This window comes from Narcine bancroftii, chromosome 1 (genome assembly GCF_036971445.1).
Source record: "Narcine bancroftii isolate sNarBan1 chromosome 1, sNarBan1.hap1, whole genome shotgun sequence".
Lineage (NCBI taxonomy): Eukaryota > Metazoa > Chordata > Chondrichthyes > Torpediniformes > Narcinidae > Narcine > Narcine bancroftii.
In genome coordinates this window covers 82,168,953-82,313,131 of record NC_091469.1, presented here as the reverse complement: position 1 = coordinate 82,313,131, position 144,179 = coordinate 82,168,953, and the positions used below count along the sequence as shown (strand labels likewise).

At 41.2% G+C, this 144,179-nt stretch overlaps 3 long non-coding RNA genes and 1 other non-coding gene across 4 annotated transcripts in view; 2 read left to right on the top strand and 2 right to left on the bottom strand.

Moving 5' to 3' along the window:
• The window catches only part of LOC138760501 (uncharacterized), a 53,400-nt gene extending 13,711 nt beyond the window's left edge, over window positions 1-39,689 (top strand). Inside the window, exons 2-3 of the long non-coding RNA XR_011355669.1 lie at window positions 38,527-38,679; window positions 39,384-39,689. This is a non-coding gene — a long non-coding RNA (uncharacterized lncRNA). The remainder of the gene's footprint in view (window positions 1-38,526; window positions 38,680-39,383) is intronic.
• LOC138752037 (U1 spliceosomal RNA) lies at window positions 38,524-38,687 on the bottom strand. The gene has a single exon (XR_011350329.1). It is a non-coding gene; the product is annotated as a U1 spliceosomal RNA (small nuclear RNA).
• A 32,641-nt stretch (window positions 39,690-72,330) lies between the features above and the next one.
• LOC138739300 (uncharacterized) lies at window positions 72,331-139,881 on the top strand. The gene is made up of 4 exons (XR_011342166.1): window positions 72,331-72,396; window positions 85,366-85,437; window positions 134,556-134,669; window positions 138,082-139,881. It is a non-coding gene; the product is annotated as an uncharacterized lncRNA (long non-coding RNA).
• On the bottom strand, window positions 74,410-110,394 carry LOC138739334 (uncharacterized). The gene is made up of 3 exons (XR_011342191.1): window positions 110,282-110,394; window positions 75,373-75,584; window positions 74,410-74,522 (listed from the first exon to the last, which is right to left on the bottom strand). It is a non-coding gene; the product is annotated as an uncharacterized lncRNA (long non-coding RNA).
• Window positions 139,882-144,179: the final 4,298 nt, after the last annotated feature.

Below are 144,179 nucleotides of genomic sequence, written 5' to 3'. Positions count from 1 at the left end.
CAGAGTCTTTCCTTCATCAACTTTCCTGGTAACCTCCTCAAAAAACTTTATAAGATTGATTAAATACAACCTACCATGCACAAAGCCATATTGACTATCCCTAATTAGTCTCTGGCTATCCAAATACTTGTTCATCCAATCTCTTAGAACAGTTTCCAATAATTTACCTACTATTGACATTAGGCTCACCGGCCTATCATTTCGAGGGTTGATTTGGTGCAGTTTTTAAACAACTGAACAACATGAGCTACTGTCCAATCCTATGACTCACACCTGTAGCTAAGGACATTTTAAATATTTCTGCCAGAGCCCCTGTGATTTCTACACTAGCCTCCCTCAAGCTCCAAGGGAATATTTTGTCAGGCCCTGGGGATTTATCCACCCTTATTTGCTTTAAGACAGCAAGTACTTCCTCCACTTTAATCTGCATAGGTTCAATGACCTCACTGTTTGTTTTACTTATTTCCCACAACTCTGTCCCAGTTTCCTGAGTGAATACTGATGAAAATCTCTTTTGGCACCTTAAAAAGCCAACCACTTTGACCTTCAAGGACGAAATTTGTCCATTTCTATCCTTTTGTTCACATTATCTACCAAAGCAACCTCTTGTCTTCTTTTAGCCTTCCTAATTTCTTCCTTGTGGTTTTTCATGCACTTTTTAATGCTCCTCAAGTACCTTATTTGCCCATGTTGCCTATACCTGCTATACACCTCTCGCTTCTTCTGAACCAGATCCCAATATCCCTCAAAAACCAAGATTCACTGTGCTTGCTAACTTTGCCTTTAATCCTGACAGGACGTACAAACTCTATACTCTCAAATTTCACCTTTGAGGTCTTCCACTTACCTTGCACATCCTTGCCAGAAAACAACTTATCCCAATCCACACATTCAAGATCAGATTTTAGATTTCAGAGTTATTGTTAGAGTGTGTGTGTATATAATATATATTATATAATATATACACACACATATATTATATATATATATTCTTTCTTTGGCTTGGCTTCGCGGACGAAGATTTATGGAGGGGGTAAATGTCCACGTCAGCTGCAGGCTCGTTTGTGGCTGACAAGTCCGATGCGGGACAGGCAGACACGGTTGCAGCGGTTGCAGGGGAAAATTGGTTGGTTGGGGTTGGGTGTTGGGTTTTTCCTCCTTTACCTTTTGTCAGTGAGGTGGGCTCTGCGGTCTTCTTGAAAGGAGGTTGATGCCCGCCAAACTGTGAGGCGCCAAGATGCACGGTTTGAGGAGATATCAGCCCACTGGCGGTGGTCAATGTGGCAGGCACCAAGAGATTTCTTTAGGCAGTCCTTGTACCTTTTCTTTGGTGCACCTCTGTCACGGTGGCCAGTGGAGAGCTCGCCATATAACACGATCTTGGGAAGGCGATGGTCCTCCATTCTGGAGACGTGACCCACCCAGCGCAGCTGGATCTTCAGCAGCGTGGACTCGATGCTGTCGACCTCTGCCATCTCGAGTACTTCGACGTTAGGGATGAAAGCGCTCCAATGAATGTTGAGGATGGAGCGAAGACAACGCTGGTGGAAGCGTTCTAGGAGCCGTAGGTGATGCCAGTAGAGGACCCATGATTCGGAGCCGAACAGGAGTGTGGGTATGACAATGGCTCTGTATACGCTTATCTTTGTGAGGTTTTTCAGTTGGTTGTTTTTCCAGACTCTTTTGTGTAGTCTTCCAAAGGCGCTATTTGCCTTGGCGAGTCTGTTGTCTATCTCGTTGTCGATCCTTGCATCTGATGAAATGGTGCAGCCGAGATAGGTAAACTGGTTGACCGTTTTGAGTTTTGTGTGCCCGATGGAGATGTGGGGGGGCTGGTAGTCATGGTGGGGAGCTGGCTGATGGAGGACCTCAGTTTTCTTCAGGCTGACTTCCAGGCCAAACATTTTGGCAGTTTCCGCAAAACAGGACGTCAAGCGCTGAAGAGCTGGCTCTGAATGGGCAACTAAAGCAGCATCATCTGCAAAGAGTAGTTCACAGACAAGTTTCTCTTGTGTCTTGGTGTGAGCTTGCAGGCGCCTCAGATTGAAGAGACTGCCATCCGTGCGGTACCGGATGTAAACAGCGTCTTCATTGTCCGGGAGATCCAAAATGAGTGGTGGACTAGCCTCGCCAAACGAACCCAGCTCAGCGCGGACATTGGCGACTTCAGGGGTTTCTACGAGGCTCTAAAGGCTGTGTTCGGCCCCTCACCCCAAGTCCAAAGCCCACTGCGCAGCTCAGACGGCAAAGTCCTCCTCAGCGACAAGATCTCCATCCTCAACCGATGGTCAGAACATTTCCAATCTCTTTTCAGTGCCAACCGCTCAGTCCAAGATTCCGCCCTGCTCCAGCTCCCTCAACAGCCCCTAAGGCTAGAGCTGGATGAGGTCCTCACCCAGGATGAGACATATAAGGCAATCGAACAACTGAAAAGTGGCAAAGCAGCAGGTATGGATGGAATCCCCCCAGAGGTCTGGAAGGCTGGTGGCAAAACTCTGCATGCCAAACTGCATGAGTTTTTCAAGCTTTGTTGGGACCAAGGAAAACTGCCTCAGGACCTTCATGATGCCACCATCATCACCCTGTACAAAAACAAAGGCGAGAAATCAGACTGCTCAAACTACAGGGGAATCACGCTGCTCTCCATTGCAGGCAAAATCTTCGCTAGGATTCTCCTAAATAGAATAATACCTAGTGTCACCGAGAATATTCTCCGAGAATCACAGTGCGGCTTTCGCGCAAACAGAGGAACTACTGACGTGGTCTTTGCCCTCAGACAGCTCCAAGAAAAGTGCAGAGTACAAAACAAAGGACTCTACATCACCTTTGTTGACCTCACCAAAGCCTTCGACACCATGAGCAGGAAAGGGCTTTGGCAAATACTAGAGCGCATCGGATGTCCCCCAAAGTTCCTCAACATGATTATCCAACTGCACGAAAACCAACAAGGTCGGGTCAGATACAGCAATGAGCTCTCTGAACCCTTCTCCATTAACAATGGCGTGAAGCAAGGCTGTGTTCTCGCACCAACCCTCTTTTCAATCTTCTTCAGCATGATGCTGAACCAAGCCATGAAAAAAAAATATATATATATATATATATCATTTATATATATATCTCTTTTATATATATATATCTTTTTTATATATATATATATAGATATCTCATATATATATATCTATCTCATATATATATATATATCTATCTCATATATATATAGATATCTATATATATATATATAGATATCTATATATATATATATAGATATCTATATATATCTATATATAGATATATATATAGATATATATATCTATCTATCTATATATCTATATATAGATATATATAGATATATAGATATATATATAGATGACATCACATAAAACTCTGAGATTCCTTTTTCCTGAAGGCGTGGCAGAATTACCACAAATTGGTAGTGCATATATTAACTGCGTACAGAGTGAACATGTAAACAATCAAAAGAACTGTAAATAGGTAACAAATGCAAACAAACCATCTGTGCAATGCAGGGAGAGCAAAGAAAAATCAATAAAGTGCACAGGTAAGAGTCCTTAAATTAGTCCCTGATTGAGTTTGTTGTTGATTCTGATGGTGGAGGGGTAGCAGCTGTTCCTGAACCTGGTGGTGTGAGTCTTGTAGTACGTATAACCTCGTTCCTGATGGCAGAAATGAGAACAGAGCATATGATGCATCTTTGGTGATTGCTGCTGCCCTCTGATGGCAGCGTTTCCTGTAGATGTACTCTACAGTGGGGAGGGTTTTGCCTGTAATGTCCTGGGCTGTGCCTACTGCCTTTCACTCAGGGGTATTGGTGTTTCCATACACCAATCATGAGGCAGCTGGTCACCACAGTTTCCACCATACATCTTTAGAAATTTGCCAGGCTTTCTGAAGTCATACTAAATCTCCGCAAACTCCTGAGGAAGTAGAGGCACTGACATGTTTTCTTCATGATGTGTTGGGTCCAGGAAAGATCTTCTGAGATAGTGACTCCCAAGAACCTAAATGTGTTCACCCTCTCCATCTCTGATTCCCCCAGTGATCACTGTATTGTATACCTCTGGCTTTCCTTTCCAGAAGTCAACAATCAGCTCCTTAGTTTTGTTAACATTGAGTGCATTGGTGCACCATTCAGCCAAGTTTTCAATCTCTATCCTGTGTGCTGACTCATCCCCTTCCATTAGACAACACACTACCATGGTATCCTTTCTTGTTTCCTTAAAATTGGCCTATCTCCAATTTAGAATCTCAACACAAGGTCCAAACCTATTCTTCTCCATAATTAACTTGAAACTAGTGGCATTATGATCACTGGACCCAAAATGTTCCTCTACACATACTTCATTCACTTGTCCTGTTTCATTCCCTAATAGGAGATTCAATATTGAACTCTCTAGTTGGTACCTTTATATATTGATTTATAACAGTTTACACCATGGAAACAGGCCATATCAGCCCTACAAGACTGCTCTGGTTCTTTTGACAACTCCAATATCTCCCCCCCCCCCCCACCACCACGCTCTGCCCATAACCCTCCAACCCCCTCATATCCATGTACACATCCAACCTTCTCTTAAATGACAGAAAGGACCCTGCCGCAACTATCTCCTCTGGAAGATCATTCCATTCTGCCACCACTCTCTGAGTGAAGAGGCATCCTCTAACATTTTTTATTCAATTTTGCCCCCTTACCCTTAACTTATGCCCTCTTGTTCCAACCTCCCCTTCCCTCGGGGAAAGAGTCTACTCACCTCCAGTCTATCTATTCTCTTCATAATTTTAAATACCTCTATCAAATCCCCTTTCAACCGTCTACGTTCCAGTGAATAAAGGCCCAATCTTTCTCTGTACTCTAGATGTTGTAAGCCAGGCAACATCCTTGTAAATCTTCTCTGCACCCTCTCCAGCTTATCTATATCCTTCCTATAATTTGGAGACCAGAACTGAACATAATAATCCAAACCTGGCCTCACCAATGTCTTAAATAGTTGCAGCATCACTTCTCATCTCCTATACACTACACTAGGATTCATGAAGGCCAGCATACCAAATGCCTTCTTAACCACCCTGTCGATATGGGAATCCACCTTGAAGGAACTCTGTACCATAACCCCAAGATCCCTCTGTTCCTCTGCATTTCACAATGCCCTCCCCTTAACTGCATGTCCTTTTCTAGTTATTTTCTTAAGTCCTATTCTGGTTATTTTAGAAAACTTTTCTGAAAATATTTGACAAACTTCAAGCCATCCAGCCCTTTTATGGTATGGGAGTCCCAGTCAATATGTGGAAAGTTAAAATCCCCTACCATCATGACCTTATGTTACCTGCAGCTGTCTGCTATCTCTCTACAGATTTGCTTCTTCAATCTCGTTGACTATGGGGTGATCTATAATACAACCTCAGTAGATGAGCCCTCTGGTCTCTCCTGCCTGAGTACAGCTGTGATATTTTCCCTAATAAGCAATGCGACTCCTCCCCTTTCATTCCTCCCCCCCCCCCCCCCCCATATCTATCTCATCTGAAACGATGGAAGCCTGAAACTAATGGCCACAATGTTATAATTCTACATGCAAATCCACACTCTTAAGTTCATCTGCCTTTCCTACAATACTCCATGCATTGAAATAGATGCACTTGAGAACATTTCCACAATGTACAACCTGTTGAGATCTAACAGTGCACCCAATTTTAACATCATCTTTTCCCTCCTCCATTCCTCTATCTGCTCTAGGACTCTGGTTCCCATCCCCCTGTAAATCTAGTTTAAATCAACCAGAGCAGCATTAGCAAATCATCTTGCAAGGATATTAGTTCCCCTCCAGTTCAGGTGCAAACTGTCTCATTGGAACAGGTCCCAACTTTCCTGGAAGAGAGCCGAATGATCCAGAAACATGAAGCCCTCTCTCCTGCACTATGGCTTTAGCCACATGTTAAGGTGAATTATCCCTCTATTTCTAACCTCACTAGCACGTGGCACAGGTAGCAATCCTGCGATTACAACTTTAGTGGTCCTGTCCTTCAACCTAGAACCTAACTCCCTGAACGCTTCTTACAGGACCTCTTCACCCTTGCAATCCACATCATTGGTCTCTAAACAGAACACAACATCTGCCTGCTCTTCTCGTTCCTGAGAATGCCATGAACTTGATCTGAGATTTCTCAGACTCTGGCACCAGGGAGGCAACTTACCATCTGGAATACTCAATCTCTTCCACAGAACCTCTCATCTGTCCCCCTAACTATTGAATTCCCTATCACAACAGATTACTTCTTCTCCTCCCATCCCTTCTTAGCCACAGGACCAGATTTTGTTCCAGAGACTTGATCACCATGGATTGCCCCTGGTAGCTCATTCCCCCCCCCCCCCCCAACAGTATCCAAAGTGTGATAGTGTCCTTGTAACTCCTGTCTATTACCCCTGCTTCCTGAATGATCTGGAGATCATCCAACTCAGCTCCATTTACTGAACTCGGTTTGTCAGGAGGTGCAGCTGGAAGCATTTCTCACAGATGAAGTCATCAGGGACACTGCTAGTTTCCAGATGACCCACATTCCCTTGCCTTGACTGCCATTCCCACTCTCTATGTCTAGAGAAAAAAAATCATATATAAACCTGGCCCTTACCTGTACATACCTGTTGAATCCTCTTTGTTCCTTAAATCGGCCCTTTCTTACATCACATCGGCCTCTTCTTGCTGAAGCCCTTGAGCTAAAGCCTTACCACTCTGGCTCAGCCTACTCCAATAATTCACCTTGGAAATACTTTGGAAAGGTCTGACAACACGACTGTTCCTATGAATTTCTGGCTCATGGCTGCTGAAAGGAACACTGCGGAGCTTGGAGTCCATGCCCAGGGAGCACACAGAAATCCAATGACAGCAATAGAAGGAGCACACCAGCTCCCCAACTATCTACCCATCTGCCACACCAAGTACATGTGGCAAAATCTGCTGGCCCTTATTGGCCTCATCAGGACCGAGAACCCATAATAATGAAGTGGAATTATCTAACCCTTAATTGGTAGATGTTGCCAAGAAAGATGAAGAAGCAATTGCCAACAATTAAAAAATACAAGATGCAAATATAAATAAGCCCATCAAATCTACCCCACCATTTAATCAAGAGCTGATCCATTTTCCCACTCAGCCCCACTCTCAAGCTTTCTCCCCATAACCCTGACTAATCAAGAACCTGTCAAACTTTGTTTTAAATACACCCAATGAACTGACCTCCACAACAGTTTGTGACAACAGATTCACCACCTTCTGGCTAAAGAAATTCCTCTGTATCTCCATTCTATGTGGATGCCCTTCAGACCTGAAATTGTACCTAAAATGCTGGAAAAACTCATCAAGTCAGAGAGCGTCTATGGAAAGAGGACAGACGGTATCACAAGCAGGGTACTGGTCTCAAGAATAGGATGAGCTGTAACAGTGTTGCTGCACTAACTGTGCCACCCACTACTGCACAGCTTATTTAGTTCCTCAATGCTTCAACCATCCCTGGCTGAACAGTTACCCATTCATCAAGTAATTGAACGCACAATCAACCTATTTATGTCACAATACCTGAGAACATTGAATGGCATCAAAGTATTTTTTATTCTTGAGTCATCAATGAATTAGTTAATGTCTCACGTGAACTGAATTTTACATGATCAAGAAAGATGATTGCTCTTTGTTAAGGATGTAATAATTAAATAACTTGCATGGTAATTGGATGGTTATTTTCAAAGAGATTTTGCATAGACAAATGAAAACTCAGAAACAAGTTGCCCAGAGTAGCTGCAGGGAAAGAAATATATAAATACAACATTTCAGAAACTGTGGATTTTGTAGTAAAGTCTAGCATTGGAATAAAGTCCAGGACTTTACTGCTTCATGTATTCTGGAGATAATAACTGAAAGAAGGCACCTGTTGCTGCAATTAGAGGGAAAGTGAAGATTGGATCAATTAGATTCAATGAGCAAATAATCATCCTGCACGATTGGCTGAGGGAGATTTAATATAACCCAGGACATAGTTGTTCCCATGTGTTGAGTAGAATTATTACAATTTTTGACATAGTTATAGTTAGCTTTGTTAAAATAGTGGGTAAATTATTGCACGTTTTCATTTACATATGTGATTTTTCAATTTACTATTGTTATTTTGGTATGTAAAGGTTTATTTACTGATAAGTAGATTGAAGTGTTAGATTTAATTCTCTCCTTGTCTGAATGAATCATCTTAATAATTGTTAGACTTGAATGAAACAAGATGAGGAAAGGCCTCAGAATTCCTTGCTGTTTTCTTACTATTTTTCTCATTTGCAGCATTGCCCAGAGGAGATATGGCATTGTACTTAACTTTCAACAATGAGAAATGATCTGCGTGTCCCAGGGTAATGCCAGTGACTGCAGTTCTTCATTACCTTGTTTAACCCCTCCCCTCGATACATGCATCCCCATCTAAATCTCAATTCACAAATTTGCACATACATTCAGCATGGTAACAGGCCATTTTGGCCCATGAGCCCATGCCACCCAATTATGCCCAATTACACCCAATTGACCTAAAACCTTGGTATATTTTGAACAGTGAGAGGAACCAGAGCATCTGAAGGAAACCGTGCAGAGATGGGGAGAGAATACAAACTCCTTACAGACAGTACAGGATTTATATCCAGTTCCCCATTGCTGGAGCTGTAACAGTTTTGCTGCACTAACTCTGCCACCCACTACTGCACAGCTTATTTAGTTCTTTGATGCTTCAACCATCCCTGGGCTCTGCCAAAGCAGGGTCATGTACCTGAGTCACACAAAAATCTGGGAAAGTAATTCATGATGTTCTTTGACCTGGAGTACAACTTCCATTCAGAACTGAAATGCAGATGAATGGTTAGAAAAGATCTCTTGGCATCAAGCATTTTGGAAACAGTGACTTTTAGCATAGCCATAGACAAGGATAGAGCAGACAAAATTGTCTAATTGGGAAAGGGCTAATTACAATGATATTAGGCAGGAACTTGGGATTGTAATTTGGGAACAGATGTTCTTGGGGAAATACACAGTAGAAATATGGAGGATGTTTCGGGACCACATGCATGAGGTTCTTGATAGGTTTGTCCAACTGAGAGAGAAGTATAGGGTAAAGGTGCCATGGCTGACAAGAAAAGTGGGAGCGTAACTCAAGAGGAAAAAGGAAGCACTCATCTGACTATACATATTTCACTAGACGAAATAATGTTTCTCTGGACCACAGTGCACACACATACACGCCTAATCAATTTCTCAGACAGCACATAATAATCACATACGTAGAAATATAATATAAAATAATTAGGTATAAATATGAAGGAATCTCAGACAGCACACAGTAATCACATACGTAGAAATATAATATAAAATAATTAGGTATAAATATGAAGGAATAACAATAAATTTCATTAATAAAAGATCTAAGGTTACAGGATACCTTAGAGGACAAAATTCATAGATCTCTCAAGGTTGCTATGCAGGTTAATAGGATAGTTAAGAGACCTATGGCATACTGGGCTTCATTAGTCAGGGGATTGAGTTCAGGAGTTGGGAGGATCTATAAAACTCTGGTAAGAACACACTTAGAATGGGAGCAACAGAGTCCATGGTGATAGAGGTTAGACTTACCATCGACTTTTCTAGTTTCTGTTAACCTGCTCTCCTTTCTCCCTCCCTTCCCTTCTCCCTACCTTCTTTCTCTCAGCTCTCCACCGCCCTTCCTGCTCTATTCACCAGCCATCCCTCTAACCCTCCCTTCTCCACCTATTACCTCCTGCCTTTATGACCATGCCTCCCTCACATTTTTTAATTTGGATACCTGCCAACATTCATCCTTATCTTGAAGAAAGGCTCAGTCCCGAAATGTCGATTATGTATTTTTATCTTTCTATAGAAAATACATCATTTGACCTGTTGAGACTGCATTGTGTTTTTACTGCACTTAGAATATTATGTTCAATTTTGGTCACCTCATTATGGGAAGGTTGTGAAAGGTAGAGAGAGAGTAGAGAGGAGGTTTACTAGGATATTTGCCTGGACTGCAAAATATGTCTTATGTGGCAAGGTTAGCAGAGCTAGGGCTTTATCTTTGGAGCAAAAAAAGGGATGAGATGTGACTCTTCACTCTGCTACCATCAGTAAGGAGATACAGGAGTCTAAAGATGAGCACTCAGTGGTCTAAAGAGGAGCACTCAGTGGCACAGGGACAGCTCCTTCCCCACTGATATCAGATTTCTGAGTGATCAATAAACCAGACACTGCCTAACTTTTCATGCACTACTAACTTTATTTTATTTTTTTAATATATCACTGTTGCAAGATGGTTCATAATATGAACGTTTGCACTGTGACGCTGCCACAAACACCAAATTTTGTGACTTGTTCATGACAATAAATTCTCATTCTGATCCAATAGAGACCTTCAGGATAATGAGAGGCTCGAATCAAGTAGACAGTCAGTACCTTTTATTTCAGGGCAGGAGTAGCAAACACCAGAGGATATCTGTACAAAATAAAGGGCTGAATGTTCAGGGGAAACATCAGGGATAAGTTGTTTTTTTACACAGAGTATTATAGGTGCCTGGAATGCATTGCCAGTGGAGGCTGGAACAATAGGGGGATTTAAAAGATTCTTAAGCCCCTTTCACTCTCGTTCCCAGGAATCAAATACCAATCGGCCTTTAAAGTGGCAAGTGTGAAAGCAAAATCTGTTCGATGCCGGCATCAGATGATGTCATCTCACACCGGGGATTGCCGGCCTCGACCGCTAGTACAATCCCCGATGTCTGCAGACTGCCATCATTGAGATCAGGCAAGTGTGAAATGGGCAATTGCATTGCAGGCACTTCCTACTAAAGGTAGAACAGACCAAATGCCGGGGATAAACCCCTGTAAGTGTGAAAGCATTCAGTGTCCCAGTTAGGAGTGGTGTGAAAGGCCAAACCTCCATTCTTATCATGAGTCACTGAACAGCCACTTTACTGGGATGCAAGTGTGAAAGGGGCTTTAGACAGGCACATGGACGAAAGAAAAATAGAGAGTCATGAAGTAGGGAGGGTTTAATTTTTTGGCAGTTATGTATAGGTCAGCACAACATCATGGGCCGAACACTATGTGTACACAGCGTGTACACTATGCTGAAAGGTTCTGTGTTCTCATTTCACAGCTTGTGGGAAGAAGTTATTACCCAGCCTGGCAACTTAATTTTGATGCTCCTGTGCATCCTACCTAATGGCAGTAGGTCAAAGATTCTGTGTGACAGATGTAACAGATCCTTAAAATCCTTTGAGCCATATTTATCAATGTTTCCGGTAAATTCAATTAATTGAGGAAAATAGATTCCAGCGATATTCTCGGCCATTTTAATGATCCTCTGTATTTGCTTCTGTTTTGTTGCTCTGCAGCTACTCTACCACACAATGATGCAGCTAGACAGGATGCTCACTTGTACTCCTGCAAAATGGCCAGTAGCCTCCTCAACCTCCTTGGGTAGTATAGGCTCTGCTGGACTTTTGTGACTAAGGAGGAGATGCTGAGGGTCATCCTTTATATGCACACCAAGGAATTTTATGCTCACTGTTCTCTCTGTGATGGAACCATTGATGTGTAGAGGAGTGTGGTCAACCTTCATCCTCCTGAAGTCTATGATTATCTCGTTGTCTTGTCCATATTGTAACTCACACCATTTCACGAGCCTTCTGTAGGCCAACTCATCATATTACTGCCGAGACCAACTACTGTCGCATCATCTGCAAATTTGATATTTCTATTTGAATTGAATCTGGCACTGCAGTCATGAGTCAGCAGCGTGTACAGCAGCAGGCTGAGGCTGGTAGTCATTTAGTCCAGTCACTGTTGCTCTCTTAGGCACTGGGATGTTGTTGACTGCCTTGTATCCAGGGTCAGCACCAGAACAAGTCTTACGGGGGGTAACTGAAGGTGTAGGGGGAGGTGGGCACAGTCCAGTACTCGTAAACTTGCTCAATGATGGGGGTGGGGTGGTAGGTACTGGTACCTACCTGCCAAATGAAAATTAACGTCCACTGTTCCTCCTATGTAGCAGTCGAAAATGCTGGAGCGGGACTGACAGTGAGTGATGGCCGCGAGCGTATGAGGGGAAAGGCACCTCAGTTGGGGGAGGCAATGGACGTGAATGCCCCCCCACCTTTGGTGCTGACCTTTTTGTATCCAGTGGAGACAGTGGACTGCTGCAGTGAGATGTTCAAGATATCCACTTGGGCCTCCATCCGCTGGCTGGGACAGTCCTTCAGCACCCAGGGGATGTGAAGAGAACAGTCCTTTGAGAATGCTAAAAGGAGAGTAGAATGGAAAATTTATGGGTGTCTGAGGCTCTACATTAAATGTGACTGAAAGTACAGGAGTTGATCTATTGGTAAAGTAGGCTAATAGACTGGTAGGTGAGGACAGGGGAACCTCATCTGGATAGGAGAAGAGCAGAAGAGCAGGAACTAGATCAGATTAGATAAGATCCTTGTCAATTCTGGCATGGGAAATGAAAAACTAAGCCATCTCGGAAATAATGGGACAGAATTTGAAATCCTCACAACAAATAAAATGTAAGTGAAGCAACTGGGACTGCTTCAAGGAAGTAGGGAGGGAGGAATTGTGGTTGAGAAAAATATGGGAGTCAGTGGGCTTGTAATAGATAAAGGTTGCAAGACAATATTCTGAGATAGAAATGAAGGGAAAAGTCAGAGATGGACCATATGACAGGAGTACTTGGTGTAAATTAGCAGCATGGGTAATGAAGGAATTTAGGAAGCAGTAGGGAGGTGAAGGAGAGGGCCAGAAGAGGAACACCCCACATATCCTACAGAGACAAACAAGGACCTTTCACATCTAGAGATGTAGTGCTAATTTTTTTAGGTGCCGGAGCCCACCAAAAATGGCGACCACGAGGTGCTAGAGCCGCCCCTGGAAGTGCTTTATGCAGTCCCATGAGGTGCCAGAGAAGCGCTCCAGTGAGATCCGGCAACACTTCACCCCTGTTCCCATCTATATTATTTGCTTTCAGTAATTGACATCTTCATATTCAGGGAAGATTAAAGAATACAGAGAGCATCTTGAAATGCATTTGGGAATCTTTTAAATCAAAATATATATCATGACCACATTTGAAAGCTTTCTCAGAATGATGAACAATTAATAAATGTACTAATTCAGAGTTTTAATGTTCTTTTATAAACACTACAGGAATGGAATTAAAATCTCGTGCAATTTTTTTTCTATTCTGGGCAGCAATTGCCACCAAAGTGGACTGAAATCAGATATTGATGGGAAAGTGGATTTGGTGCATGTCCATCGCACATGTGCAAAAGCCCCAAGAATATAAATGCTGTGACAGAGTAGGTGAGGGCGTACACCGAAGAGTGGGTGTCATATTAAGCTTTAAGCAATGAACACTGCCAAGCTTGCAGTACTCTGATATGCTTTTTCAGAACACAGTTATATCACTTTCCCCAAGGAAAAGCAAGAATTGTCAGACTTCATGTTTGAAACCAGTGATTCTGGGAGTAGAAGACTTACGAGTAGAAAAAAATTATAATTTTGAAAAATGTATCTATATCATACATTGTGGTTTTTATCAAAATTACTCACCAAACTATGAAATAGTGTTCTCTTTGTTTTGTAACATGACCTACTCAGAGTATCTTACCATACTTCAAGGCTACATGTGTTAAATATAATAATTCAAGACTTGCTTTCAGACCTTATATTGGTAGTAAATGTCAGTATTGTTTTGTTGGATTAAAGTTTAGCGATAATTGGTCAGTGCAGTTTATACTGATCCTCGAAGTCATGTAAATAAATAACCCAATAAAGTTATAGATAAATTTAAATTAATATTATTCAAAGTCAGCCTTTTAAATTTTCTATTCAAAAATGAAGTATAAAATCATGTAGACATTTAATTAGCTAAATCATGGGTGAAGGAGGTGAGAGGGGCATTAATTTCCTGAAGCAGGTGTAAGCCCAAAATGTCAACTGTCCACTTCCCTCCACAGATGCTGCCTCCAGCTGTTTGCATTTTGCTCAAGGTTCCAGCATCTGTGGGTTCTTCTGTCTCCAATGACCTCAACTTTATTTGGATGATTAAAAACAGAGGCATCTATTCTTTCGAGACACCACAGAAATTACAGTCCAGCAAAATGGCACAGAAGCCTTGCATTACACACTCCTGCCCTTTGCTTTCCCACCTTGTGGTCTGGGGATGGAGTATTGCAGAAAGGCTATGTTGCAATTAGTTGGAGTCTACATTGTTTTATAGTGGTTCATTAGAAATTGAAAGTGAGAATTAAATAAAACCTTCCAAGTAAATTGGACACTGTTTGGCAATATTAGGAACAGCGTCTATTAGATGTGAATGCATTCCTGGATTATTTAAAATAGTTTAAATGAGTTGAAATGTCATTAAACTGACACTGCACCAGATTGACAAAAGTTAATAGCTGAATTTGCAGGGAATGTGAATTATTCATCATTTTATATGTAAGGGATGAAACTTCAATTTCCATTTTGCTTTTAGAACCAAAATGTTTCAGGCATCCTTGAATGTACAATCAAAGCAAATCTAAAACACCAGCACATGGGATTGTAAGTATCAGCAGGAATTATGGACTCATGCTGTAACAACTTTGACTAGAAGCAAACTGAAAATGCTCGGATTTCTCCCAGATCAATCAATCTGACAGAGAAAATCGATTCAACTCTCCCACAAGACCACTCTAGAAATAAATACACTACTCTCTTACGAGAAGCAAAGGACCAAATTCAGCTATTTTTATGTGAGCCTGCCAGATGTTTGACCTCGCTTTTCTCCTCTAATTGCAAAGTGGAAAATTAAGATGAATACAAGTTCCAAAAATGAACAATGATCTGGTCGAAATAAACAGAAAAGTGTTTTTTCTGATTTCAAAATACTGCAAATAATATAGCTAAATTATCAGGAAACTAAAGATTTGGAAGAACTGAAATTAGAGGTTAAATGAAATTACATTGGACAATTAACTCCTACCTACTTCAAGCTTGGCCTATCTTCCTGTCAGCTTGAAAACAATGGGACATTCTTGTAATTGGGCTACAGCAGGACATCTTTGTTTGACACAAAACTGTACACAAAAAGTCCTGGTGAATGTCAGCAGGCCATGGAGCATCCATCAGAAGTAAAAGGCAATCAGCATTTCAGGCCTGAGCCTTTTCTGAGGAATGTCCACTGCCTTTTACTTCTGATGGATACTGTGGGACCTGCTGAGTTTCTCCAGCACCTTTGTATCCTGCACTAGACCCAAGTATCTGCAGAGTTTCTTGTTGACCATATTTTCTTTTAATACATGTTGACCTTGATGACTTTGTTTTCCTGAATGCATTTAAATGGCTGGCCTCTGAGTGGTCAATGGTGGAGGCAGTCAAAAATAAGCATTATCCTCCTTTATGGTATAAAACAGGCCTGATGTCATTTCAAGTGGAGGATGTGAATTAATTTCAACCAACTAGCATGGAGGTATTGCATTTCTAGTTGGTAATGAGCAAATGCTTTCTGCCTCAAGTTTCTAACCAATTAGAGAGGGCTGGCAACACTGATCTCAGCCAAATGATCTGAAAAGGCAATCGCATACAAGGAATGGTGACTACCTGCTGCCTCCCAGATGTGAGGGGGTTCAAACAGTCAGATGGAGAAAGAATGTAATGAACACAAACTGGGAACATACAGTACATTAACAGATCACCATATGGGTCTTCCATTGTCTGGTGACCTGTCTGAGTACATTGGATACCTGCCCTCAAATTCAACTCTTCCCTGCAGTAATGTTTTGAGAGCCAGTAAAGCCCCAGCTCTAAGCTCTCTGGCTGTTGAAACTGCACAAGCCTAATACCCTGAAGAAGGGTTCAAGCCTGAAACATTGGTTAAGTACCTTTACCTCCTTTGGATGCCGCGTGACCTGCTGAATTCCTCCAACATTTTTGTATTTTTACTACATTCACAGCATCTGCAGACTTTCATATTTCATTCCAATCAATTGAACGTTTGTGAATGTCCGGCATTCACTGATGTTCACATACTCAAAAATATGAAAAATGAGATACAACTATCAAATTATAAAAAATGGCTTAAAAATGAAACAATGTCTTAAAAGCACTAGGAAACATAAAACTAAATTAGTTAGATCAAAGTAATTGAATTGACAATGATTTAGTTTGTTCTCACACTGCAGCAATATCTCTGAATTGAAGTCAATGGGTTGGTTGGACTGGTGTCAGGTTCAGCCTTAATGCTAATGAAGAAATCTGCTGATGTGGCTACATGCCACATAGACTCAAATGGCAGCATGTAGAAGTCACCCAATCTGCAGTCAGATGACTGCCAATTTGGTATTTCACTCATGGGATTGTAATGTTCACTCAGTTGTATTGTGACAGCTGGATGTTAACTAAGTAGTAGGCCATTGGCCCATTACTTCTTGTAGGACCACAGTTGGCACAGTGGTGGCATGGTTGGCATAGGGGTGGCACAGTTGGCTTAGGAGTGGCTTGGTTGTCATGGGGTGGCATAGTTGGCATGGGTGGCACAGTTGGCTTAGGGTGGCATCGTTGACATGGGGTGGCACAGTTGGCTTAGGGGTGACACATTTGGCTTAGGAGTGTCGTGGTTGGCATAGCAGTTAGTGTATGCCTTTACAGCGCTAGTGATTGGGATTGGGGTTCAAATCTCACTCTAAGGAGTTTATACATTGTCCTCATTTGTGCATGGATTTTCCTCGGGGACTCCAGTTTCCTCTCACCATTCAAAAAATGCAGAGGTTGTAGGTTGATTGGGTAGCACGGACTCATGGCCAAAATAGCCTGTTACTGTGCTGTAAGTCTAAATTCTTTTCAAAATATTTTTAATAATTTTATAGATAGAAACATGACATGTATATATTGTTTGGATACTAATTAATTATACAGCTTTTATGTAATGCAATACCAAAAATTATTCACATATAAATTATACATTGTCTTATATAATTCTTGAAGGAAGTGAAAAATCCTCGAGAATTTCACCTCATATTCTAATACTGTGATTATCTAAATAGACCAATCTCTTCTAGATGTGAAAAAAAAACCAAAAATAATAACAAAATAAAAAAGGAAAAAAAAGGAAGAAAAAAAACCCATACAAAACCCTTCCCACTAAACGCGGTCACCAGCAAATAAATTGTAAAGAATCGAGTATCAGCTCTTGGACATTGGATAGAAAACCCCCAGAGCACCCCTGCCTAAGTAATGAAATTATGATAATAGTCCATGAATGGGCATATCTTGTCAAATTCAACCTTGATCTCTTTAACGATATATCTAATTTTCTCCAAATTCAAGCAAGACATAACATTCTGTAACCATTGTATATGAGTTAGTGCTATGCTGTCTTCTGTATAAATTAATTAAAATGTAAAATCTAGGAGCTGAAGAATCTCTCAATTATTCGTTGAGACTAAGAGTAAGAAGGGAAGGAGAATCAATGCACAGCTTGAGGCATGGTGCAGGATGGAGAGCATTGGGACCACTTCTGGGGCACAAGGCGCCTTTTCAAAAGGGATGAGTTGCACATCATCCAGACCAGGATGATATTTTCATGGCAAATTAGGCGAGTCTATATGTGTAAGGTTTAAACTAAATTGGCGCCACTGTGTAAATCAGAAAGAGAGGAATGAGGTGTATAAAGTATTGATTAGCATGGACAAAAGATTATAAAGGAGCCATATAAGGTCCACAGGGAATATAAAATCAGATTTAGAATACATGTAAATAATCACCAATAGAAAGAGGAGGAAGAAGATTTGAATGCTACGAGGACAAATAGCGATTCTAGAATATTAGGGCAGAGGCAATGATGAACATTTGATTCAAAATTTGGGGCAATTCAATATTTAATATTCATGAATCCAAAATATGCATATAAGATAGGAAAGGACATAAGAAACATGCTAATTAGGGATGATATTATGGTCATGAAAAGAGAGAATATCCCTGAGGAACTGAACATGGAATCCATTTGATTATGGTCAAAGGCATTTACCATATATACCCATGTAATATTTGAGTTTTCAGCACCAATTTTTTAGGTCAAATTTGGGGGGTTGATTTTTACAAGGTAAGTACCTGTTTCGTTCAAGGCATTGGGAGCATGGATTGCTGGGACCGGGGTGGTAGGTCTGCGTTTGGGGAATTGGGAGCATGAATGGGTGGGTGGCCAAGGCCTAGGAGAGAGTTTGTGGTTGGAGCATCAGGACCTCAGATGGGTGAGCGGTTGAGGTGAAGGTCTGTGGTTGGGGCATTGAGAGCTTGGATGGGCAGGTGGCTGGGATGAGTATCCACGGTCAGGTCTTTGGGAGCTCTGATGGCCAGGCAGCTGGGGTGAGGGTCCACAGTCAGGGAATCGGAAGCTCCAGTGTGTGGGTACCATGGCAAGGATCCATGGTTGGGGTGTTGGGAGCTCAGATGGATGGGTGGTTTAGGCATCAGGAGCTCCGATGGGTAGGCAGTCGGGGGCAAAATTGGGGGGTGGGTAAAACACGCAATTTTTGGGCCAAAAAGGGTTTACTATTACATGGTATCAACTATTACGTGAGTATATACAATATTAAGCTGCAAGATACTGCATACTTTATATTCCACTTGTAAGAGATGATTAAGTTTATTCTATTCCACTTCTCAGATACAATATAATCAAGCTGAGAAGATACTTTTGGCATCTTGTCAATTAAAGGCATATGTCAAGTTCCCTCTTTATCCAAGATAACAACCACATAAAATGGATTATTACATTGGGCATAAGGAATAGCAAGATGATCTTGGCTGATCCTATAACTCAGCATCATTTCCCGCATGATGCCTATTTCACCTGATCCATTTAAATGTTGTGAAAACTATCAATTTCTGCCATGCTTTGAGACAATAATCCCATTTGTTATATTTTCTATAAATACTTTAGAGTTAATCTAAATCAGACAAAGTTATGGTAATTAATTGAAAAAAGCTATTATAACTACAGGGAACAATCATATAATGTGCACAGTATCTATGATCTGGTGAGCCAGTGTTAGATTCTTCTCAGGTGGGAGTCTGTCTTTGCTACTACAGGGTTTCTGGGATTTTGGACTTTTATCATATGAGGTACGTTCCTTCATGAAGATACAGAACTTATGAGACTGGTTGAGATACACAAAGTAACTGGTTATAGTTAAAGTATATCCTGAACTTTATAGTTGATAATATTTAAACCCTCTATTAATTTCCAGTAAAAAAAATATGCTGATATATCTTGTTTACTATCTGGAGTTTTTGTATAATATCCAATGTTATTCCACATTTTTGCTGGCATACCAACAAAAATGAAAAGCCAGTGGGCTTGATTAACTGTTCAGGGTCCATTCACAAAGGCAAGTCAAGGGAAGAGCTGTGTTCAGTCCAACCTGCACTTAACTGATTCAAGCAATATACAGGAAATGAGTCATTGCCTCCTGGGGATTCAAATGGTTTCATATAATTTGGGATCCAATTAAACCTAAAATCAGGATCAAGATTTATACCTTTATAAGTGCTCAATAGAACTAAATGAGGGAAAATTTACAATAAAGCAGATTAAAGTTGAGCAGGGAAATAAAGGCAAGAAGGCAAAATTGAAGGCCCTTTATCTGAATTCACACACCATTTGTAATAAAGTAGGTGAAATAAATTGGTCTGATATAGTTCCTGTTAAAAATGAAATATTCCAAGAGTAGTTTCCTTCAGAAAAGGAAGAGCCTTGATAGTAAAGAATGGGATGAAAGATGCAGAAAGAATGAAAAATCAAGAGATAGGACCAGCTTGGGTGAAGCTAAGAAACAGCACGGGGCAGAATCCATTGATGAGAGTTGTATAGTGATACATAAGTGAGAATGGTGATGTCGGGAAGAATGCAAGTCAGGCAATTAGAGATATAAGGAACAATGGTAATACAATAAAAAGTTTTAAACTACATTTAGATTGAGCAGATCAAATTAGCAGTAATTGCATGGAGAATGATTTTTTTTAGTTTTAGAGATACTGCACAGTAACAGGCCCTACAAACTTTGGAGGGTGGAGGAAACCAGAGCACCCAGAGGAAACCCCTGCAGGTCATGTGGAGGCTGCACAAACTCCTTACAGACAGCACAAGGTTTTAACCCAGATCGCTGACACTGTAATAGCATGAATTCAAGCACAATAAAGGATAGTTTTCTAGAAAGTATGTGACTGAACCATAGGTTACTTTCAACTTAGTGCTTCCAAATGAGAAAAGATTAATTGCAGGCATTTTAGTTAAAGGGCCTTTGGGAAACAATAATCATAAAATGATGGAAGTTTGTATAAAATTGGAAGTGAGTTGGTTCATTCTGAAAATACCTTAAATCTGAGTAAAGCAAGTAACGAAGCCTTGAAGTGCACAAACACAGATTGGGTGACTATTTCACCATATACCTGTATTCTGTTTGTGGGTCTAAGCTTGAACTCCTGAGTGCCAACCATTTCAATTCCTCACCCCATTCCCAACAGATGTATCTATCCTTAGCCTCATCCATTGCCAGGGTAAGGCCAAGGTTCAAAGTAAACCCGAGAAAGAACACATCATATTGCTCCAAACCTAATGAAATGGGCATCATCTTTTCCAATATTAGGCAAGTCCTATGTCTATCTGGTTCCACTGTTTTCATCTCTTGCTTACCTGCTCTTGTTATTACTTTTCCTTCTGAACCATCCCCAATGGTGTCTCCCTCTACCAGGCTCCACCTCTCCTACCTTCTGTCCAATACTCCATCACCTCTTGCCCCTCCTCCGCTTTTTTCCCACTTCATGTACATAATATCAGCCCTTCATAATTTTGTCTCGATAAAAGGTCCTGACCTGAGTGTTGAAAAGCTATTCCTGCCCATGGAACCTGCTGAGTTCATCTGACTTCTCGTTGTTTGTTTAATGAAGTATGAGTTATCAATTAGTTTGGGTAAAGACATTGAATGGTGTGACTGTTAAGAAGCAATGGCTAACATTTAAAGAATCAATGCATAGCTTTCAGGAAATATAAAATAAAAAGGTGAGGCAGGAAAATACCCAGCAGGTCAGGAAGGAGATGTGGAAACAACATTAATATTTCACGTCAAAGGCCCTTTGTTAATTACAAATAATATGTCCTTTTAAGGCAAAGAAACCAGTGGGAAATATGATCCAGCCTTGGCTATTGAGACAAGTTACTCAAGACAGAATTAGATCAGAGAAGGTTTAAAGGCTTGTCAACAAAAAAAAGCAGTATGCCTGAGGATTGGGAAAATTTCAAAATTCAGGAAAAGATAATCAAAGGAACTGATAAATAAACTGAATGTAGAATTGAAGAGAAATTATAAGAGCTGCTGAAGATATGAACAAAATGAACAAAAGAAAAGGTTAGTTAATATTGGTGAGAATTGAAAGGAATAAGGAAATGTCTGTGAAATTGTGAACAAACATTTTGCCTGTCTTCAAGGAAAAAGACAGGCAAAATGACTTGGAGAATAACAGGTCTCAAGTAAATGAGGATCTCAAAGAAATTTGCAAAAAAGTGGCATTGGAAAATAAATCTCCAGGATGACCTGCCTGTTAGAATTTTATGGAGGGCATATGGAGAGGTGTAGATGCACTGGAACAGTCTCTATAGATCAGATGACAGAAAATGTAATCCTACTATTTAAGAAACGGTGAGAGTAAACAGGGAGCTTTGGACTAGGTAGCCTGGCTCAGTGATAGGAAAATGCAGAGATGTATTATTAAGGAAGTGGTAACAGAACACTGAGAAATAAGAGGATGTTACTGAACCAAGATGGTCTTACAAAAAGAAAATCATATGGAACAAAGCTGCTGAGTTTTTTGACTTCTGAATGAGATAGTTGCGTCAGGGTTCCTTCTGTCATTTAAGAGAAGGTTGGATGTGTACATGGAGGTGAGGGGGTTGGAGGGTTATTGGCGGTGAGCGAGTGGTTTGAGCTAGTGGAGTTGTACTAGTGAACTGGTGCGGACTCGAAAGGCCGACATGGCCTGTTTCCGCTCCGTAAATGGTTATATGGTTATTTTGTAGTTAGAGGAAGCAATTAATTTGAAATTTCAGTAAACCTTTGGTAAATTGGCACAATATGAGATTATGGGTCACAATGTACACAAATTATCTTGAGGGTAATACACTGCAAAAGATGAAGTACTGGTTAATGGAAAGCAAAGAGAAAGGAGGAATTGGTGGAGTATGTCTGAGTTAGAGATTGTGGCACTGAAATTCAGCAGGGATTTGTACTGGGGCCTTTGTGGTTTGCACTTTAGATCAATGATTTGAAAGAGGGGAACGTCTACTTTTAAAAAAGAGGATACAAAGATGTTTTGGGGATATAAGACAAGCTAAGTTAAATGTGAAGAACATTGTAGATAGAGTGTAATAACAGAGAATCAGAATCGTAGACTCACAAAGCAAGGATCAGGCCAATTAAGTTGGCATTCTGGCTAGTCACTTTTGTTACATTTGGCCTATCTCTTCTTGACCTATCCTCTTCATATATATGTTCAAATGTATCCTGAATATCAAAATTATACCAGCTTCTTCTGGCAGCTCATTCCAGATAGAGATTCTGAATTCTCTTTTAATTTTCTCTCTGTCGACCTGATCCCGTGCCATCCAGCTCTAGAATTGTTTATCCTGGGAAAAAGACCAAGTATTCATTCACATCGCATGATTCTCAAAACATCTATCAGCTCACCCCTCACCATCTGAAGCTGTAGTCGCCTAATCCATCTCTCCCTAGAACTTGAGTGCTAAATCCCTGCAACATCCTGGATAAACTCTTCTGCTCATTTTTCAAATCAATCACATCTTTCCTTTATTTGTGTGATCAGAACTGCACACTGTACAACAAGTGACGTATTCCACCTCACCTTACAATACAGCTTTTCAATCCATGCTTGCACCAAGCTATAATGAAGACTAGAGCTGAGTGATCCTGACAAAAATTGATCAGCGCATTGTTGATGAGTAAATTCTAAAGTTCAAATTTATTGTGAGAGTACATATATGACATCACATTCAACCTTGAGATTCTTTTTCCTGAAGGCCAGGCAGAATTTCTATTTAACAGTGATTTAATCTGTATTCAAGAAAAAGATACATATGTAAAAGAGGAAATGTAAACAAAGAAAGAAATGTGAGCAAATTGACTGCAAATACAAAAAAAATTTCAAGAATAAAAAGGTAAAGGGTAAAGGTTCCATTATTGCCACCTAATAGTACATTTTTAAAATATAACATACATGAAATTCTTTTTGAATTTTGTCTACCTTAAGGCAGACAGAGTTGCCACTTTGTCCAGCACCACAGAAACCTACAGCACCTGATGCTCCTTTGCAGTCTCTCCTCCAGGTACTGATCAGGCCTGAGCCTGTTTAGCTTCCGAGATCAGACAATCCCAGACATATTCGGACTATTAGGCTTCTGATACAATAAATAATATGTAAAGTAAGACTCCTAAAATGAGTCTCTGATTAAGTCTGTTGTTTAGGATTCTGATGGTGGAGGGGTAGCAACTGTTACTGAACCTGGTGGTATGAGTCTAATGGCATTTATACTTCTTACCTGATAGTAGCAGCGAGAACAGAGCATGTTCTGGGTGGTGTGGTTACTTGTTGATTACTGCTGCTCTCTGATGGCAGCATTCCATGTAGATTTTCTAAATGGTGGCGAGAATTTTGCTTGTTAAGTCCTGGGCTTTGTCCACTACCTTTTTCAGGCCTTTCCATCAGTGGTATTGGTGTCCCCATAACCAGACCGTGATGCAGCCAGTCAGCACATTTTCCACTACACATCTGTAGAAATTTGCTAGTGTTTCTGATGTCCTACCAAACCTCCGCAAACTCCTGAGGAAGTAAATGCGATGATGTGCTTTCTTCACGATGACATTCACATGTTTGGTCCAGAAATGGTCCTCCAAGACACTGACTCCCACCTCCGATTCCCCAATGATCATTGGATTGGACATGTCTGGTTTTGTTCCTAAAGTATACAGTCTGGCTCTTTTTTAACAGCCAACTACTGTGGTATCATCAGAAAATTTGCAAATGGTTTTATTATCGTACCAAGCTACTCAGTCGTAGGTATAAAGTGAGTAGAGCAGGGGGCTAAGAACTCAGCTACAGAACTGATGAAGATTGTGGGGGAGATGTTCTTACCAATCTTCACTGATTCTGATCTGGAGATGAGAAGACCCATGATCCAATTACACAGTGAGGTGTTGAGGCCCAGATGCTGGAGTTTGCTGATCAGTTTTGAGTGGATGATGGTGTTAAATGCTGAACTATAGTCAACAAAGAGCATCCTGATCTTTGCTGTCCATGTGTTCCAAGGCTTTGTATAGGGCCAGTGAGATGGTATCTATCTGTTGCTGCAATTGGCATATTGGAACAGATCCATGTCACGACTTAACACCAGCCTCTCAGAATACTTCACCACAGTGGATATGAGTGTCACTGGTCAGTAGTCATTTATAGAGGTTACCACACTCTTCTTGGGCACAGGTGTGATTGAGGCCTGTTGAAACAGGAGGGTACCATGCCCTGCTGGAGTGAGAAGTTGAAAATATCTGTGAATACATTGGTCAGTTGTTCAACACAAGTTTTCAATACTTATCTGGTTGTTCTATCCCGACCAAATGGTTTCTTTTGATTCATTCTCCTGAAGGCAGCTGGCACCATCTTTGGATACCAACAGTAGAAGATCATCAGGGGATATGGTTGTATGTAATGGTTCTTCCTTCTACATCATGTGTAGATGGCATAGAGTTAATCTGAGAGTGAAGCTTTGTACTGGATTTTGTTTTGTCATTTGAGCCCTGCCACAGCTGTCGTGAATCCTTTGTTGTTTGCGTTCTTGTCTGAGATCTCCACGTTGCCGAGGAGCTGGTTTTCTGTGGGTCGTACCTACCCCTTGTGTAGGGTTCTGAATCTTCAGACAAATGTCTATGATCTGGCTTGCAGCAGGTTCCAGATTTCATTGTTCATTCAGGGCTTTTGGGTAGAGAAAACCCTGAATGATTTGGTGGGGACACACTCGTCCACAGCTGCTTTGTTAAGTCTGTAATCATTCAGATCCTCAGCTGAGTTCTTGAACACTGCTCAATCCGCTGACTTGAGGCATCCCTGTAACCATTCTTGAACCGCCTGCGGTCACCTTCTAGCTGTCCTGATCTCTGGAGCCTCCCTTTTAAGGCTCTGTTTCTATACAGGCAGAAGGAACACTGCCAGATGATATGACTTGCCAAAATGCGGTCTAGGGGAAAAAAATGATAGACCTTCCTTATCTTAGAGTAGCACTAATTAATTGCTCTGTTGCACCAAATTGTGTATTGGTCATAATTGGACAGGGTTTTCTTAAGACAGGCCCAGTTGGTCACCAACAATGATTAGTAGTGCATTGGGGTAGACCGACTCTTCTTTACTGGCCACCTCATGTAGATCCACAAGTGCCTATTTGTAATCAACATCAGGAGGGATATAAACTCCAGTGAGAATCTCTGATGAGAACTCTCGGGGTAGATAGGTTGTCCACATTTGACTGATATTTTCTGCAAAGCAGTGGAGTAGGAAGTTGACATAACCCCAACATCCATGCACTAGCTAGTATTAACTAAAAAGCATCCCCCTCCCTCGTTGCCAGAATCTGAGTTACAATCCAGTCTGTGAACTTTGAACTTCGAAGTTAAAGGGAACTAAAAGAAGATGAATGTGACATTCGATTTCAAAAAGATTTGGAAGAAAAGGCACATCTCCAGATCCATTGTATTATTTTTAAAAAGTGTAAAATAGCAGAACTAATGAAGAAGCGTAAGGGCCATCATTCATGTGATAAGAATTTAATAAACATCAGTCAACTTGGTCTTACATTATGAAGTTCTAGTAAATCAGCCTCGTTAATTGGGCAGCATGGCTGACGTAGTGATATAGCACAACACTTTTACAGCGCCAGCAATCAGGACTGGGGTTTGAATCCTGCACTTGTAAGGAGTTTGTACATTCTCCGTGTGTCTGCAAGGGTCTTCTCTGGAAGCTCCAATTTCCTCTCACTGTTCAAAATGTACCAGAGGTGTAGGCTAATTGGATGTAAATTGGGCAGCACAGATTTGTGGGCTGAAGTGGCCTGTTACAGTGCTGTATGTCTAAATTTAAAACTGAATTTAAAAAATTTAATTCAAGATATGACAATCATGTCAACCCTGAAAAACCCTATGACTTCAAAAGACAAACTATCACTTGAAAACTTACTAATTGAACTTCAGACTATGCCAATTCTAGGAAAAGCATGGAGATCGTTAAGACATTCATTGAACTGTTGAAACTCAAGGCTCAGTTTACAGAAGTACTCAAGGTATTGAGTGTAATCTCTCAAGGCACAGATGCAGAATCACCATGACATTGAAGTTTTATCAAATACTTCAATTTGAATAACTAGTGTTATGAGCCCAGAGGACCCCAAAACCCAGCAGCAATAGATATTCACCAAGACAAATGATCACTTAAACAAAAGTTGCTTTTAATTATCTTTAAACACGAAAACAGGATCAAACTCTAACTTATTACTATTAACTTACTTAACCTAACTTAACCCCCTTCTAATTCTAAAAGCATGTGTATGTAATGTGTGTGCAAGTTCAGAAAAGTTCTTTAAGTCACAGTCCAATCTCACTTCTCCACTCTTCCAAGTTCACTGGTTGCAAGCAATTCTTATACTGTTTACAGAATTTAACATTTATGAAGTTCACCAGGCTTTGGTGCTTGAAAGGTAAATGGTTACCGCTCAGGTAGGTTCTTGTCGGTTTTCAGAGAGAGATTTGTTGTTCGTTGAACTCAAAATGATCCCTTCTAATCAGCCACATCAGTGTCTTGATGAAGAAACTTGCCCCATCAGGGTTTTCCAGATGATAACATCTTTCTTTTAGATCATCACAGATTTCCTTTTTGTTTCCTTTATTTCCAGTGATACATTAAGCAGCCAGTCCTCTTCTCTTGTATGGACCACAAGGGCTTTGACCAGGCTGAACTAAGCACTCACAACCCACCTTCCAAGTTTGCCAGCTTGTCCTGTTCCAGTCCTAGCTGCTGCTGCTGAACTGTAGAACTGCAGAACTCAATTCTTTCTCTCTCACACTCAAAGAAAAGCCTGTTTGACTCTCTTTCTCTCTGCTTGCAAAAACCACATGACCCTCTTAGAACAGCAAGCTGCACTCAGAAAGCCTGCGGCTCCGAAAAGCTCTTTCATCTGTTGCTTTTCAAAACAACAATCATTAGTGAAGTCCTTTGGGCACCCTCCAAAGTTTTTGCAAAGGCTCTCAGAGCTGGACGGTCTAGCTTGAGCAGAGCTCCAGTAGTGACCTACATTAAAAAAAAACCTGCCACACTTTATCTCACAAAATTATATCTATCTACAATACAAACCCAACATATTCTGTCACACTAGTATCATCTAGATATCACCTGACTAATGGAATTTTGGAAAGGCTCTTGAATAGTGAACCTCGAATTATTAAATAGAAAATCCTGACAACACTGATCTGAGTGGTTAATGCCATTTCTCTTTCTATTGTCTCTGTGTGAATTGCAGAATGTTTCCATTATTTTCTGTTTTTATGTCAGATTTCCTGCAACTGTAGACTGTGTTTTGATTCTAATTGTTCTGTCCTTTTTTCGAATTTGAGGATCAACAAAATGGACTGCCTAAACAAGTTAAAAGATTTTGCTGGATATTAGGTCATTCCATTTAATTGCAAATAGACTGTGATCTTCACTCCTCCTGTCCCAGTCATGTGGCTCAGTTGGTGCTAGTTGGAACTGATTCCATCACTTTGCATAGTTTCAAAAGGATGCCGTTCTAAACCAATTTTCTCTCTGCCACATGACTACTTTACAAAGGCCTGTGTACGAGCTTCAAAATATCCTGACCCTTTTTCAATAATTTCTTGCTGACAATTAGTAATCTCGCCTTACAAAATCTGTCATCGATTGGACCAAAGCGTCAAGCATTCATGAATGATGTCACGGTCAAAAACTGTTCCAAGTAATTGCAAATAGCCCAGATACAGACTTGGCAGACACTGGATGATTTACCATTGAAGCAATCATGTTTGAGGCCTCATGACACAACAATAAAATAACATGAAGCTCTCAGAGCTGTGAACAGAACAGGCACTAGAAGAACACTACAAATCATAAGTGGTGTGTTGGGTAGATTTGAAGAAGACCACACAGATGGATAATAATGATTAATTAATTATGTTTGAATATGATAATTATTGCCAATGGTTCTCGCTCGCTACCATCCTTCACAAAGTCACTTTAACAAAATTGAACACCTTATATTTTATGAGGAAATGTAGTGCAAAAAATAAGCGGAGTTGTATAATAGGGTGGTGACTGAATCCCACTTGATATTCAAACTGCTTAAGCAGTGTGTAATTCAGAGGTACTATTGGTCACAGAATGGCTTTGGTGACAAAGGTTCTTGCTGGCAATAGTGCCCAGTCATGCCTTGATAATCTCTTTCAAAGAACATTCAACAAGACACATTACAACTAAATGTTTCAGCAAAAGCATTGTTAGTTGTGGCGACTGATCTGATGTTCTCTTTACGTTCATGAGCGTCTGATTGCCCTCGAGTTAATCTGAATGAACAGATAGATAAAGCTAACAGCATGAAACCGATTGATTTTCACACCTCATTAAATATCAATATTTTTTGTGAATGGTCAAACGTGGACATTCAGCTATACAAATTTATTTTGATTTGGACTTATTTTATCACAGATCCTGTATAAAATAATGTATGGGTGATTTAAGTTATGCAGTGAAAAATCTCAAAGCCACTACAATTTGCAACATTAAATGGGTGGATATTGCCCCTGTCAGTTGCAACTCACTTAATTCATTAGATTGCATGGGATCCAAGGTGAGATAGCAGATTGCATAGAAAAGTGGCTTTATTTAAATTAATATTTTTAAAAATTAGACCATTTTGGTCCACAAGTCCGTACCGCCCAATTTACAGCCAATTAACCTATATCCCGGGTATATTTTGAACAGTTGGAGGAAACCAGAGCCCCCGGAGAAAATGCACACAGACACGAGAGGACATACAAACTCCTACAGACAGCACAGGATACAAACCCCGGTCCCGGCCACTGGTGCTGTAAAGGCATTGCACTAACCGTGCTATGTGTTGAAGAGAGCAGAGAGTAATGGCAGTTTAAGGTTGTTTTTTCAGACGGAACACCTATGACTAGTGGTTTGCTGCAGGGTTTTGTGCTGGGCCCATTACTGTTTGTCATCTATATCAATGATTCAGATGAAAAAGTACATGGAATGATAGACAAGTTTGCAGATGACACTAAAGTGTAGGTAAGGATGACAGTGCCAAAGGGATCTGGGGAGTGTTATAGTGCAAAGGAATCCAAGAGTACAGGTACATAGTACCTGAAAAGTGGTGTGACAGGTAGATAGGGTGGCCAAAATGATTTTTGGCCTTCATCAGAGTATTGACTACTGAACTTTGGAGGTCATGTTGCAGTTATATAAGATGTTGGTGAGGCTCCATTTGGAGTATTATGTTCAGTTTTGGACCCTGCCCCACAGAAAAAATGTTGTCAGGCTGGCAGGGTGGAGAGAAAATTTACAAGAATGTTGCCAGGACTCAGGGCTTGAGCTACCGGGAGAGGTTAAGCAGGCTAGGGGTTTAATCTTTGGAGCACAGGAGAATGAGGGGTGATCTCATAGAGATGTAAAAAAATCATGAGAGGGATAAATCGGGTAAACACACAGAGTCTTTTTGCCCAGAGAAGAGAAATTGGTAACCAGAGGGTAAAGGTTTAAGGTGAGGGGGGAGAGATTTAACATGAACCTGAGGGGTAACTTTTTTTACACAGAGGGTGGTGAGTGTAAGGAACGGGCTGCTGGAGGAGGTGGCTGAGGCAGGTACTAATGCAATGTTTAATAAAACATTGGATAGGGTAGTTTTTGAGGAATATTTGCTAAATGCAGGCAAGCAGGACTAGTGTGGGTGGGAAAATTTGGTTGGCATTGGCAAGTTGTTGGCGAAGAACCTGTTTCCATGACATATGACTCTGTGACTATAAAGGATTGGGGGTTTTGATGGGATGAGCTTGCCTTTTTAACTCCAGCCACCTGTGGGGTAAGGCTATATGTTGGATACAAGAATGAACTCTCTGGACATGCTCCCTTTGTATTTCAGTTACAGAAGGTAACAATCTTGCCATCCATTCAGAGTTACAGAGGTAGATTGGTTAGAAAAGGCCAACAGAAACAGTATTTACTAGTGTGAGGTTCGTACAGGAGTCTGATGTGGGGGAGGGGGGGTGGTGCAGGTTAGGGGGAAGAAAGCTGTTTTGAATCCAGTGGTGCCTGATCTCACACTCATGAAACTTCTAATGAGTTTTCTGAGTCTTTATCAGTGATTCTTAAGATCAAATTAGAACCATGCCCCTTAATTGCTTTGTTCGGTTTCTCTCGAGAAGAGGCTATACCCTTGACTTCAACTCAAAAAAGGATTCTAGCTTTTACCTTGTTGATAACCAGATGAGCAATTCTGATGAAATTGAAAGATCATTCTTCACCAACTCAAATGCAATGGATGCATGATAGTATGTCTTACTTAAGTTTGGAGAAAATTAGACATAGCATTAAAGATGTCAAGGTTGAATTCGCAAGATGTGGGGCACATCCATGGGTTACTATCACAATTTGAAGATTTAGTTGTGTGAATATTCTGAGAATTCCCTGTCTGGTGTCCAAGAGTCACAATTCCATTCATATCTACTTACTATATGCAGGTTAACCTTGTTTAGTGGGAGGGGTGGGCTTGTTTAGTGGGAGGGGTCTTTTTCTATTTTTCTTTTTTATTTCTAGAGAAAACTAGGTTATAGTAGACAATTAATAATGATCACATCATAGAATAGGATGAAGGTTTATAGTCCCTATATGGGATTCTCAATTCTATCTTATTGTTTTCTGTTTAACATCGGATTCTGAGATATATTGCCTGATAATTATTGTTTATATTCTGTATTACAATTTATATGTAATGTATATACTATGAATTGAATTGAATTATGTAATCAGTTAGACATATATAAAGTGTTTATTTTCTATTAAAATTAATAAAAATATTTTAAAAAGAAGAGACTTCTGCGATGAAAATCAGTCAATTATAGACCGAGTCTCAAATATGAGATTATTCTAGGCATTGCAAAGTTAGCCCCATCTTAGATGGGATAATCATTTCATCTTTTAAATGGTTTGAGGCCTTTATTGAATATAAATTGATCATAATTTCCCTGCTTACTTCAGTACTGTAGCATAGCAACTTGGCCTGGTTTGGCATTCTCCATTTGACTGTAAAGTGTTCCATCCCTCTGTGTGAGGTTACTCTAAATTAAAATGTATGAGGAAAAACCTGGTTTAAATGCCTCTATTGTATCAGCCTCCACCACCATCCCCGGCAATGCATTTCAGGCACTCAGTACTCTTTGTGTAAACAACATGACCTTGAAATCTCATCTAAACATTCCTCCCATCACCTTGTACAAATGTCCTCTAGTATTTGCTACTGTTGCCCCAGGAAAGGTGCCTCTCTATGTCTTTCTGAATCTTGAAGACTTCTATTGTCATCTCGTATCTTTCTTCACTACAAAGAGAAAAGCCCAACTTCTGTTGACCTTGCCTCATTAGACATACCTGTCTGCACTGATGGGGCAGAGGTGAAGCGTTCAAGTTCCTTGAGGTCCATAGTTCAGAAGAACTATTCTGGAGCTAGCACATTGAGGCAACTTTGAGGAAAGCACATCAACACCTCTTCTTCACCTGGAACACCTGGACAGCAAAGGTGATTTATCAGGTTGCTCTTTATCGACTACAATTTGGTATTTAACACCATCATCCCTTCAAAATTGATCAGCAGATTTCAGGACCTTAGAATCAACAACCCACTGTGGTTGAGTGGATCCCAGATTTCCTCACCTTCAGAGGATTGGTAAGAACATCCCCTCCACAATTTCCATCAGTGCTGTGTACAACAGGCCTATGTTGTTAGCCCCCTGCTCTACTCACTTTACACTGATGTGACTCTGTGGCTTGGAATGACATTAACACCATCTTCAAATTTGCCAACGATACCACGCTAGTGGGTGCATAGAAAGGGTTGATGAGTCAGCAAACAGGAGGGAGATTGAAAACTTGGATGAATGGTGCACCAATAACAACCTTGCACACAATGTCACCAAAGCTAAGGAGCTGATTATTGACTTGCGTCACCACTACCTCTTTCCTGATGGCAGCAGTGAGAACAGAGCATGTCCTAAATGGTGTGGATCCTTGATCATTGCTGCTGCTCTCAGATGGCAGTGTTCCATGTAGATTTTCTCTATGGTGGGGACAGTTTTGCCTGTGATGTTCTGGGCTGCTTCCATTACCTTTTATACAAAAGTCTGTGGTAGATTATCCCTTAATATGTAAATGACAAAATAATCTAAGGAATTTTCATGCACACAAGAAAAAAATATCAGTGCAGTTCCATCAATGGCACAGAATTGTTCAGCAAAGGAACAAGCCCCTTAAGACTAAAACTTTGCTGCTTGCACATCATATATTTCTTTATATTTCATGCATATTCATGTTTTAATCTAGAAGGCTTTAAACATGACTATCATATCTGCTTCCACTACTAACCTGGCAGCCTTTTCAAGGCTCCTCACATTCTCTTTTTTTTTCAAAAAATGCCATGCGCATTTCCTTCATACTCGCCCCCTACCACTCACCTCAAATGCATGTCCTCTCGTACGTGATATTTTACCCTGGAAAAGCAATTATGACTGTCTTCTCTATTTATCCCTCTTATATTCACGTGAAGTTTCATCAGACCTCCCCTCAGCCTCTGACCCTCCCGTGAAAACAACGCAAGCTTGTTCAACCTCTTCTTGTAGCTCACACCCTCTAATCTGGGAGGTATCCCAATAAACCGATTCCCTTTCCAAACCCTGCACATCCTTTCTGCATGGGATGACAGAATTGAAGGCAATAGTCCACTTGTGTCCTGACCAAAGTTTCATATAAATGTACAAGCAAAACCAAAAAGGGAAGAGGCCTGATGGAATGTTTTGGAGGGAGCTAATATGTCAAATTCTCATCTTCTATATGTGACTATCTTCTTTCTTTGGCTTGGCTTCGCGGACGAAGATTTATGGAGGGGTAAATGTCCACGTCAGCTGCAGGCTCGTTTGTGGCTGACAAGTCCGATCCGGGACAGGCAGACATGATTGCAGCGGTTGCAAGGGAAAATTGGTTGGTTGGGGTTGGTGGTGGGTTTTTCCTCCTTTGTCTTTTGTCAGAGAGGTGGGCTCTGCGGTCTTCTTCAAAGGAGGTTGCTGCCCGCCGAACTGTGAGGCTCCAAGATGCACGGTTTGAGGCGATATCAGCCCACTGGCGGTGGTCAATGTGGCAGGCACCAAGAGATTTCTTTAGGCAGTCCTTGTACCTCTTATTTGGTGCACCTCTGACTCGGTGGCCAGTGGAGAGCTCACCATATAACACAATCTTGGGAAGGTGATGGTCCTCCATTCTGGAGACGTGACCTACTCAGCGCAGTTGGATCTTCAGCAGCGTGGATTCAATGCTGTCGGCCTCGGCCATCTCGAGTACTTCGATGTTGGTGATGAAGTCGCTCCAATGAATGCAATGAATGCAAATGCAATATCTATACATAAAATTGTTTCATTGACCAGCATTTCCTATTTTCTAGCAGTAAATGTGGTTTCATAAACTATCATAAACTATGATTAATTATAGGATTTCCAGGATATTTTACAGCAAGATAAGTTTGTTTAAAGACTAAATTCATGCCATTTTTGGGTGATTTGTACTTTGATGCTTTGGAAACTGTGAAGGTGTACATGGTCATCAACAGCATCTTAATGACTGTTAAAACGATGTGTCTGTTGAAATTCTGTCAGCAGACTCAGGTGTATGAAGCAATGAAGTGGTATATATTACTCTTTATCCATTCTTAAAGCTGGTCTCAATTTATGCAAGGATCATCCTAAAGTTCAATCTAGGGTAAGTTGAATTCACAAAATTACCCTCCTCTTCACATTCTAGAAGCTTCCATGCTTGGAATGACTGATTTTGGATCTAAATTGGCTAATAATGATTTATGATGTGTGATGGAGATGAAAGATCTTCCTCACAGAACATGGAGAGACATCTTCACTTCGAAAGTGATGTCTTGCATCAGTGTGTAATTTCATTCATTTTTATGTTAAATGCTACTGTCAGGCCACTTATCTGAGTGCTACTGGTACCATGTAACCCAGTACTACCTGTCACATGGTCGGGTATTCAGCGACTAAACTGACTCCCCTGTCAGGCTTGCCTGGTGCTAAGAATGGGTAGACACCCTGCGGGATGGAAAACAAGACCTGTCAAAGGGTGGATGAACCCTCTTGTAGAGTCAATGGCCATCTAGCAAACATGTGCCATGAAGCATGGAAAGGGCATCTCTTGCATTGAAGCTTAGTCTGGTCATTCACTTCAACAGAACTTCTCCCAGCTGCCTGGGATCTCACCATGCCATTGGGTCGGGGAGGGGCTGTTAAGAGGATGGGTCTGGACCTGTGTAATCCCTACTCACCTAAATCCATTCACACACACATTGTTCCTTTCTGAGGAGTGGGGTATCCTCATATCAAACCCCACAATCTGACTGAAGAGAAACATCATCGTCCTATGGGATGGATAGCCAGAAGGATGTTAAATGCCAGTCACAAAAGATATTGGCTTCTCCTTGATATTATCCATGATGTGACAGACCATGGTTTGTAACAGTCTTTCAATGTTCTCACTCCTTCAGTGAATGGAACATCTTTGACTTTCAGCAAAACTTTCACATAGGAAGCATGTGATTGGAGTCAGTACTGACTTCTTGCCCATTATTATGGTTGAATATTCTACCTAAGCTTTTTAAATAGGATGCTTTATTTCCAGAATATTTTTTAAAACAATAAAATGCAACACATTATGAGCCCTTAGCCCACGATGTGGTGACGACCTATATAAACCTATTCTGGAATCAATCCAACCCTTACCTCCCCCATAGATCCTCCATTTTCTCACATTCATGTGCCTATCTTAGAATCTATTAAATGTCTCTATTATACCAGCCTCTATCACCACAGCCAGCAATGTATTCTGGGCACCCACCATTTTCTAGCCTACGCTCAACTCCCCCCCCCAACCCCGCGATGTTCCCCCCCTCTCCACCTATCATCTTCCACCCTCACCACCCCCTCTTCCCCCTTTTGTTCAGACTCTCTCCACCTAGCCTACACTCCTCCCCCTCCCGTGGTGTTCCCCCCTCTCCACCTATCATCTCCCATCCTCACCAACACCCTCCCCCTTCCCCCTTTTGTTCAGACACCTTTCATGTTCCCCCAAACCTTGATTAAGGTCTCAAGCTCAAAACATTGGTGATGTAACTTCACCTTTGCTACATAAATGCTCCAGCATTTGTGTGTTTCTTTCACAGCCATTGGTGTCAACAGAATCCTGTGTTTTACTCTCTACATAGAAATCTTTCCTCTGACATCTCCTTTAAGTATTCCTTCATTTATCTTAAATGGACATCTTCTGCTATTGGCCATTGCTGCCCTTTGAAAAAGATACAGGTTGTCCTGCTCTCATAATGTTATGCACCTCTACAGCCAGCACACCACACACCATACACCTTTTAACTACACTATAAACTTGCATCGCAACCTTGAGGAATTTATGTATCTGAAGCCCAAGATCTTTCTATTCCTCCTCAGTACTCTAAATACTGTCATTGACCATGTACTCTACCTTCAAGTTTGTTCTTTCAAAGTGTATCAATTTATATTTTTCCAGATTGAATTCTGTCTGCCACTTCTCCACAGAACTCTGCATCCTGTCTATATCCTTTTGTATCTGACAACAACTTTCAGTACTATCCACTACAGCTCCTACCTTTGTGTCATGGGCAAATGTACTGACTTATCCCTCCACTTTATTATCCAAGACATTAATAAAAATCACAAAAATCAGAGGTCTCTGAACAGGTTCTTGCAGAACATGAGTTGTCACCAACTGCCAGCCAGAATCTGCTCTATCTACTTTCACCCTCTGGCTTCTGTGTGTTAGCCAGTTCTGAATCCAAGTAGTCAAGTTCTTTGGATCTTGTGCCTCATGAGATTCTGGGTGAGCTTACCATGGGGAACCATGCCATACACTTTACTAACAACATTGCTCCACAGCAGATGCAGTATCACTGGCTCTGCACTCAGCTCTGGATCACTTAGACCACAGCAGCATATTGTCAGGCTACTCTTCATTGATTACAGCTCATCTTTCAACATCATCATACCCTCAGACCTAGTCAACAAGCTCCACAACCTGGGCCTCTGAACCCCACTCTGCAACTGGATTCTTGACTTTCTCATCAAAAGACCCCAGTTAGTACAAATTGGAAACAAGGATTCTGTGTAGCTAGGTGCAACTGAAATGCCATCTATAAATTTGCCGATGACTCCACGGTCATTGGCAGAATCATAAATGGCAATGAGGAAGCGTTCAGGAACGAGAGAGATCCACTCGTTGAGTGGTGTCGTAACAACAACCTTGCACTCAACATTAGGGTAAGGGTTAAAATGACTTGCAAGCATATTTTGCCAGTTTATAGCAGTCTGTAGAAGATTGTTGATGTTCTTTTGAGTGTTTCTATAGTAACAGCCTTCCAGTCAAGGTTAAAAGCTGTATTTCTGACCATCTTAGAAAAAGATTGACCAGAGTAAGATGAAGACAGTTCAGATAATTTTTATGACCATGTAATTTTGAAAATATTAACATATTAATATTTTATTGTCCATTTATTAATTATTTTAAGTATAGTTTACTGTTTCAAGAGTTCAAATAAACAGTGAATAAACTCAATGCTATTTTGGAATGGATTTTTCATTAACAAGTCAAAACTACGACACAGTCTGCATGTTACTCAAGTAAAGGGAAATAGTTGCAATAATTAGCAAAACCAATTGTGGACTTCTGGAGGGGGAATTCAGGAGAACATGAACCAGTCCTCATCAAGGGGTTAGCAGTGGAAAGGGTTAAGAACTTCAAGTTCTTGGGTGTCACCATCCTTGATGATCTATCCTTGGGCCCCCATGTTAATACAATCACGAGAAAGGCTGGCCAGCAACTATACTTCACGAGGAGTTAGAGATTTGACATGTCACTAAAAACTCTTAAAAATTTCTGCAGGTGAGCTGTGGAGAGCTTTCTGACTTCTGCATCACTGATTGCTATGGAGGTGTTAATGTGCAAGACAAGAATAAAACTACAGAGAGTATCATGGGCATCATTCTTTACTCCATCGAGGACATCTACAAGAAGTGGTATCTTAAGAAAGCAGACTCAATCCTGTAGGATCTTCACCACCCAGGACATGCCTTCTTCACACTGCGACCATTGGGAAGGAGGTACAGGAGCCTCAAGGCGAACAGCCAGGGCACAAAGACAGTTTCTTCCCCTCTGCCATGAGATTTCTGAATGGACAATAACCACAGACACTACCTCTATTTCTCTTATTTTTGCACTAATTTATGTAATTTTTATATTTATTTTATAGCAATCTTTGCACTGTGACGCTGCCACAAAACAACAAACTTTGTGACATGTTCATAACATTATAAATTCTGATTCTGATTCCACCACCCTTCATCGATTTCTTTTGTCACCTCCTTGAAAAACTCTGTTAGGCTCATAATGCATGACCTGCCCCTCACAAAGCCATGCTGATTATTCCTAATAAAACCATTCTTCTCCAAATGCTCATCCTTAAGAATACTCTCCAGCAGTTTGCCCACCACTGACATAAGACTCACTGGTTTATAATTCCCCAAACCCACCCTATTACCTTTCTTGGATAAGAGAACTACATTTGCCAAGCTCCAAGATCATTGTCAACACGCCAGTAATCTTCCCTCACTTCCCATCTGCCCCTGGGGACTTATCTATCCTAACATTACAGTAGAAAATATATCCAAATGACCCCATATGTTCTGAAAGAGGCTTTAATGCTCAATTATTTACTCTGCAGCTGTTCTTTACTACTGTTGGTGCATGCAACCTTTGCTATTTCGCTCCCTGTCCCGTGCTGAAGCTTCACTTTTGTTATGACTGATGGTATCATGAAGCCAGCTCCACCACATAAGTTGGATGACTTGGCAGGCCCCAGAGGACAAAATATACAAAGCTAAATCCATTTGAAGTGGAATTGTATTTGATTGTATCCATACGATTAATATCCTCCAATATTTCTTTTTATTCTCTTTTTTTTCAGGGGATAGCACGAATGCAGTCCCCCACTATCCCAAATTTTGAAGTTGAGTATCCCGCATTTGGGGACATCGCAGGCGTCAGCACACCCTTAGTGCAATGGGATAGCCTCATCCTGAGAGATCGGCCATTATGACCACAGATTCTCTCCTGCCAGGTAAGTATCTCCTCCAATATCTCTGAAAGAATTTTGTTTTCACGGTTATCTGCAGAACTATTGACTCCAACTCTCATTCCATTTAAATTGCACAAATATCATGGACATTGCATTCTGCAGTTAAAAATTGCATGTTCTTGAAGCAGATTTGCGATAGGGAAGAACCTATTACCTTCAGTGTATCTCAAGTAGTGTTAGCTTCATAACTGAATGCAATAATTAACTTTTCACAACCTGTATTTACAAAATTTAGGAGTGCTAAATTCATTAGCCTCCAAAAAAATTGACATAATGATTGCAATGTACAATTAAACCAGTGGAAGATGTATGTTATTGTCTGGGTTCACCAAGCAATTAGGAAGACAAATGATATGTTGGCTTTAATTGCAATTCAGTACAAATATAAAAGTAAAGGTGCCTGACTTAATGACATAAGACTGTGATGAAACAATATCTAGAATGTTGTATACAACATTCAATTCCCCCCCGCCCCTCCCATCGAGGACCCTGATCTCCCTGCACACAGCATCTTTAAATGGCTCCCACTGGGAAACAGATGCAGGAGTATCAGAGTCAGTACCACCAGACTAAGAAACAACTTCCTATGGGCAGTGAGAATACTGAAGGACCAAAGGAACTGCTCACACTATCCATCTGAGAGTCTAATATTCACTAAACAATATTTATTTATTTATCTGTGACAGTCTGCCACCGTGGAGATCGAGCTGGCATATCGCAGCGGAATAACACACTACAACACGTCCCTAAATACAGCGAACCGGCACAGTTGAAAGCTGGAGCAGTACAAGACCAGTAGCCCTAAAATGGCGCTGCCAAGCTGCCCAGCTAACAGATCAATAACAGGCTGGGGAAGAAGGGTATTCACATGCGAGAATGTCCCCGCCCGCTATTGTTATTCATGCAGCTGATGTCAGCCAATCAAACAAACAGCAGGAACTCCAACTGTATAAAAGGAGCCTTTCCAGCTTCAATAAATCTCAGAGCTTACCCTCCCAACACTGCGAGTTTGTGTGTTTCTTTGTAGCAGTCACCTACATATCTATATTTATTTGTCCATACATGTACTGTTTGTGTATTATACCTGGTTGTGTGCCTGTGTTTTGCACCAAAGACCAGAGAACACTGTTTCGTCAGGTTGTACTTGTGCAATCAGGTGATAATAAACTGGAACTTACTTAGATGCTTTATATTCAATATTGTTATACAGTATTTGTATTGAGACATTAGGATGGTGTACCTTTTAATTCCTGAGACCGTCAGAGTGGGAAAAGTGGATTTGGGATCAAAAAAGACCAACTAATATTTGTCGTCAATAATCAGTCTGGGTGTTCCCTCCATCAAGAATTGATGAAACAGTAAGACTCCAATTATTAAAGATGATTTTTTTTCTCTCTCTAGGCATTTTCTGGGCACTGTTTTCTCACTTCTAGTTAGGTTTTTTTTAATGAATTTCTCATGACCAATGTCCATAACATAGTTTATCAAAGCCCCAATTCCCAGGCTGGAAGCATCATAAGTGTGTTTGGTTATATAATGCACTGAGAAAGACAGTGATGAAAGTTTTTTTCTACAAAGATCAACTGTTTTCTGCTGGTCCTTTTCTCATCACCATGGTCCATCATCTTTTAGAAGTTTCTAGAGCAGTATCAGACTTGCAATGAAGTCTGGCATATTCTGAAGTTTAGTAAATATTTCAGGATCCCTGGCTCAGGTAATGGCCTCATTCTTTAGGTGGCTGAAGACCATTTACACTCACTTTCCAACTAAATAAATAATTTCCTTCAGCAAAAAAAGGTACTTCTGTTTTTTTGAGGCTTAACATGAATTTGAATGAGCATTGCTCCCACATGTATGTTGGGTGGAATTGACACATTTGGTGATGATTTAACAACATGTGTTTGCTTGGAAGAGATATATAACTCCCCATAATGTTAATTGTTATGCAGCATAGGCTTCCTTCATCCATATTTAGTTGGGAAGTAGTGGGGGCAGATTTAATTTAACCCACAGAGGATGAAACATGGACAAAGGATCTTGTTCATAAATCATAGCATTCAATTTCTTCTGCTTGTTAGCCATATCTTGGGTGCAGCAGTAATAGCTACCACATATAACTTGGTGCCATTCACACCATGTCATTCAAGTTTGTACACTTCCTCAATCTGATCCTTCAGTGCACACGAAGCTAGTTTTCAACTGTAAAACATGCAAGTCTGCAGACATCATGGTGCAGTAAAAATACAATGCTGGAGAAACTCAGCAGGTCAAACAGGGCCATTTATAGGGCAAAGATAAAGGCATGTGATTGATAGTACTTGGAGACTTATGTGAAACACAAACACTCTTTTATTAGCTTACAATTAATGGCCAGTATCTCCAATGGTCTTCAGGTAAATTGGACATAAGGTAGGAAAACAGGGTTTATATTGAGACCGATGGGGGTGGAGCCAAGAGGAGGGGCTGGTGTTCTAATCTACCCATAGACAGTGAATTCCAGTTCACACCATTCACCCCTTCCTTCAGAAGAGAATAGGTGAAAACAAAAACCATGTTCAGCAGCATGAGCTTTTTACAATTATTTACAAGTTGAGTCTGTCTGGGGGCCTGGTTATTCTGGTCGAACGCTTTAAAACAGCTGGACTTTGCTCTTCCAGAACTTCCTGTGCCTCCTGTGGGTCTTAGATACTGGGACTCAAAGGGGGACTCGGGTGTTCAGGATCCGATAGTTGAGTGGTTGGGACCATATTATCTGGAACCCTGCACAGGGTATTTGGAGGTTCCAGGCCTATTGTGGGCATTGGGATCTGAAGGTGCTAGGTCTCTGATCAAGATGATGTCCTCTCTCCCATCCAGGTATGCCACATAGGCAAACATCAGGCTTGTGTGCAGTAGGTGCACTCTCTCAATTAGAGGGTCCCTTTTGGACCTCATGTGCTTTTTCAGTAGGAAGAGTGATCCCCGAATTGGATTTCCTCAGGATTGTAAACATGGACACAGTGTAGAGAAGCAATCTTATGGAGTGGAGTGCAGTGGGCAGAACGCCTTGCCAGCATGAGTCTGAAAGACCTTTAGACCGGAGAGTTAATTTCACAGCCTTCCAGACTGTTGTGTTCTCTTTTTCAACTTGTCCGTTCCTCCAGGGGTTGTAGCTAGTCGTCCTGCTTGAGGCGATGCCTCTTTTTTTTCTTTTCCAATCTTTTTATTATTATTATAATTTATAAACACATACAGTTCAAAGATATATGAAAAATACATAGTAAATAATGAATTAATACAGAGATATTAAACAATAATATTGCAGAAAAAAAAATTAGATCAGTTTAGAGTATGAACTATCTCTAAAAAAAATGATATAATTAATAAAATATATAAAAAAAGAGAGAAAAAAAAACCCCAAAAAGGAAGAAAAAACAAATCTGAATTAAAAACTTTAAAAAAACCCTACCGATATAGCTAAATCACACCGATCACTCCGATCTCATCTAACAGCCCAATTATCATACATAATCATAAAAAGAAAACAGAGCCAGATCAACTCACCACAAATGAAAATATTGAATAAATGGTCGCCAGGTTAACTCAAACTTAGAAGGGGATTCATAGACAGAGTTTCTAATTTTCTCTAAATTTAAACATAGTATAGTTTGGGTAAACCATTGGAAAACAGTGGGAGGATTAACCTCTTTCCAATTCAATAGTATAGATCTTCTAGCCATTAGTGTAAGAAAAGCAATCATATGATCCGCAGGAAGAGATAAATAAGTCAAATCTATCATAGGTAATCCAAAAATTGCAGTAATGGGATGTGGTTGTAAATCAATATTCAAAACGGTAGATATAATGGAAAAAATTTCCTTCCAATAATTCTGTAAAGAGCGACAGGACCAAAACATATGTGTAAGGGAAGCTATTTCCAATTGACATTTATCACATATAGGATCGATATGAAAATAAAAACGATGGAGTTTATCTTTAGACATATGAGCTCTATGAACAACTTTAAACTGTATCAGTGAATGTTTTGCACATAGAGAAAAGGAGTTTACCAGTCGCAGAATTTTATTCCAATTTTCATTGGAAATATGAAGGTTGAGTTCTCTTTCCCAATCATTTTTAAACTTTCCAAAAGTCCCAGAATTTATTTTTGTAATTATATTATATAATTTAGATATCACACCTTTTGGAGGGAATTTTGAATATAGTATATCCTCTAAAACAGTCGTAGTCTCCCGATTGGGAAAAGAGGGTAAAGTCGAAACTAAGAAACTCCTAATCTGCAAATATCGAAAGAAATGAGATCTAGGTAAATCATATTTCATGGATAATTGTTCAAATGACATGAAAGAGTTATCCAAGAATAAATCTGAAAAGCATGTTATACCTTTGAATTTCCAGAGTAAATAAGCTCCAGGTGGCGCTCATGGAGTGAACACGTTTTGGTTTTTGCTCCATAAAATATACTATTTTTAACCTGTATCCACCTTTGAACTAACTTCACAGAAGTCAGAAAGATCTTTATTATTTCTCTATTTATACTTGAGTCTGAAAATTTTGAAGAAACGACTGAAGGAAAAGCTACACGAGCTAAAACCCGGGCAGAAGAAGGTGACGGCCGAGAGAAGAAACAACTAGACATTAAACTAAGTGAGATGACCTTCAATGACTTTTTGAAATTTTTTCGTGATGAATTCAAAGATGTTTGTCGCAAAAAAGACCTGGCTGAACTTCGTACAGCTTTAATTGCCTCAGAAGCTGAAACCAAAAAACAACATATCTTAATTGCAGCTCTTCAGACTGAAGTACAACAAAAAGAGATTAGACTGGCTGAGGTCGAACAGAAACTTTCCAAAGCAATTAAACAGCTAGAAGCGCTCCAGCCGAAAAGCATTGATTCAGAGAACCATTCCAGAAGACAAAATATTTGTTTGGTTGGAATTCCTGAAGGCATTGAGAAAGGAGATCTCCTGACGTTTTTTGCTGAGCTATTAAAAGAAGCATACCCATCCGAATTCCCTGCTGATCCACCGCTACTCGATAGAGTACATCGTATCTGGAACCGAAATGCTGAAGCTTCTAAACCCAGAGTGGTGATGGTCCGTATGCACTACGTGAGTACAAAGGATAGATTGATAGGTACAGCCAGAAGACTTTGAAATGTGACTGTTCGTGGCTTTAGTCTAAGAGCCTATGAAGATTTTAGTCCGGAGGTAGTACGGGCTCGAAGACTGTTTAAAGATCTGATGTCCGAATGTTTTGAGAAGAAACTGAAACCTGCGCTCCTGTATCCTGCAAGGCTCAGAATTTCTCCGGAGAACCCAGCTCGTCAAATATTCGACTCCGTGTCTGCAGCACGGAACTACCTGTCGGCTAATTTCCTGTCTAGCGCGACCTCTCAGCCCGAGTGACCGATAAAAAATGCGGTAGATATCGGTCTTTTTCAGGTTAATAGTCAGACTCTGATTTCTGACCATTCGAAAAGTAATAGATCATTGTAGCTCTAATTATCCTGTTCATCTCTAACACATTTTTATTTTTTTTTTTCTCCTCTGTGAGAAATTTTTTTTAAATATATAAGTGTATGTTTAATTTTATATTAATCTATACTAATAATATGATTATATTCTTTACTATTTTATTTTTGAGTTACTGAAAATGGCGATTTTTTATTTTTTGTTTATTAAAACTTTTCGCGTTTTTTTTTACATTCGCCATTTTCTCTTTGTCTTTCTCCATAAAATCCTTCTTATAAGTTTAGGTGGTGGATCTTACCTTAATATTAGGAGCTGCCGTCTGAAGACATGGGGGTAGGTTTAGTGTTATTTCTTCTTTTTTCTCTGATCGCTCTCTGGTCAGATGGGGTGCTTTTTGGGTGGGGGGTGGGTTTTGTTTTTCTTTCAGGGGTTTTTATGTTTCATTTTCTTTTGTTTTTTCTTGATTTTTTTTAGAACTACAGATATGGCTGACACGTCGTCATTTCCGTTCCTTCCTTATATCTTAATTCTTCTTCCGGGCGCATGGGTCCCTGCTTTGGTTAACCCTTTATATACTGGAGGGTTGACCTAAGTAATGGATCAAAACATTAATTTTGTCTCTTGGAATGCTAATGGTTTAAACCACCTGTTTAAAAGGAGGAAGGTCTTTAAAGTATTCCAGAGACTGAAAGCACAGATTATTTTTTTACAGGAGACTCATGTGAGGAAGGAGGATAATCTGCATTTTTTTAAATCTTGGAAAGGCCCACAATTTCATGCCAACTCATGCTCTAAGACTCGAGGTGTATCTATTTTTATTGATCCCTCTATTACATTTGTTCAACATGACATCACTGTAGACCCTAACAGCAGATTTTTATTGGTTACTGGGTTATTATTCAATATTAAGGTTGTCATGCTTAATGTTTATGCCCCGAATGTAGATCACCCTGAGTTTTTTAGATCTTTGTTTACTATTTTACCCAATCTAAATGAATATCATTTAATAATGGGTGGGGATTTTAACTGTTGTTTGAATCCCCTGCTAGATAGGTCGAAACCTTCACAGTTCCTACCGAATAAATCGGCTACATATATTAACTCTTTCCTTATTAACTCCGGAGCTGTTGATATTTGGAGATTTCTTCACCCGACAGATAAAGAGTTTTCCTTTTTTTCTCATGTATATCACTCATACTCGAGAACTGATCACTTTTTTATTGATTCACGTTTTATTTCACTTGTAACTGCTTGTAAGTATGACATTATAGCCATTTCGGATCACTCTCCATTACAACTCTCTCTTAAATTCAAAGACTCTGTTTCTACTATTAAGCACTGGCGTTTTGATGTCACATTATTGCAAGATTTAGACTTTGTTAAATTTATGAAAGAACAAATTAACTTTTTTTTTCAACAAATTACACTACGGAAATTTCTTATGGAATATTGTGGGATACATTCAAGGCTTATATTCGTGGTCAAATTATTTCTTACTCAGTAGCTTTGAAGAAATGCATCAAAAACAAGACTCATCTATTGGTTGAGAAGATTAAAGACATTGACAAGAAATATGTGACTGATCCTACTGAAGAACTTTACAAACAAAGAATTGAACTGCAGATGGAATATAATTTGTTACTTACATCTTCGATTGAAAACCAGTTAATTAGATCTAAATCTGATTTTTATGTGCATAGTGAGAAATCGGGTAAACTGTTGGCTAATCAACTGAAGAATATTTCAGTTAGACGCCAAATTGTGGAGATTTGCAAACAGAATGGAGAACTGACTGTTAACCAGGAAGAGATAAATCAATCTTTCCAAAATTTTTATACATCCTTATATAGTTCAGAATCCCCTCAAGACCTTAGTAATATGTTTAAATTTTAGAACATTTGGAACTCCCAAAAGTATTACCTCAAGATAACTTAGAATTAAGTAAACCCATTACAGATTCTGAGATCAATAATACTATTTCCTCACTGAACTCGGGGAAAGCACCAGGTCCTGATAGATATTCTGTGGAATTTTATAAAGCTTTTTCTTCTACTCTCTCTCCCTGGCTTATTAAGATGTTTGATGAATCTATCACATTGGGTAAACTACCACAATCATTTTACAGAGCTACGATTTCTCTAATCTTGAAAAAAAATAAAGACCCGACCGAATGTTCTTCTTATAGACAAATTTCTTTGTTGAATGTTGATTCTAAGATCTTCTCTAAAATTCTAGCGACAAGGCTAGAGAAGATATTACCATATATTATCTCTGAAAACCAGACTGGATTCATTAAAAATCGTTATTCCTCCTTTAATATTAGAAGATTGATGAATATTATTTACACCCCTTCACATAAGTCCTCAGAATGTGTTATTTCATTAGATGCTGAGAAGGCCTTCGATAGAGTAGAATGGCCTTATTTATTTACAGTTCTTTAAAAATTTAATTTTAGTCCAATTTTTATATCTTGGATTAAACTTCTTTATAATTCCCCAGTTGCCTCGGTTTTTACTAATACCCAAAGATCGCCATATTTTCGATTATTTCGGGGCACCAGGCAAGGGTGCCCCCTTAGCCCTTTATTGTTTAACTTAGCTTTAGAACCTTTGGCAATTGCTATCAGAGAAGCACCCAATATTACTGGTATTATTCGTTGCAGGGATATTCATAAGGTATCACGATATGCAGATGATTTATTGCTATATATTTCCAATCCTGAAAATTCTATTCCTGCAGTTTTATCTTTATTAGCCCAATTTAGTAATTTTTCGGGATATAAACTGAACTAAAATAAAAGTGAATTATTCTCTTTTAATGGATGGGTTCCTATTTATGATAGTTTGCCTTTTAAAATAGCTAGAGACTATTTTATATATTTAGGGATTAAGATTACTAAAAAACATAAAGATTTGTTTAGGACTAATTTTTTCCCTCTATTGGACCTGATCGGTAGTTTACTTACCAATTGGTCACCATTATCCCTATCTATGATAGGCCGAATTAATGCTATTAAGATGATGATCTTACCTAAATTTTTATATATATTCCAAGCTATACCTATTTTTGTTCCTAAATCTTTTTTTGATAAGGTCGATTCTAAATTGTCTTCATATATCTGGCAAAACAAGAATCCTAGATTGGGAAAAAAATATTTACAGAAATCTAAACTGGAGGGAGGATTGGCATTACCCAACTTTAGAATTTATTATTGGGCAATTAATATTAGTTACTTAAGGTATTGGTTGAATTATTCAAAATTATCTCTAAATCCCCATTGGGTAAATTTAGAAATTAAACTGGTACAAAATTTCTCAATTAGTTCTATTTTGGGAGCTGCTCTCCCTTTTACTCTTACTAAACTATATAAACTAATTGATAATCCAATGGCTAAACATACACTACGTATATGGTTTCAATTCCGGAGAAGTCATTTTATCTTGGAAACCCCTATTGTACTAAATTTCTTTTTTCATCCCTCTCTAATTGATCAAGCTTATTTACTCGCGATGCCTCTTATAAACAGGCACTGGTGTAGCTCTTCACTCATAAATGATGAGCTCCAGTCACTATGAATATAGCTGGGATATCTGAACATGGTGAAAATGGACTGTGGTGGTGGTGTCTGGGCAGGGGATAGCAAACAGAAACCAAGAGTACTCATTAATAACGTTAGGAAAGTACACATTTCCATTGGTGGATGAAAGGGGTCCCTTAAAATCGATGCTGAGTTGTTCGAAGGGGCGGGAAGTTTTTATCAGGTGTGCTTTGTCAGGGCGGTAGAAGTGCGCTTTTCACTCAGCACAGACTTGGCACAAGCTGATCATCTCCTTGTTGTCATCAATAGAGAAGGGCAGGTTGCGTGGCTTGATGAAGTTGACCATGTGGGTGATGCATGGGTGGCAGAGCTCTTCGTGAAGTGACCAAAACTGATTGGTGTGTGCAGCAGCATAACTTCCTTGGGATAGGGCATCTGGAGGTTCACTGAGTGTAGCTGGCCTATGTACTATCTCATAGCTATAGGTGGAGAGTTCGATCCTCCACCTCGCAATCTTGTCATCTTGTCATTCTTTATTTTTCCCATTCATATTATTGAACATGAATGCTACAGATCATGGATCAGTGAGCAGAGTGAATTTCCTGCAGGTAGTGTCTCCAGTGCCTGATGACCTTCACACTGCTGGAGCCTCCTTCTCCACAGACGGGTTTCAGAGCTTATGGCCTTGCAGGGTGTGGGAAAAGAAAGTTAACGTCCTTCCCATCTGGCTAAGGGTCATGGCCAGAGCTACGTCAGAGGCATCGCTCTCCACCTGGAATGATGCGTTTCCGTCCATCACATGCATGGTGGCCTTAGCGATGTAGCTCCTGACATAGCTAAAAGCCACCTGATGGAAAAGAAGTGGATTTTAAAAGGGGGAAGACCTTGTCAGCATAATGAGGTACCCAATGGACATAGTATGAGAAGAAACCCTGGCACCTCTTTAAAGCTTTCATGGTCCTTGGGGTTGGGAGGTCTAAGAGGGGGAAGCATATGCTCGGGGACTAGGCCAATGACGCTATTCTCCACCACATAACTAGATGTTTAGTCCAGATCACACACTTACTGACATTGTATGTGAGGCTGAGGGACTTGGCTGTGTGGAGAAACTACTGAAGATTGGTGTCGTGGTCCTCTAGATTGTGTTCACAAATGGTGGCATTGTTGAGATAGGGGAAGGAAGCCCTTAACTTGTACTAATCTACCATTTTGTCCATCTGCCTCTGGAAGACCAAGACCCCATGTGCAATAGCAAAAGGGACCCTCAGGAATTGATAAAGCTGTCCATCTGCCTCGAATCCTGTGTAAGGACGGACCTCAGAACGGATCAATAGCTGATGATATGCAGCTTTCAGGTCAATGGTCGAATAGACCCAGTCCTGTGCAATTTCATTCACCATATCTGAGATTCATGGGAGGAGTGTGAAGTGATTAATAGTTTGGCTATAGTCAATCACTAGTCTGGGCTTTTCTCCCCCTCGCACAACCTCCTGGGCTCTCCATGGTCTGTTGCTGGGTTCAATGAGTTTTTTCTTTAAGCAGCCGCTGCATTTCAGCTCTAATACATTCTCAGTCCCTGCACTGTATTACCTGCTCTTTGTGGCTATTGACTTACAGTCGGGGGTTAGGTTCTGAAACAAGGGGGTTGTGCACGTGGTCGCCTTCCTGGGGCTACACTAGGCCAGACAGACTTTCGCCCAGTGTCCCCTCTTACTGAATCCTGAACACACAGAATCCTTCTTGGGGCATCGGGGCGGGGGTGTTTGGCCTGACAACAGCAGTAACATCCTTGGTTGTGTGTGACCAGGGACGGCTGTGCTCTGCAGGCCTGGTCTTCCGAGAAATCACCGCTTTCGTTAGAGAGATCGTCCGCTCTGGCGATGTCCTTCTTCCCCAAATCTAGCAGTCGCTGCCTCATGTACCTCAATCTCACTCCAGCCACAAGTGTATCCTAGACTTGCTCTTCTTCTCTCACCCAGGCTTAGACTGCTTCGTAGTGGCACTTTCTTGTCACTGTCCTTAGTTCCAGAATGTAGTCATCCAGTGATTCAATGCCAATGTTGAGAGAGTTGGTGTCTCGTCAGCATGTTGTTCTTAGGACTCATGTAGTGGGCCTTCAGGCCTTCGATGGCCATCTCATACATTGCGCAGTCCCTGATGACTGCGTATCCCTTGGGACTGACTCGGGAGTGGAAAGCTGATCTCTGGAGGCTGTCAGAGTGAAAGACTTCTTGGGTGGCCGTTAGGTAAGACTGGAAGCACTCGAACCAATAGACAAATTCTTCTGGTGCCTCTGGGGACAGGGTTCAACCTGGAGCATGCCTGGCTTCAATAGGGCTTCCATCCTGTTTCCAAAAGTAAGCTAATAAAATTGTAACTTGATTGATAGAACTCGGAGACGTGTGGAGCACAAACACGCTTTTATTAACTTACAATTAATGGCCAGTATCTACAATGGTCTTCAGGTAAATTGGAGATAAGGTGGGAAACAAGGTTTATATTGGGACCAATGGGGATAGAGTCAAGAGGAGGGGTCGGTCGTCTAATCTACCCATAGACAGTGAATTCCACTTCACTGCAGATAAGTAACTGACGTTTTGGGCTTGAGCCCTTTAACCAAGTATGGAAAAATGTCAGCAGGTGTCTGAACAAAAAGGTAAGGAAGTGAGGTATAGGGGAGAAGCATGGTCCCAAAGGCAGGAATATAATAGGTGGAGAAGTGAGGGAGAGCACAGCAGCAAGCAGGGAGGAGAGATGGCTAGGTGAATGGAGATAGAAAGGGGTGGAGGGCTGAGGGAAAGAAAACAGGCAAAATGGAAGGGAGGGAGAAAGGAGTGCAGGCTATCAAAAACCGGAGAAGTTGTTGTTAATGCTATTCGGCAGCAGAGTGCAATTTAAACATGACCAAGGTGCATTTAATTTAATGTTGTTTTTTCCAATCCATAGTCAATTTCTCAGACTGTCTCTTCTAACTAGAATTGGCCAGTGATGTAGTCATTTATTATGATCAATAGCTCTTCCTTTTGTCCATTTTGGGAAAATTATTGCTCCATGCTGTTTTCAGTGTTTTACTAGAATGCATTCTCAATTTTACAATATTCTTGCTAATTGCACCTTACCAGCATATGGTTCTTCACTATGATTGAGAAGCTGGCAATGGCCTCATATTTTGGGGGCTCAGTTGTTGACCTTTCCTTTAAAAATCTGAGCACTTTGAATGTTTTACTGTTGTCTCCAGAGATGCAGATCTGATTTAAAATGCACTCCTCACATTATCTTCAATTTTATGCAAGTGTCCCTTCTGTGTTTTTTTTTGGCTGCAACTTCTACATCAGAAACCACTAGGCTGCCACATTCTGAAGTTACAGTTAACATCTAAGCTTCATACTGAATCTGGGTTCCTTTGTTTTCAGCGATTCAAGCAACTCTCTGTTCAAGATTGACACATTTTGTGATGAATGATTCCCATGGAGGTAGCTATTCCTGCTGCTTTCACCTTTGCTCACTTGGCTCAGGTTTGATGTCAGATCATCATTCCAAAAAAATTGCCAATGTATCATGTTAACATTAAGATTCTGTAGCAGCCACAATTGTATTTGTTTTCGTTCTAGAAACCATTTCCTAAGAAACAGCTATTACTGGGTATCTTACATGTCAGTTTGTCCACACACAGACTTCACATGTGATCCAACAATGGATGACATTTACTATGCTTTATTTTGGAAAAAAAATGCAACCATAAAAAGGTCTCTCTTGACATCCAGATTACGGGTCCAAACTTAATTGTAGCAATATGTGATGGCACTTGTGTGATGGACTATTTGGGAATGTTTTTGAGAAATAAATTGGTAAAATTAGAGTAAGTTATATACACATACTTTAAAACAGATCTTATTTGAAATACTGAAGAATTCATATTCAGTGACTTTACAGAAACTATGGAGAAGGCTTTGCACATTTCACAAGTAGGTGCTAGTTGAAATGATGTCATGAAATGAATGGACTGTTATCTTGGAAGGACAGCCAGAGCCTAGCTGTCTGTTTTGGACCTTTTTTGCAAGGCTTTTGACCTCTCTGCAAAGTGTTCACTCAGAGGTCATTGAAAGGATATTGTTTACCCAAAACAATGGATGGAGCAGAAGACTAACTCCTATTGTTTGCTGGAGAAGATTGGGGGTTTTGCAAGTGAGAGAGAGAGAGAAGGACCTACTGCTGGCAGTTTGAATCTCAGATAGAGAGAGAGACAGAGGGGAGTCTTTGACTGTGTGTGACACAGACAGCTGTAACAAGCTAGGAGAAACTTGTTGGAACTGAAACAGAAGCTCCAGAGTGGCAGATGACTAGAAGTGCTATCTGTCTGATGTTTTTCTTAGAATAAGGGGAACAGAAAGAAACTCTGTGCTAGCCTGAAAGAAAGAGGTTATCATCTGGAGAACCCTGATGGAGCAAGTTTCATCAGCAAGACATTGAGGTGACTAATGGTAATATCTCAGTTGTGGAAATTCTGGAACAACACATCTCTCTCTGCAAACCTACAAGAAACTCTCTGAGCGGTAAATATTTACCTTTCGAGCACCAAAGCCTGGTGAACTTTATACATCTTAAATTTTGTGGACAATATAAGAATTGCCTGCAACCAGTGAACTTGGAAGAATGAGAAGTGAGATTGAACTGTGAACCAAAGAACTTTTCTTAAATTTACACACACATTACATATGCGTGCACTGTCTCTGCTCCATCCTCAACATTCATTGGAATGACTTCATCACCAACATCGAAGTACTCGAGCTGGCAGAGTCCGCAAGCATCGAATCCATGCTGCTGAAGACCCAATTGCGCTGGGTGGGTCACGTCTCCAGAATGGAGGACCATTGCCTTCCCAAGATCGTGTTCTATGGCGAGCTCTCCACTGGCCACCGAGACAGAGGTGCACCATAGAAGAGGTACAAGGACTGCTTAAAGAAATCTCTTGTTGCCTGCCATATTGACCACTGCCAGTGGGGTGATATCACCTCAAACCGTGCATCTTGGCACCTCACAGTTCAGCGGGCAGCAACCTCCTTTGAAGAAGACTGCAGAGCCCACCTCGCTGACAAAAGACAAAGGAGGAAAAACCCAACACCCAACTCCAACTAACCATTTATCCCTTTCAATCGCTGCAACCGTGCCTGCCTGTCCCACATCGGACTTGTCAGTCACCAACTGGCCTGCAGCAGACGTGGACAAACCCCTCCATAAATCTTCTTCTGCGAAGCCAAGCCAAAGAAAAAGAAAAGAAAGACATATCCGTGCACTTAGAAGTAGAAGGGGGTTAAGTTGGGTTAGTTAAGTTAATTGTGATAAGTTAAAGTTTGATTCTGTTTTCAAGTTTAAAAATAATTAAAAACAATTTTTGTTTAAGTAGCTACATGTTGTGGTGAATTATCTATTGCTGCTGGGTTTTGGGATCCTTTGGGCTCATAACACTGGACTGAAACCATTTTGCAAGTTATCTGTTATTTCATATGATGAGACTTTAGTGAAGTATGTTGACACATTTATTTGTTACACATATATGAAACATGAAAAGAATGTTGCTCTTGTTACTCTATGAATGTTCTCCATAGATCATTGCCAATAGAAATCAAAGTTACAACTTGCCAGTCAGTTTTACATCTTAATTAAGATTGAGTCGGCTATTTCTCGAATTGAAAATATTTGGATTGATTTTACCAGTCATGCATGCTGTTCACGTAATTACTTTCAGAAATTGTGTCCACACTGCCAAATGATGCCTGTACCATCTGTTTAGATGAATCCAGTTTTACAATCACTGAGTCATCAGTTTTTCTTCACTTTGATGTAATGCCTATATTTTTTTGCAAATTATTGATATGTTCATTTTCAATGTTTCCTCAATTAAAGAAGCCTTGTCTTCAGTTGAAAAAGCAGAATGGCCATATACAATCAATTCTGCAATTGGTTACCACAATAGATAGAAGCTTGCTGCATAATTTATTTCCACATCCATGGGTACATGGTTGTGGTCCTGTGATGGAGTCAAAGTGTATATAGCAGGGAACAAGCTCTTTGGTCCAACTTGTCCATGCTGACCATATTGGCATTCTAAGCTTATCCCATTTACCTGCATTTTGATAATTAACTAAAATATATGTGATTTGTAAGAACATAAGAAATGGAGTAGGCCATCAACCCCATTGAGCCTGCTCCACCATTCATTAAGATCATAGCTGATCTGATCATAGGCTCATACCACCTGCCTGGTTTTTCCCCATATCCCTTAATTACCCTACTATGTAAAAATCTATCCGACCTTATCTTACCTACCTCTATGTTATCTATGCCTTTCATAATTTGTATATATTTCTATAGGATCCCCTTTCATTCTTCTAAATTCCAGCAAGTATAGTCACAGATGCCTCAATCTTGAGGCCCTAGGACCTGAATCTTGTCACCTAGTTCTAGTCTCCTCCACCAATGGAAACAACTTACCTACCTCTATCTTATCTATTTTCATAATTTTATACTTGAAAGTACAAGATAATATAGGCTGAAATCTGCAGTTTTTCTCAGGGGAGATCTTGCTTGACAAATCTGCTTGAATTATTTGAGGAAGTAAAGAGGAAGACAGATAAAGGAAGGTCGGTGGATGTTATTTGGATTTTCAGAAGGCCTCTGGCAAGTTGCCACACATAAGTCTGCTGAACAAAATAGGAGCCCTTGGTATTACAAGAAATGCACTAGAATGAACTCAAGATTGGCTGACTGACAGAAGGCAAAGATGGGAATAAGGTGGGGGGGGGGGGCTTTATTCTCACTGCCAGTGACTACTAGTGTTCCACAGGAGTCAGTATTGGGTCTGCTAATTTTTATGTTGTATGTAGATTTAGATAATAGAATTGTAGAATTGATGGGTTTGTGGCCATGTGGCCATGTGGCCAAGATAGTTGGAGGGGCAGGATGTAGGGAGCATGTAGGGAGTCTGAAGATGGACTTTGACAGGTTGGAAGAAATGGCAGATGGAATACAGTCTATGGACGTGTGCACTATGGTGCAAGGAAGAAAGAAGTAGACTATTTTTTAAATGTGGAGAGAATACAGAAAGTGGAGGTCCAAAGGGACTTAGGAGTCCTAGTGCAAGATTCCATAAAGGTCAAATTTCAGGTTGAGTTGGTAGTAAGAAAAGCAAATGCAATGTTAGCATTCATTTTTCAAGGACTATGTGCAATGATAAAGATGTAATGCTGAGTTTTTATAAGGCACTGATCAGACTAGATTTGGAGTATTCCATGCTTTGCGACCCATATGTAAGGAAGAACATGCAGGTGTTGGAGATGGTCCAGAGGAGATTTATATGAGGAGCATTTGTTGGCTCCCGCCTGTACTCACTGGAATTTTGAAGGATGAGAGAGGACCTTATTGAAACATATCGAATATTTCAGATTCAGATTTCAGCTTTCTGGTACATGCATTACATCACATACAACCCAGAGATTCTGTTTCCTGCAGGAGAGGCAGAATCACCACTTATTGGCAATGCAAAAAAAATGTACACAATGCTCACGTATAACCAAATAAAAAGTGTAAACAGATAATGAATGTAAACGAACTGTGCAATGCAGAGAGAACTAAAACATTCAATAAAGTGCAGAAGTAAGAGACCTTAAATGAGCCTCTGATTGAGTTTGTTGTTGAGGAATCTGATGGTGGAAGGGTAGCAGCTGTTCCTGAACCTGGTGATGTGAGTTTCGTGGTACCTACACCTTTTTCCTGATACAGCAGTGAGAACAGATCGTGTTGGGTGTGTGGATCTTTGATGATTACTCTCTGACAGCAGTGTTCCTTGTAGATGTTCTCGATAGTGGGGAGGGTTTTACTTGTGATGTCCTGGGCTCTGTCCACTACCTTTTGGAGGGATTTATGCTCATGTGTATTTGTGGCACATACCAGATCATAATGCAATGGATCAGCACAGTTTCCACCACACGTGTGTAGAAATTTGCCAGGGTTTCTGATGTCATACCAAACCTCTGCAAATTCTTGAGGAAGTTGAAGTGCTGATGTGCTTTCTTCATGATGCTTTTAGTGTTTTTGGACCAGGAAAGATCCTTCAAAATAGAGTGGATGTGGAGAAAATGTTTCCAATAGTGGGGGAGTCTATGACCAGAGGGCATAGCCTCAGAATTAAAGGATGCCCCTTTAGAACCGAGATGGGAGATATTTCTACAGCAGAAAGTGGCAAATCTGTGGAATTCATTGCCAAATATAGTTGTGCATGGCAAGTCATTGGGTATATTTAAAACAGAAGTAGGTTCTTGATTAGTACGGTCATCAAAGGTTATGGGGAGAAGGCAGAAGGAGGGTTGAAAGGAAACAGATATTAACCATGATTTGAATGTCTCAGACAGACTGAATTGCTTTATTCTACTCCAAAATCTTATAGCCTTACAGTGTAATACCCTTTCCAACTTTGTCCTTGTCAGAGGTTAGGGTCAAGGGTTTGAAAGATGCTACTAAAGGAGCTCTAGCAACACATCGTCTTCTCCAGATGCACCTTCTAAATACATGACTTGCACTATCTAAAAGGACAATAGCATCAGTTCTGGCGACAACAAATTCTCCTTCAAGTCATTTGTTACCCTGACCTCCTGTACAGTTCATTACTGATCCCCCTCATCTTCCAAAGAGCAGTTAGGGATGGTCTAATAATGATGGTTTTCACAATGGTGTCCAGATCCTGTGTGAAAATTATTTTTTAAAAAGTATTAAATCATCTTGTAAGATCTTGAGCTCATGAATAGCACTGTGGGAAAGCTGATTTCAATTTTTTTGTTATAACTGAGTTAAGAGAAGGTGGTTTTCCTCCATACCCACTGAATAACATGTCATATCTCCTCACCAATCTACTGACTGCATTAGTCACCAACGGCCAACACGGCACACCCATATTCCATCTGCCACGTCATGGAAGATTCACCTTCTTGATTTATGGCCTTGGCCCAACATCCTGGCCACACTCTCCATTCAACCTCACTGTTAATATATAGTATAATCTGTGATAGTACAGATTGTATCACCAATGTGTATATGTACAGATTGTAGTGTAGGATGACTGTGATTGGCTGACAGCGTAACCACACCTACTGGCAGGTCTTAAAGGATTGCTCCTAGCCAGACTAGGTCATTCTGGACTGGTCGACCTACATGTGATATGCTCCAGTCTTTTAGTTAATAAAAGCCTTGGTTTGGATCAACAAGTCTTTGGTTCTTTCGACGCACTCTACAATTTCATTAACTAAAAAAATTTTGAAGGGATGGAGTGTATGCTACAGCTGGAATGCCTCGACATCGACCCACAGTCAGCTACAGCCTCGAATGACTTTAAGCACTGGGTTAGATGCTTTGAAACATACTTACAGCTCTCTGACCCTGCCATGATAGAGGACAGCCATTGACTACTTATAATATTGATGACTATGGTGTTCCTGAGAGTCTACCAGAGTATCCAGGACGCGCTCACTTATGCCGCAGCCATGAAGGTCCTGAAAAGGCTCTATGAGCGACCGGTGAACAGGGTCTGTGCTTGGTACAAATTTGTAGCAAGGAGGCAACAGCCCGGTGAGTCCTGTAAAGCTTATATTCAGGCACTAAGGGCAATGGGCAGGGACTATGCCTGCACAGACAGAACTGCTGCAGAGACCACAGATGATCTCATTCGGGATGCCTATGTGGCTGGGCTTCAATCAAATGAGGTGAGGCAGCACCTGCTAGAGCAAGGGAGAGAAAACCTAGAGGACGTGATCTGGATCGTAGAGACAATGGAGGCTGCGGTCTTAAGTAAGGACGTGTACTTTCGGGGCTGGACCGCACACTCTGATGTGAGTATGATGCCCTCCCTCTACCCTACTAATGGCCTGTTGGCTGCCGCTATGCTGCCCGATGCAACCCCAAAGTGTTAATTCTGCGGGAGGAACAAGCACAGCAGGTCCCAGTGCCCAGCAAGAAAAGCCAGGTGCCAGAAGTGCCTTAAAAACGGCCACTTTGCTGTAGCCTGTCGCTCCAAAATGGCCACCGTCAAACACAGTACCTCATGTGAAGCCCAACTGTCAACCTCCCATTCAAATATTTCTTCCTCAAAGCTCTCATCCAATGAGAGTGAGGGCTCCATCACGCGGCAGCGCCTGACGTCACGGGGCAGATGCCGAGCGCGGAAGGTAAAACCTACCCTCGCCGCAATGACGTTCACCCACCCTCATGAAGCAACGTCTGACCAGGCCCCAGCCCCGACCTCAACGGCTGCCGCCGCTGCCGATCAGGGACCCTCTGCCGCCATCACCGCTGAGCCCGCTGCTGCCATCACCGTCAACGCTTCGACCAAGGACCCGACTCTGCTGCCGACCAGGGACACGCCACACCCACTGCCGCAGCTGACTGGGGACCCGTCACCACTGAGGCAGCTGGCCAGGTACCCACAGCTGCAACCGACGCTACTGACCCGTAACCCACCGACGCTGCCGACCGGGGACACGCTGACGTGACCAACGCTACTGACCCAGTACCCACCAATGCTGCTGACTGGGGACCCGATGCTGCCGACCAGGGACCCGCCATTGACGACCGCTGGCTAGAAGCCAGTGGCCACCAAAATCCGGCAATATAGTTATGAACACAGGAAATTCATCACAAGCGAGGTACGCAGTCTGCTGGATGAGGGGATTATCGAACCTAGCTCGAGTCCCTGGAGGGCCCAGGTGGTGGTTGTTAAAAATGGGGAGAAGACGCAGATGTTGGTTGACTACAGGTAGACAATCAACAGCTTCATGCTTCTGGATGCGTACTCCCTTCCATGGATCACGGATGTGTTGAATCAGATCGCCAATACCGTGTATTCTCCACCATTGACTTATGTTCGGCCTATCATCAGCTTCCGATCCGCCAAGAAGACCGATTTTTCACGGTCTTCAAAGCGAATGGGCGGCTGTATCAATTCCTCAGGGTACCCTTTGAGGTCACAAATGGCGTCGCGGTCTTCAGCAGGAAATGGACCAGATGGTGGACCAGAACGTGCTGACTGCTACTTTCCCATATCTGGTCAATGTCATCATCTGCGGCCATGACACGGAGGATCACGATGCCACCTTGAGAAATTTTTTCAGACTGCAACTCAGCTGAACTTGACCTACAATTTCAACAAGTGTGTCTTCCGGACCACTCGGCTCGGGATTCTAGGTTGTGTGGTGGAGAATGAGGTAGTCATGCCGGACCCTGATGGCATGCGTCCCCTCATGAACTTGCCCTCCCCCCATTCCCAGAAGGTACTCAGACGCTGCCTGGGCTTTTTCTCTTACTATGTCCAAAGGGTTTCACATTATGCCGACAAGGCATGGCCACTCATCAAGAGCTCCTCCTTCCCCCTGTCAACCAAAGCCAGAGCAGCCTTCAACCGCATCAAATTGGACATCGCTGCTGCAACGCTGCATGCCATCGATGAGTCCATCCCATTCCAAGTTGAGAGCGAAGCGTCTGACTTTGCACTGGCAGCCACTTTGAACCAGGCTGGCCAGCCGTCTGGTAGCCTTCTTCTCCAGAACCCTCCAGGGTCCTGAGAGCTGACACTCTTCTGTCAAGAAGAAGGCTCAGGCCATAGTCGAAGCAGTACATCATTGGAGACACTACCTCACTGGCAGGCTCTTTACACTGCTGACTGACCAAAGCGTGGTCTCCTTCATGTTTAGCAATACCCAGCGAGGTAAGATCAAGAATGACAAAACCCACGCAGTAATGGGCAGGTCGAAAGAGAGAATGCTACCATCTGGAAAGCAGTTATGCATGCCCTCTGGTCCAAAGGTCTCCTCACCTCTCGCTGGCAGGACATGCTCTCTAGTACCATACACTCCATCCGCTCCCTCCTATGCACCACGACCAATGCCACCCCCATGAAAGGATGTTCTCTTTCCCGAGGAAATCCGAATCAGGAGGAAACATACCGCCGTGGCTCACGGTTCCCGGGCTGGTCCTCCTATGACACCATGTCCAGTACTCAAAGAATGGCCCCTTGGTTGACCCTTGGTTCTGCTCCATGCGAACCCGCATTATGCCTCCAGACAGGGGGGGAGGACACAGTTTCAGTAAGGGACCTAGCCCAAGCCGGATCAGACGCAGCAGTGCCTTTAACCCAACCTCCCCCAATTCCTTCTCCCCAGGTCATGTGCTTGAACAGAGGGACCAGCACCACCCTACCAGCTCAGGCCAGACTGTCCATAATGCCATTGGGGAATTGAGCGAAGCAGTGGCCGTACCCTAAGCCTGCCGGCGACACGACTCCAGTGACCCCAATCCTGGCACCATGGCGGTCACGCCGGATGATCAGGCCCCCTAACCGGTACAGCCCCTAACCTCCACCGGGACTTTTTTTTTTCTTTCTTTTCTTTTTTTTAAATTCTTTTCTTTTTTTTTCTTTTCTTTTTTTTCTTTCTTTTATTCTTTTTTTAACAGCCCTCCATCAAAGAAGGGGTAAATGTGAGAGTACAGATTGTATCAGCAATGTGTATATGTATAGATAGTAGTGTAGGATGACTGTGATTGTCTGAGAGCATAGCCACACCTACTGGCAGGTCTTAAAGGATTGCTCCTCCTAGCCAGACTAGGTCATTCTGGACTGGTCGATCTACATGTGATATGCTCCAGTCTTTTAGTTAATAAAAGCTTTGGTTTGGATCAACAAGTCTTTGGTTCTTTCGACATGCTCTACATAATTCCATCAAACACAGAACCAGTCTGGTCATTCCTTGAGATTTGTCACCCAACAGGCATCTTAGCCTGTCAATCACTATTTTCAAAGCTACTCCCATGCATGAAAGTAGAAAATATCCCATCATAATCCTGACTTATGCCTTTTAGGTGATGCAAAACATTTGAGTGTTAGGATGTGAAGAGGAGGCAACACCTTTGACCTTTTTGTCACCTTCAAGGTCCTCAGGAGGTCAACGCAACAACAATGTTAGTCAAGCTGGAAGGTATCTTGTCTCAAAGTACAATCAATGATACAATAGATGTCCTTGCATCTATTGAAGCCAGCATGCATGCTAATGTTATCACCCACAGGGGTCTTGTTAAATCTCCTGAAACTCTTCTTTAAGCTGTGACTCCATTGCATTTTAAATATGGTTAGTTAAAATTGTTGAAGCATAAGATAACTGCCAGTGATGAGTGTTTCTTTTTTTAATTTTTTTTTATTTTTCACACTATGAACCATATTGACCAAAATACACACAAACATTTACCTCTTGAATATACACAGTGTCATTTTCTCCCCTTTTCCCCCCTCCCTTCCCTCCCTCCTTCACCCCCCTCCCCACCCACTCAATGTTCAACATATATGATACATTAAACCCATTAAATGATGGCATCACACAATGAAAATAAACAAGAAAATTGTGTCATCTACTTTTACACACTGGGTCAGTTCATTTCGACTTCTCATTCTAGGTGGCGGAGGTCCGCGGTAGGACTTCTCTGTTGTGTTCCATGTACGGTTCCCAAATTTGTTCGAATACTGTGATTTTATTTCTTAAATTATATGTTATTTTTTCCAATGGAATACATTTATTCATTTCTATGTACCATTGCTGTATTCTCAGGTATCTTCTAATTTCCAGGTTGACATAATACATTTTTTTGCTACACCTAAGGCTATCATAATAAATCTTTTTTGTGCTCCATCCAAATCGAGTCCAAGTTCTTTACTTCTTATATTACTTAGAAGAGAGATCTCTGGATTTTTTGGTATGTTGCTTTTTGTGATTTTATTTAATATCTGGTTTAGATCTTCCCAAAACTTTTCCACTTTCTCACATGCCCAAATTGCATGTACTGTTGTTCCTGTTTCCTTCTTTCAGCGAAAACATCTGTCTGATACTGTTGGGTCTCATTTATTTAAATTTTGGGGCGTGGTGTATAGCCTGTGTAACCAATTATATTGTATCTGTTTCTTGAAGAAATTAAGTGATTACTAGATTGTTCCTGTGAACCAGATGTGAAAGAACTTTGAGAACTGACAGAAAGGGAAGCATTTCTATTCATCCAAAATCCTTGAAAAAGATATTTCAGTCCTCCTTTGAGTTTGTCCAGGTTGATATATTCATGCAAGTGAAGTTTGTTCAGTGTAAGTACAGTAGAGTATAATTATCTTTGGTCTTTCAAACTATTTATCCTTAATGTAGATGTATTAGTTAGGTATTGTAAGAGTAAGTCTCAAGCAACTAGAAAATACACTTGACCAGCGTAGAGCGCGTCGAAAGAATCAAAGGCTTGTTGATACAAACGAAGGCTTTTATTAACTAGAAGACTGAAGCGTATCACATTTAGGTCGACTGGGGGTGTGGCAAGATGGCGTAGAGTCTAGACGTGTGATCTCGACCTCTCTGGCCGGACTTTTAAGTACCTGTTTTTAACCCTTTGTTTTCAAGTTTAAACTTTTTAAATTTTAGTCTAAAGTATTAAGGAACTGTTATGGCCATTAATGGCAAAAAGATTAAACCTCAAGTGCAGAAGAAGTTACATTTTCGAAGTGTTGAAGATTTGGGGCCTAAACAGCTTGCTACAGCCTCAGGTTTAATTTCTTCAGAGCCTAATCCACAAAGATTGCCTGTGGGAGCTGAAAAAAAAAGTCTATTACTCACCAAGAGAAGAACGGCACTGGAATTACCCGTTCTCTGGAGGAAGATGCGTGTTCCCATGAAGTGGATCCCGATTCTGGCAGCCTGCCGACTTTAATGGAGGGAGCATGCAGGAAGATGACTCCATTGCTTGAAACGCCTCAGGAAGTACTCCAACCTGAAGAGCTCGATCGTATCCGTGAGTTTTTTAAACAACAGCGAGCTGCGGGGGGAGACCAGCGTCGACCCCCTGAGGAAGTCGGGTTACCGTCGCTGGGAGTCCAGACCCACAGTAGAACCGTTAAACTGCCTGTTGTTGAGTTGTAGTAGGAGCTGCAGTTACCTGGTTCTGCCACTACGTTAGAGAAAGCAGGGCTGAGCTTTTCTGAATTACAATGTAAACAGTTAAACACTGTCATCCAGCCTATGATGAATGAGATGACTCAAAAGATAAGTTCAGAATTGAATACAGTTAAAACACGTGTGGAAGCATCTTGTGAAGATTTTTTTTAAATTCAGTCTGCTTTTTTGGAATGTCAACAAGTGGCTTCTAATACAGAAAAAGTGTTGAAGGTTGAAAAATCAGTCATAGAATTATGAGAACGTCAGAAGGAGCTAGAGAGGAAAATAGACTATTTGGAGAATCAAAGTAGAAGGAATAATATGAAAATTGCTGGTTTGCCGGAAGGTATGGAAGGACAAGATCCTCTTTGTTTTTTTAAAGACTGGATCCCACAAATATTGGGGCAAGAATTTTTTTCTGGAGGCTTGGTATTGGAAAGAGCTCATAGAGCTTTAAGAAGAACACCTTTACCTGGTCAATCACCATGACCTGTGATAATTCGATGGTTGAATTTTTTGGACAGAGAAGCAATACTTCATCTAGCAGTGCAAAATGCAAGAAAACGACAGGCTCCGAAATTGATTCAGAATAGCAGAGTTTTTTTAAATCCAGATTTGAATCAAGAGGTTATTCAGCATCGATGTCGATTTAATCCAGTTAAAGAAGTTCTGTGGCGTAAAGGCTATAAGTCTACTTTTCGCTATCCAGCAGTGTTGAAGGTGTTTTATGGAGACTTTCAATCTTGATTTTTTGAGAATGATCGTGAAGCAATGATTTTTGCTGAATCATTGCCACATACAAGAGGACAAAGACGTGGTCCACCATTGTCTCCTAAAGAAAAATGTGATTGTTTTGGAAATGGAAGAAATGGCAGAAATGGGAGAAATGGGAATGGAAAGAGTCCAACTTCTCTTGAAATGGGGTATCCAAGTTTGGAATCTCTTGGATGAATAGAAGATCTTTCTTATTCTTATTTTATTTTTTATGTCATTATGATATTTTGATGTTATTCTTTGTTCGGCTGGGGAGGGAGAGATTGGCTCTAAGTTCTATTAGTCATCAGCCACTGGTGGGTGATCCACACCCAAGTTTTGTTTAGGGATTACTACCTTTTGGTAGTTTTTTTTTGTGGGGGGGGGGTTCTCTTGTTCATCTTTTTCTTTTTTTTTATTAATTTTTTTTATTTTCATTTTATTTAGTCTTTAATTTGTGATTTTTTTCTCCTATTGGAGGGCCTATTTACGTTGATTTGAGTTTTTATATAACGATATTATTAGATCTTAGTAATATTAGTAAATATGTCAAAGTTGAGGTTTGCTACTTTTAATGTTCAAGGTTTAAATAGCCCGAATAAGCATAACTGCATTTTGGCGTATATTAAGAAAATGAAAATTGATGTTGCTTTTTTACAAGAAACACATCTGAATGTCAAAGAAAGTATGAAATTAAAGAGGGACTGGGTAGGGCATGTATATTCTTCTTCATTTAATTCCAGGGCTAAAGGTGTAGCAATTTTGATACAAGAATTTATCTTTTGAATTACAATCAATGGAGGAAAAGGCAGGATGTATCCTTAAATTAAATTGTAAGATTTTTAGTGAATTTTGGACTTTACTTAATATTTATGCTCCAAATGTAGATGATGAAATATTTATTTCTGATGCATTTTTATATCTGGGTCAAGCTAATGATAATGTTCTAGTAGGTGGTGATTTTAATTGTGTTTTGGAACCTTTATTAGATAAATCGCCGAAGAAAGTTAAGAAATCTAAAATGGCAGTTCAGGTTCAAGCGTTGATGAAAGATCTTAATTTAGTGGATATTTGGAGATGTCTTAACCCGACAGAGAAGGATTTTTCCTTTTATTCAGCTAGACATGAATCGTTTTCAAGGATTGACTTTTTTTTAGTATCGGCACATTTACAGGGGAAAGTACAACAAGCAGAATACAAAGGTAGGGTGATTTCAAATCATTCTTTGTTATATTTTACATATGCCACCTCTGAGAAAATTATAATGTTATTAAAAAATATGGAATTTATTGATTTTTTGAAAAAACAAATTAATCTTTTTTTGAAAGAAAATTCTAATTCTTTTCAAAGTAAGTTTGTATTATGGGACGCTATGAAAGCTTATTTGAGAGGACAAATAATTAGTTATACTTCTAAAATAAAAAAGAATCGATTAAATCAGAGTCTTGAATTAGAGAAACGGATTGGTGAGTTAGAAATGGAATTTCAGAAATATGCTACAGAAGATCAGAAAATAGAATTGTCTAGGTTGAAACTGGAATATAATACTTTGCAATCTTATCAATTTGAATGTATGATTAATAGGACTAAATAACCATATTATAAATGGGGAGAGAAAGCACATAAGGTATTGGCATGGCAATTAAAGAAAGAACAGGTTTTGAGGACTATTAATGCTGTTAGATGGAATTCACTTATCACTTATAAACCTCATGAGATTAATGATGAATTTTGTTCATTTTATAAAAAGTTATATACATCTGATGGAAAACAAGAAAATGGATCGATTGATTTTTTTTATCACAGTTGAATTTACCGACATAAGAGGATGCAGATATACAGGAGTTGGAAGTACCATTTACTGACTTGGAAATTAAAATGGCTATGATAGAAATGCCGAACGGTAAATCGCCTGGTGACGATGGATTTTCGGATGAATTTTATAAAATTTTTTATGACGATTTTTCTACAGTGTTTGGAGATGTATTACGTCAGGTTGGAGAACATTATGAATTTCCTGAGTCTTGTTCTAGTGCTTTAATTACAGTAATCCCAAAGAAAGATAGAGATCCTTTGAAAATATCCTCAAATAGACTGATTTCATTGTTAAATGTAGATTATAAAATTATAGCTAAAATTTTAGCGAATAGATTGGCTAAATTTTTACCTAAGTTGATTCATATGGATCAGACAGGTTTCATAAAGAATAGATATGCCTCAGATAATATTTTGCATGTGATTAGTTTGATTAATAGATTTCGACAATCTTCAGACCATCCGATGGTGATATCTTTAGATGCCGAAAAAACATTTGATAGAGTTGAGTGGAATTTTCTGTTTAAATTTCTGGAGAAATTCAAATTTGGTCCTTTTTTTATTGGTTGGATTAAGGCTTTATATAGTAAACTGGTAGCTAGAGTATTGACAAATAGTTTGATTTTGGAACCATTTAAATTGACCCAATCCACTCGTCAAGGTTGTCCTTTATCACTAGCTTTGTTTGCGTTAGGAATCAAACCTTTGGCACAGTTGATAAGACAAAATACATAGATACAAGGTATGAAATTTTTAGATGAGGAATATAAAATTAATCTATTTTCAACATGATTATCCAACTGCACGAAAACCAACAAGGTCGGGTCAGATACAGCAATGAGCTCTCTGAACCCTTCTCCATTAACAATGGCGTGAAGCAAGGCTGTGTTCTCGCACCAACCCTCTTTTCAATCTTCTTCAGCATGATGCTGAACCAAGCCATGAAAGACCCCAACAATGAAGACGCTGTTTACATCCGGTACCGCACGGATGGCTGTCTCTTCAATCTGAGGCGCCTGCAAGCTCACACCAAGACACAAGAGAAACTTGTCCGTGAACTACTCTTTGCAGATGATGCCGCTTTAGTTGCCCATTCAGAGCCAGCTCTTCAGCGCTTGACGTCCTGCTTTGCGGAAACTGCCAAAATGTTTGGCCTGGAAGTCAGCCTGAAGAAAACTGAGGTCCTCCATCAGCCAGCTCCCCACCATGACTACCAGCCCCCCCACATCTCCATCGGGCACACAAAACTCAAAACGGTCAACCAATTTACCTATCTCGGCTGCACCATTTCATCAGATGCAAGGATCGACAATGAGATAGACAACAGACTCGCCAAGGCAAATAGCGCCTTTGGAAGACTACACAAAAGAGTCTGGAAAAACAACCAACTGAAAAACCTCACAAAGATAAGCGTATACAGAGCCGTTGTCATACCCACACTCCTGTTCGGCTCCGAATCATGGGTCCTCTACCGGCACCACCTACGGCTCCTAGAACGCTCCCACCAGCGTTGTCTCCGCTCCATCCTCAACATCCATTGGAGCGCTTTCATCCCTAACGTCGAAGTACTCGAGATGGCAGAGGTCGACAGCATCGAGTCCACGCTGCTGAAGATCCAGCTGCGATGGGTGGGTCACGTCTCCAGAATGGAGGACCATCGCCTTCCCAAGATCGTGTTATATGGCGAGCTCTCCACTGGCCACCGTGACAGAGGTGCACCAAAGAAAAGGTACAAGGACTGCCTAAAGAAATCTCTTGGTGCCTGCCACATTGACCACCGCCAGTGGGCTGATAACGCCTCAAACCTTGCATCTTGGAGCCTCACAGTTTGGCGGGCAGCAACCTCCTTTGAAGAAGACCGCAGAGCCCACCTCACTGACAAAAGGCAAAGGAGGAAAAACCCAACACCCAAACCCAACCAACCAATTTTCCCTTGCAACCGCTGCAATCGTGTCTGCCTGTCCCGCATCGGACTTGTCAGCCACAAACGAGCCTGCAGCTGACGTGCACTTTTTACCCCCTCCATAAATCTTCGTCCGCGAAGCCAAGCCAAAGAAAAAAGAAAGAAATTGGTGTATCTAACAAATCCAGCTCAATCACTTTTACATTTGAAGGAGTGTTTGATACAATATGGATGTCTTTCTGGATATAAAATTAATTGGGAAAAAAGTGAAATATTACCAGTAAGTGAAGGAGATTATTCAGCTTATAAGACTATTCTTAATTTGAAATGGATGGATCGAATTAAGTATTTGGGTATAATTTTGGATGTTAATTATCAATCTTCATATAAATTAAACTATGTTCCGTTAATAAAGAAAATTAAAACTGATTTGATTAAATGGAAAGATTTACCTATTAACTTATTGAGTAGAATAAATACAATTAAGATGAATATTTTTCCATGTATGCAATATTTGTTTCAATCTATTCCGTATTTACTTGATAATATTTTTTTTCGAGATCTGAATAAAATAGTTAGGGAGCTTTCATGGAGGTAAATTTTCAAGAGTAGCCTTGAATAAATTAACTTGGAAATATGAATTAAGGGGACTACATTTACCACATTTTCAAAATTATTATGAAGCAGCCCAACTTAAATTTATTAGTTGATTGATGGATTTGCAACGTCCCCCTAGTTGGGCCAAAATTGAGATGGCAAATATCTCTGAATTTGAAATATATCAATTTTGGTTTAGATGGAATGTAAATTTGTTACAGCAACATAATATGCATATATTAAAACATTTAATGAAGTTATGGACAAAGAAAAAGAAAATGATAGGTTCTAGGGGTGAATTATCGGCGTTGTATAATAATCAACTTATTTCTTTTTCAATAAATAATTGAAGTTTATTACATTGGAGATTTAAAGGTGTGGAAAATTTGAGAGATTGTTTTAAAGAAGGTAAATTTTTATCTTTTGACCAGATGAGGGACAGTTATGATTTTGATGAGAATTCTTTATTTCTTTATTATCAAATTCGATCTTTGGTAAAATGTATGTTTGGAAGAGATATGATTTTATCTAAAATGACTAAATTTGAGACTTTTCTTATGAAGGTACCAAAGAAGGGTTATATTTAATTTATGTATCAAATATTACAGCATGGTATGGATAAAAAGGGATGGGATAAATCCAAAGGTAAATGGGAAGTGGATATCGGTTTTATTTTTTCTGAGGATGATTGGTTAGATATTTGTTATGATAGTGTAACTAGACTGATAAATGCCCGTTATGCAATGATTAATTATAATTTTTTACATCAATTATACTTGACACCTTAAAAACTAAAAAAGTATGGTTTTCATGAATCAGATTTGTGTTTTAGATGTTGGAACTCTGTTAGAACTTTTTTCCATGCGGTTTGGTCAATATATATATTTATACAATCTTTTTGGAAAAAAATTCAATTGTTTCTTGAATACCTGTATAAGATTAAAATACCTTTAGATCCGACAGTATTTTTATTGGGTAGTTTGCAACCTTTGAATGGTTTGGGATAAGATAAATTTCAACTTACTTTTGTATATTTAGCTTTATCTGTAGCAAAAAAATGTATTGCTAGTACATGGAAAGATACGAATAAGATTGATATTAATAGATGGCATCACGAGATGAAATATTGTTTAATAATGAAAAAATGACATATGTTTCACGTGATAATTATAGTTTCTTTATTACAAAGTGGTTGTTATATTCAGAATATTTACATTTTGATTTACATTGATCAGATCTTAATATGTATACTTAATTATTTCTTAATTTTTTTTCTTTTCTTTATGGCTCTTCTTAGGAGAGTTGGCTGCAGGGGAGGGTTTCCTTTTTTTCTTCTTTCTTTTCTTTCTTTTACAGATATAAAATATAACGTTCATGTTTATAGTTTATTGTTATATATGTTATTTACTATCTGTATTTTGAATGAATAAATAAAGTTTAAAAAAAAACATTTAGGTCGACCAGTCCAGAATGACCTGGTCTGGCTAGGAGCATCCCTTTAATACCTGCCAGTAGGCGTGGCTACATTCTCAGCTAATCACAATCATCCTACATGACAATCTATACATATACACATTGGTGATAGAATCTGTACTATCAGATTCACCTTTTCTTTGAGAACTGACCCCAGGGTAGATGGAGGGCAGTAAAAAAAAAGGGCCTGGTGGAGGTTAGGGGCTGTACCGGTCAGGGAGCCTGACCATCTGGCATGACCGCCATGGTACCGGGATTGGGGTCGCTGGAGTCGTGTCGCCGGCAGGCACATCGGGTGCAGCCACTGCTTCGCTCAATTTCCCAACAGCGTTGTCGACATTCTGGCCTGAGCTGGTAGGGTGGTGCTGGTCCCTCTGTTCGACCACATGACCTGGGGGAGAAGGATTTGGGGGAGGTTGGGTTGGAAGCAATGCTGGGCCTGATCGGCTTGGGCTAGGTCCTGTACCGAGATTGTGTCCTCCCCCCTGTCCGGGTACTCAATGTAGGCATAATGCGGGTTAGCATGGAGCAGAGTTACTTGGTCAACCAAGGGGTCATTCTTTGAGTATCGGACGTGGTGACGCAGGAGAACCAGCCCGGGAACTGTGAGCCACACCGGTATGGTCGTTCCTGATTCGGATTTCCTTGGGAAAGAGAACATCCTTTCATGGGGGGTGGCATTGGTCACGGTGCATAGGAGGGAGCGGATGGAGTGTAGGGCACTAGAGAGTATGTCCTGCCAATGACAGGTGGGGAGACCTTTGGACAAGCGTAACCACTTTCCAGATGGTAGCATTCTCTCTTTTGACCTGCCCATTACCGCGTGGGTTATAGCTGGTGGTCCTGCTTGCAGCAATACCATGCTCCAGAAGGTACTGCCACAGCTCCACGCTCATAAACGAGGACCCCCTGTCACTGTTGATGTAACTGGGGTACCCGAAGATGGTGAAGATGCTGTGCAGGGCCTCTATGACTGAGGAGGCAGTCATGTCCGAGCAGGGCACAGTGAATGGGAAGCGGGAGTACTCGTCGAAGGCCATAAGGATGTAGGTGTTACGGTTGGTCGATGGAAGGGGCCCCTTGAAGTCTACACTGAGACGCTCAAAGGGGTAGGTGGCTTTGATGACGTGGGTGTTCTCTGGAAGGAAGAAGTGGGGCTTGCACTCAGTGCACACCGGGCAGGCTCGGGTCATGGAGCGAATCTCCTTGACCGTGTAGGGCAGGTTGCGAACTTTGTCAAAGTGCACAAACCTAGTGACCCCTGGATGACAGAGCTCCTCGTGGAGTCTCTGCAGCCTGTCCAGTTGTATGTTGGCTCAAGTCCCCCTGGAGAGCGCATTTGGTAGGTCGTTGAGTTTACCAGGCCGATACAGTATGTCATAATTAAAGGTGGAGAGCTCGATTCTCCACCTTGCGATTTTGTCATTCTTTATCTTATCTCGTTGGGTATTGCTAAACATGAAGGAGACCATGCATTGGTCGGTCAGCAGTGAGGTAGTGTCTCCAACGATGTACTGCATCGACTATTGCCTAGGCCTCCTTCTTGACAGAGGAGTGTTGGCTCTCAGGACCCTGGAGGGATCTGGAGAAGAATGCTACCGGTTGGCCAGCCGGCCTGGTTCAAAGTGGCTGCCAGTGCAAAGTTGGACACATCGCTCTTGACTTGAAAAGGGATGACTTGTCGATGGCATGCAGCGTTACAGTGGCGATGTCCAATTTGATGTGGTTGAAGGCCGCTCTGGCTTCGGTTGACGGTGGAAGGAGGTGGTCTTGATAAGTAGCTGTGCCTTGTCGGCATAGTGTGGAACCCATTGGGCATAGTAGGAGAAGAAGCCCACGCAGCGTCTGAGTGCCTTCTGGGTATCGGAGGGGGGCAAGTCCATGCAGTCAGGGTCTGGCATTACCACTCCATTTCCCGCCACGCAATCTAGAATAGCAAGCTGAGTGATCCAGAAGACACATTTGTCAAAGTTTTAGGTCAAGTTCAGTCGAATTGCTGTCTGAACAAATTTCTCGAGTTTGGCATCATGATCCTCACGGCCACAGATGGTGACATTGTCCAGATACGGGAAAGTAGCTGTTAGCCCATTCTGGTCCACCATCCAGTCCATTTCCCACTGGAAGACCGTGACGCCTTTCGTGACCCCAAAGGGTACCCTGAGGAATTGATACAGCTGCCCATTCGCTTCGAAGGCCGTGAAAGATCAGTCTTCTCAGCAGATTGGGAGCTGGTGATAAGCCGAACGTAAGTCAATGGTGGAGAACACGTGGTATTGGGAAATCTGATTCACCACATCCGTGATCCGTGGGAGGGGGTACGCATTCAGAAGTGTGAAGTGGTTGATTGTCTGGCTGTAGTCAACCACCATCTGAGGCTTCTCCCCGCTTTTAACAACCACCACCTAGGCCGTCCAGGGACTCGAGCTAGGTTCAATAATGCCCTCATCCAGTAGTCTGCGCACCTCGCTTGTGATGTATTTCCTGTGTTCATAACTATATTGCCGGATTTTGGTGGCCACTGGCTTCCAGCCAGTGGTGAGGTTTGCAAAGAGCGCTGACAGAGCATCTCAGGCTACAGGTGAGGCCACGGGTCGTGGGGGCGGGTGGCTCGGGCTGCCGCTGGCAGGAAGCTTCCGGGGTGGAGTGGTTACAGACAGAGAGTGGAGCGTGAGGCCCCCCAAGGTGCAGGGAAATGGTTCGGAACTGTTACTGAAAATCCAGTCCCAGCAATACAGGGGCACACAGTTCAGGAAGGACTAATAGTTTAATGTCTGTGAACGTAATGCTCTGAACTTTCATTGTCACCACACAATGCCCCTTTACCCTAGTCGAGTGTGATCTGGTCGCCAATAAAATCCTCTGGGCAGTGGGGAGAATAGCCAGTCCGCAACGGTGGGCCAGGTCTGGGCGGATAAAACTGTCAGTTGTCCCCAAGTCAAATAAGCAATTGGTACGGTGAGTGGATGGGGGCAGTCCTGGTCTAGGGTTACTGATGCAGTGACTTGTAATGGGGACAGTGGAGTCCTACGTGATGACGTCACACAACATGTGCATGGTGATGTCACAGAATCAGTTGGGTCAGAGCAGTCAGCGTCAAGGAGTTGGTGCTGCTACATGCAGCCTCCTGGGGGTGTCGGCCAGCCAATGGTAAATGCTGGAGGTCGCTGCTTGCTGTCAGTGGTGGGGTGGTCGGTGGCGGCGGGTTCAGCGGTGATGGCGGCGGTGGGTCCCTGTTTGGCACTGGCGGTGACTGTTGAAGTCTGAGCTGGGGCATTGCTTCATGAGGGAGGGTGAAGCAGACCAACATCATTGTGGCAAGGGTGGGTTGTACCTTCTGTGCTCGGCATCTGCCCCATGACTTCAGGCACTGTCGTGCAGTGGAGCCCTTGCTCTCATTGGACAAGAGCTCTGAGGAAGAAATATTTGAATGGGAGGGTGGCAGTTGGGCTTCACACGAGGTACTGTGTTTGACTTTGGCCATTTTGGAGCCACAGACTACAGCAAAGTGGCTGTTTTTAAGGCACTTCTGGCACCTGGCTTTTCTCGCCAGGCACTGGGAACTGCTGTGCTTGTCCCTCCCGCAGAAATAACACTTCGGGATCACATCGGGCAGCATAGAGAGGGAGGGCATCCTACTCACATCAGAGAGTGGGGTACCCTGAGAGTACACGTCCATACTTAAGACCGCATCCTTCATTGTCTCTGCGATCCGGATCACATCCTCTAGGTTTTCTCCCCTGTGCTCTAGCAGGCGCTGCCTCACCTTATTCGATTGGACCCCAGCCATGTAGGCATCCCAAATAAGATTGTCTGTGGTCTCCGCAGCAGTTCTGTCTGTGCAGGCACAGTCCCTGCCCATTACCCTTAGTGCATTGCCTCCTTGTTGCTAGTTTGTACTGAGCATAGACCCTGTTCACCGGTCACTCGTAGAGCCCTTTCAGCACCTTCATGGCTGCGGCGTAAGTGGTCGCATCCTGGATGCTCTGGTAGACTCTCGGGGACACCATAGTCATCAATATTAGTTGTTGATGGCTGTCCTCTATCACGGCAGGGTCAGAGAGTTGTAAGTATGTTTCAAAGCACCTCACCCAGTACTTAAAGTCATTCGAGGCTGTAGCTGACTGTGGGTCAATGTCGAGGTGTTCCAACCGTAGCATACGCTCCATCCCTTTAAAACTTTCTAGTTAATAAAATTGAAGAGCCCGTCGAAAGAATCAAAAACTTGTTGATCAAAACCAAGGCTTTTATTAACTAGAAGACTGACTGTATCACATGTAGGTCGACCAGTCCAGAATGACCTAGTGGGGCTAGGATCAATCCTTTCAGACCTGCCAGTAGGTGTGGCTACGCTCTCAGCCAATCACAATAATCCTACACTACAATCTATACATATACACATTGGTGATAGAATCTGTACTATACATCCAGCATCTACCAATCCTCATCGTTGGCGGAGACCAGGGGTTTTATTGTAATCCAGGCAACATTATAGTGAATCTCCTTTGCACCCTCTCCAAAGCCTTCACATTCCTCCTGTAATGCAGCAACCAGAACCGCACAGAATACTCCAGCTGTGGCCTAATCAAAATGTTATGCAGCAATATATGACTTCCCAACTTTTATACCCAATACCCATTGAGCATGTTTCTCTTCACAATATTGGTTGGTGTTGAGGTGCAATGGTTGCATTCACCATTTTAGTGGGGAATATTTAATCATTCTCCTGACTTTCACTTTGCAGTTGGCAATATAATTAGAATGCATCAACGGCACAATACTCTGACGATTAGAGATCATTCTTGCATAAAGAAAGACAGTTGTAACTGTTGGATGTTAATTTTCCCAACATCACAACTTTAGAGCAGGGGTTTCTCAGGATGATGGCCTGAGCTCAACAATCTTCAGGTGCTTCAAGTCCTTCTACTAACTAAAAGTCAGAAATAAGAATGTTCACAGAAGATTATGCAATGTTCAATTCCATTCATGGATCCTAAATAAATTAAATTGTCCATACCAACATGCACGGAAGGGCTGGTATTTGGCAAGTAGCATTCACGCCATTACATTTCCAGAAATTACTATTTCCAGCAAGACCAAATTTAAATATCTTCACTTGACTTTTAGCAGCATTGATACTGATAAATCTCTCACCTTCATATCCTGGGAATATTTTGCATCCAAAACATAGACCATAAGCTCAACTGGATCAGCAATCTTCCTCTAAAATTATTCGGTTTCCTTAAGCCTGTGAAATCCAGGTCGGAAGTTTTAAGCTGGAAGAGAAAAATACTATGTAGATAACAGTCTTATTAAAATAGTGAAGCATGAACCCACTTTCTGAGAGTAGTTTAGCCACCCAATCCCTGGCACATTTCATATTTAATATTTATTACTGTACATTGCTGTTAGGAGCTGTATTTCAAGGATCCATCCAAATGATCTCCATGTATTTGCATCAAATCTTTTAATGCATTCTTGCAAACTATACACATGTGTTGCCTTAGTCAAAATGAATGGTTAATTTTGTTCGAAATTTTACTGAAACATATATCTGTAAATTTGTAAAAACAATAGATAATGGATCTTGACTACTGCCAAACAAATTGCTAATAGATTATTTGCATTGATAGTGGTGTAAAATAATGTTAAAACATACCGAAATGCTGGAGGCCCTCAGCCGGTCTTCACAGCATCTATAGACGGTCTATAATTGATTCTCCTATAGATGCTGTATAGACCGGGTGAGGGCCTCCAGCATTTCAGTGTATTTTTACTACAATAACAGTCTCCGCAGACTTTCATGTTAAAATAGTGCAATCGATCTTCTCACTGTCAAATGATTTATTGCCATTTATTGAATTTCAACAATAACCATTCATGTTAGGGTCATTCTGCAGCGTTCACATTTACATTGTTGATCACTGTAAAGGCTGTAGCAATTTTATTGCACACCTGCTATTAGTTTCTTTGAACAACAGAGCTTTTTATGAAGTCACCTGCTGCGAGGAATTTATTGAACATGCCTGTCATTTCCTCTCTGCCATAACCAATATCACCGCCATTTACTCTTCAAAGACTTTAATCCTCTAGTTGCACTGTTAAAACAATTACATGCATTCTTACCATCCTTTTTTATCCTTTTAATGATCATGAGTAGACTTTTGTCGAAGTTCAAGACAATTGTGTTTGTCTCCTTTCATTTTTTAGTTTGTCTGAAGTTGTTATTCATCCCTTTGTGATCTTGATTGTTCAATTACTTTGTAGTAGAGACACTATTTTTCTTGTTACAGGTATTTAACAAATATTCCTTCGATGTCCACGATTAGTTTTTTGACCTTTGTGGAAGGATGTAATAGCATTAAATATTTGTTTTAATTTCAGACAATAGTTTTACAACACAGGCATTTTGTCCCAACTTGCCCAAGATGACCAACTTGCCCAAGATGCTTGGAGAAGCAAAGTCCATTGCCTCTATTTGTCCCATAAATCTTTCCTACCCATAAACCTGTCCAAGTTTCTAAAATTGTACTTGAAGGTGCCTCTACCATCTCCTCAGCCAGCTCATTATGCATACCCACCATCCTCTATGTAAAAACTTTGCACTTGGATTCTCTTTCAATCTTTCCCCTCTCCCCTTAAACCTATGCTCTCTTGTTTTAGACTTTTCTACCCTGGGAACAGAAGACTGTGGCTATCTACACTACATGTGGCCCTCATAATAAATTAAAAATTCTATAAGATCATTCCCTCATACTTTATTGATCAAGGGCAAACAGTCCTAGCCTATCCAATTACTCCTTAAAGCACAAACTCTCCCTTCCAGACACATGTCCAGATGTTCCTATTCATGACCTAAAATCTCTAAGTGCATTCATGACCTGACGAAGAACCCAAAACATTAGTTATGCTTTATTTCCTATGGATACTGTATGATCTGCTGGGTTTCTCCTGTACATTTGTGTATTGTACTCGACCCCAGCATCTGCAGACATTCTTGATTAACTCTGCTGAGGAAGATATTTGCAGGGTACAATTTGGCTCTTGTAACTCTTATATTACAAAAGGCACTTAACTGCAAAATGAATTACTTGGCCATAAAGCATTTAGAGATTTTAGAAGGTCATGAATGGCTCAATATAAATCTCAAGTTCCCTCTTTCTTTCTGTCATTCTGGGAAATATCTCATTTCATTGTGCTGCCTAATGAATATTTACTGTTCCTTTTTGTTGGTGAATGAACTAATCAATTAATAAACTACTAAATTGTCCAAGAAATTGCTTTCCTGCTGCTCATCATATTAAAAATACTCAGCACTTTTCTTCATAGTTAACTTGCATCTGGCACTTGCGTTCAGTCATGGGAAATGATTTGTGGAATCTGGCCCTCCAACCATACTGCTTAAAATGGTTTAATTATTAAAAAGGCTGAACTTGTCTGCAAACCATCTCTCCTCAGGCTGCATCAAGCTGGTCGTTATAAGTGACCAGCATGGCATGTGGCGATAGAAGTGGGCTTTCTTGATTTATTATCCTTTTTTGTCCTTCATTCCTCCAACCCAATGTAATCTGCCTGACAAACGGAAGCTCCACCAGCAGCTAGTCATCCCCCTTTGAAATGTGAATGCTTTTATCCACATGCCATATGAATTTCATTCAGCAGGGCAACCAAGACAATTGAAGCAATCTGCAGCATAACGTGGGCAATGCCATGCATTATTTGTTTTATTTCCCCATATCTAACCAACACCTAAATTCTGTAATATTCCAAATAACTGAACTAATCAATGTGGAGCTTCTTGGAGAAAATAATGACTGACAGTCACATTGTAACAATTTAGAGATACAGCACAGTAACAGGTCCCTCTGGCCCACGAGCCAGATCTGCCCAGATACACCAATGTAACCAATTAAATACTAACCCCAATTGTCTTTGGAATGTGGTAGGAAATGAGAGTAACCAGAGAAAATCCACACAGACACATGGAGAACGTACAAACTCCTTACAGAGAAGACTGGATTCAAACCTGGGTTTGCTGCCTCTGTAATCGTGTTGTGCTTAACTACGACAATAACCATGCTGCCCTTCTGGAAAATATTGGAGGGGATGAACTTCAAGGTTACTTTGATCTTGATTACAATAGGCAATGCAGTGTCAAATATCTTTCAGCTAGTGTGAACCACCTCCTTTACTTTTATAGTCTTTCTGGTGAATGTATTCACACAGGAGGTAGTTACATGATTTAGACTCAGTCATGCTAAAGGACTGGTGATAAGTTTCCAGGTCAGCACACTGTGATCTTGGGAAGAAAATGTCAGGTGGGCAACTGTTGATGGGGGCTGTTAAGGTAGGCTAAGCATGTAACTGCAGTGCAACGTATCGACAATACACATTGCTGCCTCTGTAGAACAGGGGTGGTCTATGAAAGGGATCCATTTTTGGTATAATGTATAGATGGCAATCAAACAGACTTCTTTGTCTGGATATTGTTGAGCTTCCTGTGTGCTGTTGAAGTTATAATCACCCTGATGAATTGAATGTTTCATGACATTCTTGACTTGTGTTAGATGGTGAACAGAATTGGGGAAGTAGGAGGAGAACCGCTCACCACAGGATGCCCATCTCTATTGACACAGAATTAATGTGGATAGCTCATTTGGGTACCTGGTCAATAATGTCCCCAGAATGTTGATGATGGAAAACAAGGTGGTGGAAATGCCATTGAATGTCAAGCATAAACTCTGTTGTTGGAGAGTCATTGCTTGGCACTTCTGTGGCAAGAATTTTACTTGCTGTCAATCAGCTCATGATTAAGTATTGTCCACATGTTGAAAAGGAGTTAAAAATTGCCTCATATTGGCTCATATTTCTAACTGCATGGAAGAAGGAAGGCCATTGATGAAGGCACTGAAGGCTTGGCTGAGCATTCTTCTGTCCTGAAAATAAACCTGCAGTGATGTCCTTGAGTTGGGATGATTGACTCCAACAACAATTATCTTCCTTTGTGCAAGGTATAACTTTTATCATCTGACTGCAGTCATTTACCTTCTCTGCCCACAGTAAGAAATTAGGGAGAGAATGGAAAAAAAATGTCTGACAACAAATGATTAGCCATGATTATACTGAACTGCGAAGCAAGCTTAAAGGGTTGAATTGTTTGTCCTGCCTTTATTTTCTGTTTCATGATGTTTTATATGGTTTTCCTTATTTGTTGTAATGTAACAATGAATACACATTCTGAAAAGTTCTGTCATTGATAGCACCTTAAATACTCAAGAAGTCAAGACACAAAAATCCACTCACCTTCCATCCCATCAGTCTCTTCATTAATGGGTCATAATACACAATTTTTGACTCCTCAACTTGATACCACTCTAGACATCTTTTCCTCCCTTCCTCTTTCAGCCTTCCTGAAAGATAGTTTCCTCCATGTTGCCCTGATTCACTCTTCCATTTTCACCAATATCTGCTGCCATTCCCACACCATCTTCCCAACCAACTGTAGGAGATGTGTAACCTGCCTTTTTACCTCATTGAAGTTTGAAATTGAAATTTAATATCTGAAGCGATATGCAGAAAGAAAAGTCTTTGGTGTTATGGAACAATGCAGAGATACGGACTAGCCCAAATTGCCAACTTGGTCCACTAGATGACTTGGGCAAAAGGTCCTGTTCCATGCAGGCTGACTATATGACTCCTTCTTTCTCACCATACTGGGACCCAAAGCCATCTTTCCAGAAATTGTGACAATTTGCACATACTTCCCACATAGTGCATGATTCATTTTGTATTCGTATGTGTGAACTCTTAAGACAATACATGGATGAAGGAAAAGGATCTTTACTTTAAAGTTGTTGTAAACAGCACCGTGAGGCAGGCCTTGAAGCTGCAAGTCTTCATTACAGATACTGCATACTGTGTGTCAGCCCATGCTGGCAGCCAAGTCTAATCAAACAGTAAGGCATTACTAGTTGCTTTGCAACCATGATCTCTATCATTACATCTCCCTTTCTTAAAATAAAAGTAGCTTACTTTTAACGAACATGTTTTCTTTGTATAACTCTGCAATTTTAACTTTAACATCAAGAACTACACTTTCATTATTATCAACATTGTTAACATTTTTAAAACTTGTTTTGTGTACTCACATTTAGATACATTAAAAATTGAAGAGCGAATAAGATAGCATTACTTCATTCTATAACAGGAGTCTTTAAATTTGCTCAATGAATCTCTTGGGAGATTCATGTGTCTTGACAATCTCCTGCTTGATTGTCCTTGAATCTGAGTTGTTGCCTAAGATGATGTCTTCTCAGATGTGCATTCAGGTTGTTCAACAGTATCTGTCTTTCTGTCTACTGTGGCTGGTCCCATTTGAAGATCTCAACAATTTCTTTGCAGAACAGCACCTTCATCTGTCGAATGGTGTATAATATTGGTTGGACTTCTCTAAGGACAGTTCCCTTCTGAGTCCAAAAGTTTGTTTTGTCTTTTCGCCTTACTTAGTCACCAGTGTAGAGTTCTGGTAGGTTTTTGTTCCTCTGTCAAAATAATACTTTTGCTTTTCTTTCTGTTGTTCTTTGAACTTCCTCACTTTCTCCTCCCCTTTTATTTTTAGGAGGTTTTCCTGAATGGGTAGGTTTGATCTTAGTCTATGGCCCATAAGGAGTTGTGCTGGTGACATACCACACTTGAGCGGTATTGTGCGGTATACGAGCATGCTCTGGTTAAAGTCTGTTCCATTGTCTTTTGCCTTGTTCATCAGTATTTTCACTGTCTGTACTGATTTTTATACTAGACCATTGGACTGTGGAAAATGAGGCCTTGATGTGGTGTGTACAAAGTCCCACTCTTTGGCAAACTGTTGGAACTTTAAATTGCAAAACTGGGCTCCATTGTCTGTGAAGACCTCACTTGCCACACCATGTCTGGAGAATATGGCTTTCATACCTGTTATTACAGCATCTGCAGTGATGGTGTTCAGTCTGGACACCTCTGGATACAGGAGTAATAGTCTGTGATCACAAGATAGTCCTTCCTTTGACATTCAAATAGGTCAGCGACTACCTTCTGGTAAGTTCTGTATGGATTGCTTGCTTGATATTTCTAGCATACTGTACAGTTTGACACTACATTTGTTATATCATTTTTGATTCCTGGCTAGTGCATCACCTCTCATGTTTTTTTCTTACACTTTTTGATACTGAGATGTCCTCCATGGATCCTTTTTAGCATCTCTTTTCTTAGACTCTTTGGGGTAAGGATTTTGCTTCATTTGTAGATGATGTCTTCAACCACTGATTGTTCTGCCCTTCAGTTCCAGTACTCTGAAATGTCAGGTGAGCAGTCCTGCTTCATGTTGGGCCATCCATCCAAGATGCTTTTTCTCAGTTGTCTCAGAGTTACATCTTTGTTTGTCTCTGACTTTATGAGCTACATTTTTGCACCTGATATGGGCAGTGAACTTGTGATCATGTCCACGAAGGCATTCACGTCTTCATCCATTTTGGTGTTTGTGGGCTCTCTCTATGTCAACAGCTCTAGACAATGTGTCTGCTGTGTACATTAGCTTACCTGGAGTGTATGGCACATTCAGTGTCTAGTGTTGCAGCCTAACCAACATTCTTTGTATTCTAAATGGACATTCATTTAATGTCTTTTGGAACAATGCAATCAAGAGCTTATGGTCAGTCCCTACACTGAATGCTTGTCCTGACACAAACTGATGAAATCTTTCACAGGCGTATGTGATGCTGAGCAGCTCCTTTTCAATTTGAGTATATCGCATCTCTGCGTCTGTCAGTGGGTGTGATGCATATACAATGGGTTTTCAGTCATTGTATTTTTGCAGAAGAACTGCACGGAGCCCACTATGTGATGTGTCTGATGATCTTGATGGGTCTCACTGGGTCGTCAAACCACAGAATTGGTTCCTCTGTGAGCAGTTTCTTTAGTTTGCTCCATGAATTTTCATGCTCATGTTCTTTTCTGTTAGTCTTCTCAATGGAGCCATCTTTTCTGAGAGGTTGGATATGAATTTACCCATATAGTTGACCATTCCATTAAACCTTTGTATATCCTTTTTGTTTTGTGGCCTTGGCATGTTCCCAATACTGTACACCTTTCTGGGATATGGTCTGATGCCCTCAATGCCAATAATATCTCCCACAAATGTTAGTTCTGTCACTTTGAGCTGACATTTCTCTCTATTCAGCTTCTGGTTTGCTTTCCTTGGTGCGTCCAGCATTTTCCTTAGTCTCTCATCATGCTCCATTTTTGTGGTTCCCCATACTATGATGTCATCCATTGAGGTATCAACTCCGTCCATGTGCTCATAGACTATATGGATAGTTTTGTAATACACTTCAGGAGTTGAGGCAATTCAGAATGGTAACCTTAGGAATCTGTATCTTCCAAATGGACTATTGAACATGCACAGTCTTGAACTTATTTCATCCAATTTTAACTGCCAAAATCCTGATGATGCATCTAACTTGCTGAAAAATGTTGCATTTGCAAACTGTGACATGATTTCTTCATGCGTCGAAAGCTTAAAGTGTTTTCTCTTTATTGCTCTGTTTAGATCTCTTGGATCCAGGCATATTCTAAGCTTTCCATTCTTTTTGTTCACAACAATGAGTGAACTCACCCACTCCATTGGCTCATCTTCTGAATCACGTTCAGGCTTTCCATCCTGTTCAACTCGGCTTTTAGTTGCTTTTGAAGTGCAAATGGAACTTTTCTGCATGTATGTATTATCGGTGGCACATGTTTATCCACTCTGATCATGTGTTCTCCTGGAAGGCAGCCTTGACCCTGAAATAGGTCATTCTACTCCTTCATGAGTTCATCATAGACTGTCACTCCTTCGCTTTCCACAACAAGGACTCTTTTTTACCTGATTCAGTTTCTCACAGGCTGTTAAACCTAGTATGGCCTGTACATCCTTTGGTACCACGATGAATGCTAGCATATGCTCTTTGTCCTTGTGTTTCACTTTAACCATGCATTCTCCTTGCACTGGTATATTAGTACTTGAATATCCTGTTACCTTCACTTTTGTTCCATACATCTTTGGTCTCGGTCTAATCTTAAAATCAGTTTCTGATATTACATTAATTTGTGATCCAGTATCCAATTTAACTGAAATGTAAATATCATTCACTTTTAATCTCAGTATCCAATCTTTGTTTTTTTTTGTTTTCAGTCACAACATTTACATAGAATTCCTCTATCTCCCTTTCATCTACTGCATGAACCTTGCTTTGTTGCACTTGGTTCCTACAGCAACGGAGATAATAACATAACATAACATATAACATAACAATTACAGCACGGAAACAGGCCATTAGGCCCTTCTAGTCCGCACCGAACCAAACACCCCTTTCTAGTCCCACCTCCCTGCACAATGCCCATAACCCTCCATCTTCTTCTCATCCATATACCTGTCCAACCTTTTCTTAAATAATACAATTGACTCCGCCGCCACTATTTCTCCCGGAAGATCATTCCACATGGCTACCATTCTCTGAGTAAAGAAGTTTCCCCTCATGTTACCTCTAAACCTCTGCCCCTTAATTCTTAACTCATGTCCTCTTGTTTTAATCTTTCCTCCTCTTAACGGAAATAGTCTATCCACATCCACTCTGTCTATCCCTTTCATAATCTTAAATACTTCTATCAAATCCCCTCTCAACCTTCTACGCTCCAAAGAATAAAGACCTAATCTGTCCAATCTCTCCCTATACTCTAGATGCTTAAACCCAGGTAACATTCTGGTAAACCTTCTCTACACTCTCTCCACTCTGTTTATATCCTTCCTATAATTAGGCGACCAGAACTGCACACAGAACTCCAAATTAGGCCGCACGTTGCTTTTGTTGCACATATAGCATGTTTTACCATATGCTGGACATTTTTTTGGTAGGTGTTGTGTTCCGCATCGATGACATGGCTTTTGCTCATCCCTTTCATTTTTGTTCACTGGCCATGCCTGTCTTTCCATTTTGCACGACGGTTTATGTCTGTTCTTGCTCACTGCATCCACGTTGCAGCTAGTTTCACTGAACAGCTCTTTTGACTAAAGTTTTACAGTTTCTGTAGCCCTATAGAGTGCTATGACTTTCTTCATGTCTACATTTTGCTCTCTTAGCCTTCTTTCCCTTAGACTATTATCTGCAATTCCACACACAAAGTCTATCTTTTATTAGCGAGTCAATCAATCCACCAAATTCATATGTTTTGGTTCTGTTTCTCAATCAGACACATACTGATCAATACTTTCTTCCATTTTCTGTACACATGAAATATCTATGCCTCTCAAATATCATGTTACATTTAGGTATGCAGTATGCCTCAACTGTTCCATTATTTTTTCCATTTTCACTTTGTCTCCTTCAGTAGCAAATGTGAAGTTATTATACACCTCCAGGACTTCATCAACCACAACATGTAAGAAAAGTGGCATTTTAACTTAATCTCTTTTCTCATCAGCTTCAATGACCACTAAATACAATCCAAAATGCTGTTTAAATTTGTTCCAATTTTCAGCCACATTATCTGTCAGATGAAATTTTGCTGGTAGATGTAATCCTTCCATTTTTCCTCCATATTAGCTTCCCTTCACTGATCAGTTGCTGACTTTAGATTTTACCTTATAAAGTATTTCCTTCTAATTTCCTTCATCTCACTTCTGACACCAAGTTTCATCATGTATTCATATGTGTGAGTTTTTAGACAACACATGGATGAAGGAAAAAGTTCTTTACTTTAAAGTTGATGTAAACAGCACCATTGGGCAGGCCATGAGGCTGCAAGTCTCCATTACAGATCTGCATACTGTGTGTCTGTCGTGAATGTTTGCCAAGCTGTATGTCTTCCATCTGGCGAGCCTTGCTGTACTAACATTGGCTGTGCATTATCTCTACTGTTAAGGACACTCCCCTTGGATATAATTGTATATGCATCTATTGTCTTTCATTATTGTACCATGAGTTTCTGCTAATAAAAGTAATGATTATTGTTTGACCACATCAACTGGCACTTCAATTTTATACCCTAAACCCCGGTTCAATCAGAAAGGGGCCACTAGAAGTGCGGGTGGAAGGATCTCCACAAGTCTTGTTCCCGATTGCCACTTATGTGCAGAATTCCCGACCACTCCAGAGCCACAGAAAGCAGACACCGCTACCGTCACTTCCCCAGCAGCAGTTTCCCCAGTACCACGGAGACCTGAAGCTACAGGCTTAGGGATCCCCCCTAAGCCTGCTGCAAATGTCCAAAAGCCAGAGACTCAGCCAACAGCCCCAAGCACCCAGGTTACTCCTCCAGCAGACAAAAGCCCCACAAAGGCTCTACCAGCAGGTCCTAGTACCCCAGGGTCCACCCTTGCTACACCTAAGGGACCGGAGACTGTGGCTTAGCCATGTGCTGCGACCAGACAGGCTAGAGCTCGTCCCCAGAAATCCCGGAGCCGGCATGCACTTCGGCCTCTGGCAGAGATGCTTTCTGAATTACATGGAGGGTGCTGAGGCATTGGACAAAGAGCTATTAATGCTGCTGTTAGCACAGCTGGGAGACATCCTTACTCCCTTATACAGGATGCCAGGTCCTACCAAGAGGCAATGAGCACTTTACAGAGGCATTACAATAAGGAGCATAGTGAACTCCACTCCTGGTACAGGCTCATGACCAGGTCATAACAAGTAGGGGAGTCTGCCAGAGACTTTATACTCTCTCTGAAAGACCTGGCGAGAGGCTGCAACTTTAAAGCAGTATCAACCCAGGAGTATGCGGAGGACCTTATTATGAACAGAATTGTTGCGGGCATACGATCCACTGATACGAGACATTGATGCGTGGCAGGGGGTAGGCATCCAGGTTAGTGTAGCGGTTGATTGTCTGGCTGTAGTCAATAGACTATAGACTGTGGTGAATTTCTGCCATGCTGCCTGTCTCCCCTCTGGCGAGCCTTGCTGTACTAACATTGGCTGTGCATTATCTCTACTGTTAAGGACACTCCCCTTGGATATAACTGTATATGCATCTATTGTCTAAGTAGGGGAACACCGCTTTCAGTTGGAACTCATCGACCATTCGGTCCATTTCTCTCTGAAACAGGTACACTCCATTGATGACACCGAAGGGGAGTCATAGAAATTGATACAGCCTGCCGTCTGCCTCAAATGCCGTGTAAGTGCGATCGCTGTTTCTAACGGGCAGTTGGTGGTATGCTGCCTTCAGGTCTATGGTGGAGAACACCTTAAACTGCGCAATGTTGTTGACCATGTCTGCTATGCTTGGCAGGGGGTAGGCATCTAGTTGTGTAATTACATATCACCACAGTGTCGACCCCCGGCTGGCAGCCAAGTCTAATTAAACAGTTAGGAATTGGTAGTTGCATTGCAACCATGATCTCTATCATTACAGTGCATTGCATTTATAATGTCGCCTTAGCTCTGTTGGAGGAAGCAAACGCAGAAAGCTGATTGCTTTGCAGAAAGTTTTTATTGATTCTACAAGAGTGACCCTGAGCTTTCAGAAACCTATCGCTTTCATTCTCCACCTCACCTCTGCTCTCAACTGACTTTGGCCTTCTTTATTTCAATGATGAAGCTCACTGTAAATTTGAGGAATAACTCCATATCTTCCAACTTGGCACATTACAACCTTTCGGCCCAACAAAAAAAATTAAAAATTTCAGATAATGAACTTGTGAGAAACATAAGTACCTTCACAGAATTTGCTCAAGACAAAAATTGAGAACAAAGAACATTTATTATACAACAATGCAAAGTTGGGTACTTCCCCTTACCCTGGGAATACACACATACACTGGGGCTCACCCAACTTTTATACAGTTTATTTCAGTGTAGAAGTACCCTCCCCCTTACATTCTTCTGCCTCCTGGATGAGTTTGCATTAGGCAATCCTGTCTGCCTACGTGCTGTTTCTATGAACTTGGAGGACCAGGGGGTATCCTGTCGGTGTCCCATCATGTCATTGTCCTTATTGTCCTTATTCACAAACCTGCCTTTTGTCTTTATTCACACCTTCTCCACTCTCAGGGGCTTACTAACTTCTTATATGCAGAACTCGCTAATTCAGGCTTACTAATTACCCTTTCTTCTAGCAAGGGCTAGAAGATCCTTATCTTATTCAGACTAACTTTACTTCCTACATTCTATTACCTATTATCTATCCTTATCTTATTCATACTGGCTTCATCTTCATCTTTCATATTTTCATATTAGTTTTACTCATCTCTCACAAACTGTATCTAATTTGTATCTCCTATTTCTGATATTGTTGATTCTTCGTTTTCCACTTTTAACATGTCAGATTTCATTCAACTCCTTCTATTTATACTTCCTCCATTTACCACCAGCATGTAGCCTATTGTTCACGGAGATAAGGAAGGCCTATCACTCCTTCCTGAGACGGTATTTTGGCAAGATGCATGTCCTGGCTGGGATCATTCTGTCTGCATTTTTACAGAGCCTAAAAAGAGAGGCTCCAGAGATCAGGACAGCTAGAAGGTGGTCGCAAGGAGGCTGAAGAACAATTACAGAACTGCCTCGAGTTCGTGGATTAGGTGGTGTTCAAAAGATCATCTGTGAGTTTTACTTATTAAACCAGGGTTTTACACTTTATAGAAATAGATGTAGATAAAGGTTTCCCATCAATTCATTCAGCGTTTTCCCCAACCAGAAGCCCTGGATGAGCAATGAAATTTGGAACCCGCTGAGAGTCAGATCACCGGCATTTAAATCTAGAGATCTAGAACACTATACAAGGAACAGGTGGATATTCCAGATGACAATGGTAAATATGAAGGATGCTTGACAGCTTTGGCAGGGTCTAAATGACATAACCTGCTGCAAAATCAAATGAGGTGCAGTAGGATTCAGCAAAAGTTCATTCATAGATGAATTCATTGCTGTCTATGCCTGATTTGAGCAACAGAACCCCCATGTACTCTGACGATCCTATACTGTCAGTATCTGAGAATGATATTTAGGCTGCCTTCAGGTGAGCGAATCCAAGGAAAGCAACCAGTGCAGATGGAGTACCCAACTAAGTACTAAAAACCCGTGCTGACCAACTGGCCAATGTATTCACAGATATCTTCAAAGTCCCACTCTGAGTGGGCATTGTCCCCATGTGTTTCAAAGAGGGCTAAATTGTACTGATACCAAAGAATGTGGTAACGATTATAGTAGAAAGTGTGCTGACCAGCTGCATCATGCCCTGATATGGGGACTCCAATACCACTGAGCGGAAAGCCCCACAAAAAGGTAAAAACATAGCCCAGTACATCACAGGCATAACTCTTCCCACCATCAAGAACAAGGATCCACACCACGCAGTACATGCTGTGTTCTCCCAGCTGCCATCAGGAAAGAGATATAGGTGCCACAAGTCCTGTGCCACCAGCTTCAGGAACAGTTGCTACCCCTACATCGTCAGACTTCTAAACAACAATTCAATCAGGGCTATTACCTTGTATATTACCCATTCAGAGCCAGCTCTCCAGCGCATGACGTCCTGTTTTGGGGAAACTGCCAAAATGTTTGGCCTGGAAGTCAGCCTGAAGAAAACTGAGGTCCTCCATCAGCCAGCTCCCCACCATGACTACCAGCCCCCCCACATCTCCGTCAGGCACACAAAACTCAAAATGGTCAACCAGTTTACCTACCTCGGCTGCACCATTTCGGATGCAAGGATCGACAAAGAGATAGACAACAGACTCGCCAAGGCAAATAGCGCCTTTGGAAGACTACACAAAAGAGTCTGGAAAAACAACCACCTGAAGAAAAGCGTACAGAGCCGTTGTCATACCCACGCTCCTGTTCGGCTCCGAATCATGGGTCCTCTACTGGCATCACCTACGGCTCCTAGAACACTTCCATCAGCGCTGTCTCTGCTCCATCCTCAACATTCATTGGAATGACTTCATCACCAACATCGAAGTACTCGAGCTGGTAGAGTCTGCAAGCATCGAATCCACGCTCCTGAAGACCCAACTGCGCTGGGTGGGTCACGTCTCCAGAATGGAGGACCATCCCAAGATCGTGTTATATGGCGAGCTCTCCACTGGCCATCGAGACAGAGGTGCACCAAAGAAGAGGTACAAGGACTGCTTAAAGAAATCTCTTGGTGCCTGCCACATTGACCACCGCCAGTGGGCTGATATCGCTTCCAACCGTGCATTTTGGCGAGGCGGGCAGTTCGGCGGGCAGCAACCTCCTTTGAAGAAGACTGCAGAGCCCACCTCACTGACAAAAGACAAAGGAGGAAAAATCCAGCACCCAACCCCAACCAACCAATTTTCCCTTGCAACCGCTGCAACCGTGCCTGCCTGTCCCGCATCAGACTTGTCAGCCACCAACGAGCCTGCAGCAGACGTGGACATACCCCTCCATAAATCTTCGTCTGCGAAGCCAAGCCAAAGAAGAAAAGAAAGAAATTTGTTACTGAATAATGATTCTTTATTGCAGTTTGTTTACATTTCTTTCTTTGTTTAGATTTCTCTCTCTTGTGTGTGTGTGTGTGTGTGTGTGTGTGTGTGTGTGTGTGTGTGTGTGTGTGTGTGTGTGTGTGTGTGTGTGTGTGTGTGTGTGTATACACATCCTTTACTTGAGTACAGTTTACTCTACTGATAAGTATAAATTCAGCCTGGGCCACATGGAAAAGTATTTAAGGGTTGTAAATGATGTTATGTATTTACTCTGACAATAAATCTGAACTTTGAACTTTTCCTTCAATCATAGTCTTGATTTCATGCTTTCATTTGGCATTACCCCACTTAGTCCTATTTAATCTCTTTCTCTCCACCTACCACAGACTTTCCTTTTACTTTTTCTGACCTTCCTCTCACTTTCTCTAAAACATTTTTTTTCATTTTTCATGAAAGGTCATCAATCTGAAACATCAGCTCTGTCATTTCCTAGTAAACACTGTCTGCTTCTGGCAGTTACAACATTTTGTAAATTGTTTAAGTGTGCTGCCATCCAAATAAACCATTAACTCATATATTAAACCAAATGCTGAACAGAAATGCTAAGGTCATGACAATCTTTTAATCATTTCAATGCATCTGCATAATTCACCTCAACTACTTCTTATTGTCATGGATCCACTTTACTCTACCGGTGAAGTTTTCTTGAATTTCCTGCTTTTTTCTTTGGTAGCTGTCTTAATTGTCTCTAATTCTACCCACAATCCCAACATTGCAATGTGCTAGCAGCAGATATGGGTCACATATAACACATGGCAAAGCCAAAGGAGAGTGCAGTGGGATAATAATAATTTTGTTTCCAGATTCATAGCATGTTGGATTTTTCAAAGAAAATTTTTTTCTGTGATGATGCCGATTTCCACCATTATTTGCACTTTGAGGCTCCTGTAACTTTAGTGTTCAGACGTGTCAAGTATCCTCTGGTAACACCTTCCGACAGCTGCAGCTCTCTGCTGGTCTTCCTCCTGATCCTCCCACCCTGCTGGTTGTCTTTGTGCTGCAGGCCTTCTCTCTCATTATCTGGGCATCTCTCTTTGATTAGTGTCTGTGACCAGCAGGCCATTGCTCCTTGTGAAATACAAAAGTGTGCAAATGCTGTGATAGCGATAAGAATATAAAAGAAATGCTGGAGGAACTCAGCAGGTAAAGAAAACAATGTCTTGGGCTTGAGTCCTTCTTCAAGGTATGTGTAAAAAAGCAGGCAGGCACCTGAATTAAAAGGCTGGAGAAAGGGCAAGAGGAGGGGTACAGACCAACAGTCAAAAGGTGTTAATTTGATATTTATAGGAAGACAGGAGAGAGGGAAGGTGAGAAGGGACTGGGTGGGTGGAGTTTGGCTCTGTGAGTGCAGAGCTGGGGGTAGGTTACTGAGGGAGAAAGGAAGAGGGAGAGAGAGAGCTAGAGGAAAGGAGACAGAGGGATAGATAGGGGGTTGGGGTGGTAACAGAAACCTGAGAAGTCTGTCTGAGTGGCCACTGGGAGATCCTCGCTATTGCAGCGAAGAGATGCAAGGTGCTCAACAAAGTGATCTCCCAGTCTGTGACCAGTCTCTCCAATGTAGAAGAGATCACAACGGGAGCACCAAATGCAGTAGATGACCCCTGCAGTTTCACAAGTGATGTGTTACTTCTCTTGAAGGACTATTTTGGGCCCCAAATGGTGGTGAGTGAGGTGGTGTGGGCGCAAGTGGAGCATCTCCTGTGGTCACAGGAGTAGGTGCCAAATGGGTGATTAGTGGGCAGGGAGGAGTGGATGGGGGATTCATAATGGGAGAAGTCTTTGTAGAAGGCAGAGAGGAGAGCAACTGCTGCTCATCTTGTCATCTGAAGCCAGTTAAAGATAGCACAATCAAGACCTACATTGACATACTACAGCAAACTTCAAAACTACATAAAGTAACCTCAGAATTATGCAGAAACCCACCTGTGAAAGTGTGGTGAATAAACCCCATCCGATCAACAGGTAAATAGTAAAAACACACCAAAATGCTAGAGGAACTCGCGTCAGCCTTTTCAGTGACCATAAAAAGCAAAGATAGATTGCTAACGTTTCAGTCCAGAGCCCTTCCTCAAGGAATAACCAGTAAAACCGTGCCAAGGAGTGTTGTGCAAATATTAGCATCTTTACCTGAGATTGCTTCAACTCTCCTGGACATTGCTTTATATTCAGCTTGGTTTTGTAATAGGGTTTCAGACAATGGGATAACTCTGAGAACCTGATGTTAAACTGAAAACAGTGTATCAATGTTTCGCTTATAAATGCAACCAATCTTTCCTGCCCAATTAATCCACTCTTATCAAATGTACAAGTTTGAAGATTGTGACATTTTGCTGGATTATTTTGCTCTTGATGTTTTGAGAGAAAAGGAGCTCATTCTCTTTCCAAATATTCAATCTTCCAGTTCAGGCCTGAGTCGGGGTTGTTTTCAATCTTTCCAGTGACTCTGTATTTCTTCCCTACTTTAACACAATTTTGTGATATGGTAGAATATAATACCATAAAAATATTGACTAAGTTTTCAACAATAAGTGTTACTGTTTTCAAATTAAGAAAATAATTATATCATAGGCTTGGATTCTGAAAGTTATGTTGACACATGCATTTTGATGCTGGAATATAAACATGTCGTAAATTCAAGAAATCAATAATGCCTTGAAATCACTACAGCAAATAATAGTGAGGGAATGATAAGTACATTTATATTCATCTGTCCTCATTTTTAGTGGAAATCATTAATATGTCTTAATGCCCCAATTAAGATATCTGGGAAAATAGTCCTATGAACAGAAATATTTGTAATCAAACATCACAACAGTGGTTCCCAGGCCTACCTGTGTTAGATTGGATAACATGACTAATGATTCTGAAGCTTAAGGTGGAAAATAACTCAGAATATTGTAAATAAAGAGCCTCAACTGATGTGACAACATTAATTTCAAAGTTGATGGTTCCAAACTATTTTTCAAGACTTCTGTGCAGATTGAAGTTATTTCCATTAAGACAGCATTTATGTATTCTTATCTGAAGCTTGAGAAATTGGTTCTGTGATAACAATTTGGCCTCTTCATGACTTTGAACAGCCTAGAAATTTTCTTATTTTTCTTGTTGACACAACCCCCACCCCCCAAAAAAAAATCACTAAACTGAACCATTTAATTCTTGAGAACCCAATTCCAATCAGGCATGCCAAAACGGACAAAAACATATGGTAATTCTTTCAGTTTTATATTAATTAATTTGATATTAATCACATTCAAATTTAACCTGATCAGAAGAAGGGCATTCAACCATGTTGAATAATAGTATGTTTGAGGCAATATTTGTCAGCCACTTTCCCACCCTTTCCCTATAATCCTTGATTACTTATTGAAAATGTATCTGATTTGAATGCATTCAATAATTTATCCTCCACTTAAAGGTTTCAATAAGATCACTTCTTTATTCTGCTAAATAACCAATCTGTTCACTCTTTCCTCATTACACATCCCTCCATATCTTGGATTATTCCAGTGAACCTTCTCTGAATTGTCTTCAATGGTGAAGTTAATTAGGTCCCTTGGTCCTGACGGAATGCATTTCAGGGTACCGAAAGAAATGGCAGATATTATAATTGATGAATTTGTGGTGATTTACCAAAATACCCTGAACTCTGGGCAGGTCCCAGCAGATTGAAAGATAGAAAATGTCACACCACTGTTCAAAAATGGATGTAGACTAAAGGCAGGTCACTATAGGCCAGTTAGCTTTACATCAATATGGGACGGTTAGCGCAATGCTATGACAGGACCAGCGACTAGGGTTTGTAAAAAAAATATGACCGCGTGGGTTTCCTTTGTGCTTTGGTTTCCTCCCTTATTACAAAGATGTACAGGGTTAGTAAGTCAATTCAACACAGGCTTATGGGCCAGATGGGCCTGTACCATGATGCATATCTAAATTAAAACAAAACATTAAAATCTGTAGTCAGGAAATGCTCTCATTAAGGAAGAAATAGTGAGACATCGGCATTGAAACTGTTCCAACAGGTAGATTCAGTATGGATTCAGGAAGGACTAGCCATATTTAATAAATTACTATTTGTTCTTTGAGGAATGTAATGAGCACAATGAATAGAGGGAAACAGGTAGATATTGTTACCAGAAGGCATTCAGTAAGGTGCCACATAAAAGACATATCCATAAGATATGGCTGAATGGAGTTGGGGTAATATATTAATATGGATAGAGGATTAGTTAATCAGTAGGGTATTTCTCTGGTTGTCAATAATAGCAAATGGTGTATCACAGTAGTTGGTGGTTGATCGGTAGATTTGTGCATCGGTGGGGAATAAAGCAAGGGATATGGGGGAAAGGTGGGTAGGTGGACCCAAGTTCACAGCCAAATAACAATAATCTTTTTCAATGCGGCAGGTCAGATAGGCTGCTCCTGCTCTTAGTTCTTATGCTATGTTCTTGCATTATATATTTTCCTTTAGTGGATGAAAATATATATAATGCATTGCCTCAGTGGTGCTTTTCACACTTGTAGAGACAATTTATACTCACATTCCCTTGAAATGAAAGTCAGCATTCCATTATCTTTTCTTATTACCTGCAACATCTGTCTGCTAGCTTGTTTGGTTTCATGATTAGACTGATAGAGTGTTAGTGCTAATCCTGACCATTAGAGGGAGAGAGAAGAGTTTTTCATCTTGGGTAGATTCAAGATGAGCTCTGCTCTAGCTAATAACAATAAAGGAAACATTCCAAGGTACCAGGAGTAAGAATTAGTCGATTTTGCAGCAGAGAAATGCAAAGTGTGAAGATGCCTGATACTGTAAATTGAACTAAAAATGTTGAACATGAGTAGAGGCTGTTCAAACAAAGATTCATGCTGTACCTGAGGCATAGAGGATGCACTGCTACTTACTGTGGTTGGACCTCAAGCTCTAGAGGTTTTCAATACATTTGTTTTTGCCAAGACAGATGACCAGGGCAAGTTTGACATGGTTAGTGAGATGTTTGATGAACATTGTTCACCAAAAAAAATTGAAATGTTCTAGAGTTATGCAGCTGCAGGGAGAGAGCTTTGCTATTTTTTTTTAAAAGGGACTTGAAATTAAAAGCAAGAACATGCAATTTTGGATTGCTGCAAGATTTAATGATCTGTGATTAAATTATGTTTGGGATTATTGATAAGAAAGTGAGAGAGAGAGGTTTCTGTGACAGACAGAGTTTACCTTAGCTAGAGCTGTGAAGATATAACATGCCAGTGAATTAGCTCTGCAGCACACATAAACATTTGGTGAGAGTGCAAAAGCCAATGAAAATGAAGGCATAGTCAAAGGCACAGTATGTGTCCACATAAACAAAAGCAAGATATAGAAAACTATAAAAGATGGAAAGGCATTGAAGTGCAGATTAAGTGCCACTCAGTAAGCACCAAAACAATGCCTAGACGATGGAAACGCTCTGAAATAAGGGCAAAGGGCAAAATCACTATGCAAAGCAATGTTTTTTCAAAGGGAAACAGAACAGAAGTGAAAGCATGCACACTGTACACACTTTAGAAGAAACTTCCCTCAGTGATACACTTTTCATGGGCAGGGTAGTGTAGAAAGACTTTAAAGCCAACAGACACTGAACAGCCAAGCATGAATAGAGTCAAGCACGTCAAGTGGACTGTGTCATTACATGCAAATGGAACAAATATTCCTTTCAAGCTGGACACAGGGGGAAAGATCAATTTAATCTCTGAACGTGACATTAGGGCAATGAAGATAAAACCATACATCCATGCAAATCCTGTACAGGTCAAAGCCTACAATGGACAGAGCATTGACACGAAAGGTACATGTAAACTCAAGGTGAAAGTTAAAGATAAAGAGCACCACCTCAGGTTCACAGTAGTTCCAGATGGATATTATCCACTGTTTGGTGACAAAGTAAGCCTAGTCAAGAGGGTGTACCACATTATCAGCACCAATATATGGAACAGCATTGAAGAAATACTAGATCAATTTCCAGACATCTTCAAAGGATTTGGAGTTCTACCATTCACTTATAAAGTACAGTTAAAGGAGGACGCACAGCCAGTAGTGCATGCCCCAAGGTGCGTTCCAGCATCACTATAAGGAAACCTCAAGCAGGAACTCAACCGAATGATGTTCATATAAGGGTCATAGAGAAAGTGGAGGAGTCCACCGAATGGGTGAATTCAACGGTCTGTGTCAAAAAGAAGAACAGTGTTCTTCTATAATCCATCTTTATGTGTGCACGGACCCCAAAATCTTGAAGGCCAGTATAAAGACGGAACATTATCAGATTCCAACTAGGGATGAAATTACAAGTGAGATGGCCTGTGCAACATTTTTCACTAAATTGGATGTATCCCAGGGCTTCTGACAAATAAAACTGCATGAAGATAGCACAAAATACTGTACATTTAATTCACCATTTGGCCGATACTCCTGTCTGGGGACGCCTTTTGGAATTTCCTCAGCTCTGGAAGTGTTCGACAGGACAATGGAGCATGTCATAGAAGACATAAATGGGGTATGTGTGTACACGGATGTCATGATCCTATGGGGATCCTCACAAAAACAACTCAATGAAAGGCTCATCAAAGTGCTGCAATGCATCCAGGAGTATGAATTAAAGTTAAACAGGGAAAAATGTCAGTTTGGAGTAAAGGAAACCACCTTTCTGGGAGATAAACTATCAGAGGCAGGTGTGGAGCCAGACAATAGCAAGGTGAAAGCAATTTTAGAGATACCCAGACCCACTAACAAAAAAGACATATTGAGTGTGCTGGGAAAGATCAATTTCATTGGCAAATTCATACCAAACCTGTCTTCCAAAACAATATACCTAAGGAGGTTGTTACAAGACAAATGTGAATTCAAGTGGACAGACCACCATGAGGAATAATGGGGATGACTGAAGACCATTCTAACTACAGAAATAATACTTTTGACATTCTTTGACATGTCCAGAAGGACAAAAATATCTAAGGACACTTCAAAAGATGGAATAGGTGCTGTGGGAGAAAAGTGGAGGCCAGTAGCAGAAGCATCAAGGACGAAGACAACATCTGAATGTCGATATGCACAGATTGAGAAAGAATGTCTTGTTATAGTCTGTGGACTCAAGAAATTCCAGTTATGAGGATTGTCTACCAACAATTGTGGCAGAGACAGACCACAAGACAATAATAGCAACAATCAAGCAAAATCTTAGTGAAATGTCACTGATGAAGCTACAACAGAATGATTTTGAATTGGTGTACACACCAGGGAAACTTATTATGTTAGCTGATGCATTATCCAGGGCAACAGTGCAGAGTGAAGTACCCAATGAGAGTTTCACAGAGACAGATCTGAATCTGATCACTGAATCTCTTCCCATATTTGACATTAAATCCAAATATATCACAGGTGAAACAGAAAAGGAAAGAGTTCTACAAAATATCATCAAAAATCTGACTGAAGGATGGCCATACTACAACATCAGAGCTGAGCTGAGTGTTGTCAATGGGCTTCTACTCAGACAGAGCAGAATTGTCATTCCTCAATCACAACAGGTGCAGAAAAGGGTGCATGAGGGGGACCTTGGAATGGAAAAATGCAAGAGGAGGGCTAGAACTGCTGTTTATTGGCCAGGGATAATGGGTGACATTGACAACATGCTTTAAAGCTGAGAGACCTGTTTGAAACATCACAGAAAGCAGAGAAAGGAACCCATGATAATAACTGATGTACCAGCAGAACCATAGCAAAAAGTTGGTTCTGATCTGTTCCACATGGATGGAAAGAATGACTTGCTGGTTATTGATTATCTATCAAACTATCCAGAAATTGTGTTGCTTCCCAGAATGTCTGCTGCTTGTGTGATCAAATATATGAAATCAATCATTGCAAGACATGGAATTCCTCAAATTATTCACAGTGACAATGGACCATACTACAGCTGTAGAGAATTCCAGAACTTTGCAGAAGAGTATGATTTTCAACTTGTGACTTTCAAGTCTTCTGCATCCACAGCCAAACGGTAAAGCAGAGAAAGGAGTTCAACTAGTTAAACAGTTGCTCAAGAAAGCACTAGACCATGACTCAGATCTGTATCTAGCTTTATTGATTTACAGAGCTTTGCCACTTGAACATGGCATGTCACCCACTGAGCTTCTAATGGATGTAGACTATGCACCAAACTTCTCTACTCTGCAGACCCAAACAAGAACAGAGAAATCAAAGATGTAGAACAGAAACAAAAGTGTCTGCAAGGGAGACCCAGAGATTCCAACACTTAGGACAAAAAGGCCACTGTTCTGTAGGAAGTAAATCCAAGATCCTACACAGTTAGAACCGAGGATGATCAAATACTGAGGAAGAATTGAACGAGCCTTCTGAAAACACAAGAGACACTGCGGGAACAGATGAATGCAGAAGATCCAGCCTGTGCAGCAACAGAGGAAACACCGCCAGTGCTAGAGAGTAGTGGACCAACAAAGCTGACACAAGCACCTGTGTTAAGAAAATCTACATGTTATCAAAACACCTAATAGACAGAATCTCTAAAAGAAAAAGAGCTCCACACTTATAGGCTTGTGTTGCTGAGTTTGTGTTTACATTTGTGTGGAACTTTAAATTGAAATGAATACTGTATTTATGTCTCATGTTGTTAGATTAAACTGTTACGAGCTCAGAGGACCCCAAAACCCAGCTGCAATAGATATTCACCAAGTCAAATAGTTACTTAAACAAAAATTACTTAGATATCTTTAAACATGAAAATAGAATCAAACTTTAACTTATCATTATTGACTTACTTAACCTAACTTAACCCCCTTCTAATTCTAAGCGCACTTGTATGTAGTGTGTGTGTGTGTGCGTGTGTGTGCGTGTGTGTGTGTGTGTGTGTGTGTGTGTGTGTGTGTGTGTGTGTGTGTGAGTGTGTGTGTAAGTTCAGAAAAGTTCTTTGGCTCACAGTCCAATCTCACTTCTTCTTCCAAGTTCACTGGTTGCAGGCAATTCTTATACTGTGCACAGAATTTAACACTTATAAAGTTCACTGGGCTTTGGTACCACTCAGGAAGGTTCTTGTGATTTTCAGAGAGAGATGTGTTGTATGATGGAAACCCAGCCACTTCAGTGACTTGCTTACGAAACTTGCCCATTTCAGGGTTGTCCAGATGATAACTTCTTTCTTTCAGGTCACCACAGAGTGCCTTTTTGTTTCTCTTATTCCAAGTGAAACGAGACAGCCAGTCCTCTCCTCTTGCATGAACCACAAGGGCTTTGATCAGGCTGAATCAAGCAATTACAACCTGTCTTCCACATGCTGGCTGTAACACTGTAGAAGAAGTGATCTCCGTCTCCCTCTCTCTCTCTCTCTCTCTCTCTCTCTCTCTCTCTCTCTCTGTCTCTCTGAGAGAAAGCCTGTTTGACTCTCTCTGCTTTCAAAACCACATGACCTTCTTAGAACAGCTCCAGACAATCTGCGGCTCCAACAAGATCTTTCAACTGTTGCCTTTTTGTAAACAACAATCCATTAGTGAAGTCTCTTGGGCACTCTCCAAAGCTCTTGTGAAGACTGTTGGGCCTGACATGTCTAGCGTGAGGCAGAACTCCAGTATTTTAATTGTTTTAAATCTGTTTTAAAGTGTTTGTATGTGACCTACTCTAACAAACCTTTCCCAATTTATCTCCCAAAAACATATCTATATAGTCTGTCACAAAACATCTCAGGGAAAGGGATGTACTGATAGAGTTCTAGTGCAAGTATTAGTGCTAATCCTGACCACTAGGGTTAGTCAGGTGAGATTAGCTGTTGCATCTTGGGTAGTTTCAAGATGGATGCCTCCAGACGCTCCTGCGTGACCTCTGCTCTTGCTAATAAATATAGTTGTTTTAAAAAGAACTAATGTTTCTTTTTTGCAATAAAAGAAATACCACAATGATGAGAAACACTTAAACTGCATCTTTCAGCAGTCTACCTCAATTTAAATAATCTTTTATCATTCTTCATTCCAAAATGAACTTCATATTGTCCCACATTGTACTTCATTTGTCAACCTTTTGTCAACTCACTTATTTGAAATCTCACAGCTTTCCTCACTCCCAGCTTTTTATTTCATCCACAAATTTAGTTACAGGAACATTTCTTCCTTCCTTCCTCTAAATCAATGGCTCTTAACGTATTTCTTTAGTTACTGTGGATCACCTAGAACAAATGCATGGACCACCAGTGTGTTGGCAAGGGAGCAAGCTTGACAAGCTCAAACATTTCCTGGACCATCAATGGGATTTTTGCCTTGTTTTGGTGGAGGAACATTTGAGAATTTTCATTTTTTTTGTTATCAAATTTACAACCTTGTTTTAGATATCACTTGTTCATGACGTCACTAATATTTGTTTTTTCCATGTCATTGCTGACCACCTATAACAAACCCACAGACCAGAATTAACATATTTTGCAAGAAACTGCAATCCCAGTTTGATCTGCACCACACTTCAATAGTTACAGGCTGCCAATCTGCAACTAACCCCTCAATTTCTCTACTGTTAAGAAAAATGAGAGGGGGGTCTTATAGAAACGTATAAAATTATGAAGGGGATAGATTAAATAAAGGCAGGAAAGTTGTTTCCACTGGTAACTGTGACATGAACAATGGGACATAGCCTTAAGTTTTGGGGGAGTACATTTAGGACAGAGATGAGGAGAAACTGTTTTGCTCAAAAAGTAGCGAATCTGAATTTCTCTGTTCAAGGAAGCAGTGGAGGCTGACTCATTAAATAGACTTAAGACACAGTTAGATATTTTCATTGTTGGGGAAATTCAGGGTCATGGGGGAAAGGTAGCCAGATCAGCATGATTGAATGGTGGATTAGGCTTGGCGGGCCAAATGGGCTACTCCTATTTCTTATATTCTTACGGTGTTTTCTAATTAGAGAATCCTTTGATTGTTAATATACAACTTTTAACACCATGAACTCTTATCATGCAAAGTAACCATTGTGGCTAAAGGATAGATCAATTGATTCTGTATTTATTCAGAGCTGAACTTTATCTTGATGGCATCTCAGACAAGTGTGAATTGGAAGCCGATTTCATATCACTAACTCAAAATCGTTTCAATTAATTTTAATAGATTTGCATTGTAGATGAATTACAGAGTGGGGGTGGGTGTAAGTGGAGATGTCCAATTCTAGATCAAGCATGATCTTGTTGAATGGCAGAGCGGACTCGACGGGCCAGATGCTTACCCTGCACCTATTTCTTATTTACCTGAGTAATAGAATCAATACAAGGGTGTTTTACATCCTAGGCTTTGTCCAGAAATGTGAATTTAGTGACTGTAACTAAAATAAGAGCAATTAGTTTTCCTTTGAAAGAGGATATTTCACTGGCCTGAATATTTCCTGATTTTCATTCAACTAGCTAGCTATTCCTCATGACAAGATTGTATTAGATCTCCACATATTTAATGTGCACATTAAATTTACATTTACTTTGCAGCAAATTCTGGGTCATATTTTTTGGTGGAGAATAACATTGAGACATAATTTGCACTTCTGTCAGAAATACCTCATTAGTGCTTTATCACCATTTTATAAGGGCTGCAGATCCCTTAAGCACACTCAGCCATTCAGTAAGATCATGGCTAATTCCCTTTTATTTCCACTTACCCACCTGATTCCCTATCTCTTAATATCCTTTGAGTCAAATAATCTGTTGGCTAAATCCTTGAAAGCACTCAGTGGCTGAGCACTGCAGCCCTTTAGGGTAAATAATTCTAAAGATTTCCATTTTTCGACTTAAAATCATTTTCACTCATCTCAGATTTAAATGAACAATTTCTTATCCTGTGATTCCTAAATTCTACAGCCTGAGGAATCAGCTACTCCTTTACTATTCCTAACAAAATCATAGGTCTCAATGAGATCATGACCACCTTTTCTAAACACTGGTAATGTAACAATATTAATATTTGGGGAGAATTTATAAGATTTAGAGTAGGTCACATACATACACACATTTTAAAACAGATCTTATTTGAAAGACTGAAGAATTCACATTGCAAGATCTCTGGAAAATATAAGCACCTTTCACAAGTAGGTGTTAATTGAACTGACTGGATGTATAGTATAAGAATAGAGTTAAGTTAAAATTTGATTCTATTTTCATGTTTGAAGTTGATTAAAAATAACTTTTGTTTTGAAAGCCACTTGTCTCGTAACAGTAATGTTCGGCGGACCTTGTTAAAGGTCTCCACAGAAAAAAAAAAATCGACATCTCAGAAAGCCATATTGCATCACTTGCAAGGCATGTGTTTCTTAGAAAAGTTACTAAAGTTACACACTGTTGCAATTGTTGCCTCAACAATTTTGGAGTAAAATTTCTAAATTAAAAGATTAGCAATCCAAAATTCTAATCCCATTGTAGCAGATGGGAAATTAAATTGACAGTTATGATAATGATAAAAAAATTCTGACCACATTTTTATAAAAATCCATCTGTTTCATCTGCAATGGGAAGAAACCAATCACTTGTATTATGTTTTGCTTGTTTGTGACTCCAAACCCCACAACAATGTGTTTGATCCTGAAATGGCCAAGCAAACTATTTTGTTCAGGGCAATTCAAACTTGTACAATGAATGCCCAAATCATGAAAAAAAAAATCACCGAAGAATGTGCTGGAGAAACTCAGCAGGTCATACATAAGAAGTAAAAGGTAACCAATGATTTTGGCCTGAGCCATTTGTCTGGAAGAAGCAAAAAGTAGGTAGAACTTTGTTATAAATCTCTGATTAGCCTACACTTGGAGTATCATGTTGCCTCATTACAGTAAGGACATAAGTGCTTTAGAGAGGGTGAAAAGGGGATTTACCATGAATTTACCTGTATTGGAGAACGTCTTATGAAACAAGGTTGACTAAGATATGACATTGTTTTTTGAAATGACGAAGAATGAGAGGTGGCTTAATAGAGGTAGGTAAAATTATGAAGTGTGAAGATAGGATGGACAAGCAGCACCTTCTTCCCAGAGTGAATGTTTCAGGTTGACATCCTGCATCAGGACTGAGGATTGATTTGATTGAAGCATATTAGATCATGGGGGTCTTTCACAGGGTGAGGGTGCAGTCTTGTGAGAGTGAGGTAGTGATTGTGGTTCATTGTCCATTCAGAAATTTGATGGCAGAGGAAAAGATGCTGTCCTTGTGCTGCAGCCGCTCATCTTCAGACTTTTGGACCACCTTCCGAATGGTAGTAGACTGAAAAGGGCATGGCTTGTATGGTGGGAGTTCTTGAGAATAGAAGCTGCTTTCTTAAGACACTACCTCTTTTAGGTGTCCTCGATGGAGTGAAGATGAAGGCCCTTGATGACACTGGCAAGTTCACAACCCTTTGTCTTTTTTTTCTGTCCTGTGTATTGTCATATTCATACCAGACGGTGATTCCACCAGTCAGAATGCTCTCCACAGAACACCTGTAGAAATTTGTAAGAGCCTTTGGTCACATACCAAATCTCAAACTCCTTATGAACTATAACTGCTGGCAAGCTTTCTTCATGATTCTATTGATATGGAGAACCCAGGATAGATCTTCAGAGATGGTGACACCCAGAAACTTGAAGTTTATAACCCTTTCCAATGCTCTCTCCTCGATGATGACTGGCTTGTGTTCTCCTGACTTCCCCTTCCTGAAGTCCACAATCAGCTCTTGGTTTTGCTAACATTGAGTCCAAGGTTGTTGATGTGACACCACTTGACCAGCTGATCTAGCTCCCTCCTGTACACTTCCTCATTGCCATCTGTGATTCTGTAGATGACCTTGGTGTCATTGGAAAATTTGTAGACAACTTTTAACTTGTGCCTAGCCACACAGTCAATGGATGTATAGTGAGCAGAGTAGTGGGTTAAGCATGCACCCTTGAGGGGCACCTGTGTTGATTGTCAATGAGGAAGAGATATTGCTTCAAATTTGTACTGACTAAGGTCTACCAAAGAGGAAGTCAAAGATCTAGTTGCAGAGGGTGCTGAAGAGGTCCAGGTTTTAGAGTTTATTGACCAGCACTGAGGGTGAAGAGTAGCCTTATGTTCATGTTGCAAACTGAGTGGAGAACCAGTCATATTGCATCTGCTATGGTGCAATTGTGATGGAAGGTGAATTGCTGTGGTTCCAGATCTTTACTTAGGTATAACATAACATAACAATTACAGCATGGAAACAGGCCATTAGGCCCTTCTAGTCCGCACCGAACCAAACACCCCTTTCTAGTCCCACCTCCCTGCACAATGCCCATAACCCTCCATCTTCTTCTCATCCATATACCTGTCCAACCTTTTCTTAAATAATACAATTGACTCTGCCGCCACTATTTCTCCCGGAAGATCATTCCACATGGCTACCATTCTCTGAGTAAAGAAGTTTCCCCTCATGTTACCTCTAAACCTCTGCCCCTTAATTCTTAACTCATGTCCTCTTGTTTTAATCTTTCCTCCTCTTAACGGAAATAGTCTATCCACATCCACTCTGTCTATCCCTTTCATAATCTTAAATACTTCTATCAAATCCCCTCTCAACCTTCTACGCTCCAAAGAATAAAGACCTAATCTGTCCAATCTCTCCCTATACTCTAGATGCTTAAACCCAGGTAACATTCTGGTAAACCTTCTCTGCACTCTCTCCACTCTGTTTATATCCTTCCTATAATTAGGCGACCAGAACTGCACACAGAACTCCAAATTAGGCTGCACCAACGTCTTATACAATCTCAACATCACCTCCCAACTCCTATATTCCATGCAATGATTGATAAAGGCCAGCATACTGAAAGCCTTCTTCACCACCCTATTCACGTGAGTTTCTACCTTCAGGGAAAAATGTACCGTTACTCCTAAATCTTTCTGCTCTTCTGTATTCCTCAATGCTCTCCCATTTACCACGTATGTCCTATTCTGATTCTTCTTACCAAAATGAAGCACCTCACACTTATCAGCATTAAATTCCATCTGCCATTTTTCAGCCCACTTTTCTAAGCAGCCCAAATCCCTCTGCAATCCTTGAAAACCTTCTTCATTTTCCACTATTCCACCTATCTTAGTATCGTCTGCATATTTACTAATCCAATTCACCACCCCATCATCTAGATCATTAATGTATATAACGAACAACAATGGGCCCAATACAGATCCTTGAGGCACACCACTGGTCACCGGCCTCCAACCTGGCAGACAATTATCCACTACCACTCTTTGGCCTCTCCCTTTCAGCCAATGTTCAATCCATTTGACTATCTTAAAATTTATACTTAAAGACTGCACCTTCCTAACTAACCTTCCATGTGGTACCTTATCGAAGGCCTTACTGAAGTCCATATAGACAACATCCACTGCGCTACCCTCATCCACATTCCTAGTCACCTCTTCAAAAAATTCAATCAGATTGGTCAAACATGACCTTCCTCCCACAAATCCATGTTGAGTGCTCCTGATCAGACCCTGTCTATCTCTAAGAATTTTCTCCATTAATTTACCTACCACAGACGTCAAACTTACAGGCCGATAGTTGCCAGGCTTCCTCCTTGAACCCTTTTTAAATAACGGAACCACATGCGCAATGCGCCAATCCTCCGGCACTATCCCCATATCTAATGACATTTGGAAAATTACCGCCAGAGCCTCTGCTATTTCCTCCTTCACTTCTCTCAATGTCCTGGGGAAGATCCCGTCTGGTCCCGGAGACTTATCCACCTTTATATTCTTCAAAAGCCTTAAAACTACACCTTTTGTAATCTCTATATTCCCCATATTTACCCAATTTGCTTTTTTTATCTCACATCTCCCAATATCCTTCTCCTTAGTGAATACCGAAGAAAAGAAACTGTTCAATATCTCCCCCATTTCTCTAGGCTCCAAACACAGTTTTCCGCTCTGATTTTCTAAGGGACCAATTTTGTCTCTAGCTTTCCTCTTACCATTTACCTATTTGTAGAACTCTTTTGGATTAGTTTTCACCCTGCTTGCCATAGTTTTCTCATACCTTCTTTTAGCTTTCCTAATTCCTCTCTTAAGATTCCTCTTACATTCAATGTATCTTTCAAACATCTCCTTAACTCCATGCTTCTTATATCTAATGTACGCCTCCCTTTTTCTTCGAACCAAGTTTCCAATATTCCTTGAAAACCACGGCTCTCTCAAACCTTTTGCCCCTCCTTTTAACCTAACAGGAACATAAAGCTTTTGTACTCTCAAAATCTGATCTTTAAAAGACTTCCATCTCTCTACTACATCCTACCCATAAAACAAATTGTCCCAATGCACACCCTGCAAGTCCTTTCGCATCTCCTCAAATCTAGCTTTTCCCCCAATCAAAAACCTCAATCCTTGGCCCTGATTTCTCTCTTTCCATAATGACATTGAAGCTGATGGCATTATGATCACTGGACCCGAAGTGCTCGCCAACACTAACCTCCGTCACTTGACCCATCCCATTTGCCAACAGTAGATCTAACACTGCTCCTTCTCTGGTCGGCACCTCTACATATTGTTGTAAAAAACTATCTTGCACACATTTCACAAACTCTAACCCATCCAGTCCTTTCACAGAATGTGTTTCCCAATCTATATGTGGAAAATTAAAATCTCCCATAATTACAACCCTGTGCTTATCACAAATATCTATTATCTCCCTACAGATTTGCTCCTCTAGGTCTCGGTCCCCTCCGGGTGGTCTATAATACACCCCTACAAGTGTAACCTCTCCTTTCCTACTCCTCAGTTCCACCCAAATAGCCTCCGTGGATGTGCCCTCTAATCTATCCTTCCTAGGCACCGCTGTAATATTTTCCCTGACAAGCAATGCAACCCCACCTCCTCTTGTCCCTCCGACTCTATCACACCTAAAACAACGAAACCCAGGGATATTCAGTTGCCAATCACATCCCTCATGCAACCATGTCTCACTAATCGCTACCACATCATACTTCCAAGTATCAATCCACACCTTCAGCTCATCCACCTTTTTTACAATACTCCTGGCATTAAAATATATGAATTTCAGGGATTAACTCTATGTGTTAACTCTTACAATGACCAACTTCACAAAGTATTTCATTCGAGTAGATGTGAGTGCTATGAAAGATAGTGATTGTAGCATTTCACTGTACTCTTCTTGGGCTTGGGATGATTGATGCCCTTTTGAAGCAGGTGGGAACCTCAGAATGCAGCAATGAGAAATTGAAAATATCCATAAACATGCCAGCTAGTTGGTTAGCACAGAATTTCAGTATTCTAACAGGTAGGCAGAGGATAATTTCTCCAGCAAAATAATCTGGAATCCAGGGTTACTATTTAAAAATTAGGGCTCGTCCATTCATGACAGAGATTACTCATTTTTTTTTCCAGAGGTTGTGAATCTTCAGTCATCTCTTCCACAAAGGCATGGATCAGCAGACAACAACAATGTAGATTTAATGTTACCATCAAATTGTTCATGGTGTACAACAACCATACAAATGCACTCATTGAGGGTGGACCACTCATGAAAAGGTGGAACAGATGTGACAGGCTGTCTGGGCTACTCCCAATTTGTGCATTTGTATGGTTGTTGGACGACAGAAGTATATTGCTCCTATGATAAGATGTTGCAGGTTAGGCCTGTAGTGGGTGTAGTATCTTGGGACGTCTTTCTGAGATATTTTCTCCTTCACATCACGTTTCTTATCTGACAAAAGGCAATCAGGCTTTAAGGCAATAAAGCAGGTGAAAATTAATTAAGATGCTGAAAACCTGAGATAGACAAAAAAAGTGCTGGTCAGTAACAACAGTTCAGACAGCATTTGTCGGTCATGAAGTAAGCTGAGGTTATGTAGTTATGACCTTTGCTCAGAATGAAAATCTTGCTTCATTACATTCCTCTTATTTAAATTGGTATCTATTAAAATCTATCTCCCCTCTTTCTAAAATTAAAACTGCGACATCCTGTTATTCATCTTGTAGAGGAAAGCAATGTAACTTTAGTAAGTTAATCCTTCTGATTAAAGGTCATCACTTCAGATTTCCGACGGACGATCACATACCACTTCATGCCTGCATTTACTTTCATCCTTTCCTTCCTCAGATAAATCTATCACCATAACTCTCTCTTCCCTTCTTGTTCAAACCTTTGCCAAAATTCCTCTTAAATGTATCAATACTACTTATCTCAACCAATCCCTAAGGCAGCAGGTTTCACATTTTCACTATCCTTTGGTTAAGAATTTTTTATGAACCACCGTATATGCCGGCACAGAGGATGACTCATGTTTAGGACGACCCTGGAATTTACATCTAAAATTAAAGTTTTGATTGATACCATTTGTATAAAAAGATACCCCCACCCCCAAAATCTGGTACTGACTGCTGACCAGTGGATGCTGTTAAAAACAATTCACTATATTATACTTGACGTCCTGTTTTGCGGAAACTGCCAAAATGTTTGGCCTGGAAGTCAGCCTGAAGAAGACTGAGGTCCTCCATCAGCCAGCTCCCCACCATGAGTACCAGCCCCTCCACATCTCCATCGGGCACACAAAACTCAAAACGGTCAACCAGTTTACCTATCTCGGCTGCACCATTTCATCAGATGCAAGGATCGACAACGAGATAGACAATAGACTCGCCAAGGCAAATAGCGCCTTTGGAAGACTACACAAAAGAATCTGGAAAAACAACCAACTGAAAAACCTCACAAAGATAAGCGTATACAGAGCCGTTGTCATACCCACACTCCTGTTCGGCTCCGAATCAAGGGTCTTCTACCGGCATAACCTATGGCTCCTAGAACGCTTCCACCAGCGTTGTCTCCGCTCTATCCTCAACATTCATTGGAGTGACTTCATCCCTAACATCAAAGTACTCGAGATGGCAGAGGCCGACAGCATCGAATCCACGCTGTTGAAGATCCAACTGCGCTGGGTAGGTCACGTCTCCAGAATGGAGGACCATCGCCTTCCCAAGATCGTGTTATATGGCGAGCTCTCCACTGGCCATTGTGTCAGAGGTGCACCAAAGAAGAGGTACAAGGACTGCCTAAAGAAATCTCTTGGTGCCTGCCACATTGACCACCGCCAGTGGGCTGATATCGCCTCAAACTGTGCATCTTGGCACCTCACAGTTCGGCGGGCAGCAACCTCCTTTGAAGAAGACCGCAGAGCCCACCTCACTGACAAAAGACAAAGGAGGAAAAACCCAACACCCAACCCCAACCAACAAATTTTCCCCTGCAACCGCTGCAACCATGTCTGCCTGTCCCGCATCAGACTTGTCAGCCACAAACGAGCCTGCAGCTGACGTGGACATTTACCCCTCCATAAATCTTCGTCCGCGAAGCCAAGCCAAAGAAAAAAAGATATTGTAAAACCAAATTACGCTGTAAAGGTTTCAATTTTATCAGCACATTTTAAAATAAAACACCATTGGGTCCTGTAACAAGCTTAATAGAGATCTACAAGATTATGAGAGGCATAGATAGCGTGGATGGCCAGCGCCTTTTTTTTCCCCAGGGCAATAGTAAAGTGAAGGGAGGGAAGTTTAGGGGAGACATCATGGGTAAGATTTTTTTTACACAGAGAATGGCTGGTGGTGGAGGCTGAAACATTAAGGGCATTTAAGAGACAGGTATATGGATAGAAAAAAAGAGTTACAGGGTGGTGAGGGTCTAGTAATTTTTTAATTAATATCGGCACAACACCGTGGGCCAAAAGGCCTGTACTGTCTTGTAGTGTTCTACATCTAGGCCGTTTAAAGACTGCATAGAGTCGATGGTAGTCAGACTAAGCAATGGACTCCACAAGGGAGCTCTGAGACTTTGTTGATAACAAACAAGACACACTCAAGATTGCATCAGAGCAGTGGGAAGATGGCAGAGGTGTTGAGTCTTTGCTGTCAAGGTTTGGATTTTAGGCCTGGTGTATAAGATGATCCTAATTTTGAAGTGACATTTTTAAGTTTCTTGGATTGTCCTGTATGCTGGCATATACACTAATCGATCAAATATCCAGACAAAAATGAGAACCATTCCTTCTTTTTCCACAAAAACCACTGCAGGAGAATCCAATTTGTTGTTACCCAGTATCCATATGGATACAAGGTCTTCCAATTATGACCTGGAACTGGAGCCCTCTGGACACTTCTTGAACATCAATTAAATCAACACAAAATAGCCATCACTCAAACCCTATGGCTATCTCCACCCACTGAGCCTTCAGGAGATGACAACAAATTGCATTCATCTCATTTTATACGTGACCTTATGCCAAAATGTATTCTTTTATGGCATCTTCCATGGTTTAATAGGACCCAGACATGTAAACGTTGCAATGGCATCAAATAGTTAAGTTCCTGAGTTAAGTGAAAACAAAAGCTGCAATCCAAAGTCGTCAGACTTTTGTGGATTCTCTTTTAACATCGGACATTCCTGTAAAATTCTGGGCTATCTGTTTATTACAACAACCTGCTTACAATGGGAATTCCATGAATGATATTTTCTTAATCCCAGTAAGACTGGAACCATAGCCTTCCCTGGAGCATTTGATCATCTATTTCTATACTTATCCTTATAACCTTTAATGGTTCCATTTAGTTGCACATGACTCATTGCCTCCTATTCTTGTGTCATTACAAAATCATGTATCAAATAGCATATATAGGTACAATGATAAAGTACAATGATCCATTCATTTGTTTATGCCCCACTAAATTGTCTGTCATTATTGCGAGGTTACCAAAACATACAGTAAAAAATTAACCATGGATGGAAATAAACCTGCCTCCTCATCTCAGTGACAGAGGGTAATATTCAATTGTAAATGAATTACAATTGGTTCATGCATCCAATCCAATAGCACAGACCAAATGAGAAAGAAACATTTCTGTGCTGTGAATTCCATAACATTCATGGAATTGCAAGCAAGCAATTGGCAGATAATACTTGAAAATAATAGTCCAATATCAAAAGAAAATCTCATAGGCTTCAAGAATAGAGCAAGAGACCAGGTCGGGGGCTTAGAATAGTGAATAAGTTGTTCAGAAATGTTTCCATGACTTTCCAATTATAAAGTTATATATGCAAATGCATAATATTCCAAACTATTTAATTTAACCAACTCCACACAAATAAAGTCAATGCTGGAAAGATCTTTCTACTCCTGCCAAATTATTTCAGTAATTAAGAATATTCCTGCAATGTTCCTTTTGCTAATGCCGGACACCATGCAGCTGACTGACATCAGTTTTCAAAAGGACATCAGTCAGAATAATTCGTGGATGCCATCTGTTAAGTTGTTTCTCTGGCACCAGGCAGATGGGTTTTCTGCTTGATATCTCCTTTGAATATGGATTGAATCATCTGCCAGCATTCCTTACACAATGCACTTTAAAGGGAGTATACACAATTTTCCTCTTTGCAATATCAACAGAAAAGTAGCTTTTGCATAATTTCAAAAGCAATTCCCATGGTATTTATAAATTGCAATATAAATAAGATTGAATTTACCTTGAAAAGTGACTAAACAATGGTCTTATCAAAGGAGGACTTTAAGACATCCACTTCAATGCTGAATTTCTGCAATGGTCCATTAATTCTGCCTTTCAAAATTGGACAGTAAATGCACCACATGCATCAGCTGATAAATGATGCAGGATCAAATCATGTACCCCAGAAAGAACACAAAATTAGTTGCAATTCAATGCTGGCATGTGACACTTGGATGAAGGAGTGGGAAAAAAAGTCACTGCTTAACTCTTTGAGTGACTGCTAGAAGTCATCTGAGTAATACAGGAACAGAATAAGCAACTTTGATTCAGTTGTTTGCTGACCTAGATTATCACAAAGGAAAACTGACCACTTGAATGAATACGTTGTCATAAGTAATAACAGAAGGGATATGAGCAACGTTCACCTTTGGCAGAGGTACAGAATGGGCCTTAAATCTATTAAACAGCCCTTCACAACTTTTCATACCATTCAGGAGGGATGACTAATGGGCAAGCCCTACACTGTCACTCATGTTACAGAGCAGTGAGAATTGATGGTTACAGCTAATGAGAGAAAATAGAAATTATTTCCTGGAATTTGTGATTTGGTTTGGTCATCCTGCACACAGATGGCAAGTTTAATTTATATTCAACATCATGTAACAGGGAGCCACACTCAAACAAAACACAAACTCTCCATAAAATGACAACATTATGATCCTATTTTTCCATTCTCCACTTCCTTGAAACTTTGAAATCATTTTCTGTTAATTAACTGAGGATAATAGAATTATAGTTACATTTTTAATACTTACGTTTTGAATGATAACGAGATCATTGGGTAACTGACACTTTTAAGTGCTGCACAGTTGGAGTAGTGGTTAACATAAAGTCTTTACAGTGCCAGCAATTGGGACCAGACCGGGGTTTGAATCCCGCACAGTCTATAAAGAGATTATACATTTTCCCCATGTCTGTGTGGGTTTTCTCCGGAGGCTCTGGTTTCCTCCCACTGTTCAAAACGTACCAGGAGTGTAGGTTAATGGGGAGTGAATTGGGTGGCATGGGCTCATGGCCCGAAATGGCCTGTCACTGTGCCGTATTGTCTAAAAAAATTTTTTTAAAGATTGGGATTTTATAATTAATTTGTGCCATTGAAGAATTTGGTTGATTATGTTAATATGCATAATATAACTACCATTCAGTTCCAATGAAGCAGAAAAGTTCTTTTAAACACAGAGTGCTCTCTACAATGCTGCCTTGTGTGTATATTTAATTGATAATATCTTATGTTCGGTGTACTGATTTATCAAGAACTATCACTTTGTTGCAAAATTGTGCTGTATTCTGTCCAAAGCTGAAATGAATGGTATTAACATACAGTATTATGTGCAAAACACTCCAATTAAAACTACCAGTAGTTTCAATTATTTGAATGGAAAGGAAAAAAGCAACAGAAAATGACATAAAATGCAGTCTTAATTCCTCTATTAATGACATCAGTATTCAGTCATTGAATTTTTTTTACCTTTCCAGGAGCTCCATTAAGATTGTAATGACAGCCATTTCAAAATAATACTAGCAATGTAACTCCATAGACTAATTGGTTGAGAGAAAGTAGTTTTAGCAAATTTTTTATCAAATTGGCCATTCTCTCTTTGGATACATTTTACAAAATATAGCTTTCATGCAATTCCTTTATTTTCATATACTCATTACAAAGTACAATAATTGGGAAAATTATAATTTAAATTATTCATGTCTTGATAAGTATTTTTATAGAAGTATTATTTTAAGATTCGTTGGTGGGTCCAGGTACTGTCTTTATTCCATGTCCTGCATCCAACCTGAACATCTCCAATTTCCAAATTTGTCTTTAATACACTTGCGATTGTGCATTGCACCTACAAGTTTGGAAATGCACAACATGAAACTCAAAATTAATTAGTGCAATTGAGTTGAGATCAGAGTCTGTTTTTAAAAAAAAAGCACCAAAATACGGCACCAAAACAGGCCTGTGTTCCCCAATTAAATGCATCTACCCAATTAACCTACCAAGCCCATACCACTTTGGAATGTAAACTGGAGCATCCAGAGAAAACCCACGTGGACACGGGGAGAATGTATAAACTCCTTATAGACAGTGGTGGATTCAACACAGGTTACTGGTGCTGTAATAGTGCTGCGCTAACCACTACACTAACTGTGTCACCTTCACCCATCCAATTGCCCATTCAGACACCAGCTTCACTTTAATTCTTGGAAGAACAGAGTACTAATTTGTTCTCAGTCACTTGAGCAAAACATGTGTTAATTGAACCAAATGCAGATGGTGCCCTGCTCGTTAAATCTGTTTCTATTGCCTACCTACAGTGAGACCACCTGCAAAGGGAAAATCCTAAGTTTCCTAAAATATCAGAAGGTTGAAATTGTCCCCAGCTATTTGCCCCATGAATGGCTAATTTAGTAGCAACTATGTTGGAGTTCTTCTTCCTAAATACGTTTCTATTGAAATGGAATTTTTGAAATGCGGTATAATGCAGAGCTTCTACACATTACACAGCTAGTGCTAGTGACACCTTTAATCTAGCGCCCACCATCTAAAGTTTCCAGTCTACAGAATGCTCTATCACTTGACCAATGGCTTTTGCAGTGAGACTTAAAAACTAGGTTTAATCAAGTTAAAAGGCAAATCACTGGGAGATAGCAGCACAACCTCATTTGGTCTGTTCAAGGATGCAATCTCTCTGTAGGAGCCACTATATTCCATGCCACCCTCTTCCCAGGAATATAGTTCTAGAAGCTGGGTTGACTTTCCAATTAGGCTTCACAACTGTGTAACATTTCACAGGTATTAAATAGTCCCAGCTTCCCTCCTAAATTTCATTCTAATTGTTCCTCTCTCTTAAGTGTCTGTTAAATTATGAAGTTTGTAGTTCTGGTTTCAATTAATAGGCGATGGTAGAAGGTAGTGGATATGCCATTCAGTACTAAGGTGCACTTGGTTTTCCAAACACAGATCTACAGCAGGTACTCAGATAACAGTTCCAATGACTGGTTTAAGCTCTTTGTCTGATTATTTTGTTTGGGGTGTATAATTGACTGGTGTACTTTTCTGGCTATTAAATAGGTAATTGTATGTTTAAAGTGCAACATGCCAAAAGCAAATGTCAATCTGATTTGAACGCAGGTACACAAGATATTATTAAAAAGAATCTGCTCTTCTAACAATTTTCTTGTCAATTGTTTCAAGCAGAAATTCTTTTTTGAAGCTCTGTCTAGTGTAGGGTTGGTTGGATTTTATTGAAGTTTATTGCTCTAGCAGATTTGACATCTTTCTATCTAGTTCCTCAACCTATTATGCTGTAGGCTGATTAGAAAGTGAATGCCATGAACTAAGTTTGAGATCTAGCCCGTAAGATTTAGCCCAGAGAATGCTGGTTGGGTGCTGCTGCAGATGTAATGTCCTGAAGAGTGTTGATATGAGGCTGTGGCTCCTTGACTGAAAGAAACATTTGTTTAAATTATCTGCATCCTCCAGAAGAAATGTTGTACTTACAAAAAAAATGCCGTGCAAGCAAGAAATCGAAGACAGATTTGGGGGATGGAACAGTACAGTGTTATAGCTTGTGGAATTGCTGCCTCATGTCTTCAGAAACTCGATCCTAGCCTTTAGTGTTGTCTATGTGTAGTTTACATAAAGAGAAGTGTGCTGACCCAAAACGTTGACTGACCATTCTACCTATGGATGTTATCTGACCAAAACATTGACTGACCATTATCTGACCAAAACCATGACTGACCATTCTACCTATGGATATTATCTGACCAAAACATTGACTGACCATTATCTGACCAAAACATTGTCTGACCATTCTACTTATGGATGTTATCTGACCAAAATATTGACTGACCATTATCTGACCAAAACATTGACTGATCATTATCTGACCAAAACATTGACTGACCATTATCTGACCAAAACATTGTCTGACCATTCTACCTATGGATGTTATCTGACCAAAATATTGACTGAACATTCTACCTATAGATGTTATCTGACCAAAATATTGTCTGAACATTCTACCTATGGATGTTATCTGACCAAAATATTGTCTGAACATTCTACCTATGGATGTTATCTGACCAATTGTGTTCCTCCAGCTGCTCATCATTTGTTAGATTATTACTGAACATTGTCAAATTCATTTGGGTAGAGAATGTGTGGCTACCAAAGGTTTCAACAAAAACAAAAATTTAGATAAACACATGGATGTAAGAAAAATGAAGGGTTGTGAGCTGTGAAGTAGGGAAGGGTTGTTGATTGCGGATTAGTTTATATAGGTCGTCACCACATTGTATAATGTGCTGCAACATTCTATGTTCTTTGTCTAAGCACATTCAGGTCAAAAACCTTACTATAACACTCAATGTAAATATAAAATAATTCTTACACTAATCAGTGAACCTACCCACTGAACCATTAGGGAAGCTAGCAGTGTCTATTTATTTTAACAATCGACTGATTGGTGCCAAATGCCTGAATGAAAGAAAACTCCTGGTAAGTAATTGAGTTCTGGGCTCCATACACATTGAAGAGAAAGTTTTCACTGCTTTTTTTTGTAAGTATGAAGACCAGTGGTGCTTTTATGTGAATAATGCATTGAGTCATTTTAGACAGATTGAAGCAATTGCACAGACAGATCATGGAGAAACTACATCTTGATGACAAACCTTCCCACTGTGTTCCATTGAACTTTGTTACAATTTCACTTCCAATTTTAACTCCTGGGGAATTGTTTGTTGGAACACTTGCCATCCAGGAACTGCAGTGAGAGCCTTGCCCCATTACTATGGTCATTATTTAATATCACAAATGAATCAAATTGTTTTCACAAAAAAAATCTGTTACTTATCTAAAAAACTATCATTATGGATATCCCAGGACTTAAAGGAATTAGGACGAGAGAGCCAGAGCCTTTCAAAAGAGGTTAACTCAGCATCTAATTTCATCATCACTTGAAGCACAGATTTACAAAATTGAAGAGGCAGCAGGAGCAGGATGGCTAGTCTGAAAGAAGAATGTCTGCAGAATGCATAGGTGAAGATGAGAATGACTGCAGAATGCATAGGTGAAGATGAGAATGACTGCAGAATGCATAGGTGAAGATGAGAATGACTGCAGAATGCATAGGTGAAGATGAGAATGACTGCAGAATGCATAGGTGAAGATGAGAATGACTGCAGAATGCATAGGTGAAGATGAGAACGACTGCAGAATGCTTATTAAGAAAAGGTAGAAATGCCAAAGTGGAGATAGGAAAGTCTGCAGCATGCATAGTAGGATGCCAAGCCAGAGTTAGGAAAGGCTGCAGACGCCCAGCTGAAGATGGGAAATAACTAAATTCTCTGTGGGCCATGTTATACTTTGATGATTCTGCCCTCAGAGGATCAAAATGGAAAGGATGGAGACTTCAGCAGTAGAAATTATACTGATCACTTTGTTCCTTTCACAACATTATGAGCTCTCTGCACGGCAGCAGGAACAGTTCACTTTGCAGATATTCATGTAACAGTGTGGGCGACTGCACTTTAGTAATTGCACATTATGGGCACAGTCAGCATTAATCGCTTAAGAGTTAATGCTGTTAGTCATTTGGATCAAAAATTCAAAGCAGAAAAATGACACTTTACAATGCCGAGCCAAGAGATTAAGACTCGTCGTCATTAAACGGACCTTGTGTAGTTCAAAAGTATGGTTGGGGACCAGACTCAGACCCAGTACAGGGTATTGCCTGTGACCTTGATCCTCTGAAGCCCTTTCTCTGCCTTTGCTGCTTGAGAGAATCTCCCCATTAGAGACAGGTGGTGCCATTATCTGAAGAGCTCCATTCACTTGTATTCACAAGGGTTCCTTTGGGGTTTTTTTCCTATTTATTTTCACGTGGGTTTACTGGCAATTGTTATGGTGAAACTGCTGTCTTGGTGCTACTGGGTAGGATGATCTAGGATTTGTACAGCAAAGATAAAGTAATAGCTGAAGCTACAAGTGACAGTGTTTCCAGGGTATATAGATAATGGATGTGGTAAATACGTCTGAGTGTCCTAGGTGGTATCTGCAGTACGTTTTGTAGATGGTAGGCCCTGTAGGTGTTCTACACTCTAGTGAAGGGTAAGGATGGTTGGTGGGATGCCATTGAAATGGGCAGCTTTGTTCTGGAGCTTCTTGACTGCTCTTAGGTCTGTACTCATCCAGGCAAGTGGAAACTATTCCATCACACTCCTGCTTTTGTCTTGCAAATGAAAGAAAGGCTTTGGGTTCAGGAAGGGAGTCACTTGCAGCAAGATAGCCAGCCTCTCACCAACTCTTGCATCAATCCTGCCATGGACAAACCCACCTGCCATAGGAAGATCTATGAAGATAAAGTCACGGAGGTTCATCCCCCTCTTCAGTCCATTCACTACCTGCTGTAGACCAAGATAGGTTGTTACGTCCTTCAGTACTCAACCTGCCTAATCATTTTAGTGCTTCCAAGTTATGGACATTCAAACCACCATCCCAAGGGCATTTTGTCCTTGCTAGCTTACAAGTGTTGTCCCACATGGAGGAGCACTGATTCATCTGCAGAGGGAGGACAGTAGTTAGTAATCAAAGGAGGTTTCCTTCTGTATTCTTGACCTGATGTTATATGGTCTAGAGTCAATGTCATAGGCTTTCTCCTAGAAGAAACCTCTAGGCTGCTCTCCATTACCAGTCTACCACATTTTCATGGACAGTATTCAGTAAAGTGGGATTAAATATTCATTGCATTATCGACCATAGAAAGAAGAAAGGATCTTAAGCACAATGTCCAATGGAGACATTGTATCCAATGTGGCTGGATGAAAACAGATTAAGGGTGTACATGTAAGTTTTGCTGGTTTTAGGTACTGTATGACTTGAGAGAACTTTCCTTCAGAGGGACAAAAATACATGGAATTGAGTCCAAAACAGGTGACATATAATCTATGCAAAAGCGCAATCGACAGGATGTTACTTACTGCTTTCTTATAATTCTATAAATCAATAAATCTATAAATCACTTGTCCGTGAACTACTCTTTGCAGACGATGCCGCTTTAGTTGCCCATTCAGAGCCAGCTCTTCAGCGCTTGACGTCCTGTTTTGCGGAAACTGCCAAAATGTTTGGCCTGGAAGTCAGCCTGAAGAAGACTGAGGTCCCCCATCAGCCAGCTCCCCACCATGACTACCAGCCCCCCCACATCTCCATCGGGCACACAAAACTCAAAACGGTCAACCAGTTTACCTACCTCGGCTGCACCATTTCATCAGATGCAAGGATCAACAAAGAGATAGACAACAGACTCGCCAAGGCAAATAGCGCCTTTGGAAGACTACACAAAAGAGTCTGGAAAAACAACCAACTGAAAAACCTCACAAAGATAAGCGTATACAGAGCCGTTGTCATACCCACACTCCTGTTCGGCTCCGAATCATGGGTCCTCTACTGGCATCACCTACGGCTCCTAGAACGCTTCCACCAGCGTTGTCTCCGCTCCATCCTCAACATTCATTGGAGCGACTTCATCCCTAACATCGAAGTACTCGAGATGGCAGAGGCCAACAGCATAGAATCCACGCTATTGAAGATCCAAGTGCGCTGGGTAGGTCACATCTCCTGAATGGAGGACCATCGCCTTCCCAAGATCGTGTTATATGGCAAGCTCTCCACTGGCCATCGTGTCAGAGGTGCACCAAAGAAAAGGTACAAGGACTGCCTAAAGAAATCTCTTGGTGCCTGCCACATTGACCACCGCCAGTGGGCTGATATCGCCTCAAACCGTGCATCTTGGCACCTCACAGTTCGGCGGGCAGCAACCTCCTTTGAAGAAGACCGCAGAGCCCACCTCCCTGACAAAAGACAAAGGAGGAAAAACCCAACACCCAACCCCAACCAACAAATTTTCCCCTGCAACCGCTGCAACCGTGTCTGCCTGTCCCACATCGGACTTGTCAGCCACAAACGAGCCTGCAGCTGACGAGGACATTTACCCCTCCATAAATCTTCATCCGCGAAGCCAAGCCAAAGAAAGAAAGAAAAAAGATAAATCAATTATATTATACATTTATCTTCATTTGGATGCATGAGCTCAAAAAAAGATAAAGAATAAGGATGAAAGGACTGGACGATAAGGATTCAGAAGTAAATGTTTGCAGACAGCATGGTTGAAGTGAAAAAACAATGAAAACAAAGTAAAACCACTGAATTTCTTCAGCATTGTGTTTTCATGATAAGCATTCAGACTAAAGATTATGGTTATGAAGGAGGATTTATCCACATATCACAAATGATTGAAATCTAAAATAAAAAGAGAAAATGCAAGGAACAGTCAGTCTGTCAGAGCAACTGCCAGAGTTCCAGTGACCTGGTTCAATTCCAATCCCTGGCGCTGTCTATTGGTGTTTGGGCATTCTCATTATTGTGTTCCCCCGGACACCCTGGTTTCTTCCCACATCACAAAGACATGGTGGATGACAGATTAAAATGTTCCCAGTGTAACTGGGTGAAGAATCTAGGGGAAATAACAGGAACGCAGGTAGTAATTAATGGATGGGTATAAGACATTGAGAGTTGTGTAGACAGCGTGAACAGCCAACCACTTTTTTTTCCAGTGCAACAAAAGCAAATATCAGAGGACATCTGTTTAAGGTGACTGGAGAAAAGTTTTGGAGAGACCTCTGAGGTAGTTTTTTTTTAAACACAGAGAGTGATGGGTGCCTGGAATGCATTGCCAGTGGTGGAGGCTGGTACAATAGGGACATTCAGAATAATCTTGGATAGTGTTAGGTCTGCTTTGTTCATGAATGAGTGAGACAAACACCAGGCTGAGTCGAAATCAGGGTTCTTTGTTCTTTATTACCGGATTGTAACACTTGCGACTAACAAAGTTAGTCGGAGAATGCATTCTGCCGTTATCAGCAAAATGGTGATTTTTTATACCCTTGGATACATGCTTAGAACATCATCATATCATTACTTGTCCAATGACTAAAACTGTTGCTATCCTTTCCCTGCTAGCTTCCTGCCTCTCAATCCATCAATGTCTCTCTTATCTTGTAAGTACAAGGATGCATTCTGTTACTCCTTAGTACTGGGTGACTCCTTCTCCGGTCCCATCTCATGATGTTTTACCTAACAGGAGTACAAGGACACCTCCCCTTCTTGTTACTGCCCTGTACAGGGTAACTCCCTACACATTCCCATCTCATGATGTTTTACCTTACAATCCCTCCTTTGTCCTCTTTAGAGGACAATCTCGCCCTGACTATGCTACCACCGCGTTACATTAGTTCGCCTATTATTGCCAAGCTCTATACGGGTTCTGTTCACAGGGTAGTTCGGCTGGTGGGCGAGGGCTCCCCCAACCCTCCTTTGCGTACACCCCCCATCCGTCACCCCAATCCCATTGCCCGTTTACAAGTTTCATCCCATTTGCCCCCAAGCAAAAAACTAGCTAACCCCCCGTACATTAGTAAATTCCCAAGTTAACATATGGTCTACAATCTAATTCATAATACTTGTTCTACAATCTGATTAATAATGTTTGTGTTACAATCAATGTTATAATATTTGGGTTACAAGCAAGGTTAAAATTATATGTGTAACAATCTAATTCACAATCCCTCCTTCCCATCACATTCCCCTTCAGACTCCAGATCGATCTCAGCAACTTTCTCCGCCTCCTGTAATGTGAGATAGTCTTGCTCCACAGCCTGCACAGCTTGATATTTCGGAGGCAGTTCATCACGGTCAGCAAAGGCTTTCTCTATGGTCCTCGTGACCAGCGTTCGAATGCATGGAATACAACAACAGCCACAAGTGATAAAAATTGATACAGAAATGAACAAACCCAGCAAAAGTTGTCCTAACAATGTGCTCCATCTCCCAAACACTCCCTGTAACCAGGATAAAACAGGATTGGAGACTCCAGACTGGGCTTTTAATTCTTTCGCCAATGCCCTAAGTTTCGTTAACCCCTTAGTGAGTGATCCATCTGGCCCTGTGTTATTAGAGATAGAAGTGCAGCATAGATCTCCAAACATAGCACACACTCCACCTTTCTCTGCCAGGACCATATCAATCGCTATCCTATTCTGAAGTGTCATAAGGGAAGTTTCTGACAGTTGTTGATGTATTGCCTCAACAACGTCCCTGGTCAAATTTACAAGGCGCTGGACATTATAGTGAATAAGGTTGATCCTATTAACATTCTTATTTACAGTGATGGGAAAAATTGCACTAAAAACAGGAAAGCTTTCAAACCCAGCTGCAATCTCATCGGCTAATTTAAATTCGTCCGGAATATTCCGGGCTTGGCCAATGGCATCAATCCATACCCCATCAGGGTTCCTTCCTCCCGGCCCCAAGAGTCCAACACTCCTCCTTTTTCTCCACAGCCAACTCTCTGTGTGGCGCAATTCTAGGGAATCCTCGTCTCCCTCCTGCATTTTGACAATCAGCACTGGCGCATTAAGGGTTACTAGAGCACACCGACCATCCCAGTTAGCGGGGAGCCAGTTGTACAGCACTCTTCCTCCACAAAACTCATCTGTGTAGTCATTCAATCTGCTACAAGTCTCCTTAGTTTCAGATTCATTTTTTTTGTTATGGGACCTCAAAATCATCCCCTGTATATGTTCATGATAACCAGTAACCTGTTTGGCTGCCCTGTCAGGCACCCATGTGGCGTTTTCCCTGCTAATAGTAGGTCGTCTACATACTGAATCAGTGTAACATCTTCCGGGAGCTTTAATTTCATTAGGATTTCGCTAAGGGCCTGATTGAACAGTCCTGGACTGTCCTTATAACCCTGAGGTAATCTAGTGTATGTGTACCGATGTGCTTGGTAAGTGAAAGTTAACCAGTCTTGCCATTCCTCAGCTAAATTCAAGCAGAAGAATGCGTTTGCCAGATCAATGACAGTATAGTATTCGTGCTCCGGACTCAGAGCCCTAAGTGCTACATATGGGTCTGGGACTGGTCTCCCGATGGTCTTGGTAGCCAAGTTAATCTCCCGGAGGTCGTGTACCATCCTCCAGTCTTTTCTACCCGGTTTGGGAACAGGCATGATGGGCGTGTTCCACATACTGTCAGGTGCCGCCCTTAAAACCCCTGACTCCATTAACCCTTCTATCGTTCCTTTAATACCCTCCTCCTGACTGGGCGACAAGCGGTATTGTTTTCTCCATATTGGTTTCTGCCCGGGGTTGGCCAATTCTAGAAATACCTCTCCTTTTATTACTCCCACATCATAGGGCCCCGTTGTCCATATATGTGGACTCAGATTAGAAAGATATTTGTCTGAGTCTCTGTGATCAATATTTTCTCCTTCTATGGCTCGGTCTCTTTCTACTTTCTCATTCACTACCTGGTCCCATGCTTCAATATTCAGTCTGACAAATTTTCCTCCCTCCGAGGTGGAATATCCCGGGATTTCTGTCTGCCTGTATTCACACCCTATCGCTTCCTTTACCATCGGACCCAGCTGTCGAGCGTGATGATCTTTGTCAATACCCAAGGTCACATGAGGCACACTTTCTACTCCTAAGCAGAACCACTCCATTTGTTCTTCTGTCATGACAACCATAGCAGCTATTCCCTCCTTACCTACAAAGATAAATGGACAATGTATCGTTTCTGTCTTCCCTTCTTTTAGAGAGTCCCACCTCTCCTCATATTCCTGGTCCGGGTGGATGGTGTAGTTTAATGTAACATGCATAGGATCTAGTGGATAATGGTAATCCCCATACCGAGGAATACTGGCCCTCCACTCAAAAAACTGTTTAATCAGCCCTGGGCCTGGTTCACCATACAGTAGCCGACTCCAGAAAATACTAACCTCCACAGAGTCTTCTGAAGCGTTAGATGGGGTCATTACTATAAACTGTCCTCCCCTTCTTATTGTATCCCCTGGGTATGTTAACCGAAGGCCCTTCTCAGAACATTGTATGGTTATTCCTAGTTTGGTAAGAATGTCCCTTGCTAATAAATTAATGGGGCAACTTGGCACAACCAGGACAGGCGTTTTAACCCTTTGTCGTCCAAATGTCATGTCGATGTTATCTGTATAGGGCTGTGTTTCCCTTATTCCGGAGAATCCTATTGTAGATAATGTTTTGCCCGAAAATGTGCTCCCTGGGGGTTTTTTAATCACTGTCGTAACTGCTGCCCCTGTGTCAACCATAAATTCAATTTTTTCTCCATTTACCGTCCCCCAAATTTTTGGTGGCTCCCAGGGAGGCGTGATTTTTGATTCTCCAGGGCACCTTCAATAATCAAATTCAGCACTTTCCTCAATATAGTCATTACACTGAGGTGCCTGGACTTGTTGATCACTCTGCCACCCCCCGATTCTCTGGGGCCCATCAATGTGTCCATCCCTACCCCTTGCTTGTCCTCTTAAGTTTCCTCCTCTTCCCCGATAGCCTCTAATAGAGGGTAATCTTTTTCCCCTTGCTCTCCCAGCCTCCGGACAGTTCCGCTGGTAGTGTCCAGGATTTTGGCAGTACCAGCATACTGCATGTTCCCCTCTATACATTGTACCTAGCTGTCTTTCCCAACCATTTCTTACTTGGGGTCCCGGATTTATCACTGGCCCCATGACCTGTGGGACTATCTGTTGGGCCGCTAATTTAACCCCTATATGTTCTATAGCTCTCACCAATTTATCGGTTGTTTTGTCCACCTCCTTCTGGGACGCACTTTCTGACTTAGCATGCTCTGATTGACGATGTCGTTTGATTGCATGTGTCAGGTGTCTTTTCCACAAATCCTCTGACATTGTCTCTACTCCCACAATGTCCCTTAATTTTGCTTGAACCGTAGCAGGTAGTCCGTTTATTATCCCATTACGAAAGTGAGCCCTTCCTAAGGGGCTGTGGTCGGGTCTTTCTCCAGTCCCTGTTTCCCATAAGTCCCATGCTCGAGTGAAATACTCGTGTGCAGTCTCTCCTTCCTTTAGTTGAAGGGTTACCAAGGCATCCAAACTATAGGGTGTAGGAAATGTTTCTCTAAGTGCTTCCCAAAATTTATTCCAAAGTGGGTTAAATTCTATTTCATCCCCCAATTTACTGCTTCTTACAATTCTCTCTATTTGCTTCAGGGCCCCTTCTGCCTTTAATTTTATCATGATAGTTCTGACATCTGCGAGTGCTAATTGTTCTTGGCAGGTTTCTCGCTCAAAACAAGAAATCCATGGACTAGCCCCATTACTCAACGGAGGTAGTTTTTTCATTAAACTCTCTAAGTCCATTCGTGACCAGGGTACATATTTTTGAGTTCCCCGTCCCGTGATCAGTAATGGGCATTGATATCTCAATTTTGGGGATTTCTGCTCCTTCTTTACTCTTGGCATGCATTTATTTATCCCACCTTGTTCTGACTCTTCTTCGTCACTGTCACTGTCCCTATCAGCTTCCAATGTCTCAGGGTCAAAGGTATATTGGTCACGTTCATCTCTAAGATAATCTTTTCGGCCATAGTTTAGTTGTTTCACATCTTTCTCTTTTGTTCTAACTATGTCCAGGTAGGCATGTCTATTTTTCTCCCTCCCGAGTCTTTTCCTTTTACTTTCCTCCCATGGTGGATCGTATCTCGTTTCCTCATCTGTACTACACTTTTCGTCCTTTACTCCTATTACCATTCCTTCAGCTTTAATTTCTCCTGACAGTGTTGTAGTTATCTTTTCCACTTCCTTAAATACACCTACCATTAATTCTTTTTGATCCTCACTGATCTGCCCCAGCACATTAATATCTCTGTTTAAGTTTTTAATGTTATCCTGAACCTTTTTCATGTTCCATTTCTGTATCTCTAACTCCTTTTCTATTTTCTTAGACTCCAGAGGTGTCTCTACATCTATTACTCCCCCTTCTATTTTTATTAAAGGGGCCTGTACCTCGTCTGATGTGTCCCTATTCCCGTGGTTCTTGTCACACCCCAGTGTCTCAATATCTGAATATAAGGGACGTGACTCCAGTGTCCCATCTGGGGTGCCAGAGAGAGAGAGAGAGAGAGAGAGAGAGAGAGAGAGAGAGAGAGAGAGCATAGCGAGAGAAAGAGATAGAGAGGCAGATACACAGAGCACAAGAGATAGAGAGAGAAAATGCCTTGCACTGGCCCCACTGGGAGAAAAGTCTTCAGATTAACACTTTCGTTTCAAAGGTTTTAAAAGGTTCTCATCCTGTGATCACTGGTCTGGATCAGATTGGGTCTCCCACCACTGGGAACTATCACTCCTTCCTTCCCTCCCACCTCGAGTGAGCTACACGTCAGCCCACAATGTCTGCCCTGATCCCGCAATGGTGGGGGTGCGGGAAAAAGGGAGGGAGAGAGGATAAAACAGGATCCCATTTGATGCGGAGCTGGAATTGTGGGCACAAAATTAAAACCAAATTGTATTTCTCTGCCCTGCCCAACCTGGGGATTTCAGGGCAGCACCGCCACAGATTGGGATTGGGAGGGGGAGTGGGTGAGAGAGGAGGGGGGGAGAAGAGAGAGAGGGGGAGAGAAGAGAGAGGGGGGAGGGTGAAAGGAGGGAGGGAGAGAGCAAACCCGGACACTTCGTGGCTGGAAACTGGAAACAGGCACTTTTCCTTTCACTTCTGTGTTTTGTTTCTTCCAGCTTATCTAAGACACTACGTTTTAAAATTTTTTTTTTTCTCTCACCTGTCAGGAACATCTCAGTGCCCCCGGGTAACCAACCCCTCTTCCTCCAGCGGTCTACACATTTTCGGAGCATTTTTTGTTTTTCCAATGCCGCATTACTGGTATTTCGCTCCTCTAATTCCTGATTAATTTCCTTAATAACTTGGTCAAAAGTCTTAGCAGGCAACTGTACAGCCATAGCTGCGGGACCGCTTTCTAATGCCTGTTTTAATTTAGGTTTTTGTCTGTTTAGGGGATCTATGTCAACGAAAATTGCTTTTAAAAATGTCCCCTTGCAAGCTGGATGACTAATATCTTTTAAAAGAACAGTCTCGAAGTCTTGTCCTCCAATTGACTTCAGACTGTCCTGTATACTCTGATTGCTCGTTTTCCACTCTCTGTTTTCCCAAAGGGGTCTGAAAGTTAAATTACAACTAGAAAACCAAATATTTGGGCTATACTTTTGTCCTGTTTCCCTGTACCAATCTATGAATTTACGTAACTTTATCTCCTTGGTGATGTTGGGAATACCCTCATTTAACTTATCAAAAGTATTTCGAATAAACTGGGTGTCTCTTAGGAGTTTGTCAACTTTTTCATTAATATCTCCTACCTGATCCGGACACAGCTGTCGCAGCCTTCTGTCGTCGTTCTTGTTCACCAGGCAGGTGTCCCTGAGTACTTTTTTTGTTGTCTCAAGGTCTCTAGTGTCTGCTGTGGTATTCCACCACGGCGAATTGGGGAAATAAATTCTTAACTTCTCAAGCGTACAGACATTATCATACCTACCGGACATTTATAAGTCAGTCTCTCAGATACAATTGAGGCCAATAAGCCTGAACCTTTGTTTTCTTTCAAAGCCCAACCTTCACGTGGGAGATTTCTCCTCTTAATAACCAGTTTAGGGCAGAAAACTCAGGTCCTCAATTGTTTATAGACCACCTTCTCACTCTATTGGACTTTGCAACGACACAATAAAGACTTTTAAACTCTAGCAGTTTCTTGCGAAGCACTTAATAAATGTCATTCAAACACCTTAAGGACTTTTATCTTGTCTGTAATCACTTACGTGTTACAATCCTGGCATGCGACCTTCAATTGTGGTCGTCTAATTTGTCCGATCTCCAGTTCTTACTGACAATCATAAAGATTTTAAAAAAAAAAGAGAATTTTGTTAAAACAGGCTTCTCTGGACCTTTTTATCAGCCGGCTGAGATGATTGTCAGAAAAAACAGAAACCGTCGTCCAGTGTTCACTCACCCATCACGTCGGGGTCACCAAATTGTTAGGTCTGCTTTGTTCATGAATGAGTGAGACAAACACCAGGCTGAGTCGAAATCAGGGTTCTTTGTTCTTTATTACCGGATTGTAACACTTGCGACTAACAAAGTTAGTCGGAGAATGCATTCTGCCGTTATCAGCAAAATGGTGATTTTTTATACCCTTGGATACATGCTTAGAACATCATCATATCATTACTTGTCCAATGACTAAAACTGTTGCTATCCTTTCCCTGCTAGCTTCCTGCCTCTCAATCCATCAATGTCTCTCTTATCTTGTAAGTACAAGGATGCATTCTGTTACTCCTTAGTACTGGGTGACTCCTTCTCCGGTCCCATCTCATGATGTTTTACCTAACAAGAGTACAAGGACACCTCCCCTTCTTGTTACTGCCCTGTACAGGGTAACTCCCTACACATTCCCATCTCATGATGTTTTACCTTACAATAGGCACATGGATGTAAGAAAAATTGAGTGTTATGAGCTGTAAGTGATTGAAGAGATAGATTCATTGTGAAGTAGGTTGATATAGATTGACATGATCTAATGCGCTAAAGGGCCTGCGCTGCGCTGTAATGATACAAATGAAATGAGTACAGGATTTGTAAAAATAGGTGTTTAATAATTGGACCAGACTTAGTGGGCTGAAGGACCTGTTTCCCTGTCTATTGAGTCTAGAGTTCCATGGCTCTACAGGTCAGGCAGCGTCTGTGGAAATGGGAATGAAATTAATGTGTCAGGTTGAAAACTCTTCATTGTGATTCTATGTGCCTGATTTTGAAATAAATAGATGTACATTAGCAAGATTACTGCCACAGTTAATCATTGTATTCAAAGTTATATCCCGCAGTAAGGTTATAAAACTCGCAGCCATTGATGTGCTTAAGAAATTACTGCATTTTGGTTTTTGACTTGTCAGCATGTCCTGGTGACAGGTGTTGGATGTGAGCACAAATCCATCAGGAACACAACCTCTTCATAATGGGCTAGATCACATTCAACTGTGCCCAAAACCTGCCTGTTTTTGCTTATATCTGATAAAGCATTCAGGCCTGAAATGTTGGTGCTACTGTAAACTCTGAGAATGTCTTTGAAGGGCCGACTCAGGCTTATATCCCGGAGGGTGATAGGCAGCCGACGGGTGAGGTTTGGTCTACTCAGGTTGGCTGATTGACAGCCGGCCAGGTGTTGTCTTGTCCCCATGCTCTTCTGCAGGTGCAGAGGTTGCCCCCTGCAGTAGGCCAGTGGTGCACCACCACACCCAGTAGGCGATGTGCGTGGTTCGCATGGAAACAAAAGTAGACTAAAACAGAAGTCGAGTGCATTGTTGGTTCAAGTAGCTCGAAAAATAAAGTTGTGTTCAAACCACACAATGATGTTCTTTTTCAAGGACAAACATAACATGATGTCAGAAGTGTATGAGTAAGTATTCCTGTCGTGGACAAGTTAAGTCCTTCCACACCAAAGCAGTTTACCACCAATCTAACCAATATTTGGAAAATCTTCAAACAGCGATTCAACATTTATTTCAAGACTAATGGAGTGGGAGAGACCAATGAAAAACAGAAAGCATCTATATTTTTACATGTGATGGGTGAAGATGCCTTGGACATCTATAACAGTTTTCAAATTGATGAGACAGCTTTCACGTTGCGACAGCAGCGGCGCATGGAGGCGATTCATGGTAGGCAGGTAGGTACATCGAAGCAGGTAGGTACATCTACTACCAACCTCACCCCCCCCCCCACTGAGTGAGTTTTTGAATGTCAGATTGTGCCCTCATGATAACCTTAATGTTCCCCCAATTAGAGTTGTTCTGACTCCGACCCTGCCTTGTGAAGTAGTGTCAGACAGTGATCCACAATTTTCGAGCAGTGAATTTGAGTCCTTTGTCAATACTTGGGGGTTTCTGTATGTAACTTCAAGCCCACATCGTCCAAAGCCTAATGGCCTAACAGAGAGTTGTATGAAGGTGGTGAAGAGCTTCATGAAGAAAGTACATGATGGCAGGAGGATTTCCACAGAAGTCTAATGATTCCCAGAAGTGCACCACTACAGAATGGCCTTTCTCCTGCCCAAATGCTGATGGGTAAATGCATACATACCAACCTTCCAATGCATGAAAATCTTTTGACACCTAAAGAAACCCACAAGGTAAAATTGGCTAAAGTTGAAGAGAAAGTAAAACAGAAACAGTGTCATAAGACTGTGAAAAGCCTTCCAGTCCTGAAGCCTGGAGTTCAAGTGCGATTCTGAGATCACAATTCTGGCACGTCATCCATGCAAAGATATGTGCTAGAGGAAATAGATTCACATTCCTATCAGATCCAGACAGACAGAGGGACACTCTGAGAAGGAACCATATGAATCTACAACCACAAGCTCCAACCCATGGTTGTGACCCGTCACATGTCAGTACACAAAAGGTGTCAGCACATGTTGAAAAGGAACATGTTGTTTAGTGTTCACTGAAAGCCACAAATACTAACGCAGCAAATGCAACCAATACCAGACCAAAAAGGACTGTTCAGTCATCTCAGAGACTGATTGAAAGCTGCTGAATGGAAAGAGACTGGCCACGGAATGTGGATACCCTTGTTATGTAGACATAGTATTGTGTTTGTGGTTTTTTTCTATTTATTTTTAAAAAAGGGGGAACGATGTGTTATTATCCGTGTATAATAAAGAACTACATTGCCCAGAAGGCAATGTGTGCAGTTGGCTCGGGAACAAAAATAGACTACGACAGAAGTCGAGTGCGTTGTTGGTTCAAGCAGCTCAAAAAATAAAGTTCTTTAAGCATTGTAGTAACTCAATCAATAAATTAGTCACTTGGAGGCTAGGTGAGATGTTTGTCTGCAATGCATTTCTTGAATGAATTGGTAACGAAGCCCAAATGAATTTAATTGAACGGTCTTCATAACAAAAACAAAAAGACTATGGTATCGTTCAATATCAATAGCAAAAAAAAACTACTGTAGAAGAAAATAACGTTTTAGCGAAATGTCAATTAATTGAAATATCAATTACGTAACATGTAACATTCTAACGTCCATATGTCTGTGTCACATCCGTGTAATGGTCAACAGAAATTATCGACTCCTAACTCATCCTCGGATCGCCCCAACTGATGACACGGACTAATGAAGCTACTTTTCAACGTGCGCAACCCCCCCCAAGCATGCTCATCTTACTGCCAGGGCTGAGCAAAGTGCACATGCATCCTCCCAGTCCATAGTGCCTGCGTACTGGCGGACATGCCAGCCTTGGCTGAAGCCACCATCACCAGGGTCGTGCCAATCACACATGCACCACCACGGGAAGAGGTCCATGGACCCCAGGACACTGCTGACGCCCAAGGCCAAACCACAGGTAAAGAATGATCCTTTGGCTCTTACACTGGTCCCTAATTATTATAATGATATGTAATAGTTCTAATAATAATTACATAATTATACAATCAAATATAAATAACATTTAACCACATAACATTCGAACATGATGCAGGTCTTCTTTCTTCATTTGTTATAAGCTCAGAGGTTACCAGTACATATCCTTGAAAAGAGTGATTTTTTTACCACCACTCTGCAGTCTGTGTAGTGGGTAAAGTGCAAAACGCATAACAAATAAAGTCATTTTGTAATTCTCAAAGTTCCTCCATCTTCTGTAGGATCCTTCAGTTAAAACATCGACCAATAAACCTCATACAGAATTGACACAGCTTTCCTTTTGAGATTAACATGAGGTACATCTTCAGCATATCGTTTGGCTTTCTTCCTTTCTTCAGCATTCTGCTTCTTCTAATAAGAATTTAAACATTGAGAATCAGATTTTTAAGTTTTATGCGATCCTCTCAATGATAATAAACGAGTCTCTTTAACCTTCTCTGCAATAGATTTGCTCATCCTTTTCTTTCTTTTCTGCAGTTGATGACAGATAAGGTAAGATTCAAATGACATTAGTTCTTCAAACTCATCAAGAGTCACAGTAGAATCCTTCTGTAAAGAAGTAGACTGGGTTCACTTAGGGCTCCTACAAATCCTTTAACTAGAACTGTAGCCTTTTTAAGCACTCTGGCTTCTATTGCCTTTTCCTGCTATTCCAAATCCAATTTTGCAACTTCAAATTCAGTCTAATTTTTTGACAGTTTATTTTGAATCCTTTTGTAAGATTGTCTCTCTGCATTCAAATCTTTTGATAGAAAAGTAAATCTCTCATTATCTTCCAAGAAGTTACTAACTTGATCTGGAGTTAAAGGATCATGTGATACATTGGTACTTCTGCTTTCAGCCCTGCTGTAGTAAATTCGAAGTGTTTGAATTTCTTCATCTTCATTGCTGAAATGTAATTTTTCTTTCTTTCTGCATCAATCCTTGATTGTTTTCTGTAGTCAGCTGTATTGTGTTATAAACCCAATGACTTGTTCTCTTTCAAATGATGAATCCCCTCCTCTAACCTTTTGCATTTTGATAAAAACTGAATCTCTTTTCTCAATAACTGTATTCACTTCTTCAGCAGTTATTATTTTCTTCTGCTCTCTGGCTTTGCTAATTCTATTTACAATTAAATCTTTCTGCTCACTGTTTTCATGATTATCCAATATTTCCAAGATCCCTTTCAACATTTTGTTCTCTGAAGACAGTTGCACCAGTTTTGCAGTCATTTGTTTTAGTCAGATTCAATTACACAGGTGTTACGTACTAGACCAACAGCAATAGAAATTCACCAAGACAATGGTATCTTCAAAACAATAATTTTTATTAAAATATAACACTTCTTACTTTACTCTAAACTTAATTCTAACAACCACATTATGTGCAAATGTATATTTTATATATAAAATATATATTATACGGCTATATATATGCCATAAATATTTGTGTATAATGTGACCCGTGAATAATGCGACCACTCATTTTTGAGGGGAAAAAGGGGGAAAAATTTTACCCCCGTGTATAATACGACCCCCTCCCCTCACCCGCCTGAGTCGTGCTGGCATCTTTCCGCTCGCCCGGCCTCCTGAGTCATGCTAGTGTCTCTCCGCTTGCCCGCTCACCAGCCCGCCCAGCTGCCTGAGTCGCGCTGCCGACTACCGTCCGCCTGGCCAGCCGCCTGAGTCGCCCTGCCAACTCGCCTGCAGAAAAAAAATCTTTAAATTTTACTCTCACGTATAATGTGACTCCCCCCCCCCCCCCCCCCTATTTTTGAGGGAAAGAGGGGGAAATTTGTTTTGCAATATACACAAATATTTACGGTATGTATGTGTGTGTGTGTGTGTGTGTGTGTGTGTGTGTGTGTGTGTGTGTGTGTGTGTGTGTGTGTGTGTGTGTGTGTGTGTGTGTGTGTGTGTGTGTGTGTGTGTGTGTGTGTGTGCGGATGTGGCAAAACATTTTAGGCCTAATTCTGAAGAGATGATTTTAAAGTTCAGTCAGTTTTGTTTTGAAACTCAGATTCTTTAAATTGTTGCACAAAAGTAATTATGGAGTAGCTGTGAGGTATCAGACTTCTCAAAATTCACACAATTCTTGTAGAGTTGTTTCTTCATATAAATGATTTACCTCCCTTGAATGGACGTTTCAGAACTTGTGTTTTCTTCCACAATAATTTCATTAACTCGGATATGGGTCTGACAAAGTAAACATTACAATGGTTATGATCCCGAAACAAGAATTGGGTCAGTAACAAGTGGCTATTTAAAATCCACTGCAGCACTAATCTCTCTCTTGTCCTAAAGAAGCAGGAAAAAGGTAATCTCTTCTGGAGCCACTATCAGCCTGTGTTACTGACAGGATGTACAACCTTTCTTACCGCAAATGTTTTTGATGCAATATTAAAATGCAGCTTCTTGAAGTGTCTTTAATCACATGACATGACCTCACCACTGATTTTATTTCACTTCTCCAAAAGCATGAATGATGGCAGATGGCCTTTTGCCTGTTCATACAAATGATTAAACAAAGGCCTTTTTGCTTGACCAAGTGTTTCCTGAGTGTTTGAAGTTCTTCAAAAGTATGGATCATAAGCAAAGGGCCTCCTGCCTGTCTGCTGACCATTGAATCCAAAGTCCTCTTTGTGTATACAGATGCTTCTGAGCAAATATCCATTGTCTTAGGTTCAATGAAGAATCACCTCAGTTTTTATGGTTGTTTACACAGCTTCAGCCAAACAATAAATTTGCCGACATTTCAACTTTCAAATTGGTTTCTGTGTGTAAGGATCTGTGCCTGTAAATGTGACCCTGTCCACCCATAAAACTTTCACTGAGAAATATATATAATAACTGAAGATTAATATCACAATTCCATCACAGAAATAATCACTAGCAATATTTGCAACATTTTCTAATACTTTATTTTCATCTATTGTTGATAAAAATAATTTCTTCTTATTAGTCTAGATGCTTTTGATTTATTTTCATCAGTAAGATTTTCTAAAAATTGTGCGTATTGTTTTGAAGGTTTTTGGTTGTTATCGAGACGTTCAGGAAAGTTTGTCTTAAACAGTTCTTTTTAATGGTTCGTTGAGTTTCAGATCAGATATATTGACACTTGCAGTTGACTGCTTCTGAGCAATATCATTCTTTCTTTCTAATGGGCCATTGATTGTCCACCCAAGCATAAGCTCCACCTCTCACACTCCATATTACTTCTATTGGTTCCAGAGCCTTTGGTACAGCTAGCATCACTATCTTAGAGCGAGCTTCCAGTATATAAAGCTTCCTGAGATATGACCACTGATTCACATCATTTTGATGTGGGATGTTTCTTTCGACCAGGCATGATCTTTTCTGTGTACAGGGTCTCCCTGACTTGTGGCCTATGCGACTTGTGTCCAGCTGGACATATGACTGAAAATTTGTTAAAAAATATAAAGAAAAATTATAAAATTTACGTGGTTTATGTTGTATTTGACAAACTATAACAGGGATACAAAGCATGTAAGAGCCAAAATGTGTGTATTTACCTTGTTAGTTGGTGTCCTTGGGTCAGTAGGCTGCGGGTGACCATCTTGATTCCTGTGCACATGCTTGAATCTTCCATTGGTGCATGCATGGTTCGTATATTGGAGATTGATTGGCGCAGGTGTGGAGTTAAGAGCACAAATTCAATATTGTTAGGGCACTTCTGGACTTCTTGTAAAGATCCCGATCCCCAGCCTTAAACACCTTTGTTCTCACACTCAGCAGATTGCAGATTCTCTAATTCATCCAGGGCACCTGGTATTTGTGCATGGGCACACTCTCATGCACGCAGGACTTAATGAAGTCAGTGACACCTGTTGCATTTTCATTCACATCTATAGATGAGTTCTTGAATATGTTCCAGTCCACTGATTCAAAGCAGTCGTGCAGACACTCCTCTGCCTCCCTCGACCATACCTTCACTGTCTTCACCTCTGGTGCTGTGGTCTTCAGTCTCTGCTTGTACGCCAGGAGTAGAAGTACAGCCAGGTGATCAAATTTGCCAAAGTGCAATTTTGGTATGGCTCAGTAGGCATTCTTCATCGTGGTGTAGTGGTGGTTGAGTGTTGTTTTCTATGGTCTCGCATGTGACGTGTTGGTGGTAGTTTCTCAGAGCCTTCTTCAGGTTGGCCTGATTGAAGTCTCCCACAATGATTGGGATCGACCCAGATGCACTGTTTCATGACTGTTATTCACAGTGCTCAGTCCCTCCAGTACCAGCCTGGGGTGGAATGTACACTGTGGCCAGGATGATGGCAATGAACTGCCTCGCCAGGTAGAATGGGCAACATTTGATCACCAGATGTTCCAGGTCAAGGGAGCAGGACTGGGATATGGCTTCAAGTCTGTGCACCACGATGTATTAAGGATGGCACAAATGCCGCCTCTCCTGGTTTTTCCTGATGCCAGTGTTCGGTCAGCGCAATGGAAGGTGTATGCCTTTGGGCTGCAGCGCCGTGTCCAAAATGTCCTCATTTAGTCGTGTTTCTGTAAAACACATCACGCAGCACTCCCTGATTTCTCTCTGATGTTAAAGTCTGGCTTGGAGTTCATCAAGTTTGTTCTCCAAGGATTGTACTGGGAGGATGTAAGTGAACGGACACCTCAGGGCCCAGCAATCTCAGTTTTACCTGTAGCCCCCCCCCCCCCCCCACCCCACATCCAGGTGGTCGGGTCTCCTTTACCTGGCTCTAGGTCCACTGCTGGTAGTTCCCATGGTGTTTAAATGGTCTGTGTGCTGTCCCTTTAAATCTTCTGTGATGTTTAAATGTGCTGAGCGTCTGCTGTTTGTGACTCCCGCAAAGTTTAAATGGGCCAATCTCTGGCTGTTTTGAACTCCCGCAGTGTCGTTGCATTTTCCTGAGAACCGGCTGATTAAAGGTCCCGTGGCCCTCCTGAGACTGCTGATTCTGCTAGTTCTGAGGTCCGCCAGCCATCTTAGGACACCTATATTAATGGGTAAGTTTGGTTTTGTGTTTCTGGTTTTGTGTTTGATTTTAGAAGTTTGAGTAGCAATATTTGATTATTCCTGTCAGAGCTGCTCTCAAAGAGTCGCTGCTGTAAGGTGCCATTATGAGGTAATCCTTCAAGGTTAAGCCTTTTCATAAACCCACAGTGCAAAATGATGCAGTGCTTTCTGGGTCAAGAAATGCACGCGAACCTACCGTTGCATTCCTGTCCTTGGCCTTAACTTGTACAGGCACTATTGAGGGTTTGCATTTATCCGCATCAACCCCAGTAAGGCCACTTGTCAATACTGAAGCTTCAGCACTGATTTCAGTGGCTTCTTTCCTTGACGTCTGTTCATTTTCCTCAAAGATATGTAGTATCTTAGGATGCTTGATTTCATATATTGCAATTGAGTTGCTACTTACAGTTTTTCTGAGGTTTTCTTTACACAGACAAGTAAAACATATTCCGTTTTCTTTTAGAAAAGTGATTTTCTCACCATGCGATTTATTTTCTAATTGTGCACACTTTTCCAAAGTATGGTCATCTTTAGGTTTTTCTTTTACCTGTAATTGATACAGCAGTAGTAAAGATGGTTCCCTTTATTTTTTGATGAGGCTCACTGTTGAAGTGTCCTTAATATTTCCAAATACTGGTACATTTGCTCTCTGCATGTGTCATTCAAGGAACTCCACAATACCGTCAAAGGTAGAATCCATTCTATATTTTGTCTGAAGTTTACAAACTCTTGTTCTCTACAATGTCTTTATCCCACAACACAATTTGCTTTTGATAATTAACATATTAGAAGGTAAGTTAACCTCTTGCATGTGGTAGATATCTTCTATGTCATTACCGCATCGTCTTAAAAAGAGGGCGCATGCTTGTGGAGCCTTTGCATCCTCTGATCTTATTGATAACTGTGAAAGAACCTTCTCCATATAAGCTGCTCATTGCCAAAATGATCTTGTCGTAATGCCTTTGCCTTAGTGAATCCCCTTTCAGGATCCATATGCAGGCAACTCCTCACAAGTTCCTTTTGCTGACCTCCAGTGTACCGTTCCAGGTAATGAAGATGATTTCTGGCATTTTAATTCTTACTTTCGATATTATGTTCAAAAGATTTAATGAATGCTTGATACGGAAGTGGATCTTGTGACGGGTCCAGAGGACCCCAAGACCCAGCAGCAATAGAAATTCACCAAGACAAATGGTTACTTAAACAAAAGTTGCTTTAATTATCTTTAAACATTAAAACAGGATCAAATTCTAACTTATTACTATTAACTTAACCCCCTTCTAATTCTAAGCGCACGTGTATGTAATGTGTATGTGAGTTCAGAGAAGTTTTTTGATTCACAGTCCAATCTCACTTCTCCACTCCTCCAAGTTCACAGGTAGCAGGCAATTCTTATACTGTGCACAGAATTTAACATTTATGAATTTCATCAGTCTTTGGTGCCTGAAAAGTAAATGGTTACCGCTCAGGAAGGTTCTTGTCAGTTTTCAGAGAGAGATTTGTTGCTCGGTGGACACAAACTAATTCCTTCTGATCAGCCACTTCAATGTCTTGCTGAAGAAACTTGCCACATCTAGGTTTTCCATATATGATAACCTCTTTCTTTCAGTTTACCACAGAATTCCTTTTTGTTTCCCTTATTTCAAGTAAAACATTATACAGCCAGTCTTCTCCTGTTGTTTGGACCACAAGGGCTTTGACCAGGCTATCACAACCTGTCTTCCAAATGGGGTTTTTCCACAAGCTTGCCAGCTTGTCATGTTCCATTTCCAGCTGCTGCTGCTGAACTGTAGAACTAAATTCTCTCTCTCACTCTCACTCTCTCTCTCCCTTTCTCAGAGAAAAACCACATGATCCTATTAGAACAGCAAATTGCATTCAGACAGACTGCGGCACTGGACTCAATCTTCCGAGTCCATTTATCTGTTGCTTTCCAAAACAATAATCCCATACTCCACAGCTTATGGAATTAACACCTACCTGTGAAGTCCTTATAGGTATTCTTCAAAGTCTTTACAAAGGCACTCGGAGCCTGGACTGTCTGGCTTGAGCAGAGCTCTGGCATTTTAAATGAGATTTGTTTTGTGAAGTGTTTGTATCTTTTTTTGACCTACATTAAAAACCCCACAATCTTTTTCCTTTAATACATATCTATATACAATATAAAATATAACATAATCTGTCACAATCTCTATTAAAAACTTGAATCTCCTTCTTGGGAAGGAATCGAGACCTTTTTGCTTCTTAAATAAAGCATTAGCTTCATTTTGTTTTGCCATAATTGACAATATATTGACTTGTTCACCATGGCTTAAAGCTGGTACTGTATCTGAAAATGTCACGTCCTTGTTCATCTTGATTTTTAATAGCTGACAGTAGTGAATAGAATTCTGGCTGGATAGATTGAAATCTGCTCATATCTCTGTCCGTGGAGGTGATTATTACTGGTTGAGCCCTGGCAACACCATGCTTGGGGAGGATTTGTCCATGTATGTTCATGCCTTGTAACCATGGTACAAAAGGTTTTGCCTTAGCATCAAATGTTCTCATTTAATGTGATGACATCTTACCATCAGATAGGTCACTTCAAACAACAGATCTTTTAAAACTTGTCAGTACCTTCACTTCAGCCTTCTTAGCAATAAGTTTTGATTTCAGATCCAATTCTCTTTTTCTCCTTAACTCCAATTGCTGTTTCATCTGCTTCCTCCTTAGCTGCTCCTCCTGGTCCATTTGCTACCTCATTAGCTGCTCCTCCTGGTCCTCCAAGGTGCAGCATTTCTCATCAAGCACATATTGTTGTGCTTGAAGAGTGGCCAACTCAGTCTGAGCCTTTATATATTGAGATGAAGCCCTTGAAGAACAGGAAGCCATTGGAACATCTTTTGCTTCTCCTGCTTCCAGCATTTGACGCACTGTCTTCAGGATTTACTTCTGGAACATCAGTTGTTGCATGGAAATCTGACTCCTTTTCAAATTCAAATGGTACTTCCTCTTCCCTTTTGTCCTCTTCACCAACATTCCCATACCACTGATCCTAGAATCAGCTGACATCATCTGCAGTGCTTTTGTGGAGTCTTTACTCTCATCAACCAAAGCTGCCTCTTCTTCTTCTTCTTTAATTGCCAGCTTCAATCTAGCAACTGTAGTGAACTGGGATTCACTAGAAGTGTGCTGAATGACGACTGGTCCCGCCTCCCGGATCCTCCCCTGGTTTCCCACCAAAATCCCTTTGAAGCCTGTTCAGGAATCCTACCTGTGTTGTAAGCTAATAAAAGTGTTAGTTCTCCCTCCAGTTGAGGGTGAGCTTTTATCTACGCTGCCTCAATGAATGCATTTTTGTCACCTGTTGTACCTAGACCCCGTTGGCACAGTTCTTTCATAAGATCTGCCTTCTTCCAGGTTTCGATACGTTGTGAGTTAGCACACACTCCTAAAGCAGTGGTGGCTATTTACTCCATATGAACTACAAACGGGGCACCAGTTTGCGGGACCGGGAGCCAGAATTCAGACTACGAAGAATGAGGTAAGTTCAGTGGGATGCAAGCTTTATTATGATAAACTAACGGCTCTGGTGTCAGATTTTTCACAACAGGTCACAAGTCCCAACAGAAAAGGGGAAACACCGATACCATCAGTCGCGGAGTGGGATCTGCTAAAGGTCATCAAGAGAAAGTGGTCGGAGCCCAGGTGGACAGGACCCTACAGAGTGGTGGAGAGGACGTCCTTCGCGGTTCGACTACAGGGAAAAGGAGAGACGTGGTTTCATTGGAGTCAGTGTACGGCAACGGACCCACCTACACGGACACTGGAACAGATTCGAACGGAGGTGACTGAGAACCTGTGAAGCAACTACGGACTAAGAACTTTTTGAATGGGTCCCTTTAAAGAGACTATTGGATTAAGGTGACTGTATTTCAGTATTTGAAGTGATATTTCTATATTGAAGTCAACAGAATTTAGGGGGCTGTGATGGACACTATGTGTGGACTATGGGTGATGTTGTTCATAGCCCTTGAAGCATCTGGAGAAGGAAACAACTGTACAAAGTGTTTGTGGTCAGCCTGGGAGGCCCATAACGAACCAAAACAGTACTTTGCGGATTGGACTGATGTTCCTGAACACTGTGTTGGGGCCCCCACTGGACTGAAGTGTGTTCATAATGGCCAAGTTTGTGAGGTTAAGTTTAACAAGGGGTCGGAGATGCCGGTCCTTGCAAAAACTCCTGAGGTCTTGGTCCCATAAGGTAACAGGTGGTTGGTCTCAGTTTCCTGAGACCAAAAGGGGGACTGTTGGAATCTAGGGGTTAAAACATTATGAAATAAATGATTAATTAATAATTTTATATTTACTGCATGGTTCAGGGGAAAAGAGGAATGTGATTAAGTGGCAATCACAGCATGGAGCAAAGTTGGCCAAGCAAAATGGTCTGCTCCCAAATACAGGGAGAGGAAATGCATAAAACGATTTAGGAGGAATGCTCAACTGAAGGAGGTGGGAAGTAGCACAGGAGACACAGGCCAGACCAGAACAAAGAATGGCCTGCAAGAAACAAAGGGAATGGAAAACCAGTCTAGGAGGAAGATTAAGGCAGGAGGTGTTAAAGAGAACAGCAGAAATTGGCCAGACAGGGACAGAATGGTGATTAGAAATATCTGGAGATGAATTAATTTCTGATCAAAACAACAGGATAGTCTGGCCTGGAGGATTAAGATGGGAGCGCTACACCCCAGATATCTGCAAAACAGGAGATGACTTGTGATAACCCTTACGCAAAAAGATCTAGCAAAGGAAGACAACTTCTGTTCTGTATGATAATGAAATCCAGCAAAGGAAGCCAACTTTTGTTCTGTATGATAAGGTTGATCTATATAAACTGAGCCAACTGGACAATAGGGGTCAGTCTTGGGGAATAGCTCACTGTGCAGGTGACCTATGAACTAATGACTGACCCAGAGCTCTGTTAAGTTTTATTCTTGTGCTGTGTAATAAATTGACTGTTGAACCGAATACCTTCTCCTATCACTTCATTCAAAGAACACGCTGGACTCAGACTACACATAGACTAAATTAAGAGTAAGGTAAAGCCAGAGTCCGACACTTGCCAGGATCCTCGATCTAGCAAAATTCCTCAAATATGCCCAACTGGGAATGGATCACCTGACTAACGAAAGTGACACCTTCTTGAAAAGCCAGGCCTAAAGAGCACAGCTGCCCAAGGTACCAACTACTATGGCAACACATGACTGGGAGAGCTACTTCTGTTGACAGGCCCAACATCCTGCGCCAGATGCCCCACGAGAGACTCTGTGTGCTCAGGATGCGGTAAGAGGAGACACTGGGTGAAAGTCTGTCGGGCAAAGGGGAACCCAAGGAAAGGTACCACATGTGTGGCCCCCGAACAGTCATACACCCCGTGTCCAACCCCAGAAGTGTGGGCCCATGCCTCTCCATGTTGCTCATCGCCACCATATTGCTGCGCCTCGTGCCAGGAACCGCTACTGGAAGAGAAGCAACAGTGGGAATGGCAGTTATTTTGCCACTCCTCATGGTTGATGTCATCTCTCCGGTCTTCAGATCTAGACGATAGCTCAGGGGAGTGATGCAGCCTCCGGAGCACTGGCATCAGTTTTCTTCGACCAAGCAAAACTCCATCAGCTGAGTAACTCGACAATGGAGCTGAGGGTGAATGGACATGTGACAGACTGTTTAATAGACACTGGCTTGACAGAGAGCTTTATAAACTCTACGATCGCTCACCAATACAAATTAAAGGTTTACCCCAAGGACTACCATATCTATCTAGTGTCGCAAACGTATTTGGCAACTATTCAGGGGTATTGTACTGTGCCCTTAACTGTAAAAGGGGGGGGAATTTTGCAAGCTCTGACAGTATGTATAGAAAGGTGCATGTGCTTCTGTGTTGCTGGGCCTAGACTTCCTGCATCACCTTAAGAGCATGACTGTGAGAGATAATAGAATATAGGACATAAAGCTAATATGAATGAAATAAGGAATACTAGACTAGATTAGAGGAAGTTAAGTAAGCGCTGAGTAGGGATGAATTCCGATAAGGATGAATTCCAATAAGAATGTGAGGAAGGGTTACGCAAGTATAATAGAATAAGGGTCTTATAGCGATAGAAAGAATTAGCAAGTTCTGCAGAATTAGTAAGTGCTGGGGGTTGAGATGTGTGAATAAAGACAAAGGCAGATTCATGAATAAGGACAATGACATGATGGGACCCAAACAGGATACCCCATGGTCTTTCAAGTTTACAGAACTGCACGTAGGCAGACAGAATTACCAAATGCCAAACCAATCCAGGAGGCAGAAGAATGTTAGGGGTGGGGGGGGAGGGTACCTCTACACTGAAATGAACTGTATAAAAGTTGGGTGAGCCCCAGTATGGGTGTGTATTCCCATGGTAAGGGGAAGCACCCAACTTTGCACTGTTGTACAATAAATGTTCTTTGTTCTCAATTTTTGTTTCGAGCAAAATCTTTGAAGGTACTTCTGTTTCTCACAATGACCATGGAGCACTCAGGCCCACTTCCACCAATCATGGTATGGAAAGGAAGATTCCAAAACCCAGAGACTACTTGCGGTCTCTCCATGCTGAGTATCGAACCCCACCTCCACCCCCCCCACCCCGTTTCAGAACCTAACCTCAACTGTAAGCTGATAGCCACAAAGAGCAAGCGATATGGTGCAGGGGACCGCATATTTATTGGAGCTGAAACACAGCAGCTGCTTAAGGGGAAAAAAAATATTTGAATCTAGCAACAGTCCATGGAGAGCACAGGTAGTAGTTGTGGATGCATACCCCCCTCCCCCAAATCTCGGATATGGTGAATGAAATTGTGCAGTACCAGGTCTATTCGACCATCAACCTGAAAGCTGAATATCACCAACTACCCATCCTTCTGAGGTCCATCCCTACCGCATTCAAGGCTGGTGAGTGGCTTTATCAGTTCCTGATGGTCCCTTTTGGCATTACAAACAGGGTCTCAGTCTTCCAGAGGAAGATGGACGAAATGATAGACAAATACAGGCTATGGGCTACCTTCCCCTATCTCGATAACGTCATCATTTGCAGACATAACTTGGAGGACCACGACATCAATCTCCAGAGGTTTATCCACACAGCCAAATCCATGAACCTCATGTACAATCCCAGTAAGTGCATTATCAGAACCAAATACCTAGCTATCCTGGGCTATGTGGTGGAGAATGGAATCATTGGGCCCAGACCCCAATCATATGCACCCCACACACCATAAATGCGCTGAGGAGGTGCCTGGGCTTCTACTTATACTATGCCCAGTAGGTACCTCATTACGCTGGCAAGGTCCACCCACTCTTAAAATACACCTCCTTCCCATTGTCAGCTGAAGCCCAGGCATGCAGTGGACGAAAATGCACCATTCCAGGTGGAAAAAGATGCCTCCAACATAGCTCTGGCCGTGACCCTTAACCAGGCAGGCAGGCCAGTAGCTTTCTTTTCCAACACTCTGCAAGGCCATGAGCTCTGAAATTTGTCTGTGTAGAAGGAGCCTCAAGCCCTTGTGGAGGCCAATCAGGCACTGGAGGCACTACCTGGCTGGCAGGAAATTCACTTTGCTCACTGATCAGCGAGCTGTAGCATTCATGTTCAATAATATGAATGGGGTAAAATAAAGAATGACAAGATCGCGAGGTGGAGGATTGAACTCTCCACCTATAACTGTGTACAGGCCAGGTCCACTCAATGAGCCTCCAGAGTCCTATCCTGAGGAAGTTGTGCTGCTTCTGACACCAGCCAGTTGTGGTCACTCCATGATGAGCTCTGCCACCCGGGCATCACCCATATGGCCCACTTCGTCAACGCATGCAACCTGCCCTTCTCTATTAAATACAACAGGAAGATGGCCATGTCCTGCCAGATCTGTGATGAGTGCAAACTGCATTTTTACCACCCCAACAAAGCGCACCTGATAAAAGCTTCCTGCCCCTTCGAACAACTCAGTGCCAATTTCAAGGGGGCCCTTCCTTCCACCAATGGAAACATGTACTTTCTTAACGTTATCAATGGGTATTCACATTTCAATTTCCCCTCTCCAGCCCAGACACCTCCACCGCCACAGTCACGAGCTCTGCACTCCATTTTCACCATGTTCGGGTTTCCCAGCTATATTCATATTGACTGGGGCTCATCATTTATGAACGAAGAGCTACATCGATACCTGCTTGTAAGAGGCATCGCCTTAAGCAGGAATACTAGCTATAACCCCCGGGGGAACGGATAAATTGAAAATGAGAACACAACAGTCTGAAAGGCTGTAAAACTGGCCCTCTGGTCTGAAGGTCTTCCAGACTCGCGCTAGCAAGAGGTTCTGTCCACCGCACTCCACTCCACAAGGTCGCTTCTCTGCACCATGACCAATGTGACTCCTCACAAATTAATATTTGCATTCCCGAGGAAATCCATGTCGGGCATCACTCTTCCAGCTTGGTGAATGACACCAGGACCAGTCCTGCTGAAAAAGCACATGAGGAGAAGCAAAATGGACCCACTGGTCGAGAAAGAGCACCTACTGCATGCAAACCCGATGTATACCCGGTCTCGATCAGAGATCTGGCACCTTCAGGAACTGAGGCCCCAACCTGGAATCTCCAAACTCCCCGCGCAGGGTTCTGGACGATGTGGTTCCAACAGAGCTACCATTGGATCCGGGACCCCGGAGTCCGCCTTCAAGTCCCACTACCCAAGACCCACAGGAGGCACAAGAAGTTCTGGAAGAGCAAATTCCACCAGTACTAAGGCACTCGACCAGAATAACCAGGCCCCCAGACAGACTCATCTTGTAAATAACTGTAACATTTTTTTGCTGAAGGTGGTCTCTGTTTTTGCCCACATGTTCTTTTCTGAAGGAAGGGGTGAATGCAGTGAACTGGAATTCACAGTCTGTGTGTAGATTAGACAACTGGCCCCTCCTCTTGGCTCTGCCCCATTGGTCCCAATATAAACCCTGTTTTCCAGCCTTACCTCAGATTTACCTGAAGACCTCTGTAAATACAAGCTAATAAAAGTGTGTTTGTGCTTCTCACAACTCTCCGAGTACTATCGATCATGTTACACCGTGTACAGGCTACAGAAATTATCGAAGCCTAACTCACCCTCCTCAACTGATAACACGGGCTAACAAACCTACTTTCAATGCGTACAAACCACCCGCGTATACTCCTTGAAGAACATGCTGGCCCTGGTTCCAACCACTAGCTGCCAGGGCCGAGCCAAGCACACAGGCGTCAACCCAGTCCAAGGCACCTGTGTATTGGAGGATGCACCAGCCCTGTCTGAAGCCATCGCTGCTGGGGCCAAGCCTGGCCATAGGAAGAGGCCCAAAGACCCTGGGATACCCATCGACGACTGCAGACAAACCACAGGTTAGGAATGAGCCGTTGGCTCTTACAAGCGTTAAAACCATACAAGGTTGTTCCTTTTATTTATTTATTT